Source organism: Pezoporus flaviventris, unplaced genomic scaffold (assembly GCF_033815535.1).
Source record: "Pezoporus flaviventris isolate CSIRO_AGI_PZ_B2104156 unplaced genomic scaffold, CSIRO_AGI_Pfla_v1 ptg000066l, whole genome shotgun sequence".
NCBI lineage: Eukaryota > Metazoa > Chordata > Aves > Psittaciformes > Psittacidae > Pezoporus > Pezoporus flaviventris.
The window spans coordinates 26,435,437-26,576,055 of NW_026892614.1; the positions used below are offsets into that span (position 1 = coordinate 26,435,437).

Here is a 140,619-nt window from a genome sequence, read left to right on the forward strand (position 1 = left end):
AATACAATAGTTAAGTGCAGGCAAGTCTGTAGGAGAATGAACCTGCTTCAGACTGATGAAGCTCCCCTGCACTTGGGTCGCTTTGATATCAATAAGAACATTGAGTGTGATGGGTATTAGACAATCCCAGTTGGTTAAGAGCCCTGAGCAATTCTTACAAGAGTTAAACAGGTGAGTCCCCAAACCTGTGCTCAGGAGGATGCTGAGGATGTGTTTTCCAGACAGAACTGGACATTTGCAGGGGTGATGAATGCATTATAGAGTCATTACCTCTGGGGCAGTGCTGTCACAGACCCCTGTCCCTAATGTCCCTTGGCCTCACGCCCCTCATTCCTCAGGACATCCTCCATCCGGGATGGACTCAAATTTGGGCTGTAACTTCTCCAGCACCAGCACTCGTTATTTCTGACACCCTGTGGTGCCACATCCATACCTGCCACAGTAATAATCCTGGGGGGAGGTGGGGTGGTGGTGGTGGTGGGGGGGGAGGGTTGAGCGAGGGGGATAGGCTGCACCAGCAATAAGTAAGAAGCCGAGAAGGGGTTTCTCTTTGTAAGTCACTCTTCATTTCTCCCTACCCTATAGATCCGTGTCTCCCCTTCCGCGGCGACTCTGCCAGCGGACAGCTCGGCATCCCGGTTCCCCACAGGGTTTTGGTGCCGGGAGGGGGAAAGACTCCTCCCTCCCTCGGCGGAGAGGAGGGGGAATTGCAGCGGGGTCTCCCTCCACTCAGTCGCTCCGGCTCCGCGCCCGAGGCGGACCCGCGCGATGCCGGGGCCGCGGGCAGGAGGCTCAGAGCGGCGGGGCAGCGGTGGCGGCAGCGGGGGGGTCCCCGCGGCCGAGACGGTGAGTGTGGAGCGGCGGAACGGGAGAGGGGCGCGGGGGTGAAGGGTGATGCTGGCGGGTGCTGGGGGGTCTGAGTCGTTGAGCCTGGCTTAGATTTGGTCCAAAGCAAAGCCCAAGGCTTCTCTTGCCTAACTCTATGCATCCTCTTCCCCGAGACACTGGACCAGTTCCCTTCTCCGGCTCGGCCGGTTCCCTCTCCGAGCGGCGGACCGCCGGGCACTAGTTATCCTAAGGAAGGGGCCGCGGGAATCGGGGGCTGCCAGGGCAGGATTGTCAGGGGTCAGGCAAACGCGTAGCCCCCACCTCTTGCCAGAGACAGGCTGCTTCATGATAGCACTGCGGGGTCAAACTGCTCAGGCACCGCTTTAGGGCAGCAGAGTCCTGGGAAACAGAGCAAACAGAACTCAGCCCTCAGCCACGAGTAAATGGGTATTGGCTGAAATGAAACCGAAGCGTTTCTTGGCTGTATCTGTCTGAGGGAGAGTTAAAGAGGGCTTTTTGTTGTCCTCATTGTTATTCTCGTTATGGAGAGATTTACCATCATTGCAAGGGACATGTTTCCCATTAGTGCACGCTGTGAACTCTGTCCCGCAGCACCTGGTTAGTCTGGTGTGAGCCCAGGACCAAAGCCTGGTCCCGGGGGGGGGTGTCTCAGCTGCAGCGATCGCTCCTGTCAGCAGGGAGAGGAGCCCCGGCCACCAGCCCATCGACTGCGGGGTCAGAAGGGACCGTTACATCATTTAGTCTGACCTCAGACAGTGGCGAGGTGCTGGCTGTGGAACAAAAAGATAATTGCTGGGACTGAATCTCTGCACCGAAACGCGGCATTTCCTCATGCGCTTCAGCTCTGACAGACTCTGCCTTCCACAGAACATGAGATTATTGGCAGGTTCTCACTGCGTTAATCACTTACACAGAGAGGCATGGATTACACATAACAGTTTCAGAGCTTCCAAATATAAAGCCTGGAAGTGTATTTTACATACCAACTGATCTGGTTTTCCATTGTTCCTCCTGCTCTTTAAAACTAGGGCTGATAGCAGAAACCGAGTCTCTTTTCCAATAAGAGAGCGTACTGGGGTGGTGTGTGTGTGTGTGTGTGTAAGAAATAGTTAAGAGGAAAAAATCTCAAGTAATAGTTACATTCTGTTTGAATTTGTTAAAATAACCAAAATTACAGATAAGCATTTTTTTCCTCTATCTTCATCCCATTTCTTTCTTTTTAACCTCTCCTTGTTTCTCTATTTCTGGTGAGAAAGTAGGAAGAAACAAAAAGAAAAGAGTAGGTGACTATTTTTCAGGAAAGTCGGGATGCTGACTGCCCAGAGAGCAATTTTCACTGAACTTTTTTCAAAGGTAACCCCTCAATATACATTGAAACAATGCTATTTTCTTTGGACACGGCACAGCTGCAGCACTTGCACATAGCATGAGGCTGGATCTTTCTTTCTGCACTTTGGTGTTCAGTCTTATCTTCTCTTCCAGTTTTACAGAACTGGCCCCCCACTGTTTTACTTATGCCTAGTATGTTTTCAGACTACCAGTGGTCTCCAAAACCAGAAGACAGTACTGACTAAAGCTCCTTAACTTACATCTTGCTTTCTCTTATATTAACAATGTACATAAATCCAGTGCAATGGCACGGGAATGGAGTATCACAGGAGTGCAGTGATATACTGGGACATGATCCCAGGAGACAGGAAGGCTGTATCACCTCCCCAGCCCCATACATCATCCGCCAGGCCAGTGCACCATCTGCTGCAAACCAGTGGGTCCTCCTGGGAGCTTGAGAAATCCATGTTTACTGTGGATAGTCATGGATATCCAGCTTGCATGGTGCGGGAAGAAAAGGGATGACAGTGTTTGTGGTTAATGAAGTCCAGTGCAAAGCTGTGTGCCACAGTAATTTATTACCTTGGAGAGCAGGAGCATGGTGCCAGACAAATAACCAGCCCCTCGGGAGGGCAGGACATCGGGAAGGCAGGACCAGGAGGAGAAGAGGAAGACGAGGAGGAATCTCCCAGTGCCATAGCTGCTGGGGACAGCAGCAGTGCCCAGCAGAGTTTGTGGGGGGGATTTGTCACAGCTGGCTCTTAGAGAACCTGCAGCAGGGCCCCTGCGGGGGCTCTTAATCACACTGATTGCACAATCAACAAAGAGAATCTCACCAGTCCCCATAACCAGGCTGTTGGCTTTTAAACCTCTTCGGATAAAAATCTGTTTCTTGCTGCGCTTTAGAAGTTCAGAGCAACTGTGCTATCTCCAGCGTTGCTAGTAGAACAAAGGAGCTTTGAGAAAGGTTTTAATATAGACCAGCTCAAGGCAAATTCCATCCTGGTTTATTCCATATAGTACTGGAGCCACTCCTTGGAATGGCTAGCTTAAAGTGAAAGTCCTTATTTCTGAGGAACTGCTCTCTGCCCACACTGATTCAACCAAAACCAGACATGTTCCTCTTCCGTGTATTTATAAGTTCTTTCCCAGCCCACCTGACTGAGCCAAACCAACCCCTCACCATCCGGAAGTACCTACAGGGCAGCTCTTGTGGGTACTGCTGAGGGCCACAGAGCAGCAGGGCACAGGACAGGTCCCAGCAGGTACAGAGGTGCCCTGGTCTATGGGGGACAAAGGAGTAAGGCAAAGCTCATTTAAAGCACTAATTTCCTCCCAGGAACCCTTTTTCCTCCTGTTTTTTGGTGGTCTGATATGCCAGGCTGGTCACAACTGACCCTTCCTGAGCCTCCTCCGCAGGTGCACATGCATGATGTGGCCAGGGGCAGTCCCTGGGAATTTCGGGGTGTGCCCTGGGAAAATCTGGTCAAGGGAAGGCAGTTTTACCTGCCAGCACTCCTCCTGGAAACCCCCCCGGGCTCCCTTTTCTGCTTCTGCTTCTGGTGTCTCGTGGGATTTGGTTTAAGAGATCACTTAATGTGAGCCGTGTGAAATTTCTGTGTTCGTACGAGTGATGGATTCTCTAAGGAGGAGAAGGAAGGACATGGCTTTGCCATTTCCACAGGGGTTGGCTCCCAGTGTCATGGAGGCGGGGGGGTGGATGGGGTTGGGGGGGGGGGTGGGGGGGGGTGGTGTGAAAAGGTTTTTAGTTCACCTTTCAGGATTGTAGAAGTAGGTTTTGTAGATGTGAGTGTATTTCTGAAAGTCTCAAAGAAACAAAAGTCCAAGGTTTTAGAAATGGGTTTAATTTTCAGCTAGTGCTGGTCCTTGCATGCTGAAGTCTCTCCAGGTAGCAAATCACATCCTTTCATCTCTGAAGGAGGTGACACTTTGAAAGGCTTTCCAAATGAGCAAACCCAAGAGACATGTTTGCACCTATAAACCAGCAGCATGTGGTTAGTCTCTCTGAGGAAGAATGACTGAACTCTGGATTTTCAGGTTTTTGGTGGAGTGCTTTGAGCTTACGAAGGAGTTTTGACTTCTCTGCCAGTTTTACAAAGCAAATCATTTGGTGCCGGGGTTGTTCAGCACTCTCAGTACCCTCTATCCCACCATAATGTGCAGAGAAGGACAGTTTTTAGGCTCTTTCTTGTTTTCCTGGGTAAGGTTGAGTCTTCAGATAGTTCTCCTTATGGGTGCCTGGGATGGAGCCCTTATGTGGTGCATGCAGATGATTTCATTAAGCAAGTGGATCTGAGTAAAGACACCTGAAATCCTGCCATCTGCAGATGCCTTCCTTGTGTTGTCTGCTTTGTGTCTCGAAATGAGAGCAGGTTCCAGGGCAGAGTAAGAAGGGCTAGAGTTTAACGTGTGGCAGATACTGCAATATATATAGATAATAGATAATGCAATGAAACAAGAAAAGATTTCTGTTAAATGGAGGAAACCCCCTGAAGAGAGAAAGTATGATGTAATTGATAGTCAATACATAAATAGCATAAATGAGTTCAAATTCTCCAGCCCTTGGAGCACAGGGCAAAGTTAATTTGTGTTCTTTGTACCTGCTGCAGTCTTTCATTAAAAATCATATGTAGTTTTTTTCCACCAAAGTAGCAGCAACACTTAGGAATAAAGGTTTTCTTCATGATAACACGTTTGGTTCAATACATCAAATGAAAATGACCATCCTCCCCATGTCAGTTGAAGACCAAACACAAAATCTGACAGGCCTAAGTCTGTCCAGGTCCGGGTTTTGCACCACCAACCTGACACTGGCTTTGTCCACCTGTACTGGCTTTTTATGGGATTTCCGAAGAGGACAGGGAGGTTTTACAGGGAATCACACAGGAGGGTGGGGAGGGGGTGGTGTTCCCAGTAAAGATGCACAGTATCCGTGAAGAAGCACAAAGGCTTCCCAGATGTCTCAGCAGTCCCAGAGGGCCAGTGGGGTCAGTTCATGGAGCTCTTCTTGCTCTGATAAGGACTCAGGCCAGAAGGAAAAAATATACAGACTTTGTGGGAACTTTTGTGCAAACTCTTCTAACAAGGCACTAATTTAACTTTTAAAGCCATAAAAACTGACTGCGCTTCCACATGGAAATGGCCAGTTCCAAGACCCTGGACCCTGGTCAAGTAATTTATTGCTTTTACCTGAAACATGTCACATGTACTGGATTCATTCTCCACAGTTCAGAACCTCCCACTTCCCAGATTCAGTCCTTTGCTACTGAATCTCGATAGGCAACCTCCCACCCCAACCAGACAGGATTTGTTTCCAATTCACCATAAGGAGAATCGCCTAGAAGCCTAAGGAAGAGAATTATTTGGAAGGACTTCTCACCAGTCTCAGCTGGCAGTCAGCATGCTCCTACAGATGACAAGCATCAGAGCTGGGTGAATTAAGGAAGATCTGCACCTCATCTCCACTGCTGGGCCTGGGGCCCTGCTTCCCACCTCTGCAGAGGCACAGAACTACCACTGACTGTCCCTCACCAGAGCTGCGTCTGCTAAAGCACATAACCCTGCTGCAAAGCATGACGGGTCCTGCAGGGCCCATCACAGCTTCTCACCCCACAGGGGTGACACTTGGGTTTGTGCCTCAGCCTCTCAGGAGACCCCCCAGCATCACAGCCCAGAGCCAGGTCTTACCCTCCCTTACATTTGCAGTGAGAGGGGGAACATCGGGTCTGGTATTTTCACTGGTCCCAAAATGTGTACTTTTGTACACACAAAACTTGAAACACATTGCTCATTTAAACTATGCTGTATATAGTTGAAATTGTGGCAGCTCTAGAATAACAGGAATAACAGTAACAGAAATAATTTGCTTTACACTGGTTCAGAGGAACAAACCTGTCCTTCCCCTCTTTCTTTGCCCTCCTGGTGACACACTGATCCAGACACCCTGAGCATCGTGCTGCCACCAGCCATAACCCACATCCCCACCCCGGGTGGCAGTCAGAAGGTTGCTTTTCCCTGAGCATCCCCCATCTCCCCTGCATACAGCATGCCTCTGGCTGGCTCTAGGTGGTTCAGAAGTGGTTCCTGGCCGACCTCTCCTTGCCGCTTGCTGGCAGACGTTGTGCCAGATTAAGAAAGTGGTGTCTGGCCTCCCACGTGCAGCTTGTTTGGGAGTCTGCTCTGAAGAGTGGGTTTAAATGGAGGCAGGATGACAGACAACACTGACAGCTCTATAAGCTGATACAGCAGAGCTCGTGATATGAGGAAGTAAGCTGGGGAGAAAGCAGACCTATGCCTGGGTCAGGATTCATCCTCACTTCCCCTGCAGTGTGCAGCTGTCACTCTATCACCAACCTGGTGATTTATCCTGGTACTGCAAACAAGCAATGGGCAGACCATGCCCCTGGAACATACCATACTTTAAATTGGAGCTGGAGGGCAACCCCCAGGCTGGAGTCCTGGTGGGATCAAGTATGAGGACAGCACCCTGCAGCATCTGAGGAGAATTATCTTTCCCCAAAACACATTTAACTCCCCATGCTCTGCAGTTCTACCAGGACAGCAACATGGGCTTTGTCACATACTGACCTTTGTCGAGCAGCTGGCTTCAGAAGAGCTTCTGGTAATAATGAGTCAATGTTTATCAAAAAAAAGTCCTGCTGCCTGATATCAGACATGTGCATAATAAGCAATGTCAATGTTAACTTCTCTGGCTTCCAGTTGTGTATTTTAAGGTATTTGTCAAAGTTAGCCAGCAAAAATGGCCATGGTAGTGCAAGCCTGGGGACAACCATTGCATTCACAAATGAGCTCCTCTGCAGGTATGAAGCAGTGTCACCTACTCCTGCCATGCAAGCTCTCAGTGCAGAGAGGCCACAGGAGTAAAAATATACCAGTGTAAAACTGGCATAAACCACTTATAAATCATCATCAAATATTCCAGTGTCACTCCTTTCACTGTTCCTAGCAGAAAGGGGGTTTCTAGTATCTCACCGCAGTGCTGCTGCAGCTGACCATGTGTACAACACCTTTCCCTGCAATGAGAGTGAGGTGGCTTCTGCTGCTGCTTTACTTTTCTCTGCTCATAACAACCAGAAGCATTGTCCATCTCCTCTGGGAAACTGCATTTGCTTTGGGTTACACAGACTGGGGCACCATGGGGATGGTCTCATCCAGCTCAACTTCCTATCACACTTCACAGGCTTGGTCCCGACATCCTCCACCACTTTCCTGGGCAATGCCTGATCACCTTCTCTGTGGAGAAATTTTTCCTAATATCCAATCTAAATCTCCCCTGGAGGGAGCTTTGTGGGAACTTTGCTGGATGATGGAAACTGATAACAAACTCATTCTCATTTTCAGCCCCTCAAGTCTGTTCCTTCCCGACGGTCTTCAGCACCATCACTCTTATTCAGCAAAGGTTTCAGCAAGCCATGGTTGCCTTCACCCAGGTAGGTACCTTGTGCGCCACATACAGGGTGTCTGCACAGATGTTTAACACCCAGGAGCAAGGTGATATACTTTAGCTTGCCTATGCATATATCCTGTGGTGCTGCCCTCCCACCAGGACTGTGTGAGCCTGCAGGAGCTCAGCCTTCTCCTCCCATCTCTCCCACCCCATAAGAAGGGCTGCCAGTGCTGGCTCTTTGTTCGTATTAGTTTCTGCCTATGCTGTTGAGAAGCCTCCACTGGCAGTTTCCTCTGCAGAGCATTTTGATTCTTTGCTTTCCAGCTGTTTTTCTTTCTTCTGGGTAGCAAAGCCTATAAAACAGGCAGAAGCTGGCTGTGATAGCATTTACGGCCTTATTTTGCTAAAGGTCACGGCTTGCCTAGCGAAGCCAATGTTAAATTTCTGATGATGTTAGTGTCAGTGCCTCCTTCCTTCATTAAACTGATTTCCAATACGCAGAGGAATGCTATCATTTGAACTGGAGCTACTTCACTGCAGTGCCCTGCAGACTCCCCTTCTATCCTCTAATAAACTCAGTCAAATGGCACTGCCGACAGGGCACGGTGGTGTTGCAAATAGGCTGCTTATGTGTTAAAAAAAAAGCTTGCAGAATAAAGACAGGAAGGGCAGCAGTATCTTGGGTCTTCAGGTAGAAAAGTCTGAGTCCTTGAGCATTCCTTGCTTTGGGAATGGGGAAAGTTGTGCTGTACAAGCACTTGCAGTTAATTATTCTTCAGTTACATGTTTCTTCAGAGGGAGCACATATTTTGCATTCGTTTCTTGACATGAACATCAGGAACTGTCAGACTGTGAGAAAGGCTGAGTTTAACACTTTTCCTTTTGCTGGAAACATTCCTGATTGAAGTCTGTGCAGCAGCTCTGTGTGACACCTCCTGGCTTGCCATACGGCTCCATCTCAGAGCCCAGAATCATCCTGCAGCCTTTGAGGGGGAAGGGTGTGTGGCTGGTGGAACTCAAATACTGAACCGGTGCCAGGACTCACAGCTCTGTTTTCCTTGATGCCACAATCTACTGGGTGTTACAAGCCCTACAAACTCCAGGAGCCTGCAAGGAAAAGGAGCTGTTGATGTCTCTATAGGAAGGAGACAGCAGCATCCCTGTGTTGTCTGGTGATGGGTGATCAGCTGAAGGGGCAGTTGTGCCCCCTTTAACCTTGTGGCCCTGCCTCCTCCAGTCTCTGGCTTTGGCTTTTAGAACTCTATCTGTGAGAGCAGACCCAGCTGGGCAGGAAAGTGGTCCCAGTGCCTCATCCACTCTCCATGCACAATATGGGTCCTCCCTCTTGTTTCTGCAGGAGTCAGCATTTACCAAGAGCACAGAGCTGTGATCCACACTGTTGCTGGTGCCATCAGCTAATTTGCAGCTGGTGCCAACAGTTAATTTGCTGTGGCCTGTGTGTATAGGGGAGGGAGGTGTGCTCTGGCAGTCTCCCCTATTTCCTACCCATCCAGGCAAAGCCAGTTTAATATCTGGGCAGGGTAAGCAAATGTCAGGTGCGAGCACTGGGCTGCCCCTGGAAAGGGAGGGAGAGGGCAAGCAGCAGCAGCAGCAGAAATAGCTCCTGGGCCGTGGGTTTGTCTGCACTCCAGGAGTGGAGCTCCTGGGGCGGGGCAGGGCAGAGCAGGAGCTGCCACTCCTCCAAGCAGTGGTCCAGGTGTATCTGCTGCCTCCCTTTGCCCCAGATCTTGCCTCCTAGCTGCCCAAGCAGCATTGCTCTCCAGGCAGCGTGGGCAGGAGAGCTGTGATGTTTTTCACTCTCCCAGCAGCTCACCCCCTGTGTGACCACCTGCTTTGCCTATCCCTTGAGCTGGTGCTAATCCTGCTGAACAGCCTGGGCAGAGCCCCAGCTGCTCCATCAGCACCTGCCTCACCGCACTGATGGCCACAAAGGCCTTGAGTCAGCCCATCTCCCAAAAGGAAGTATCATTTCCACTGAATACATTAGAGTCAATGAACACACAACAGCTCTGAGGTGCAGAAGAGGCTCATGTGAAAGTCAGCTTCCTTTGTGCTGCACACACCGTTTCTCCCCAGGACCTCCCAGCCCTGTGGCCAAGCCACTGGTGGCTTCACTGTGATATGAAGCAATAGAGAAGGCCCACAAAGCCCTACAGGAAGAGCCTTTTTTTTTTGGTCTGTGATCAGCACAGGTTAATCAGCCTTTAAATGAAAAATGTCTTCAGTATTCTGGAAAACACTGATATCTTCTGCAGTGCTCCAGACTTGCTGCCTGCAGACATGGCTGGAGCATCTGAACCTGCAGAAGCATAAGCAGAAAAGTCTCTACTACATAGAATCACAGAAATGTTATGGTTGGAAGGGACTTTTGGAGATCATCCAGTCCAACCCCCATGCCAAGGCAGGGCCACCTACAGCAGGTTACACAGGAACATGTCCAGGCAGGTTTTGAATGTCTCCAGAGAGAGAACTCCACAACCCCCCTCAGCAGGCTGTTCCAGTGCCCTGTACCCTCAAAGATGTTCTTCCTCATGTTGAGGTGAAACTTCTTGTGTTTTAGTTTATGACCATTGCTCCTCATCCTGCCACTGGGCACTACTGAAAAGAATCTGGCACCATCCTTTTGATACCTGCCTTTGAGATGTTTATATGCATTAATGAGATCCCCTCTCAGTCTTCTCTAGACTAACCAGGCCCAGCTCCAGCAATCTTTCCTCAAAAGATGCTCCAAATCCTTGATCGTCTTTGTGGACCTCACTTAATAGCAGGAAAATTGTCATAAATTGGAATTGTCACAAGGAACTCACCTTCATAAAGCTGTCACCTGTCAGGATTCAAAGCAGTCACAGATGCAATATACCCTGAATTTTTCTGTGCTGGTAATAAGCTATACAAATACCACAGAACATTTACTAGAACATTATCTTTCATAGTCACCGTACAGTGAGGATGAACTTCCACTGGAGGTGAAAGCCTTTGTGGTCTGACTGCCAAACCCATGAACCATGTAGTCCTGATTGTTCTCGGTGTAAATGGTGATTTTCCTTTTTCCCTACAGAGGTTCACAAACTACCTGACTGTGCTAATGCCGGTGATTGTAGTAACTGAAGTCAGCTCCAGAAAACTGATGGGTTTATTCATCTTGCAGATTCAGCTACCTAGAAACTAGTTTCCTCCAGCTCTCAAACCAATTCCTGGTTGCAGTGGCATGCAGGACATGCTTAATCAACTAGTGCAGATCCAGACTTTGACTGAAGAGTTAGCTTGTGAGATAAAGTCACTGTAGTGTCTTGTTTCTGGATCTACTGAGCAATTATGAGCAGCATTAGAAAAAGGTAACATAAGCATACTCCTATGCTTACTTTGTGGTTATGAACTGACACGCCAATCCTTTGGGTTTGTTGGAAAACTAGCAATGACAAACTTCAAGAAGTAAATAGGGCAAACCTTTTGGTTTAAAACATGTCCTCCATAGCAAACCGAGATCCTGAAGGAACATATTCCTTGGGATGTTGTCTAGAGGACATTTCCTGACAACTGATGCTTATTTTTGTACCAGGTATATTCTTTGTATCTTCTGTACCTCTGAGACTGAGTTTGCATGTTGCTCATTGGGTGCTAACTCCATTGCCCACTCCTGGCAGGGAAGACATTAAACAATATGCATCCTCTTCAAACACTGATGGGGACAGGATTCCTACCCCAAAGGTTTTCCACTGGGTTTTCCAGTGAGGTCATTTTGGAGAACTCAGTGGACCCAGACCACTTGCCATGACCGCAGAGGCAATTGCAGAAGATGAGCAGAGCAGTGTACTGAAGATGACACTCAACTGGGCTGACGAGAGTGAGGCAAATCTGATCTGCAGCTTTTATCGTGACATTGGGAAAGTAATTTAATTAACCACTGTCTTGATTTCCAGCCTGATAGTGAAGCTAGCACTGCATTTCCTTACAGAATCATTGGTTCTGGGGGCTTCTTCACACTGATAGAACAAGGAGTGGGGGAGCTTGGGCTCTGTGTTCTTTTCTGTGTTGTCCTGGCTCCTTCCCCTGCCCAGGCAGCCAGGTCCAAGCAGGGAGGCACAGTATGTACCGAACTCTCCTACAGAGATGCTGGATCCTATCCAAACACTGAAGATCTGATTCCTGTCATCATGCAACCACATTTAGTTGCCTTCTTTTTCCCCCAGTGGTGTGACAGATCTGCCTTGCCAAGCTGAGAAAGCTCAGGGAAATGTCTGCAGAGATGCAGAGGGGGTGAATCATGCAGAGTCTGGGGGCTGACAGCAGAGACCCACGTGTGGAAGGCTGTGGTTAAAGGAGGTAGGAGGGTGTCTCGCTGGCCACAGGACTGAATTGGGCAGGTGTAGATGAGTCAAGTGAAGCTTGTGGCAAAACAACCTCTCTGAGGGTGAAATCAGTGAGGTTGTGGGTAACAGTAAGGACTTTTATGGGTCAGATCAAAGCTTCGATTTCCTTTCTGTACCCTCCTGCTACTTCTTGACATTCATGCTGCTCCTGCCCTTCACTTTTCTTTCACTTCTTTTGTCTTCTTCCATTTTTCATCCTTTGTGTGCTCATGTTAGCTGAATGCTTTAGCTCTCTTGTTTAACCAGATGATCACTGTGATTTCCCTTTCACAGGCTGACTGATGGGAAAATAATGAGTAAAAATATAACATTATCATAGCACCAGCTGTGTGGAAGCAGAGTGGGCAGGGTACAGCTCTTCAGGGGAAGAGCGGGCATCCACCCCCTGCTCTGGGGTGATGACCTGGATCATCTTCAGCATGGTATTCGGCCTCTGCACCACAAGTCCCCATCTGTAACATGAGGTTAATAATGCTGCCTTTCCTCGTGGGGATGTGGCGAGGAAAGCAATAGTTAACGACTCAGCACAGTAATGTGGCTGATCCATTTGGAGGTAGATATAAGGCAATCAGGAGCTGCAGAGACCCGGGGCAAACCCACAAGATGAGTTTTTTTAGGGTAGGACTTGTCCCTTTATTAACTGTTGGCATAACAGGACTCTGATCCATGCAGGACCTCTCTTTTTTTTTATAATACAAGTAACAAGTGAAAGTACTTCATATTCATTGAGAGCACTTTACTTGAGAAAGAGTTCTGTGAAAACAGGCTATTTATAAACACACAAGTAACATATTCAGCTTTGCATGCAGATTAGTGCAAAACTGTTCATAGAAACTGTTCTTATGAGAAACTCAAGAGTTTGGCTGATATTATAGAAGGTGTCTGCTTTCTTTGTAATTGTTAGGTTTTTCTTGAAGAAAAACCCAATACTAAAAATATCACCCAAACTAAAGAGCTTCTCAATGGGAAAACCTTGTCATAGTTGTTGATAGAGACCTTAAAGCTTTCATTCTACCTGTTTTCTAACTTTCATGTGAACTCTAGAAGCTTGGGCTGCATGACTCCCCTTCTTACTTTTAATAAATTACAGGCCCATGCAAGTTGCAATCCAACTTTATTTAATGAACACCAAACCCAGGGTTTTCACACCAGGAAAGCTAAGCACGATTTGAAACAATATTGCCCTCCCAATGACTGATCTTAACACACACGTATGTGTGGTTCCAAAACCAGTCTCTGGGGTCTGTGATTGGATTAATTTGATGGACTGAAATGGGAACTAAGGCATCTCCTGTGTAAGGGTCAGCCCACAGCAGGATGGCCTCCAGAGCCACACTGCTGGAGGCAAGAGGCGTCCAAATTGCAGTGGACTAGCGCATCAAGGTATACATGCAGGTTTAAGATGACTGGAGGGACTTCAGGTGTTATTGCCTTGTTCCTACTTATTGCTATTCCCTGTCTGGAAGTTATAGCCAGCAGCAAAGGCTAGTGGGTGGGATCTCACAGCTTGGGTACCAAGTCTGCTGCTTCTGTATTATGGTGCTGAGTGGTGGGGTTTGAAGTAAGCTGGAGATATCCCCCTGGAGAAAACCTGGGAGCACTTGCTTGCTCTGTTTTAACTGCAGATTGATGGGAGCAGGATGCTCATCAGTTGGCCAGAGACAAGCAGCATCCAGCAGCAGCTGCTGCCCTCCCAGAAACTGAACTGTACAGTTATTGCACACAGGGCAGAGTTTGTGCTTCCACCAACACACCTTGCTTAAAGCAGTAAAACTGTATTATGTGTTCAAGCCATTCAGTTGTAACCAGCTAAACAGCTGACAATTTCATTTCTAAATGAAACTCCTAGGCAAGTCAGAAAAGGTTTTTGTTGACCTTTCTGCATACACACAGCTATTCCCACCTATGTGCTGCAAGAAATGTGCAGGGGCAAGTGCAATGTTGCTACTGGACTCATCTAGGACTTAGCTGAGTCCAGCAGTACTGCAGACATCTGGACAAACTTTATCCAGACACAGCCAGCATTCCTTGGCACTTGCAGGATGCTTTTAGAATACAGGATTCTGCATGCTTTGGAAAAATGTACCTAGAAAGGAGAGCCTATAGAAGGCCTTAGAGGGATGGGGTCTTCAGCACTGTGGCCCTGTCAAAAGACCAGAGTGAGAAGAGATAGCCTCAAGCTGAGAGATGCGCTGATGAAAATCAGGAGCATTTCACTGCAGGTCTCTGTGGAGGCTAATTAACACCCATGACAGATTACATCCTGTCTGCTGGTGGAAAGGAAATACGCTGTGGGCGTCCCAGGGCTGACATTCATGCCTGGCATTTTCCCCATGCTGCCACAGTGAGGTGGGCAGCACAGCCGGCAGTGTGCTGGTGCATAAAACACTGACACCCGACTGGGATGTGGGGTAAGGAGAAGCAGCATTGCCGTGATGGGGGTTGCAGGCTGACTGGGGGTACTTGCTGCTACCTACTTGATGCCTACCCCTAGTCCCTTCTCCCTCAGCAGTTTTGTGCATGGCGTTTGCTGCTGCACTTGGCAATCTTGGAAAGGCACATACACATACAGGCCATTAATGCACAGGAGAACCTGTGCTCCTGAGCCTGCCAGGAGCTCTGGTAACCCTGGCCATTGCTGGTGATGCCTTCAGAGCCTCCAGTCAGGACTTCCCCATGCGCAGCAGCATGTGGCAGCCTGCAGAGCTCTCCTGCCACTAGAGCAGGACTTGTTGGGGCATCATCTCTGCTAGCAAATGGGGTGCTCTTGGGGACCTTCCTCATCACTGGCACAGGATCAGACTTCTCAGAAGGTGTTCAGGTGTTCCCAGCACAGTTCTGCCTGGGGCCAGCCCGCTCTTGCCAGCAGCTCCTTGGCACTATCTGGAAGATGGCATGAGCTGACTGTATCCAGCAGGTGGCTTGGACAAGGTCTCCTTGCTTGGCAGGGCGATAGACTTGAACAATAAAGACATGGGCTGCCCTGCACTAGGTCATGCCAGAACCAAGCCATGCAATGTGCCAGCACTGTCACAGCCTGTGCTTGGTGTCTCCCCAGTCGTTGCACTAGGAAGGACCATACTCTGCCATAGGCCAAGGGCAGGGGCAGGACCTGGCCACACTGCCAGTGCACCCGTAGTCTCTTTAACTGCCTTCCCCACACAGCAACCCTACTTTGCCCCCATTTCTTTCATAGGTCACACCTGGGTGCAAGATTGCCTGGTGCTATCAGAGCGTTTGGGAACAGCACTGCCTACGTCCTGTAGCTGGGGCTGCCCTGTGCAGCATCTCAGCCCTTGAGAGGGTTTCACAGGATGCACAGGACAACCCGGGCTGCCCACAGTGCTCTCCCCAGTGACAAGCTCCAGCAACGGTAAGTTGCAGGGCTGAGCTAAGCCGAGCAACACTCACCCTCCCCCAACTCAGGTGGGGCTGAAGTAGTGTCTGTTCCCTGGGAAAGAGCCTTTGGCGCTCACCAAAGCTGGGAATGCTGTGCAGGGTGAGATGGCTCCAGGTTTGTTTGGAAATCAGCTTCAACCCATGCCATGGTGTCAGCCTGTCATGAATGGAGCCAGAGGGTTTCCACTCACCTGCTGCCTGTGCTGTCACATTTGCCAGGCTTTTAAGCCTAGACACACAGTTAACCAGTGCCTCTTCTCCCAGGCAATCTTCTGCTAGCCAGGCCCAGGAGCACTTAGCACCCAGGTTCAGCAGAGAAATGGTGCCTGCACCACATGGCTGTGAGTGACCCAGAAGGGCTCTGTCCTTAAGAAAACCAAGACTGAAATGTGTAAACACACTCAGACAGCTCTTACTGCTTCAGACTCCTACTGCTTCTACTCTTTGTCCCATCCACACACCACCTCCCACAAACGGCGAGTTCTACTTCAGTCTCCACAAAACCAGTTAATAACAGTTAAATGTCAACCAAAGCAGCAGAACCTTTTCAATTCTGCAGCAGCCTGGAGCTCCCTGGTACAGCACACAGGGGCTCTGGAGGAAGCAGCGCATACCGTATGTGTGGGTGCGCTCCTCTCGCTGCACAGGGCATTACTGGAGTATCACTCCTGCTTCTCATTCCACACGTGACGCTGTCAGCTGCTTTGCAGGGGAAATGGCATGAGCCGAGTCGTGAGCGACTGGGAACAACCAGATGACGTAGGAGAACCTTAATTCACTTTGAAGGCTTGCTTCACACCGTATTGCTCTGACTCTGCTCGCTTTGAGGTTCCTGAAGATGTGAGTGTCATGGGAACCAGCTGTAAATGTGGTACAAAATCCATCTGCACTTCATTCCTCTCCATGAGAGAGGGCAGACTGGTAGGAGCAGGATCCCAAGCTGATCTCAGCCCAGTTCACTGGAGCCGTGGACAGACCCTCAGTTTGCCAGAAACAAATGTCCTTACTGCCCTTCTAGGGCAAGTGCAAGCATGTATAGACTACCCAAGCCAATGGAGGAGCCTGGCATACTGCAAATAGGCCTGCGTATTTGGGTTTTATATGGAAACACAACCTCCCAGCTGCTGGACCTGTTACATCCTCAAACACCAACCTTGTCTTCTCTCTTGTCCCAGGCAGCAGTCACATCCCACTGTCCGCTGCCAGGAAGCTAAGTAGATAGACCAGATAGATTACTAAAAGGAAGATTAGGATATGACTCATTTTATGTGTGTGGATTCATTCATGGAGGGTAAACAGCTGCCACAGGGGGCTCTCGAAAGTAGGAGAAATAGGCATTAGGAGAAGTTATATCTGTACAAGCTGGGAAAAATCAGATGTGCAAATAAGCCATTGTGAAAGTTAGAGCTGCACTGAAAAAAACATCAAGTTAACTAGTGGTCTCTCTGCTGAGATGTTCAGGGGAAAGGAGAAAGGAAGAGCCTTCTGAGAGGATGTATGCATTAACTAAAGCAGAAGTATTTTAGTCAGACACACATTGCTGGCTGCGCTCACTTCAAGACTAACCAGACAAAATTGCAGTGTGGACATGCAGCCAGACTAGATGATTCTGTGGACTCATGTCCACATGACTGGACATGACACCTGTTTCCCTAAGGAAAAAAAGAGAAACACCTCTCTTCTGCTTGACATTCCCTCATCGTGCAGTCCTCACCTGAGCACAGATTCCATCAGCCTCTTCAAAGTGTTGTTCACACACTCCTTCAAAGCCAAGGCCAGATCCCACTCTTGGCCCTTCTCCTAGCTCAGACCATGACTCTGACATGCCATCATGTCTTTGCAAAAATAAGGGCCTAATTGCAAGATGACAAAAGAATAAGCATCTAAAAGGGACCAAACACATCCAGAGGCATCTAAAGAGATAAGTCCTTGCTTTCTTGGGCAAGCAGCAATATTTAACTACAGCCAGCCACACTTTGCTCTTCCCTGCAGTTGTAAAGTTGGCCCTGTGGTGGGCCTGGATCGCAGAGTCCCAGCAATAAGCATCCATCTCCCTTTGGCTAACAGCAGCACTCCTACACAAGAAAATGTGCACACTTGTTATGTCTCACAAATATCGAGTTAAGTGGGTTTTCTTCTAATACTTCTATTATTTTTCATATAATATCTCTAAAAATAATGCTTGAAACCCCCTACCTGAAGTGGCTCTTGAAAAATAACAAAAACCCCCAAGAAACTCTCCAGTTAGTTATAAACAGATGACGGGAAAATCCTGCACTTGACTAACTGTAGCACTGTGGCCAGGCCTTGTCATTGGGGATTTCTCAAAGTTCAACTTCTGCATGAGCGAGCGAAGAGCCAAACCAAAAGTGAAAAAATCAGGCTCTGCATGGAGCCCTGCTGAGCCAGCCACAGGTGAGGTGGGTAAATCTGCGACTCCCCTTTTCCTTCCAAACCAAACAGGTCATTTTGGTGCTGGCTTGAGGAAGAAATTTAAAAGGAGCTCGATTTCTTAAGAACAACTGCTCAAAATCCTATTTTTAGCAGGCTGCTGGGGACTTTCTTGCTGGAAGTTAAAGAAATACAACAAGTTGGCTTGCATTTTAAATAGTGGGTTTTCAGCTGAGGTAACTGCTGTTTACAGTGAAAGCATTTTATATTCAATTAAACTTTTCATGATGTGGAGGTAATTTCCAAAACAGTTTCAATCTTCCCTTAATTTTGCAAAGAGACAAATCTAACCTGTTTTTCCTCAGTACATGTGGCTCACCATGGACCAGTCAATTGAGTGCAGCTGCCCCATCAGCACCTGCTCACTAATTCAGACCTGCAAATGGGCATGTTCCTGTCCCCATCCTCACCGCAGGGAAATCCACCTGTATCCTACACTCAGAGAGCCTCCTCACAGCATACCTCTCCAGGCTGTTATGCTTAGGGTATAACAATATTTCCCAGGAAAGTGACAGCAGGTTCTTAGTTTGAAAAGGATTACCAGATCCCTTCAGACTGGTAACCTTTTCATTGCGCAGACCCCAGGTACCTGCTGTGTACAGGCTATGACCTGCTTAGGCAGAAACCTGGTCCCTGTTTCAGTTGTGGTGCTCTGATTTGGTTGAGCTCCAGTCACTATGCTGTAATAAAATTAGTAGTAATGATGCTAATGGCTAGATCAGCAACTTCAGAGTCAATCAAGTGTGCCCACCCTCAGACCCCAAACCCAGCCTCTCTATACGTAACATACTGACACAGGAACCTTTCCTTATCAAAACAGCTGACTGACTGTTTATCTAGCATTTAAGCATTTATCACTGGTTTTCAAATCAACCATCTGACATTTCTCAGTTTATACGTGAAAGGCACAAGCTTTCACTTCAGGAGAGTGACTTGCATACAGCCTGCTCTCACATGGAGGGTCACTGGCATCCACTGCTTTTTCACACAGGCATTCAGCCACTGGCAGCTCCTCCTCCAGCTCCCACTTTTCTAGCTGAACTCTCCATTCGGACCCTGGTAACACGGTCTGTGGTTCGGATGCTATCTAATGAGCAGATCCTTCAAAACAAATGGGGGGGAGAGAGCAAGCAGCTCTGTTTGTTTTAAAGAAACTTTGAAATGTAGTAATTCAGGAGGATACTGAAGGCAGAAAGGGAATTTCCCTGGACAGGCTCAGTCTGAGGGGTGCTCCTGGCAGAGCTACATGGAGAAGGGAACTCCATGGCACAGACAAAGTTAGGTCCAACCTTTAAATACATTTCGTCTACTCCATAGATCAAAAATGTTTCTGTAGACTCTTTGCTGGGTGAAGTGTTCATTTCAGAGTCCCAGGTCTCGCTTTTCGTAAGCTTCACAGCTAGAGGAAAATGAAGGAGGCTATGTACCCTGAGGGGAGTGATGCTTTTTGAGTCCTTTATCCTCACAAAATTGCATCAGGAATCTTGTACACTGTATAGGCCATTATTCAGAAAACACTGCCACTCTGAACATGTGCCAGCTGGATGCGTTGCAGTACATGCTGTGAAAAGAGCTGGCTAGTGACTTGCAGCAAAGCTTTTGCCCGGTGGACCAGGACAGCTGTTTTGTAGCAACAGAAGGAAAGGTTTTCTGAACCCTAGCAGACACAAAGTGGACTCTGAAGTATGATGTTCCCCAGCATCTGGTGTGTTTGGTTTTCAGTTGGGTTTTGGGCTTGTTTTTTTTTCCCTGCAACTGTCCTGCATGCATGCATCTAAACTCTGTGTGGCTCATACATGTAGTAAGAATGTTCGCATCCTCCTCCTGCATCCTGTCCAGGTAACTGTGCCATGTACTTGGAAATGCACCACAAATCAGACTAGTTTTCCTTTTCCTGGCAGCACTGGAGGAAGGGACTTTGATTGTGCTCCAGGGCCCGAAGGCTTTGATTTTTTTCTTAGGAAGATCTTCTCCTCAGGTAAAATTATCAGCCTAAACTCTAAATCCTTGAGGGGTTAAAAAAAATACCAGCTCTTCTGAAAGAGTCTCTGCCATAGTCTTAAACTGCAGACACCCCTGGACAGCCTTTCTCTTCGCACAAGCAAACTCTTCAGCCCGCACGCAGGTCAGCCAGCCCACTGCACTTTGTTGTCTTTTCACAATCCTCCTACATTCAGACAAGTTGGTGCTTCTTCATAAACTCCTTACTTCTTATATTACTCAGGGGGGAACTTAGTTTATCAGTCTGAAAGTCTGGGAAACAACAGAGGCTACACCTCTTGATTCAGCCTCAACTGCAATATTTGTCTTAACAATGGACGAAGTGCATCTTGTGTTTCCCATCAATGCTATTCATTTCTGCTGAGAAGTGACTGATCAGAGAGAGCTGACTGAAAAAGAACACAAAGATCTACATGTATTCCTATCTAATTTCTTCTCACAGTCAGCTCAGATATAGTTTTTAATTTCCATTGTTTGGGGTAATGAAAAAAGTTTCAGTTATTGAATTAGATCAAAAAATCCCCTAGATGATACCCATGGCAGAATTCTTAGAACCAATTTGCAAGGTCACTTTTGCGATACTGTGATACAGGTTTAGGCTTTTATTTCTGCTGAGAAACGCCAGGAAGAACAACAGTCTTTCCTGGTTCTTTGGGGTAGTTTGTTTGCTTTGGGGTTTCTTTTCCTGGTAGGCCTACTGGCAGTTGTAAATTCTTTCCTTGATTTTCTTGGCCTCTTCTTGGGTGACAGAGGAAGAAGAATGGAACTCATCTGACGCTTAAAAGAGAAGAAAGGCTGAGTCTTTAATGGGAATGTTTTCATCTACTTCCTTTAGCAGACAGTATTAAAAAGCATAATTTTCAGGAGCCTTCAAGGAAAAAATAAAGAGTAATTAAACCCAGAATTCTGAGTGTAAGCTCATTCAAGCATTTTTCACCTTGCCTATGTTGCGTGAAAAGATTAAGGCAATAATGGAATACATTAATTCACATTGTTAGTCATTCTTTAACATGACTCTGTGCTGATAAAGGTCTCTTTGGCTATGACTGAGAACAGAGTGATGCAAAAAGAATAGGCTCTGGAAGAGAGGAAGGCTCTTCTCTATTCAAGGACAGGAAGTTCATCCTGCTGCCAGGACTCAATGCAAAAGGGCACCATATGTGTCACAGCTTGCATGGATTAGACAGACATCTGCTATTGATTCTATTTTGGAGGGTAGAAGATGCCCCAGAATAATGCTGCTGGTGTCCTTACCAGCAATGTCTCCTTTGAACACTGTGCTCTTTTGCCCATGGGGACACAGGCTGATGTACTGTTAAAATTGAAATGTTACCAGTGTATTATCATTACTGCTTTTGTTTTTTTTTTTTTTTTGGCAAACAGTTTCTAATGAAATAGAACCTAAATCAGCCTTCTCCTATACTCTTTTGTCAAGAATAAATACAATTAATAAACCAGGGCCTTGGAAGAAAAAGCTCCTTATAAAGATATGAGAATTGCACCTGTTTCTGAAGCAAGTAGCATAATTTGCCACCAGAGATAGAAACCTGGATTAACTGGCTTTTGAGACTGGTTCAGTCTGCCAATTCCTACATTCCTATGTTTTATGTATAATGGTTTTCCACAGTGATATGGCTTAAGATGAAAATTCAGCTGTGTTCATACTTCCATGGGCTGCTGAGTATTTGGATATGGAGGTTAGCTGTGGTCACCTATAGGGGCTTCCCACCACCACGCGTCTTCACAGAAATCAGTTTCAATTGCAACTACAAGCAGAAGTACCCAAATAGTGTAAGAAAGAATGTTCCCCAAATTGTTTCTAAACTTGGGAAGTAAAAGAAATCTGGCAAGACCTCTAGAACTAATACAAACGGTAGACTCATTCACAAGGTACACCACTCTTGTGGGCTGCTTCTGCCACCCAGATTTTTGGGCTTCCCCACCCTTGAGTATATTTTAAATATAATGTAAAGGGACTATGCTTGGCTGTTCAGAGAACCACAAATCCCCAGGATCACCCCACACACCACAAAAGTCTTCAGGCTATTTGATCATGTTACTTGGTGATCTGCTCTGTAGGCGCCTCAATGCAATCATCATAGAGAAAAAAAGGCAGGGTAGTCCCCTTAAATGAGTACTATATGGCTCAGGACTATTATGGACATGAATTACAAATGCAGATCTGTCCTGCATTTCTGTATTCTTTTTTTTTTCAACTAAAAATGGCAGAATATTGTAGGCACACAAATATTGCCTGTCTGTGTAGATGGATGTCACTAATTGTAGCTATGCATTTAGTGGGATGGATCCTGTTGGCTTTCCTTTACACAATGTGTTTTTTTATGGAGACAAAAAATAATGATGCTCAGATAGTTCAGAGCCTCTGCTGACACCCCACAATATTCAAGTTTTCTTGTTCAATTTAGAATAAAAATAGCACGTTTAGTGAAATATGGTCACCCACTCCAAAAGCAGAATCCTGCTTTATCACTATCAGCTCAGAGCAGTGGCATGGAGGTTGTCTGTTGCAGTTTCTCGGGGATCCAAGGGAAGAGATTTTGCCTCAGTTTGGGCTGGCTGCATGTTAGTTGATGAGGCATGAATGTGACAACTGTAGGCTTTTCTCTGTGTTACCAGATAATCTGAATACCCACCTCTGGCTTTTTCAAATATGCTGAGGTTTGTAATCAGTGAGTAGTCAGTCAGCTGCTGTGAGGATGACACAAGCGATGGTCATCTCAGCACTGGGAGAAAACTCAGTAGGGCAATAATAACCAACATTGTAAATGGAGCACTCTGGTCATGGGAATGAGCAACTCATCAGATTTCTCACACAGCAAAAGGCACGTAGTTGCTTTCAAAAGAGCAACACAAGCCAAGCTAAATCACTTGAGTGGCAACCAGATGAAGAGCTCATATAAGAGGAACCAAGCCTATCTGAGGTGTAGAAAACTTTCATGATTGCACAACAGGCCACTAGACACCGAGACAAGACACAAAGCAGATGCCACAGATCATATGATGCTGTTGGTCTCATGAACCAGGTTGCAAAGAAAATCTCTGATGTGCCTTTTAGACAGTTACTCAGCAGATCAGCTGGCATGGACCCTGCGGAAGGACCCTTCCACGTTTTGTAGTGTTAAGCCCTTGCTCTCAAGAGTCTTGGCACTGTTAGAGATGGGCAAAGGCCCTCAGTCTCTGTGAGGTAACAGTGGGAAAACTTTGACCTTTCCATACTGTAGTGTAGATTGTTTCAAGTCTAAAAATGATTCTACTTGGTCAGAATCATTTAAGGGGACAGATTAGAGGGACTGGCTTTTGCCTCCTCGGTTGCTTAGTTCAGCACAAGGAAGCAGACCCCACTTCTGGTTTATCAGCCTCCCACATGCAAACAAAAACCTGAGAGTTTCTGAGGAGGAGGGTGTGAAGAAATGTCACCAGCAATTGCTTTCTGAATGCACTGGTGGGCTGGAATGTCCTCTTACTGGCACCAGTATTATACAGCTTTCACAGCAGCTTCTTGCTGACATGTGCAATCATGGCTGCAGATCTGCCTCTGCTCTCATTCCTTTTTTTTCCTTTCTCTTTCTGCTTGGTCAAACTGGAGGCATAAACCCAACTGCTCTCTGGGCCTGGGAACAGTTTGTACTCACCGTGCCCTGAGCAAAGCAGGGGAGAACCCAGCTTAGAGCATCCCCAGTGGCATGATGGAAACCTAATGCAGCTATTACAGAACCATCAGGAAAAATCAGATGTGGGAATCCCAGGCTTCTTTTGCATGAGGGTAGCACAGGCCCATGCTGCTGAAGGGAACCTAGGTGAGTATATGAGAGAAACCTCACAGCATAAAAGAGCAGAGAACAGTTTAAGAGCAGGGTGCTACTACTGTTAAGTGAGCAGTATAGTTGGAAGGAAAATGGTGGCTGTTTCCTAAGAGCTGCACAAGGAGAATGTCTGTCTTTATCAGGAACTGAAAGCACGTTTCTATAAATAAGAGCATGAAGTTTTTATTCCATCTCAGTTTAATACTTCATCAGGGAAATAGTCTCCCACCAGTTTTCCTCCTTGAAGGAAGCGTGCTACTATTCAGGTCTCAGCTTTTGACTGCATCCTCTTTGGGTGAAAGCTGTTATTTTGTGCTGTGTTTGAAAAGTACCCTGAGCAATAAGCGTTCATTCTGTGCTCTTTCAGTGAACCCTTAGTGTTGCACACACAAAACTAATTATAACCATCATCCTAAAAAATGAAGGTATGTTTGTCTCATGTTTCTGTGGTGTCAGTGTTGGGATACCAATGCTAGTGTAAATGGCAGGATGGAGGGAAAAACCAGAAAGATGCCATAGGTGAGAAACCATGGCAATGCCAGTCAGCGTGTCTTCACAGCAGCGACTGTTGCTGATTTCTGCCATCCAGGACTCTGGGCCTCCATTCCCAAGGCTCTGCCTCAGTGAAAAGACTTTCTCAGAGATGGTTCCCATGGTTGCCGTAAGACAAACTAGAAGTGAGTCCCTACTGCTGCTCTCTGCAGCTGGGGCACAACTTGTTCCTGAACCACAAGCTGGGTCTTGGTGAGCTGTGGGTTGTGTGGAGCAAAAAGGCAGCATTCAGGTGTGAAGAAGAACAGGAGGTGTTCATCTTCAGATGCAGTAGTTCTCTTCTCCCTGTCTTGACCACCAGCTTCTCTGTTGCCACTTTCTGGTGAATTGGTGACATTTCACACAGCTGTGCTGGGTTGTGTGGCATAACATTCATTCACCATCCTATCTGTGGTACCTCAGGCTTGTGTCAGAGAGTGGAAAGTGAAGGCACCACTTTAGTTTTAGACTGTGACCACATTACTTTGAATTGATCTTCTCCCCTTTGTAAACAGGCAAAGCAGTAAGTGTGCAGCACCACAACAGTGAGGCTGGTTTGCAGGAGGGATACGGGATGAGCTGGGTGAGAAACTCTTCACCCATCCCATGAAAAGTTTCTGAGTCTTACAATTTTTCAGAATAAAATTCTATTCAGACTGCACAAAACTCCCGTTTCCAAGGGTATTTTTCTAAGAAACAGAAAGGGAAGATGAAAAGGCTGCATTGAATAAACAGAAGTGGAAAAGTCAGGCTAGACACACTTCATGTCGGACACAGACTTACCAACACTGAGCCACTTTCCTGTCATTGGTTGAAAAATAGTAAAATGAAAGTTAAATTCAGTGGGTGAATTTTAATTGCAACATCATTCTCCGTGATGTTGGTTTATGAATATGTTGAGCCTTTAAGAAATACATCTCCGTAAACTGCAGAAGTAACTTCCCTTCCACCCCTCTTGCAAAACATATTCCAGGAAATCATGAGGGAAATAATATGTCTAGTGAGGAATCCATTTCCAGGAAGAAAACCTCAGGCTGGATGGGCCAAAGAAAAGAGAAACTGAAGAGTGTGGAGGTGAAATATAATCACAGAAAGCTGTGTGGTAGCTGCATATATCAATGCAGAAATAAAAATGTATTGAAAAACATGGGTTATGATGAGATGTATTAAAAAAAAAATGAAATAAGGAAGGTAAGAATATTATTTATGTTAATCTTAAGCCAAATCCTTATGCATTCATTTCAAATCCAGAATGAGACAAGGATCTTATTAAAAACATCTACGTAGTTATATGACCAGAGACATTATGAGGGCACATAGAGTGAAGGCAGCTAACACAGATTTGTCCATCAAGCAGACACTTCTCAGTCACTTCACAGTTTGACTCAGCAATCAAGATCACTTTCTTTCTTCAATATAATTTCCAAGAGAGAAACCAGAGTCACCTGTATTGTTTTGTTGTGCAGGCACATGCATCCTTTCACTTCAAACTTTGTTGTCTATGAGCCTGAGTTTGAAAGTTGGGGCTTCCAAGCTCCTGGCAAGTAGAATCAACTATGTTTATAAATCTGAGTGGAAGAAAAGTGACAACGCAGCTTAAGCCAAGTCCAGTGAGATGGACATAACTGGACATCATTCACACTAACATCATGGATTCGTGTTCCACTTCTGTTTGGGATAAAAGTGTCCACAAAGAGGAGGAAACAAGGAACAGTAAGAGTTAATAAAGACAGCCTACAGACATGGTTCAGGAGACCCTTTTTTTTCCCTGTCCTTGTTGTTCAGAGCAAGAATGATGCACAGCTTCTTCAGGCAGCTCTACAGAAATCCTGCAGACCTATTCCAGCCTGTCTGCCCTCTTGACAGTCTCTACTGTGACTTTGATCTCCCTCCCAGAGGAAGAGCAAATGGAACACCAGGTGTAAACAGCTGAGCAGTTGGAGGACAGGTTCTTTCTGCTTGTCACTTTTCCTGGGGTCTCTGACCTCAATGCTACCTGGCTCTCAAGTATGGACACTGCCCTAACTGGGTAACTGGGGGTGATCAGAGCCGCTTGCTCCTCACTGAACACTTTCTTTCATCTACCCAACTTCTGTATATCGTTATGTGTAACTTCCAGTAGTATCCGCTTTTCTTACTCTACCCCACCATCAGACCATGGTCTGAAAAGAGAAAATGAGAGAAAAGAGAATAATACTATACCTGCACAAGAATTAAATAATTCTTTCTCTCTGCTAATAATCACTGGGTATGTATCTTGAGGTCCTTTCCAAACCTCCCTATTCTATGTTTCTATGATTCTATGATTCTCTGTTTGTCTCCTTGAAGATGTCAGCCAAATGTCCTTGCCATAAGCCCTCCCACTTGAACCCTTTGTCATTGTAAGGGTTGAGTCAAAAAACAATGTGGTGGCTTGCACCAAGTGAGGGCTGCTATCTCAAAGATAACGATGCATGTTTGCATCTGAGGAGTCAGCCAGCTCCTCACCTAGCATCTCGGTCAACTGCTGCCTCCCTGTCTTGTGGGAGCAGAAGCAGTATGTGCCAGTACAGATAGAAGCTGTTCAACTGACTAAACCATCTCTCTCCTCCCTGTACTGTTGCAGCTGATTTGACAGCTGTCAAATGTTCTCAGCACGGTGGCTGCTGTTGTTGCTGGATTTGTACTGATGGGAAATTTGTCTTAAATGTTCCTGTATTTATTTGTCATTCAGACGGGCCAACAAAGTGTTCCCAAGGCAACCCAAGGCAACCTTGGGAAGGTCTTTGACTGTGTTTGGTACTTTCTACATCCCCAAAAGGCGAGTGGGGTTTAAGAAAATAATGTGAATGTATTTGTATCACTCTGTAGCTTTCCATATGCTGAACAGCAAAGACAGTGTGGTTTGTTGGTCTCTCAGATTAAAGATTTTCAGATACATAGATCAGGGCTCACAATCAATTCCCCCTTAAAACATCTTTAGTCCCCTTCTTCAGAGAGCTACAGTCAGCATGCACATTGAAGATCTGTTACTCAATGTTCTTAAATTGAAGCACAACCAGTCCTGGAGGTGTTGAGAGAAGTGTGACCGTACATGCACTGTCCTCTAGGACAATGGGTTAGTAGGGGTCATGTTAGCCCAGTGACAACAGGGAAATCTGTAGAACAAATCAGCTATGACATGTACAAGTGCTGTTGTCCATAACCAGCCAATACAGTAGGACGATCTCTTAGTTTTCTCTACACCTTCGTTATTGTTTCATATTTTATGGGCAGATTCAAACACCTCCTGAATTCCTGTAAGACCTTAGCAGGATTCGTATTTTACATTTTGCATTATAACACTACTTATTAAAAGAAATGGTACTTTCCTTGTTTTCTTGTGGTCATGCATATCACCTTTAATGCATTGAGTTTGTGGAGAAGAAACAGCTTCTGTCCATGCACAAGATTATTAACCTGTCAAAGGTTATACAGTTAGTCCTGTTAAAGGTTTATACAGCGTGGCAGCATGGTGAAGATGTGTTAAAGGATCTCAGTGATCCAGGGCCCAGTTACAGTAGAGAAAATGACACTAAAGGAAACATCTATCTTGCTTTGGCCCCGTAAGTTAGTCCAAGGCAGAGTTCATTCAGAGCAGAGTTCCACTAGGGACACAATGAAAACTCTTCCCTTGTAAGATTTTGACTGGTAGTAGATCTTTGAATTGTAATAATTTTTTTCAGAGATGAGTCATTTGACTGAAACTTGATTTAAGCACCATTTGGAGCAACTTGTCTCTGAATCCCAGTTCTGCAGCATTCCAGTATTTCTGTGACAACTCAAAAATCTAGATGCTGACCTTCATCCCTTTTCTTTCTATGTCCCAAGACATGCTATTCCAGGCAAGCACCATGACATTAAATTCACCCTCTCTAATTATCAGATGCAGTCATGTTTTTACCTTCTGTTTTCTGTAAAAGCAATTTTGGGAATACTAAATAGAGTCTATAACCTTTGTACCTCCTTTCACTGGTACTGAAAATAAAAGGGACCACAATGAAAAGCACTGCCCCAGGTTAGTTTTACCTCAGCTATGCTTCATGCACAGCTATCATGAAGAAGAGCAAACGGAAGGGAGTTACACCTCACACTGTAAAAGCCTGTCTGCCCTCTCCCTGATACTGCTCTCATCCAAAATTTGACAAGGCAGTTATGTTCCCAACTCCTGTTTAAAATGGGGGTGTGTAGGTGATTAAAAAGGAAATAGGTCCCTAAGTATCTTTGAGGATCTGATCCTTGATTCCAGTTCCTCACCAGAGCCCTCAGTGGTAAGTCCCCAGCACCATGTTGCCCACAGCCTCCAAGGCCAGCTCCAACCTCGTAACACAGAGACAGCGCAGAAGTCACAGCAAAGGAGATAACACCCCACAAGTGGGCAAATGTTGTTTCCATTCCCTCTTCTCTTCTAAGGAACAGAGGCCAGGGTGGTACCTTGACTGTGTAAAGTGGAGCTGTCATACATGTGTATCATTGCGAAAGAACCTGTGGTTTCTAATGGAAATCCTTCATTTCAAGGACAGAAACTTTTCACTAAAAGTGATAGAGTATTTAATGTCAGCAGGCTTTTAGAGGTATTCTCTCATAAAGGCATGATCTTCCACCAAAAGCCTGGGATTTGTTCCGTGTTTTGTTGTCATTTATCCCTGTTTACTTTCAAATTCCACCTAAGTCAGAATTGTGGTGTTTTACACATGGGCCTGAGGTGCACGGAGAGCCAGGCTGCGGGGCCTTTTCAGTTATACCCGCACGGATACAGAAACCACCACACAAACCACTGTGAGGGAAGGCATTTTTGGTGGGAAAATTCATTCTCCAAAACGAAGGGTATCTTACACATCAAGAAAAGAGAACCAACGGAAACTGCATCTTGAGGAAGTAAAACTGTGATCTGTTAAGCAATAATAAAGAAGAATAAAAAGAGAAGGAAGAGAAAAAAACAACCACAGTGTCTGACCATGATTTCCTTTTAGAGGATTACCTCTGTGTAAGAAATTCAGCAACTAGTTTCAATTTGGGAAAAGTTTGGTTGGTTTGTTGTTGTTTTTTTTGGTTGGTTTGTTGTGTTTTTTTTTTAAATCAGTACAACATTATTCATCATTAAGAAATGAAACTGCAAAATACAGGCATTTTTTTCTCCTTAGTTTTATTAAAATCACTTTATCTACATCGAATACTGGCCAAACCCCAACCAAAATTCTCTAAGCTAAGCAAGGCAAAAATCAGTGGTTGGCCAAAGAAAGACTGTTGTTCCTGTTTGTTACTGGATTCTTCCCCTCACTGTTAACTTCACACTCCAGCGCAGTGTGTTCAGCTAAGCACTTGTCTATGCTCTCTGCTGAAAAGTGATAAACTGAATCAAGTGCTTTGGTTCACTGGACATCTCAGCGTTCACACAGACGGTGTTGCACTGGTGGAAAGGGATGCTGTCTGCCTTGTTGTTAGGATATAGAACAAGAACCACTAATTTCCCAAATGCCTCTAGGAAATTCACTGGTTTGGGGAAGAGTTGCTTGCTTGCCTGTTGTGGCTGATGACTGAAACTAATGTCGAGACTAGAAGTTACTGGGGATGATAGAAAAGTAAGAAACACCTTGGGAGAGGGGAGGAGAAATGCAATCACATAAGCCTTGCCTGTGAGACTAGGAGCCCAAGATTAAAAGCATACAAAAGATGAAATCCAGTTAAACCTGGTAAAGATTCTGAATGGTTAAAGAATTTAGCACAGGGCAGCAAAAATTAGAGGTCAAAGAATATTGCGTGTGAGAAGTTAGACACCAGTGCCTTAGAAGGGGTAACTGTGCGTTGGGGGTTTCTGAGGAGCCGCCACTGAGGGCCCTCACCCCTCTAGAGAATTAGACCCTTTTTGTTAAGGGGTCTTTCAAACTTTCTTGCTAAGGAGGCTAAGAACCTTCTTAGGATCTTGAAGGTACACAGCAGGTGCAATGACTGCAGTGCCATGTGACCCTTCCCAAGCTCACTTTGAAAGAAGTAGTTATCCCACTTTCTGTCTGATGTTTAAAGCATAACATCTGCTGTGACTGTGCTGGAGTCCCCATGTTAGATCCATTTCTTGAGGGCAGGCAAAAGGAGGGGAATTCATGCTCAGAAACAATTTTATTACAGAATCTAGATAAAATAGATAGCTCAGTTACCATATTGAATGGTTATTTCATTGTGATAGTGTCGTATTTCCTCCTGACAATAACTTACATGCTTAAAGTGAGTATTTGATCTGGCCAGAAGGTGACTGTTGCATTTTGATATGTTAAGTAGAACTGCAAAGACCTCGAGGGACACAAGTAATGACCAGAAAATAACATATTCTCCTCACAGATGATGCACTTAAAACACATTTATTTGTCAAAGACTTACTAGAAAGATTAAAATTAAGGTCTTCTTTTTGCTATATGGCACAGGAGACAATAGAAGCTACAAACTCTTTACAGGGTTCTCCTGTATGTACCACTTTTTACCAAAAGATATCATAGCACCTTGTGCAGTGACCTTTAATTTTGGCATTTTATTCATGACAAACTAAGGCAGAGAGAAGGCAAGCTACCTTTCAGGTGTGGCATGGAAAATCAAAGAGCAAAACAAAGTATACCCTGGAGTTCACACACAAAACCCTGACACAAAGATGAAAATTCCCTAATAGGGGATTATAGTGTGCTGTAGGTTTGATGAGTAAGCCTGTTCAATTGTTAAAGTAACAACTTTTTCCATGATTATGATGTTCATAGGGATTTTTCCTTTAAGGTCAGTACAGGAATATTATCTGCATTGTTTATTCATGTCAGTCTCACAGTTGTGACAGGTTTATGTTGCAGCACACTCGTCCAAAGAAAACTGCGGGAATGCTTAGTTCTGGAAGTAAACAGAAATGATGCGGGGAGGAGGGACAATTCACTGGGACATAAGACAGGCCTCTCAAACTCCTCTTTAGCACATCTGGCTCTCCTAAAATAGCACAGAAAGAAGTCAATTACAGTGATACATTGTATTTCAGTGCCCGAGTTTAGCAAATGTTTTTGCTGAGTATAGCATAGGAGGTGATTAACTTAGAGCTATAATAGTTCCAGCGGGTTATGTTTGAAAGATACACTCTGGGGATCCGTGTATAATGCAGTTAGAACAAGCACTTTGCCTTGTTACTTACCAAATGGAAGTAGTACCAGCATCTTACATTTGGCATAACTTACAGGATAACTAGTGTTCACTTTTACTCCCTTAATACTAAATTCAATTAAGTTACACAAGGACAGGATCAGTTCACAGTGTTGCACAAGCAATACTAAGACTCTTTGTAGCAATATGGTCTTTGTTTTACACAATTGTTATAGCAGTTGCTGTACATCTTTTTGTTTAGCATTTTTATATTTTGTGGTGCCTAAAGACCACACACAGTGAGTGCTTCAGAGAGAAAAATCCCAAAGAAACACACTCATCTGATAAATGGGAGAAAAGGTAAAGCTCAAACAAAGCACAAGTAAACCTTTAAGAGGAAGGGGGAAGAGAAAACAAAATCTTCTTTTCAGGCTTCAGCCGCCACTGAGAGCGGAAATGGACATGGTAGTATGCAGGTACCTTCTCTGTGTACTCCCTACTGTCATCTCTGTGCAACGACTGCAGATCTGAAAGCAAAGACAGGGTTCAGAGCAGGCACGCAGCAGTGGAATAAGCAAATGCAGCCAGAACAGAACCTGGTCTGCATGGCAGCATCAGTAATTAACGGCCAGCTTCACAGGAACACAGACTGGAACAGAACAGCCTGGCCTTCAAGCCGAGCTGTCTCCAACAATTAGCTGATATAGCTGAACTCAATCTCAAAACCATTATTTCTTCTCCCTAACCCACTCTTGCTAGCAAGTGATCCCAGCTCCTCTTTGCTCTGGAGAGTGGGAATTCCTCTTTTATTCCTGGCCTGGAAAAGTCACTGCATTTTTGCAAATGTGGAGGCAAGGATCTAGCTGTCCTGGTTCCAGGGAGCATAGCTGTTGGTGCACCCTAGTTGTGCCAGTCAGTGTTGGTGCCCGAGGCCAGCTTGTCCTGCCCCACAGCAACACCATCCACATGTCCCCACAGCAGCAGCAGCAGCAGCAGCAGCAACAGTCATGCTTGCCCAGAAACCTCGTGGCTCCCTGAGGCAGGAGGCAGAGCTCATGCCATAAGAAGCATTTGCTTTCTGAACTCCTCATACGGTAGTCACGCTTTAAAACAGGACAGCAATACAAATGTGTTTATATAAAACACTAACACAGCAGCTGTTGCTAGTAGCAACAATATGGCAATCACTGGCTAATATGGAGATGTTTGTTTCAAATTTATCATCTTGATTTTGAGGGGTTGCCAGAACTACACAGAAGAACATTTTATTTCGCTGTGTTTGGATGTGCATGCACAAGGACAGGGCATGACAGCAAATAAGTCTCCCAAAAGTACAGGGTCAGATTTACGCTGGGGATTTTAACTGCAGCCAGCAGAGTTGTGCTTGGAAGGATTTGCTCTGACTGACACTGCTTTTGCCTTGAGGATGGAGTCCAGGTGTGTGGTCATAAATGGTCCAATTCATGGTTAATTTAGTGGTGATGAGGATCTGGTTACGGGTTCTACTTATTACTTAGGAAGCGGGTACAACACAGGAGTGACAAACTCACAAGGGCATCACTATGATGAAGAGTTTTAGGATATTCCCATCATGCCACTGGGGCTTGGAGGAGGCCAATTGGAGGTGAACAATGGGGAAATTCCAGCTACCCCTGGCTGTTCCTCCTGGGTGTCTGGTGACGCCGTGTTCACAGCCATGGACACTTTCTACGCCTGGAGCAGCTCCTGCTCTACCAGGGAAGTCACATGGTCTTGCCATTCCTGAACCTGGCTTTCTTTTCTAGTTTTTGTATCAATGGGGCACATACAAAACAAAACCAAAAATTACGCTTGGGCTAAGTTTTTATAGTATTATTTCAGACTGGCTCCTAAGGCATTGGCAGTCTGCAGATCACCTTTTGTATGAAAGTGAGATGACTTATGCCTTAAAAAGCAAGTTAGGATTCAGTGAAATCCAGGTTATCTCTGGTTTCCACTGACTCTCACTTTGAGATCTGAGATAATTTTGAACCTGAAATTCAAAGCAAAACAGAAGGTGCAAAATGACAAGAAATACAAGCCTAAATCAACCAAAAGCAGAAAGGAAACATTAATCCTGGAAAGCAAAGTCAAGATTCACACCTTTCTGGATTCAGTAAGAATTTCAGTAAAAAATGCATTCTGTCCCTGAGAACTTGGCAGAAAAGCACCATCTCAGTTCCTGATTTGTGAATGGAGAACATAAAGAAGCAAAATAAGTGAGAAACCTGCTAGAGTAACAAAAAAAAGTGAATAGCATCTCACTTTTCAATATTATTTGAGTACCTTCAACCAGAAATCTTGCAAAGAATAGCATTCAGACTTAATTATACACATTCTCTATTATCTTGCTGTTTATTGTAAGCAAGCAAAGATTTAAATCTGCATCAGTCGGAAATGATGGGCAACTTCAATTCCCCAGTGCCTTTGACCCGGCCACCTCAGAGAACCCAAGGAAGGAGTGATTTCCAAGCACCACCAACCTGCAACATCAACCTGAATTCAAACCAGCACAGACCCTTTGGGAAAACGGTCTATATACACCTGCCCTCCACAGCTAAATAACTACCCATAAGAACCAGTCACTGGATGATGAGTAAAGAATTCCAGAGCTGCCAACTGAGTGTTGGGGGGGGGGGGTGGGGCACCCGTGAAAGATTAAAGAAACCATCCTGCATATGCAACCCAAAGGCTGTTATGGAAAGGGCAGAGATTACACTTTGGGCTGCATTTATGGTATTATTTTTGATTTGTAACTTTTTCCCTATGTAACCCAGTGTGCGGAAAGTTGGTGCAGCCTAACTGGCACTGCAATCTAACCTGGATATCTATTTAAGGATAGAAATTGGCTGAATAGAGCTGTGAAAAACTACTTGGATTTCGCTTTCCAAAGGCAGGGTTAGCACGACCTGACTAAAACTGCAGGAGTTCAGCACCAGCTGGGTTGATGGATCTCGCTCTAAACTGTTACAAGTAGGAGGTAGGGACTGGTCTGATGAAAATTCAGGCAACCCTCTTTTTGGTGACCATACCCTGAACTGTGCCTATGCAATCCACAACACCTCTGGGGAGTAGTAAAAAATCAGAGCCACCTTCAGTTGTCATGTAGAAATGTAATCTGTTCCCAGCAACCACCCTGTTCTTTGAATCCACGGGCAGATTGTACAGAGCTCTCCTTTCCAAAAAACAACCACAACCCACCCAAACAACACAACTATGACTTTGGCAGAACTGCTGTCCTTATTTTCATAAACACCCCTATTGTCCCCCAGGGAGAATGCAGTTGTGCCAGTGAAGACAAAACTAGAACACAGCCCCTTTTCCACACAGAGAGGTACTGATAAAGGCTCTTTCTGTACTATATGAGCTCAAGAGTCACTGCTCCAGGCATGTCCTGCTGTCCCCTCCTCACAGCTACACTGCTGCTGTGTCCTTGCTGGTACTACAACAGGGTGAAGGAGGGTTTCAGGATTCATTCACATGCTCACTCGTTTATAAGAGCTATTGTGTCAAACACTTGTAGTAGAAATAAAAAAAGTGAGCTGTGGCTGGGATTTTCCCATTTGTGGTTTGGTAAGGAGAGAAGAAAACAGATGCTTTCCAGACACAGCAGATCTGTTCGTTTGTTCTTTTGTTTACTATCAGCTCCCAATTCCTTTCTCCTCCCAAGTCATGCTGCCCCTTCATTGGTAAGGTCTGGAGTCCTTCACTGAGCCACAGCGTAAGAGGAGAGAGGAGAAAAATAGGAGAAACCACCTAGCTTGACTGTCACTCACACAAAGGGGAAAATAACCATCTGGTCTGTGTAGGCAGAAAGCACTATACAAGACCTCATTCCAAAAACTGGCTGGGTAAAGTGCTTGGGATTGGACCATGAAAGCAGCCATGGACTCAGAGGCTATGGCTCTTGGACCTCCCTGCTCCTGCCTTGCCTCCAGGGAATCAATTCAGCAGAACTGAGGGAAACAACCTGATGTACGGGAGGGGAAGAGCTCAAATTGTTTTCCATATGGGCAGGCAGGCCTATAACATACCTTCCACACACAATGACCATTATATTTCCACAACTGTTAATAGATGGGAACTAATTAGATAGAGATACAGCAGTGTGAGTGTCAACGGATAGCCTGGTGACGTGCTATCAATACTCCACCCATTACGGTAACTTTTCCTCCAGGGAAATTGAAAGCATTATGCCCTGTGTACAGCTGTGCCCTATTTGTAATCTAAGCTTCTGGCCTGGCTAATCATCACCCATTAAACTCCCATTTTCTCCATGAGTCACATTTTCCATATCAAACCCCATGTCTTAATCATGAAACATACTGAGCTCAGAAATATGTCCATGTACATTGCTGGAAGTAAAGGCAAGGCAGAACTGAGCTGCATAGGTCTCTAAGATACTCTCTGAGGTATGTTTAGATACACATTTAACAGACCTACTGAAAAATATGCCACTTTGTCCCAGGAATCCTGCTGGAACTATCAGCAGGGGTGCTACAGCTGCCAGGGAGCCTCAGAACAAATTCTCAGGAGAATGTGATGACAATATTTCTGTGAGAATGTGCATCTGCCCATGGAATTTACTAAGGGAATTACAGATATCATGGGACTGCTAACTAACAAAAAAACAGATACAGAAGTGAGCAGAAGATCAGTAGTAAATGTACAGGGCTGCAGAGCAATTGATTGAGATTCCTATCAGTTTCAGCCCCAAACATGTCTATAGACTTCAGAAGCATAGAAATGATAGGTCTCAGGAAGACTTCAAAGGTCTTCTACAGCATCTCTGCCCCTGCAAAGCAGGGCAGCTCTCCTTTTGCCCTTCTGGACAAAAGTGAATTTTGCACCTTGGATTTCTGCCAGAGTCAAGCTGAGACCACCCATCAGTTTTTGCGTGACAACCCAGGGTCAATACTACATGAGCCAGGCCTGATGTGGTTAAGCAAAAAAATGGCTTTCAGGGTGAATTCAGCAGCGGATGTAGACGTAATGTGCATCTACAAAGAGCTGTGCTATAACACAGCCACATCTCCTGCACCTGTGAAACGGAGGATCCACCGCGGGAAGCACCAGACAGACCACAGTTTTACAAGTCTGTTTTCCACCTAAATCCACCACTGAAGTATTCCAAACCTTTGATGCTCAGCCTTAGCTTCTTTTTTTCACTAAAGACTGGTACTCAGAATACTGGGTTGTCATTTGCCTCTGTCAGTGAATCAGGAGAACTAATATCATGCATTTAACATCAAACATTGATGAATTTTTGTAATGGACTGCTAGAGTACTGCTGCTCTTATGTTCCTGATGTGCCCAGGTTGGGGGGAAGTCAGCAACAGACCCTGAAGAGGTACAGGGAGACCAGAAGCAGAGTTTTCCTGATTTTTTGATCTCTTCATTTAAACTAAACTTTATTACTTGGACACATAATTCTTACTAAGAAATATTTTAAGCAAGACTTTTATTGCATATTGTCATACATTACTAAATAATTACATAATACTACTTCTATAGAAGTTCAATGCTTAAGATTTGCAAGAACTAGTTGGCAATGGCAAAGTGTGTGTCTGCATCTGCTTGCAGACAGTAAACTGTTCCCATTAGCTTTAAAAAAAAAAATACAGAAACATTTCCCTGAAACTTGGCTATTGCACTCCCCCATGTTTTTAACTATTCCTAGTGTAACTTCATCCTGTGATGCATCTTTAAACTGCAAAGCCTAAGATCTCTGAGCAGGCAAGGGACAGGCTGTACCCACTGCCCTTTAATGGTAAGGAGAAGCTGCCCACACTGCAGCCCCCTCTACATGTCCTACCTCATGCTGGTGATGCTAGATGGAACCTTTACCTGGCAAGTGTCTCATCTTTTTCCATCCATAACAGCTAGAAGGGTGCTTTTTCTTAATTATTTTTATTCTTTTAGGAAAAAAAACCCAACTCCCCTAAAAGGAAAGAGGAAGCCAGAAATTTCATAGCTTCTCAGTCCTGCCCCATGATGCTTCTTCCTGTCTGTGAATTTCCACCTGCCCCTTCTGCATATATAAGGCAGCACACGTGGGGTAGAACTGTTCAGTTGCCTGCCTCTGTGCAAAGGATTAGTAGCAGTGGGGAGTGATGCTGTTTCTCCTTTCCTCTGCAGCTCACGGGAGGTGAAGGAGCTCTGGCTGGACTCGCTCCTTGGGTAAGTACTGCCTGGGATAAAATAGTGGTGTTGCAGTTAAAGTCGGTGGGGTGCTCCAGACCCAGCTGTACAGAGACATACAAAAGTACAGAGGGGAGAGGTGCGCCCACTGCTAAGTGCAGCTCGTGGGCAGTGCTGACTGACTCGGTGAGCCTTGTGTTTGCAGATTAACAACCACGTGTAGCTGTCAGCACTTGCTCATTTTTTGTATGGATCAGAAAAGGAAAGCTGCTTCTTTTCTGTTTTAATCAAGAGCCAGATAGGGCAGCTGGGCTGAGTGCACTCCACAGAAGGGCTCTGTGACTGACTTGTGTGGGATATCTTGCTGGTTCAGGATCATACTTAAATACCAGACTGCAGGGAAGAAAGACAAGATGGGTGCAGTTTTACAAAGCTCTTTCTCTGTCTGTTCCCTGTTCAATAAACAGGCAAACAAAAGGACCAAAGGAAAGCAGAGTGTCCAGAACTCCCCCGTTCAAACTCCTAATGAAAGTGTTAAGCAGCTGTAATACTGTGAGTGTCTTTATTGCTCAGCTCTGTCAACACAGCGATTTTGAAAAGCTCTGATTTCTAAACTGTAGCATTCAGTTACTCACCTGGTGTCTTTTTTTTCTTGCCTAGTCAAAGACACTAAATACTGGGAACATGGAGAATCTGATTGAGCACCAGTCAGAGGTAAGCAGCCACTACATTTCCCCCTCCCTGATCCTTCTTGGGTACACATGTGGAATATCTTAGCAAAGTGGGGGTGTCCCCTGTAGGAGCTGCTGCCTGCCTACCATTATCCAAGAGTGGGCAGAGCCCTACAAAGGCAAGCCATGCAACACTGCAGAAAGAGCTGGGAATGGCTACGAGAAGCCAGCTCATTCCCTGGGGTCCCAAGGAGCTTTGCTGAGGAATCTGGCAGGCTCCAAAGCCATCAGGGCTCCCTGGAGGAGTCCGGGAGGTATTCTCCAGTGCCAGGGGAGTACACAGAAGAGCAGGCTGTGCCCTGCTGTGGCTTCTCTGGATCTGAAGAATACCTGAAAGAGCTTGAGGTTGTGACCTGCCAGGAAGGTCTAGGATGGCTGGCTGAAGGGTTTACCACAAACCCCTCTCTTGGGGCGTGAAGCAGCATCACTCCTGGACCAAGATACCTCTTCAGCCTCGGGATGTACATACCCTTTACCTCAGGGTGCTGGGCATGATCTGGTTATTCCTGGAGCCTCCCGCAGGTTTCTGAGGAACTGCAGCAGCTCACAGGTGGCTTTTGTTGCTGATGGCAGCTCTGTAACCCCAACTTGTTTCTTGCAGGCTGATACCAAGAAATGCCCCCCGCTGGTCCTAGCAGGTACTGAAGATGGACCTTCTGGTGAGTTTTAGAGACAAACAGAAGCTTCTACAAGCTTCTTCAAAACAACCCAAACCTGCCCACTTCACCTCCCCGAGAGCAATCCACAGCCCTCAGCACCATCCAACACCTTTAGCCCTGGAGTGCCAACTCACTAGCAAATGGCTTCTTTCCCTTATGCTCAGTGGCAGAGGTGACAGTGCTGAGTGCCAGAGGTCTTGTATCCCTATTCCCTGGTCCTCAGAACCCTGTTTCTTTATGTTCTCTGGCATCAGTGGGAAGTAAATATGCTCCTTTCTCACTTGAGCATCGCCACTGAGGTGTGGCTCTTAAGGAAGTACCGAGTACTGCTATCAGTGGTTGCACACCAGAGCAAATAAATCCTCTTGGCAGCAGCAACAGCACTTGTTTTTTTCTTGCCCACCGATAAACAACCCAGAGGAGAACATTGGCAGGGCAGGGTCAGATTTGGAGTAGACCATCATATCAGATCGTTTTTCAGGAGTATCAAAAGCAAACATTTTACATGACACTATAATATTAGATGACTTTCTCCCCCTCCCCATTAGATGACTTTTAACCCCTCCCTACCAAGGACTTTGCTAAGCCACAAATATTGGTCCTGAGAACTTACCTGCATAAAAGACAACTTCACTTTGGAGTAGAAAGGCAAGTACTTTATAGGAAATTTGCAGAAATTTCCTTTAAGCTTCCTAGAAAGCTTTAGAAAGCTTTCTAGCAAAAGAAGCCTCCTTTTCTCACTGTTTCTGAAAGGGAAAAAAGGCACATCCCATCTCAATACAACTGTCATCTCCAGATTCCTAGTATGCCCTCCTCTTTAAGATGCAGATGCAAAAGTGATGCTAAGAGATTTCTTCCATTGTCTGGTTGACAGGGAACAAGCACTAGCTCTAGCAGGACCATTATCATCAGAGCTGGCTCCAGAGCTGGCAAAGCTGAAGCCGTGTATTTTTATTTGAGCCTGTGAAAGAGGCTGAAAAGCAGGAGCCCCTAGTTCCACTCTTGACCTAAGGCTGAGGCACAATCAAACTGTGTAGCGAGATATGTCCTTGTGAGCTGCCCAAGTGATATATCTGCCTCAGATATTTATCACAGAAACCACTGCAATATCAGAAATCTCTGTAAATGCTGTATTTCTGTGCCTTGTATGTTCCCACTCTCTAAGAAGAAATGGTGACTAGAATGTAAAAGAAAACACCCCAAACAGGAAAGGTGGTGTCCTTAGAGGGATGGTCACAGTTTCACAGTTTAGGCGGTTGTTTCCTTAGTAACCACTTAGTTGTCTTTCAGTTTCTCCCAGTTTAGTTTGAGTTGTTGTAACATACATCTCTGCACTGCACACAGATGAAATAACATACACAACCGCATAGTGCTCTCTGTTTTGTTTAGGGGTTCTTTAATTGATTTTTTTGCTTTCCTTTTGCTTGCAGCAGATGGAACAAAGAAAAGAAAGAAGGTAATACCACAGTCATTTACTCTGAGACGAAGCTCTGCCAATGGGAATTCCCTAGGGCAGTTAGACTCCAATGCCAAAATCGTTTTGTTTGGCCAGCCTCTGGCAATTATCTGTGGGGAAGACGACACACTGCCCCAGCCCATCCAGGTAAGCAAGACAGGCGATAGTCATCATACCCTGGCTAACAGTGTGAGGCAGGTACTTCCACAGCAGCACCCAGGAGATGAGTGATTTTGGTGTTTCCCCTCCATGCACACTTCTGATAAATTCAGGGCCCATCCCAGATGTAGAAAGGATCAGGTCTGTAGGTTTTGTCCAGCTCACCCAACTTCCACAGGAATTAACTTTGAGTGGAGACAACCCAGGACCAGGAATACAAGTTCTGGTCCTTAGTATAAACATCTGTGAGCCTACAGAAGTCATTTCAGCAGCACAAACTTCCAAGGATTTCAGTATTCCCCTTAAAAAAGTGTTCAGCTGTAAATACCTAAACATATCTTCTGGATAAAAACACTCTTGTGATTTTACTCCCACTGATTTTGTTTTTCCAATAGATAGACCTGTATCTCTTCTAAGCAATATTTTCTTGACTTTGGAGGGAAAGGATTTGAACTAAGACTTAAGAATCCTTTATTTGCTTCTGGAAAGAAGCAGGGATGCCTCCAATAAAATTAGTGGAATTCATCAGTCAAAAAACAGGGTGGGTTGGGGTAAAAACAGGTTATTAATCATGTAATCGGAGAAAGAACTAGATAATGACCAAATCAGGGCACAGTGTATTTCTGTTTCTAAAGAAATGTTCAGATACTAAAGGACTTTTTCTCAGTAAGTGTTCTTCCACTCCTGTCTTTTTCCCTGCAGGATATCTTTGCTATATTGTATAGGAAAGGACCTTCCACTGAAGGGATATTCAGAAAAGCTGCCAATGAGAAAGCACGAAAGGAGTTAAAGGAGGACCTAAACAAAGGTGTGAATGTTGATTTGAAAAGCAAATCTGTGCACCTGCTGGCAGTGGTCTTGAAGGTGAGCTCCTCTGACATTGGGAAGACATTGTTAATCTTCACAGGCCCGCTTCAGTGCCAGAGCTGACTTATGTGGGACTCCAAGCTAAAGCCAGAGCAAAGACAGACTAAATGTTTCAGGGCTGGAAAAGTTTGGCATTTGCTTTTTCCGCCTGATTTTCAGTCCCTTTTGTTGTGCTGTGGATTCCCATGACCACAGGAAACTCACTTTGTCCTCCTCAGCATCCTCCCAGGGAGGAATACTGAGATTATGTATGGGTGAACAAAAAGAAGCTAAGACCTGGGTCCTATTGTTACCCTAATGGCAAGTGCACCTGGCATGTATTTATGTATTACACTGCTCTGCCAGTGATGATGGTCTGGTAGCTGAAGCCAGTGTGCCTCCTAGTTAGCTCACATCGCAGTGATGCTCCCTCTGTGCTCAGGGGTAGTGTCCACAGCCTCAGCTAAATCTCTTGGCCTTGCAGGACTTCCTCCGAAATATTCCCTCGAAACTGCTGTCAGCCGACCTCTATGAGAAGTGGATGCAAGCTCTGGAGAAGCCAAGCAAGCAGGAAAAAATTGAAGAATTGAAAGAGTAAGTTCTGCAACCAGGAAGTTTTGCAACCAGCCCCAGTGTGATGGAGAGGCTGATAGGGGCCAATGATAACTCTCAAAAACGAGAGTCTCATTTAAAAGCATGGTATTTATATCAGCTTGCTATTGCTCCACAGGGTTTGGTTTAGAGGGTTATAGCAACAGCACTTCCTGAAGTTATTTGAGATTGTCCTGTGAAAACACTACTGTAGGAAGAGGAGAGAGGCTGCAGTGTGTCACTAACACAGACACGGTGCTGTGGGACAGGCTCTGAGAGGGAGCCTGCACATCTGCTGGGGCTGAGGTCAGGCACATGGAGACCACCACCACGTTTTGCTCTTCAGAAGGAGCAGATATGGAGGCCGGCTGGCAATGCTTTGAAAGCTGCACAGCACAACTGCAGGCTTTCACATGCCTTTGGGAAGCCTGCAGTGACATCTCCTGATGTCGTCCCATCTACTCAAGGACATAGACTGCTGTAGTGCTTGCCTTTCCTTCAGGACCTTGTAATTCAAGGTCTTATAATTAACCACACGCTCAGCTGCTGCTGGGGATTTCTGGATGATACTTCTGCTAAGCAGTGACAAAAGCACACACAGGCCTCTTTCTGGAGGAAGTGTCATCTGTCTGAGTGTAATTGAAACTTGCTCAAATGAAGAAGCAGTGGCCGCTGCACCATGAATTAATGTCATGTTTTATTTCTGTCCATGCAGGGTGGCTGAAAAACTTCCTAGGCCAAACCTGGCCTTGCTCAAGCACTTGCTCTCTCTGCTCCACCACATCAGCCAAAACACTGAGACCAACAGGATGGACTCCAGCAATCTGGCCATTTGCATGGGTCCAAATATGCTGAGCCCAGAGACAGACAATATGATCCCTCTGGAAGTGCAGAAGGAGATGAATGACAAGGTGTGTTGACTCACCACCCAGCCACCCCCTTTCAGGCAGCTCAGAACATCCAGAGGGATTCCACTGCCACTGCAAAAGCTGAACAAAAGAGCACCCCTGCATATTGGGAATGCCCCTCACCTCAGGTGCCTGCAGTGTGATGGGCAAGGCAGCCCCTTGTTTCACCTCCCTGAACAAAAGAAGCAGTCTCCCCACAGCTTCCTACATCATAGTACAGCTCCTGCATTCTTTGCATGCAGAGGGCAAAGGGGCACCAGTGGGCATTGATACCCATGGGCCCTCTGGAAGCGAGGCCAAAGCTGTGGCTGGTGGTGTTCTGTCTGTATTGGGACAGATCAGTTTGTCTGCAGCATCAGACCTTGTCTTCCTGACAAGGACTCGCTCTCTGACTTTAAGCTAGAATTTTGGCAGAAGCCACCGTGCTCTGTGCTGCCCTTCATACAAAGACAGCAGGCAGGGGCAGGAAAGGCTGTTCAATAGATTTTCAGCCCTTCTGACTGAAATAAACTTGTTTTTTGTGTGCAGGTGACAGCGTTGGTGGAGTTCCTCATAAACAACTGCTCAGAAATATTTGGGAAGGACATTACCTTGCCTGTGTGTTCCTCAGTTGAGTCAGTGGAGCACACAGACAGCTCCACAGGTATGAGAATGGATGGGAGATGTCACAGACTGGGGCTGCTGGGCTAAGTTCTTTAATTTGATATGGGAATACATCTGTGGAAACACAACTGTAGAGGGCTCAAGACACTGTTCCAGTGCTCTTCTACAGGAACTCTTTCCATATAATTCCCTTTCATCCTCAGATGATCAGTGGCAACTAACAGGTGCTCTTTCCCTACAGAATACCTGTGTGCTGCTCATCAGAATGACTCTGCCTATGACAGCCCAGATCCAGAAGCTGAATGCAGCCCTAGTACCTCTCAGGTGGAACATCCCAAAGGGAGGAGCACTAGTGTGAGCAGAAGATGCCCAGCCTCTGGCTCTTCACTGACTAATTTCAGAGATGACATCAGCATGATGGACAGGAGGTACTCAGAGCCCGACCTGTCCTTCCAGAACCGCCTTGAAGGCAGGATAAGGAATCAGAAGCTAAACAAAAGTGAGGACAATTTTCCAGTTCGGCAGAAACAGCTAGGTTTGGAGGCACTGGAGAAACGGCTTGCAATCTTACCTTCACAATTATCAAATGACTCTCTACCTAAAACATCCTCCAGTTGCTCCCTGGAGAGCTCTGATGGCTCAGTCTTCACCAGCTCCCCAGTAGTTTCACCCTCTAGTCCCAAAAAAACCTTTTTAAATAGGCCCCAGTCCTTTTCCACAAAGGCCACTGACCACTGCAGTGTGCCTAGCAGAGAGATCAAAAAGCATTCCATGTCATTCTCTTTTGCAAACCGCAGGAAAACACTAATCAAAACCCAGAGTTGGGGGCCTGGAAAAAACATGTTTTTTCAGAGAGACAGTTCCACAAAGAAAGAAGAACAGTTCTCCTGCAGGGTTGTCCAGGAGAACATCCCTGATGATAACAAACCATTGCCTGCGGAGCATCATCCAAGGCCCCGTTTCAAGTCAGTTGATGAAGTGTTCAGAGAGGTAGACCAGAGGAATCCTGGAAGACCACCTTCTTATCAAGAGGCTATTAAAAACTGCCTGGCCACTAAGGTTGCCTCTCACAGTCTTACAGTTCAAACTATGAGATTAAAAATGTCAAACCAGGACACTTTGCTGCCTCATCCAAGCAGCAGCTGTGCACAAGACGCAGCATGTATGGCTTTAAGGGATCTACCTATTGGCAGAGTTTCTGCAGTGAAGAATTCTGATGTGGAAACTGAAAACCTCAGTGTCACTGTCGGAATAAACTCCCGTGTGAGTTTACCTGTGACCCCAGGAGTCTACCGATTGAGAGCCATGTCTGAATCCTATCAAAAGAACAAACTGGAGTATGTGGCTCGGAGGTGCAGCCAGCCAGTTTTTGAGGTAGAACAGATCCAGTATGCCAAGGAATCCTATGTTTAAAAAGCCTATCCCTCCTCTTTGTACTGTACAAAGTAAATACTGTTAAAATTGACATCTTGCTCATTCTTTGTAAGGTTTACTTTCAAGAGACCAAGAATAAGCTAGCTCTGCATGAACTTTTTTTTCTTTGAAGCTCTCTTGAAGTGTCTGTCAGCTTGACATGTCACATTCTTTCACCACAAGAGGTGGTGGTGGGGAAGACCTGTGTATTATGTAAAAATGTAAGTGAATATGTTGTACATAACCTGTTGTGTGGAAAAACTAGTTATTCGTTGATAGTGTTGTATTTGTATCCCTGAAAGGACAATTAAAAGGTTGGCAGGTCCAAGACCTGCCCCACCATCATTTTCTTTTTTGTATGGTCACAGACTCCATGCCATTTGTCATGTGTGTGTCAGGGTGATGCAATCCTTTCCTGATTATCTGCATCAAGAAGTGGGCTCCTGCATTAAGAAGTGGGCTTCTGCATTAAGAACTGGGGAAGAGCTGCTCTACCATTAAGGCCACTTCAGCACTCTTCCATAAATCCCCTGTACTTGCTGCAATTTCCACTTCCTGCTTGTTGGTGATGAGAATGGTCTGACCACTAAGCAGCATTAGCGTTGTATACCAAGCCTGGGTTTAGAGGATCATTATGAGGATGTATCAAGTAAACCTCATGCAGCCTGAGATGCGTTTAGTCTATGTAATCTGGACAAGCTAAGCAGGAAGAAAGAAGGAGTACCTTCAGGGTTGGTTTTATAAGGGGAAAAGTCCCCGAACAACAAAAACTCCTGTAAAGAAACATTCTGGATTCCAGCTTTAAATAGATAAAAGCTACAGCTCATTTAAAAAAAAAAAAAAAAAAAAAAAAGGTAGTGTCCTTATGACCTTGTAAAATTGACTGGAAGTGCAATGTGTTTTTATATGTAGGAACTTGTTTTGGCTGGTACTTAACTGTCCTTTTATGGCTCAGCATAGCCTTGAACCAGGAGCAGGGAGACTTTTGTTTTTCTCCTGTGCAACATCACTACAATAAAACATTTTTATGCATGAATGCTAAAATGTCCATTGTCTGTCTTTAACACATCCAGGCCTTACATGTACTGTACCTGCTTTTATAGTATTCTGCAGGTACTGCAGGTCTGCTTGAATGACATGGCATATCTAAGTAGCAGGAAGGAGAGTAGTTGATCAGCACCTGCCCTGACAGGAGAAATTATGTGAGAAGGACCATACTGATAGGCTGCAACTAGAGAAAATGCCACCTCACTCAGGTCCTTAAGAAGTGGCACTCTGCTTCCAAGCATGCTGAATGAGCGGGCACTGCTGCCAGCTGCAAAAGGCATTTTTCATTTTCTAGAATCTGCAAATCCTGAGTCACAGAATCACAGAATAGGCAATGTTTGAGATCCTCCCATCCTACCCCCCTGCTCAAGCAGGTTGCCCAGGACCATATCTAGATGGCTTTTGAGTATTTCCACAGATGGAGACTCTGGAACATCTCTGGGCAAGCAGTTCCCACGTTTGACCACATGCACAGTGAAAAAGTGTCTCCTTGCATTCAGATGGAATTCCATGTGTTTTAATTTGTGCCTGTTGCCTCCTGGTCCTGTGTTGAGTGGGAATGATAGCTTTCTTTTGTAAAGAACACAAGCATCTTGCCCTCATGGGAGAACAAGGATGAAGAGAATCCACATGCAGAAGCCACAGATAAACATGAACTTCACAGATAAACACAGATAAACATGAACTTCAGAATGTATTCAAACAATAACACAGCAATTTCTTTGGTAAGTGACTCATTCTTTTTGGGGTGTGACAAGGCTATGGATCCCAAGAGGAGAAACTGCTTGTTTCCTGTCCTGTAACTACAACAGAAAACCTAGGGAGAATAAGCATGGTCACTTCACCAGAGATGAGGAAAGCCTCTAAGTCTAAGGTGTCCTAAGGTAGGCATGACAATAATACTTATATAGCTTACCTGGGCTCTAAATATTCAATATAGATGAGCCTGTATCTTCCCACTTCTGTATAAGAAAGCGTATTTGGAAATTCTTGTAAGGCATTTCAACAGATGGAGAAAAAGGAAGAGAGATGATCTCTACACATTGTTAAGAAACAAGGGGTGAGGTAAAGGGGTGAACAGAAGAGTGGACAGTCTTGCTAACCTTGCTCTTGCATTTCTTTAAGTCAGGGAAACACCAAGATTAAGCAAAATCTGAAGGTAAATAGACCCCAAAAGAGATTTACTCTCTCATTGACGGATAAATTTTGTTCTCCTCTATCTCTCAAGACTTGCCTGTTTACTCATCATTATTTTCATGTCATGTTCCTCCACAGAAGTGATTTCTTTTCTATATAAGCTCTTGCGAGATCCCAAAAGACCAGAATAACACAGAAAGCAGAGAACTTTCCTTTAGCACTTACTTATCTGCCTTCAGCCCAGGAAACAGTTTTATCATGTTACTAGCCCACCCTACTACATTGAAAGATCTAGCCCAGCTCTCCTGACCCCGCTTCTTTACTGCTATATCTAAAAAGTGAACCATCTGAGTGTCTTTGTCAAAGCTGCCTTTGACTCCTTAGCCAGAAAGATCAAATACCTGTTTACTACTGGGTCAGTTGGAGACTGATTTTGACACAAGAGTTGAATGATGACAGTAAGCCTCCCATTCTCCACAGGTTACTCCATCATCAGTATTGCATTGCTTGCTTCACACATCCAATTTTCTAAATAGATTTGATGAACACACTCCAAACATACAAGGCATATAGGACTGGAAGAGGGAAACAGAAGTATTAAAGCAGAAAATCCAAGTCATTGCCTTGTGAGGCAATGCTAGAATTCAAGTTATTGGTGCAGCCTGAACTCAACTCCTTGCGCTTACATCCTGCTGTTGTTTTCAATCACATGATGCGCTCTGTTCTTCCCCACAGGATGCACCTGTTCTGTGGAGGAACCAAGGTTGTGCAGCAAAGGAGAAAATTTTAAGTCTGGCATTCCCCAGCACGCTTGGCTAGCAGGCACCCAAGATTGGACATGTCTCTGGCTGAGTTTCTGGGATTTGAAAGAGCCAACAGACGAACAAAGGAGTTCTTCATGAAGCAACACACTCCTCTCTTTCCTTCCCCATGTTGTGCACCAGGGATTTGCAAACTCTTGTTCTCTGCTACTTGAATTACAACAGCAATTTACAGCAAGAGTACACTGTCATGAACTCTATGGTCAAACATTAGTGAAGGCTGAGAGAAACACCATGCCTGCATGTTTCACAGACGTTCAGTCTGGCACCCAGGTGCAGACTGCAGACAGAGTTAGTTATCTATAGGTTTAGTTATTTATAGCTATACATAGATATAGATATTTAAATCTCAGATTTAGTTATCTATATGCAAGCATTTATGTGAGCTGTGTCTCATTTTGTGCACAGTCTGCACTTGAATATCTCTCTGGACTCCTGAGACTAAGTTGAGCACAGGTGGAACACAGTTGTCTGAAAGTAGGTGTCTGCAGTCATTTGGGTACCTAAGGGCACCTTTAGGAATTTTCTATGACATCAGAAGTGGATGCAGATCCAGATACTTAGGCAGCTGAATCCTTTCTTAAAATCTTCTCTGACTGTGATGGGAACTTAGTGTTTCATCTCACAGGTGAAATAAACTAAATAGATGCTACATTTAGATACCATAAATACAGGTCTCTGTAACCTAGGGCTGATACTTTTCCTGACAGTAAGACTTGGGATTTTAGGCTCCACCTAAGCCTTCAAGGGGAGCATTCTTCAGCAGGTATAGGCCCTCCTGCTTGCCTCCCTTCAGAGCTTGGGGCCTTCTGCTCCATCCCACCACAGAAATCTCTGACTCAGACCTCCCTCTTCTTTACTCCTGACTCCTCATCTCTGCCTCATTTTTACTGCCTCCCCATTCCCAGTCTGCGTTCCTCACCTCATCCAGCTATTTACCTTTCAATTGAACAAAGCCCAGTCTATCCCAGTGGATTTGTTGTCGAAGTACCAATTTAATTTCTGTCCTTTCCATCCTTAGATCCACTTTTCTCAATCAGACAGTTTGTTTTCCAATTTTTGTACATTTTCCCCTTGTACCTGCATTGGTTGTTATTCCAATAAGCCCCACCAACATCCATCTAGTTTCAGTGCCCAAAACACACCTCCCTTGTTTTAGTCTCTGCACATGCAGAGAATCAGAGAATGACACATCATTGCAAGCTAGAAGAGAAAATGTGTAATTCATAAAGTCCAGTGATGACCTCAATTCACAGCTGTAACTATGGAAAGCCTCTAGGATGAAAATTCCACGGACAGAGGTCCTTGACTTTATGGGATTTCAGCAAGGGGTCTGCATATCTCTTGTGTGGAATTATGGGCTGTCAGTTACATTGAAAGGATTTTGATTTGGAGCTAGGATAAATAACAAGTCAAAATAAGCCATTTTTCCTTGTGCCTCACCAAAGCAATTCACAAGCTATGGTGTTAGGGATATTTTTGGTAAATCGCTCACCTTCTCTGGGAAAAGGCATTGTCAAGTACACAGTTTTTTTCTGCCTCTACAAGCAAGCTCTTGGGGAAGAAGCTTTCTCACCTGTCTGACCTCCTCTCCAAGCTGTTATCTGAAGGGTATCTCTTTCTAGAACTGTGAAAATTAACGAGATTGTGAATCCTCCATGCCTCAGGAAGAACAACTGCTGACCACTTAACAATGATGCACAAGAGAACTGTTACTACCGTGGTCACTTTCTGTAACAACTGCTGCAACAGCCCAGGAAAGCTCCTCACTGGACATAGCCACAGAACAGAAACACTTCTCTACATAACTTTTCTTCTGTATTTTCCTCCCACGATTGTTACCTGTATACCCCAGACATAAGATGCAACACTGAGATTACTGGTACAAACCTGTGGCAAAAAATATTAATGGAAGGAATACCACAATATACCACAGTATAAAGGAAACTTTATACTAACTAGTAGGTTGGAGTGTTTGTTACTGCCCGCACTTTCTACTTGGCATTTATTCTCTACAACACTGACACTTGGCTTTCTTTCAAGTGCACTTGGCTCTTCAGAGTCTCTTTTCATTTAGTTTGATGAAAGAGGATTTGCAATCTCCTTTTGACATTATTTAAATAGAGGACAAGACTGCATGCCCTGCATTGACAAACATCACTTGGAGTTCAACAGAATCCTGCAATCCTACATTCCTGTTCAATGTAAATCATGCCTGTGATAATGGGTGCATAAGCCATTCCACCTGCCTACTAAGACATGATCAAGACAGCAGGCCTCCTACTCCACTGCTCTGCAGGCTCAGGGGGCACTGAGAGCTGTGTGAAGCAGGCATGCCCTCTGCATGGCAAATATGCCTGTCTCAGATGGAAAGCAGCATAGAATCTTAGTCATCACATTAAGTCAGAAACTAAGGCACAAAGGTAACTAAGTTCACTTTGAAGCTGGTTTGATTAGCTGTCCAACACAGAAAGCATTTCATGTCCATAACTGATCACATCCAGCTGCAAAATTCAGGTGATTAAAACATGCTGCTACCCTGCTAGCATTAGCCAGATAGCAGTTACTGTGGCTATTGTGTGTCTCCACAAGGACAATTTCTGATTACAGGAAAAGGAAATTCACCTCGGTTAGGTGCTCTGGTTACATTTTTCTCTGAATTTTGCAAGCAGTCAGTCCTTATCACTTGTGTCATCAGAACAGAGTGAAAACTTCAGAGGAACTTCTAAAAGCTAAAAATTCAGAAGAAGAATTAACTTTTAAAGCATAAAGTCTGACAATAATAGAGAGAAAAATCCATGGGAAAAGGGCAGCCACTGTTGGAAGCGATACAAACCTTATACAGACAGCTGACTCTCATATACATAGCCAACAGGAAGTTGCTGTGGATGTTGGATGAACAACTGTTTTTTCTGCCTTTTTTTACTCAGAAATGCTAACTATTCATTTTTTTTTAATAGAACATATAACTCTTATTGTTTTAAATTAGTCTTTTCTATTTGCTGTGATAAATATACCAATTTAAAACTCACTTCTGAGTAAACCACTTCCAAATTCTTAGTGTTCTTCTGCAAGGGGAGAGTGCATAAGTCGGAACAAGTGGTTCATAAATCTCAAAAATGGTTGACTCCATTGAGCTCTGCTTCCTCCACTGTGTAATAATACGAAAAGGTTTCTATGACAGTTTTCACACTTTCTAAACAGAACATGCTCTTTAGCCAACCAGCTATTTACAGAACTGATCCAACGGCTGCTTTAAACTCTTCCTTCCTACAACCCACAAACCTTACACCAACTTCCTTAACAGATTCTACCATCCACATTCAAACCCTGCACCTTCAGTATTCACACAGGCCAAAACTAAAAAACTGTATTTTTAAAAGATGTTAAGGCCAAACCCAAACAGATTCCCAGGCAGATGATCAGAGAAGATGTTCTTATGGAAAAGACTAGAGATTTGTCTGTTGTTCCACATGCTTACTGTGAACTCTTGGGCTATGCAGTTCAACCTCATAATATGTAGGGCATAGCCCTCTATTTCCTCTATGCACTAAGGAAAAGGTTTCCTCATTCACCTCTTCTCCCTAGGTGTGAATTCTGTCTCTCCATCACTTTGCACAGCTTTGCTTACAACTCACCAACCAGTTTTCTTTAGCGCAACTGGTCATGAGGTGCGAAAGTAACAACAGTGTCATTCAAGAACTTCCACAGACTGCTGTACTCCAAGGAGCACACAATGTTACCTGATACGATGTGCAGATGCACACCCATTCCATGAGCTACAGACACCAAAAGACATGGCATTTGAGAAGTCTTTGGGTATGTGAAAGAGCACAGCAGTTGCTAGTTCTCCATAGGTGATCGGGGAGGATGGTCTGGAGGTAGAGACTGGAGACTTGTAGTTAGGTTATTCAGTATCTGGGTCTGCTTTTTCGCCCAGTGCAGTTCTTGGCCTGTGCAGTTTAATTCCAGTAAAACACAGATACTGCTCTGCCTCCCGGAGATGTGATAAGAAGCAATTTACTTCAGGATGGACAAACACTGAAGCTGCAGCGAAGGGGTGACAGAAGCAGATTAGTCTTCTTCCTTACTCTCCAAGTTTTGTGCAGTTGAACAACTGCCGTCAATACAAGGGAGAGCTTCTTGGTGCAAAAGGAAGGCACTGGGAGAACCCTGTTCAAGGAAGGGAGAGGTAAGAAGGGGCTGGAGAAGGATTAGCAGCACACAGTCTGTGCTTAAATAAGAAGGTCACCAAACAACTGATTTTCCAGGTAGCAGTTAAATTAATGATAGTTTAAAATTAAGTGTGCACTGCTCCACCCTCTAAGGCGCTTTCTCATCTGTACATAATTCTTTCCAGACCCTGGCTAGGGCAAGAATGCAAGCCCTGAGAGGCAGCTTGTCACACTGAATAACAGAGCTTGTGAGGGACACGGAGGGAAGAGAACATAGAGAAAATGGTGCTAAGAATCAGAGGTGAAGTGATAGAGGGAAGCAAGATTGTTAATTTTGGCTGGAAATCATCAAAAATCAGATTTTATTATTCACTAGTGTTGGACAAGTGAAGGCCCTCAGAACTGGAGTTTCCTAGTCCTGCCCAACCCCACATGCTCAGGATGGGCGTCAAGAGGAAGCTGTACTGCTACAGAGAAAAGGAAGATTAATAATATTGGTTTGCAGACATGAGCGATAGGATCTGCTTTTTTTTTTTTTTCCTATTCACAATTATATATCAAGATTAACAACCCTTCTTAAAAAAAATATTGATGCCACTATAGGGACTCAAGTTTAGCTCTGGTATTTATTTTGCTTCTATGCCTCTCAAATGTCAAAACTCTCAGGCCGACACATATCTTTTAAAATCAAGGCATTGATGAGCAGCAGCATGATGCATTCTGGGATTTTCAAGGCTATCCCAAGCATCTCCATCCCTGGAGATTTTCAAACCCTGGCGGGAGGCCCTGACCAATATGATCTATCTTTGAATTTGTCCCTGCTTAGGCAAGGGGGTTGCACTAGAGACCTCCCGAGACCCTTTCAGCCTAGATTGCTCTGTGATTCTGTGTGTTTGCTTGAAGGCAAAGGCATTCTGGCCTCAAGTAGTTACTTCCAAGACTGGGAGCTCCATCCCTTTATCTGCAGGCCCAGAGGAATAAGAACAGCAGCTTAAAGTTCTCAGGACCATGGAGAACCAACTTTAACTCAAATTTTAGGTAACTACCCAGTATTAAATTAGGGAAGCAGTCCTGTAAATTTAAAAGCAGTCATAGTCCTCTCCAGACAGAAGGCAATCCTCTGGGAAGGCAATATGCTCCTTCATGTCCTTACTTGATAATTAAGCAGTCTGCCTCCAAAGGAGGCTCTATCAACCTCCTTCCTTACTGAATTATGCAATACTGCAGAAAGAGTGAAAACTGGAGACAGCTAGCCTGCTCAGCATCACATTATGCAATGCACTGTGGTACAAGGTCTCCCGTGCTATCAACGTCCAAGTTAGAGCCCCAGGAATACACAGTCTCAGCATTGCAGAAACCTTTATATTGTATTTCAAGGTCTCATGCAGTAGTTACAGAATGCATTGCAAGCAGCAAGCCATAAGGCATGGTACAATGTCAGAAGATTCTCATGAAAACAAAACAAAAAAATAGTCAGTTTGTGGCTCCAAGGCACAAACAGATCTACAGCAAACCTGGAAGGAGACAAAGCCCTTGCTCTGCAGCTTTCAAGTCAGCTGAAGGCAGTCCAGGCCTTTCTTAGCTGCCATATGGGAGATGGGCTGATTCATTCCTCGCTTCCCAGTACATACTGTGCATCTGGGTGGGATGGGGAGGAGAACCAAAAGAATGCAAACCCCATAGGTTGAGACAAGAACAGTCCAATAACTAAAGTATAACATAAAACTACTACTACTACTAATGATAAGGAAAATTACAACGGGACAGAATATGAAACTGAAAGGGGGAAAAGGAAAAGAAAACAATAAACACAAGTGATGCACAATGCAATTGCTCACCACCTGCCAACTGATACCCAGCCTGACCTGAGCAGTGATCTTGGCCTTCTGGACTCCCTCCAGTTTATATCCGGGGCATGACATGCTGTGGTATGGAATATCCCTTTGGCTAGCTTGGGTCAGATGTCCTGTTTCTGCTTCCTCACGGCTTCCCATGGCCCTCCTCACTGGCAAAGCATGAGACTGAAAAGTCCTTGATCAGGGTAAGCGCTACTGAGCAGCAACTAAAACATCAGTGTGTTATCAGCACTGTTCTAAGACTAAAAACACAGCTCTGCACCAGCTACTAGGAAGCAGAAAAATAACTCCTACAGCTGAAACAGGACACCTGGGAATTATGGTTGAACCAAAGATTTCACAAAGGGCACGGATTATTCTATGTATTTGGTCTTGCCAAAGTAATCAAGGCATATCACTACCTACATAGGTTAAAAAAAGAGCTGTCACTGTATTAGTAACCTTTATTTACTTTCATGTTTCTCTTAAAAGATTTTTTTTTTCTCAGAATCTGAAAACGCATTCTCATGATTTGTCACGACAGGGAGGGCAGCTCACGATGGAGGGGACGGTGTACTTCAGAGCCCACCTCACACTCCTGCCTCCCATCGTATGACACCTTTACAGCATCCGAAGCTGACGCTTGGATGGAAAACCAGAATTAGGAGCGCAGTTGTTGGCGCTGCTTTTCCGGACACCGGCACTTATACCACTGCAACGTCATCCAAAAGGTTTTTGCGGTGCTCCAGCCAATTTTTGATCCCCAGTGGCCGTACAGATCGAGTTAAGGCACTGCCAGTTTAACCGGCAGCCTTCCAGTCCCTGGGTAGCCCACGCAGGACGGAAGAAGGACACTGACACCTCGCGGTTACACTCCTTCATTACCTCAACGCAGGAGGAGCCCCCAGCACCACCAAGCGCAAGCCCGTTAGCAGCTAAAGCGATTGTTTTCCGCTAAGCACCCCGGTGCCTCTGGAGCAGTCATGTCCTCCTGGAGCCTCCCTCACCTTTAGCGCTCCCCTGTCAGGAAAACCTGCCTGAGGAACAACAGTACCGGCCGCTGCCACGGAAGCCTCGCGCATGCGCAGAGCCCTAGCCCCGCCCCGCCCTCTCGTTGCCGTGGGGACGGGTGCCGCGGTGCGAGCGGCTGTTGCGGGAGTGAGCAGCCAAGCGCTCTGGATGCCCCGGCCGACCCCCGCCATGCCGCGCCCCCGGGACCTGGAGGTGGCGGCGGTTCCTGGCGTCCTCTACAGCTACTGCAGCCTCCCTCGCACCCTGCCCGCCCGCCCCAAGTACCGACCGCCGCTGGACGCCGCTGAGTCGTGAGTGTCCGGCGGGTCGAGCCGCGCAGCCCCGCGGCCTCCGCTCCCCGAACGAGTTCCGCTGCACCCTCCTGCCCTCCGCGCCCTTACCCCAGTGCCCTCGCCGCCCTTCCCAGGGGGGCGGAGTCCCCGCCGCCCTGCCTGCTGGTCCTTCTTCCCGTAACTTTGAAGGGGACTTGCATGGGTCTGGCCTTTCAGAGTCCTCCCGGCGCCTTGTCTGAGGTACTAGCGTACCGGTTACAGCTCTGTGAGCGCGACTGTCTGCGCTTTATGTTGCAGAGGAAAGGAGCCTGTTCGTTACACCAACCTCATGTACGACCCGAGAGTGGTGCGCGGCAACACTTACGCCCTTGAAGTCATACCTGTGGTAGGTGTTTGTCATGTTACAGCTTTGTTGAAAAGTAATACGTAGGGCAGGAGAGCTCTTCCTTATTAGTAATTTTAACTACTGAGGTCGTGATTTTACTTAAAATACTTCACACAGCCACAGGCTCTCCAGTTAAACTAGCATGTGACTGCACTCAGCTTTTCTTAAAGCACTTAGTTTCACATGAACTTCTGTAGTTCTGATATTTTTTTTCCACATTAAGTACCTGATTATTTCCTTCCCTCCCCCTTCCCCCCCCCCCCTTAGTATAATGATCCCGGGCACAGGTCATTGCTGTATAATCTGTTATCATATGTAAGGTGTCATCAATGATAATAGCAATAGTGTTTGACTTATTCTACTATAGAAGCAAATGATCCAGCTGTATGCAAAAGCTGTTTGTATGGAGGTGAAAGTATTTTATTTCTCTTGATTCGTAGCAAATGTTTTAGTGATGCTTTATTTTCAGGGGATATTTCTACATAGATAATTTGATCATATAAGAATTGCAGTCTGCATTTTTAAAAGCTACTTTGTGGAAATAACTGTGTTTTTCAGTAGCTGTTTCTTAGAGTGAATTTCACATATGTTCTGTTGCGAAGTTTGAAACTGATGTTCATTTCAATTCATAAATCGACTACAGAATTTCGAAGTTAGTATGGGTTTCTCTTACTTCATCAGCAATGAAGAACCTATAGTTTTTGTCTAGCAAACAGAACTGTTTATAATATGATAACTGAAGTCCATTTGACCTTCTTAAAGCTTTACCTAGAAACTCTCACTTGTCAGCAAGAACTTTTTAATATACTTTATCTCACAAAGCAAAGTTGTGTGTGTAATACCCACTTCCAAATAACAACTAATTGCTCTTAGTGTAAGATGCTATCGGCATGTGCTTAGGCAGCTAGCACAACTTATTAGTTTCATGCCCTACAGTCTTTAAGGTAACTGAAAATTCAGGGTCACGACCCAGAAAAGTCAATCTGAAATGCTAGATTTGTGGCATTAAAATCAAACAACCACTTTTTGTGTAGAGAGAAATTAGTATCATTTTAGAGTACAAAGTGATGTTTTTTATATTCTTCATCCCTGCTCAGATTACCCCACCCACTCCCTTTGAGATTCAAAGGCAGAAAGAAGCATGGAAAAGAGCACTGGCTAGAAAGCGTGCAAAAGAGCAAATGCGACCAAAAACACCTGAGCCTGTGGAAGGCAGAGAGCATGTTCAGGTGCAAACAGGTAAAAGGCTGACTTTATTTCTTTTTTCTAATTAATCTGAAAACAAAAACTTGCTGTTCTATATTCACTTACTAAATTCATGATACAGTTGGTAGAATCACAGAGGGTTAAGGTTAGACTTGTAGAATAATAGAATTGAAGTTTCTCTAATAATTTCTATTGTAGCCCCTTATAACACCCTTATTTGACTGATCTATGTTTTCATAGAATCACCAGTAATGCCAGTGGGGTCATGGCCCTTCAGGTGTGTGAACGCCTCTAACTCTTCTTGCATTGGCATAGAGACATTTCAGTTGGGCCCCGGATGAAGGCAGCTTATTAGCTGGAGTGGCTGGAAGTACTTTGTGCTGCTCTTCAGGTGCTCCCTTACTGACCTGTGATCCCTCTCTAAGCTCTGGGTATCTCCTACTGTCAAGAGTTTAAGTTGAGGTGTCTTTTTGTCTTCTTTTTTTTTTTTTTAAAATTCATAGAAGTCATTTTATTGCACTGTTTGGATATAAGTCACACTGTAGAGTCATCAAAAATAGTTGAGAGTTAAAATAAAAGGAATCCAACTTTCAGCATTCGTTGTACTTTTGTTTCTAGAACTGTATTTGGAAGAGATTAGTGACCGGGTAATAGAGGTTGATGTAGAGTGTCAAACAGATGCATTTTTGGACAGACCACCCAGTCCATTCTTCATACCAGCCAAAACTGGAAAAGATGTGGCCACGCAATTATCAGGAGAGGTATGGAGGAAAGTCAGGTCTGCAAGTGCTGTCAAAACACATCGTCCATACAAAACACACTTCTGCTGCAAAAATCAGGGCAGAAACAGAAAGGAACTTATCCTCACAGATCATGCCAAAACCCAACAAACCTCTCCAAAGTCTGCTGTGAGGTTAAGTGCAAAATTAAGGAAGATGTTTCTCCATGTGCACTGGTTCTGCTGCTTTCAGATAAGAGCTAGAGTTGAGAAATGCTCTTCCCTATAGAATGTGTCCAGCCCAAGAAGGGCTTAACACAGGAAACAGCTCCAGGTAAGTGCTCTGTTTCTCCCTGCAGCCCCACAGTGTCTGTGGTAGGGTGTGTGGTGTCTCACTCCAGCCCACTTAGCCCCCAGCTGCATTCATGCTTCTTGCCTCACCTGACACTGAGCACCACCTCTCCCCCCCACCATTCCTCAGCCCTGCCTTCAGCACAGGGGCTTTGCTCATCCTCCTTTTCTCCTTGCAAAGTTGTTAAGAGTGATTGTGATCAAGAGACATTTATGTCTGTTTCCCTGACTCCCATCCTCAGTTGTTTGACTTTGACGTTGAAGTCAAGCCGATCCTGGAAGTGCTGATTGGGAAAACGGTTGAGCAAGCTTTGCTGGAAGTCATGGAGGAGGAAGAGCTGGCCCAGCTGTGGGCACATCAGCGTGCCTATGCAGAGCTGCGCAACGCAGAGCTTGCTGAAGTACAGCGCCTGGAAGAGCAGGACAGGCGGTACAGAGAGGAGAAGGTAGGACTTCTGAAGAGTCTGTCTGAATGCTTGTCAGAAGAGAGAAAACCAATTCCAGTACTGAAAGACAAGCTGTGAAGTAAGCTGGCTGTGCCCCAAAGGGTACTGTCAAGTCTGATATTTCTCAAAGCATTCTGGTGCTATACCTGCACTCTGCTATTTGCTCTCATGCACCAGCACCATGCTATTGTGTTTATTTGGAGAAGCCATGCTCCAGTGACTCAGGCCTCTGATCGAGAGGCCAAACCTAACAGCATTTTTCTCTGTACCTGGTGCAGCTGTTACTCAGACTTTTTTGTTATAATAACTGCTAAATGTCAGAGTGCTTGAAAGAGAGACGCCCTCTGATCCTTCACACCCAACACATGCACTACTAAATGTGCACACATACCTGTCAAGATCTCAAAGTGTTAAGCTGTATTAGTATTATCCAGTAAGTAGGAATTCAGGAATAATAATAAATAGTAGGAAATACAAAAGGCAAGTCTTCCTTACTATTTATTAGCCTTGTATAATTGCTTTTTTAATGTTTCCTGGATCATTTTGAGTTTAATCTTGTATCAAATAGGATATAATATTGGAAGATGAAAAGTTAAGGAAATCTTGATCCAATTTCATCTCCTTTCAGGGCCAATGATCAGTTTGATCTGCAATAGTAAAGCAAAGAGTCATGAGTTTAATGGATACTATGATATTGGAGAAGGGCTTAATTTGTCCAGCTGCAAGGCCCTTATTTTACAAACTTCTCAAAATCAGAAAAGATATACCAAAGGAACATGTTTCCCTCTAGTCCCTGTGGATTATAGTACTCCAGAAATTGAGTACAAGTTTGCTTTCAAGCACTCTTTCATATGAGGCTTTGTGAAAGTTAGAGGCCTCAAATACCAGGTAGAGACCATAAGTACCTGTACTTTTGATTATCTTTGCTATTTATGACTCTCACACAGTGATCATTCTTCAAAGTCTAGATCAAAGGAGTAACAGCTAAAGGCCTGAAAATTTTACACACATTATTGCCTTGACAGGAACGTCGCAGACGCCAGCACATGCAAATGCTGAAGAAACAGAAAGAGACTGCAGAGAAAATTGCAGCTCAGGCATTCGCTAAGCATTACTTGGCTGATCTTATTCCCTCGGTCTTCAACAATCTTCGTGAGGGTGGATTTTTTTATGACCCTGTAGAAAGGGGTTTGTATATTTTTTTTTTTTCACATGTAAACTAAGTAACGTAAGGGTCAAAACCACCATGAAACATAGCTTATTGTCCTATATTTAGTATAATGTCATAAGACTTTATTTACATTTGTGGTTGAATGGATAGTTTCCAAATTCATATTTTTTAACATAAACATTATTGGTCTTCTGTACAATAGTGAAGAATAAGCAGGAGCTGATAGTGTGATAATGAATGGGACTGCTCTTGAACTGGAGAGAAATAGTGGGTGGTTAAGATTGGTAGAGCAGAGAGATCCAAACTGAACTAAATGTGTTTTGATAGGACAGGCAAAGCAAGCCGTATGTCACTGAATCTTTTTTAATGCTTATCAGGGCAAGGGAGAAGTTAGTTAGAATTAGGCCCTGAAAATAATTTTGGAATTGTAAATCAGTGACTCCCAAGCTTTTAGAATCAGCAACATTTCTTGTGGGTTACCTTGCTGCACTTCACTTCCACAGGCCCTGCAGAGACCACAGCTTGGGAATGGTTACACTTTCTCCAGAATGAGTCATGGGGTAAACACAGAAACTGAGTGTATTTTGCAAACAGGGCAGGCTTAGGGACCATGGCATACAAAGAGCATGATTTGAGAAATACATGGGTAAACAAGAGCTCCTTAAGTCAGAGGGAACAAATGCTTTCAGCAGATCAGAAGCCAGACGTCTTTGGAGAGAAAGGCAGGAAATGTTATTCTCCTGACTTGTTCAGGATAGTTATTTTCATCTCACTAGAGCATTACTGTGTATCTCATCTGTGCTTGCCCTTCAAGGGTGCCAGACCTCTTTAAAAATCACTGTAGCTCAGAGGACTCTGCTCTGGGTCCATAACAATGTGTAAGAGAGGCAGGAGATAAGAAACCAAACAACACCTGAGAGATTTCTTCCAGCCCTTGCAAAGCAAGTGTCTTTTGGCAAGGATGTTAATCCTTTGGTCGTAGCAAATGAAAAACAGAAAACAGTCCCAAGATCATGTTGCTCATCTTTGATTACAAGATATTTTTCTTTCTTCCTGCTAAATTCTTGCAGATATTGAGACAGAATTCCTTCCATGGTTGATGACAGAAGTAGAAGAAGAACTAGAGGGGAAGGTTCTGGCAAGGATAATGCTTGACTGTAAGTTACTAAATCCTGGAATGCAATCTGGGCTACTTAATGTTCTTGATTGTTCTGACTGGGGAAAAACAAATATTATGTTTACAAGGTCATGGTGGGTTAATGTAGGAGGTGTCATTTTAGCAAGTACCCATGGCTTTTTATGTCGTGGTTGGTTGTGGGGGTTTTAATGTTGGAAACCTACTACTACATACATCTAAGTAATTGATTCTCAGATTAAACAATAGAAGTGTCAGTCATTCTGCATTGTCCTCTCTACTGTCTTTACACTGTTTGAGATGTGCTGATACTGGGAGATGCAGTACATTTGGCGGGAGTAGAATGGTTAGAGAACACCAGTTCTTCACTATAGAATTGTTATTTCTCACGTGTTACTGCTATGCTGTTCTTTGTAGCATGCCAGATTGTGCCAGCGAGAACAGAAAAGCCCATCTTGTTTACAGCCATGTGTATACCATGAAAGTCTCCTAACTTGTTTGTGTAAGCTCCCTGGGCTATGGAGTAATATGTTTATCCTGTGTGAAAGGAGAAGGATAATTGTAGGCTATGGTTGACAGAAGTCAGGTGACCAGCACTTTTCATCAAAACAAGGGCTTACTTCCTCAACAGTCAATAATTATGTCCTTGCTTTTGACATAGATTAAAATATCATCCATCTTTTGGACTTGCTCAAGCTTAGTATTCAGGTTCTTTTATTAGTCGGTCTTCAGAGGCTGCAGCTGAAACACCTGAATAATCTAAACTCGGTCTTACACATCATTATGATGAATATGTGTTCACCATGGTGGTCCTAAATCAAACCACTTTTTATACTTGAATTGAATCATCATTCCTATAGTTTTCCTTAAGCTGTGATTTTGTTGTTGTTTTTTTTTTCCTTTGGGTCTATTTTCTGTTGTTAGGGTATAATTTGGATTAGTACAGCTGGTCTGTTAGGTATTTTATCCTATGATGTAAATGCTGGTATGTACGCTTAAGGATCACTTCTTTACGTAGCTCTTCAGTGGAAAGGGAATTTTCTCTTGTTTTAAGTAAAAGTATTGTATGTAATTACCAAATAAACATCCCAAGAAGAATGTTGCTGCAGGATGCACTAATGATGAGAACATCTATCATATCCCTGTTAAATCTTTCTGTTTAATTTTTAACCAGATATCATGGTCCTGCACCAGTTCTAAGATACAAAGCACCTGGAGCAGGCTAATAAGTAATATCAGCCATCCCTGTTTTGCTATTTATCGTCTGTATTTCCTGGCTTATAGCCAGTCACCCATTGTTGAATAAACATCACCTCTGCAAAAGGAATCATAAATTGCATTCTTCAAATTCATAAAGGCAGACACAACCTCAGCTGAGAGAGTTAATGGCTTCTTTGCCCCCTTACGCAGAAACATAGGAAAAGTCTCTAAGGATCCATTTTTAACCCAATTGAATGAAGAAGCTACTTTGTTACTTAAAGGATTTGTCACTGTTCAGTAAAAGAGCTATGAACTACAAAGGAAGCACCCTCAGTGGAAGGCAGCTATGTTGTTTGTCATCTTAGAGGTGACCATTCCTTCTTTTACTTGCTAAAGTCAACCCATGATTCAACAATGAAGCTCTTTCATTATTTGTCCTATTTTCTATGTTAAACCTCTCTTCTTTCACTGTTGGCCTCTATATTTTTATAATCAAAATTATAGGTATCAAAGTAAGTGCTGATTTTTTTTTTTTTTGTACCCATTGAGAGAGGTATGGTGTTTAGAGAAATTTACAAAGCCTTGGCAGCAAAACCAATAAAGACTAGGTGGTTTACAGCTGCTTTTCAGAAAGAGAAAATCTTTCGATGACTCCCATAGTTCCAGTAATTCCCACTGCCAAAAACATCATGCTGTGTACAACCTGGCCAGTCCTCGTTCCTGGCAGTCTGATGCGCTTTGGAAGAGAAGAACAACTATGAGGAAATGAACAAAACAATCCAGGTGAACTCTTTTAAATCAGTAGCAGGGATGGTTGTTCTAATTCAAGTGTTCTTTCATTTTTAGCGTTATTTCATTTTTTCCCCTGTTTAAGAAGTTATAGGTCAGTAATATATAAAATAATCTCAAATTAAGTTTTTTCCCCCCCTCCATGTTTGTTGGTGTCTTTTTCTGTTTCAGCCTTGGTTCGTACAGTTGTTGAAAACCGCTTAGAGGCATTTAGCCGTAAACCTCCATCTGATCAGCCCCAGGCACCTGCTGAAGAGCCTCAGCCACCAGAAGAGCCCAAGCCAACACATGCAGAACCCCAGACATCTGGTGAGACAGTTGCTACTGACCAACCAGTCACAGAGAAAGAGGAGACTGACCAACCTGTTACTGTGTAATAGTCTTCTCAACGTATGTCTTTCCAGTTAGAATTGGAATAAGTAAGCACAGAGGATTTGGAAACTGAGTAACAAGCAGGCAAGTCATCAAGTAAAAGGAGATGAATATCTTAAAAGAAATGAATTCTTATTGACTTACAAGTATTGTGCGCTAGCCATGCTCAAGGATGAACCTAAGCAACAGTAGAGGATTAAAGAAAGTTTACCATAGGCTGATATTGCTGATTTCAGACTGTGAGAATCAACAGAGATTCCTAGGCAATAAATGTCAGTGACATTCTATCCCATTCTACACAATACAATCCATAAAAAACCTGGGACATTTACAGTTGAAAAGTAATGCTGTCCCACACCCTGTGCCAGAAGGTCATGAGAAGGACATAGAAAGCATCCTAGTTACCTTTGCAAATGCTTTGATAACATTGTCAGAAAACAGTTTCCATACTTACACTGTTTTGAAAAGTAGTTACTACAGCACTTCTATTTCTTTTCACTCATGTTAGTATCTCTTTTCCTGACAAACTTGGATGGGAATCTCAGCAGGCAATAGAGCAAAAGCTGCTGTTTCTGAAGCTCTTTAGGTTCAGCATTGTCTACCACTGGGAGTTTCTGCCAGTGCAAAATCCTCCTCAGTTTTCTGACTCCCAGAGCATTCATGAGGGGCTGGAGCCACACATGCAGTTTTCTTTGTAATCATTCTTTCCTGCTGGTTCACTGCAATGATATCATACATGACTGACAAAATGCACCTGCACTGCCATGTGTACCTGTCCATGAGCCAGCTCCTCAAGTGGGGCATTTCCTCTCATAAAAGTACAGCTATGCTCCATTGCAGCAACACTGTTTCCTTGATAGCTGTGGCTGTGGTGCAAGTCCTGCCTTGCCCAGACTGCTTTGTGCTACCTCCTCTCTGCAGGTTAGAGATACATGCTAACCCAGCAGGCCACATCCCAGCCTGAGAGTGGAATGTCAGGCATGACACCTGAAGAGGATGTGGACCTGCTCCACATCTCACACTCTCAAAAGGGATGCCTAGACTTTTCACTGGATCACTTATACATGTGGTTTCAACGGCAGACCCTGCTTTCCCTCCATCCTGGGCTAGGACATCCACTGATAACAAGGGCAGCTATTGCTTATGTGAAAAGGCTCCACTGGAAGGTGTCAGGTATTGACCTCTCTCTGTAGGCAGCTGAAAAATAGAAGTAATGAAATGTAAGCACCAACAAATACTCAGGGGTTTGATGTGATATGAATATGTTAAAACTAAATGTCTGGAGTTGCACAGTACAGGTTGTAGACTAACACACCCAAGGATGCTTTTCAAAACTGGAATATTCCTGTGTAAACTCTTCCTCTGTTTGATAAGTTGATAGTATTTCAACAGGGTTTTTTTCCATTTATGATTGATTCCTCAAAGCATCCAGCAAAATGTATTATGTGTATGGCATTAAGGTAGCTGGTGCTCACTACATCTATCTGTAAGTTTGTAAGAAGAATTTATTTTTATGCACATGACCAGAACTGAAGGCTTGAAATGAAACTGGTTTAGGCGTTGCAGTCAGTGGGAAGTTTACCTCAGTTTTAAGTGGGACACAGATTTTGCATTGCTTTTTCTCTCCTCGATCATGGAGACTCCTGTCATGACTTCATATAAATCAGGTAATTGACATCAGGCTAATTTTATCTAAAGAAATAAAAAACGTTTTGTGGCATGATTATGACAGTTGTAAATGTTACAGCTCATTTTTGGAACACTACATGGCAGGTTTAAGGATTCCTCATTACTGAATGATTTTTTTGTCATGTATTAACAGGAGATTAACCTAGAGGACTGCTGTGGATCATTCCTGAAAAGATACAAACAAATGCCGACTTGAATATTTGGGTTTGGAATGTTCCAAGAGGAACCTGGAATATTTTAATTTTTGTCACTCCTGCTTTGTGCTTGATTGCTGGAAAATTTACTTTAAGCGTTGAATTATTTTATTTAAACAGGTTGTGACACTAACATGTATTCATAAATTATCATAAAAAATAATTAATTGTATGCCCTGCATTTTTACTTCAATAGAATGCATACAACTGGAGCATTGGGTATTGTGGTAGAGCTGCTGTAACAAGTTTTGTTTTTATGGGGCCATATAGCTATGAAGCTGCACTAGCGGTTTTCCATCAATGGACCTGTACTTGAAGTCAGCCCCAGTGAGGGCAGGTTAGCAGGGAAGGGGACCCCCCACATCCTGCCAGTCACTGGAGAAGTGGAAAACCGTGAGCAACAGTAAGGAGGGGAAGAGAGATTTGGGGTAATGGTGTAGCTGTTAGCTGTTTGGAGTGATGCCAGCAGACAGGCAGGCTGTGCGGCACAGGCCTCACTGCTGGCACTGCTGGCTGGGGGACTCATCCCAGTGAGCTCTAGTGTGAGCACATCTGTCACACCACTCCCCCACAGCGACCCTTCCCGACGCCTTCCCCTCCAAATACCCGTTCTCTGGTCAGTGTCCCCGGCAGCAGGTGAGGTGGACAGCTCTGCACCCACGGTGGCCCGGCGGCTCCTGCCGGTGCGTGCAACGGGGAGCGGAGAGGCGACTGAGGCAGACGGCATTGCAGGCACCAGAGGGCAGGACACCTCACTGCAGAAACGTCGAAAGACGCTGAAGTCACCTATTGCACATTGCACACCCTGCACTAGTGACACTCGGATGGACTGCCCTCCTCTGCTAAGCCACAAAGCCTTTTGCACAGATTAGTCGTACTTTTAACGTGAGGAACCAACACTTAGGGTCACCCAACACTGTGCACAGTAAAATCTAGAATCACAGAATGGTTTGGGTTGGAATGGACCTTAAAGATCACGTAGCTCCAACCCCCCGACATGGGCAAGGGCAGCTTCCATGCTCAAAGCTCCATTCTACCTGGCCTTGAACACTTCCAGGGATGGGACATACACAACCTCTCTAAGCATTGTGAGTTTCAGCTCTTTCTGACTGCAGTTGCTGAGTTTTTCACTCCATGTCTCATCCCTGGGCTGAACCACTTCAAAAAGTTCAGCAGAGGTGTTTCAGCCTGTCCTTTGAATGAGACTGGAGGAAAAATGTATTTCCCTGCTATATTCAACCATCTCTGCAGATGATAACCAACTTGTAACACAGCTGTGTGCTGGACCTAGCATGTAGGCTTCTGGGTGCTTTCTCCCAGACCCATCAGAAAGCAGACACAAAGTTCATTTTGTCATTGAGCTGTGTCTGAAGGGCCGCCTGTAGCAGGGAGGAGTGGAGCCTGTATCTATTCTAGTCAGGCCCAGGCTGGGTACCTGTCAGGGAAAGCCTTAAACTGCAGCAGGTGTACACGGTGAGGCTTCTTATCTTTGTGTGCTTTCTCCAAAGCAGCTAGTTATAACAAGACTGTATCCATATGATTCCATATATTGATTTATCTGCAAAAAGCCAGAGCATTACTCCAACAACCAGCTCAGCAGCTTAGCTCCATATTTACTTCAATACCCACTTGAGAAATGGGAAAGACACTGGAACTTACTGCCTGGCCTGATTCAGTTTGGGAATCCTTTTGATATTGCTGCACCAGCCTAAACTCTCTGCATTTCTCCATTGCACACTGTCAGAGTGGGAGCATTCTGGTGAGTGTAAAATTCATGGCTGGTTTGCTGCTGTCAGAAATCATGGGTTTTCAAGAGCTGCGGAGAGAATGAATAAAAAGAATACACCTATGAAAGTGCTTGTTTGTATGGACATGGTAAAAATCAACCTCATCTTACTCATCTTTAATGGCTAAGGCCTTAGGAGCCCACAGATGCTGTATTTAACAGCAGCAGTGTACAGCAACAGTCCCGTGGTGTTCATGAAGCCATGGAGATTCCTGTCCTGCCTTCCTGCAGGAGACATCTTTAGAGCAGTGTGATGGTATCTATCCTAGCAAAATACTGGAACTATTTCTATGTGGTTTCTCACTGCCATGGTGTCCTTACAGGTATAAACCAGAAGCTGGATGTGACACAGGGTGCATTTCAGCAGCATAGCAGTAACACTGTAGTTATAAACTGCCTTTGATTGCCTCAGTCCTCCTCAGCCCCACCACAGATGTTTGGTGCTCTCAAATTGCCCAAGCCTTAGCTCATAACATACAATAATGTTAGCATGCCTATACTGCCACTGGCAGTTTAGGTTAATAAATTTGACAGTGAACTGTAGCAGCCGCAGCAGTGGCATATCCCACTGCTGACTGCTGTGGGTTTCATGATTTCTGACAAAAAGTCTGGTGGAGAGATGGCTGGTGCAGTAGGGCTTGAAACTGCCCCAGAAAGGTTACTCTTACCTACCAGAATCCTAGCTGGATCTGGCGGCCACTGCTGAGACCACATGTACTGTTAAAAGAGACCTAACAGTGGAACTTGACTTAATGGGTAGGCGATTTAATCACGCTTGGGCAATTTAAATGATACCTACTTTAAACAAAGCTTTTTTTTTTTTTTTTTTTTTTTAAGATGATCATGTTGAAAAGTTCTCACAGGCATGTTGCAGAGTACATCTAGATTATTTCAGGCCAACCGTCACCATTTCAATTAATGGTAATTAATCGATCAAACACACTTGTTTCAAACAGAGTCGACATAACACTCAACTTACAGACAGTTCCCAAAGCCACACAACACTGATCACTGGAAGGTCTAAGTAGGGTGGAAGAGGTCCCTAGATCCCTGGTCATCTGGTCCAACCTTCTCTAAAAGCGGGCCCTAGATTAGGTGGGTCTTTGACTGGCTGCAGTGTAGTGCTGCTGAAAGAGGAGCAGGGGGCCGGTGTCCTGCCAGCTAAACAGACACGTCCCTTGCAGCTGTGAAGGCAAACTCTGCTCCAGGCTGTGTCAGCAGGAGCAGAACCAACAGATCACAGGAGGCCATAATGCCACCCTGCCACTTGCTGGTCCACCTGGAGGACTGAGCTCAGCTGTGGTCTTTCTCAGTTCAGAAGAGGCGCTGGAAAATTGGAGAGGTCCCATGGAGGTGCACGGAAATGGTTAACTGAGGAGAAAATGCCACAGGGAGCAAGACTGGACGACCTGGGTTCGTTCAACCTGGGAAGAGGAGGCTCAGCTGGACCTCATCGTGGTTTTCCAGCACTGATCTGGTGGTCACGGGGAGCATCTCCACAAGGATGACCTGCGGCAGGACAAGAGCCACATGCTCACACACCAGCTGGCCTGGGGTGTGCATGCTCTCCCTTCCTGCACCTCTTGCCCTGCCAGACTGCAAGTTGCAGTAAAGACCCACAATCAGGAAGTAAAATCGGTGCGTGTAAAGGAAATGCTTAACGCCGTGAGATGCCTTCTTGGAAGTAATTTACTACCACCAGAGCAGGTGAGGGAGCTGTGCGGATCTTTGCGAGTACGACGACAACGTACGGCCACAGCAGCAGCGGCGGTCGGAAAGCCACAGGCCGGGGTGCTCACACTTCGCTTGTAACAAGTTTCTCGATAGCGCCGTTACCGAACAAACCCTTGGTTTGGGGTGGCAGGGCCTCCGGCCTCCTCACGGCACGGCACGGTTCGGCTCTCCGCGGGGCGGGAAGCGAACACCGCCCTGCCGCCAGCCCGCCCCGCGGCCCGGCCCTATTCCGCTCCGCCCGCTGCCGCCCCGGGGCTGGGCACCGCCGCAGGGACGGGAGGAGCTGCCGCCGCCGTTGTGCTCCCTGGCCCGGCGCTGGGGGTGGGGGGGAGCGGGCGGTGCCTGAGGAGCTGGGCCATGAGGTGAGCGGGGCCGCGCCGGGGGCGGCAGGTGAGCGGGGCAGGCGTGCGGGACCGGGCCGGGGCTTTTCGTCTCCCCACAGCCGTGTCGGGCCGCTCCGTGTCGGCCGCTCCGTGGTGGCGGGGCGCTGAGGGGCGGAGGCTGGGGAGGGGGGGCGCCCGCTGTCGCAGGGAAGCGAATTGCGCCACATGTGTCCGCCTTCAAGAGGAGACTCTTGTGTTTGTTTTTTTATTACTTTACACTTGTACCTAACAACTTTTCCCGAGCCCCAGCCGCTGCGCGGGCTCTCCGTTGTCCGGCCACTGAGCCTCGCACCACAGCCCGGGACGGGCTAACGCGCTCGGGCCCGCCCCAGCCCCTCTTTGCCTCCGGGAGCAGAAAGGCCTCAGGAGCGGGGATGAGGAGGGGGAACATCTCGGTTCGTGCCTCTCTGCAGCCTTTCGGTGCTCACGGGCCCTGGCAGCGGCCCGTGCCCTGATGCACATTATGTGGTGGCACTCCCGGTCGTGGCCCCCGGGGTTTCGTCCCAGTGTGTACCGCCGCTCATGGACGGGTCTCGATGCCTGCCTCAAAATCCATCCAACAGAGGCAGTCGCAGCACCCTGTAAATCAGTTGTTCATCCTTCTTCAGCAGGGTGACAGCTTATTGCTGTCAAGTCTGGAGTTGTTGCTGACTCCTGCAGGAGACGTCTTTTTTTTTTTTTGGTGGGGAAGAGGGATTTACCGTATTATATGATTTATTTTTTCTTAGTATATAATGTTATTAAATTTCAACTTACAGGTGTTGTGTCCCCTCACCCCCTTAAAATTCTGTGTCTCATGGCCCAATGACAGTTATTTTTCTAGAACGGTGAATTTGGGACAGCCAGACTCTTCTCTGAGGGTTGTTCCTTTCCCTGTGTGACTTGAGCATAACAAGTATGTGCCTCCTTGCAAATGAGGGCCAATAAGGCTAACTGCTTTTGTAGAACATTTAAAGTAGTTGATGAAGAGCACAAAGTAGCAGCTGTCTTTAAAATGTGACTTTGAATGTAACCTTCCAACCTCAGCTGATATTTTTAATTTATAAAGGCAAAGGTATAGGATGGAATCCGAGCTATGGTTTTGCATACATGATATATCTACATACATATTCGTGATGAAGGTCACCTTGATGAGGGGGGTCTGCATGAAAAAATATAAATAATGTATGAATAAATATAAAAACACATTCCTTTTCCAAGAAGTGGTAGGAGAGGATGTGCTTGACATTATTGCCAGATTAGCAAATCCAGCTCTGACAGAATGAGGAAGGAAGAGATTCCCAATCTGAGCATTTGCATCTCTCAGTATTGCAGTTGTTAAATTAACATCAACACGTGCATCCTGAGCCTTGGTTGTCCCAGTGTTTAGCATAAAATCTGTCTGTTTAAGTCTGAGAGATCTAATCTCATGCAGCAGCATAAAGTGTCAAGCAGTCCCATCCTGACTTGGCAACTTCTGCAAGATGAGAGTCTCGGTGGTACTCCACTGACCCCTCATGCATAGCACCTTTGTTGTGCTCTCACCATTTTCTGAGGAGAAGCAAAGATGCTGTCATTGGGAATTTCACTTCACTGTTCCTTCCCATCCCAGTTGTTTTGGAGAAGCAGTGCGTGGAGCGCTGCTCCACCTCTGTGCAAGGAGAGCAGTCGTACTGTGCGACACAAAGTGGGGTTGTGTGGGGCAGGTGTCCCTGAGTGGATCACGGGTAGTTCTGCTGAACAGACGTATGGCAACAGTGACAGGATCAGTGACAAACTGCACGATTATTGCTTGATACTCTGTGTGTTTGCTGCTGTGGTGCCATTGGATGTGTAGTATGTTTTCCGCTATTAGTATGCACTTACTTGCCCTGCATTGTCAGTCAAAGCAGTCAAAATCTCATTTGCAAGCCTAATGGTAGCTGCTATAGATCCTGGGGTGGTATAACTGCTGATCACCAACATGTTTTGAATTGTTGAGTGCTCTCAAGGTGACATTTAAACAGGACCTGATTGTTCTGATTATGCAGGTGCTGCAAATCGATAATAGGATTATTTGTGTAAGAGGCAAAAGATGGGATGAGTGGGCATAAAAGCTAAAAATAAAATCAGAAAGATTTGTACCAGTTTCTTTGGTCCTGCCCATCAGAGTGAGAACAGTAGTGGGAGAGTTCAATACAAGAAAGCATGGAAACACAAGAAAGTAAATAATTATTTCTTAAAGGTAGAAGGGCCCATTGAATCATGTGATTAGCCCACCAGGTTTAACCAGGTTGAAGCCTTAGATTGGCATCTTCAGGTTGATTTAAAATTGCTTAGCATTTAAGATAAAAATGAAAAGTTAAAACATTTTGAGTGCATTGCTTGTAGGTAGACTTTCTTTTAACCTGGACACTTGTTTTGCAGTCGTTTTGCAGACATGTAAGCTAGCAGGTCACAAATTAATGCTGTCTAACTAAAGACAATGACTTCTATTTCCTTTCAATTCCATAATCTGCTCTGCAACAAAAATGTCCTTGTTGTGAAGCTCTGTGAGCACACGCATGTCTTCTCTCCCTGCCTGCCCTTCTGCCAGGACTCAGTGGAAAGAAAACAGCGTAAGGTAATTATCCCCATGACTGCTGAGACACATTCATTCTACAATGTGTTGCAGGGGAGGGGCTAGGACCTGAACCACTGTCCCTTTTCCCTCAAACCCCTTCTTGGTTGATAATTAAAACCCCAAAACATCAATCCCTATCCTGCTCATAAGTGAATACACACACTGTACTTAAGACAGTCTGTGCTGGTGTTTGATGTAAGTTTAATATGTGGATACAAGTTTTAATTTTTTTGAGCACTTGACATTACACCCAAGTTTACAAACCTAAATAGCCCTCTTCAATCCGAGCAATGTGGCTTACAAGCTGTTTGCAGAGCGTATTTAAAGTACACATTGCCAACTACTTCCCTACTGGCTCCACTGAGTTTTTATTTTAAGATGTTCCTGCTTTCAAAGATAAGCGTGAAGCAGACGAGACTGCTCCAAACACCAAGGGAACAGCAGTCACACACTTCTACTTAAGCATGTGCCGCCGTACACCCAGCCACTTTATTTCGCTGTTATTAAACCCAGAAGAACCTGTTCTTTCCTTGCGTGTATGGAAAGAAGTAGGAAATCTCTTTAAATGATGCCAAGGATACTGCTATTTTATGATAACTAGCAGGAAATAACAAGAGTTAGGACAGAAAGAAGGTCAGTCTGCTTGAATTCTGTATGGGAAAATCTTGCAAGTTGCTCATACGATTTATGAGAAGTCCAGACAGTGTCCTGAGGATAGTCAAATAAGTATTTTTTTTCCTAGCTTTGTTTTTTTAATGTCTTACCTCTTTCTTCCATGCGTTCTTCTGAATATGGGCTATTTGGAATTTGCTGTGAAAGAGTGGTTTGGGTTCCAAATGCCTCTGATGTGATGATCTAAAAGTGACAGTTCTTTCCAGTGGTCTTTGTCAGTATGATTTTCGTATTTCTTTTTTTGTTTTACTGACTTTTCTGCCTGCACTGATAGATCCTCTGTAAAATGGTGAGTTGCAGTGCTAAATAAGGATCAAGAATGCCTTTGTATACTAATTCTGTCTTGGAGGACAGAGTAGATCTGCTTTTATCTCTCTCCTTCCTGCACCTAGGACGCTATTTTAGGAGAGGCTGTTTCACAAACAACTTGAGAGAGCAAATTTTAAACTTTCCAAATAGCATTAACTATTCGTAATTCCAAGTTGAAATGAGGAAACAACGGAGACTGTGTTATAAGGCATTGATTCATAGTTCTAATGAGTTGGAGATACAACTTGATCACACTGATCACCTTCCAGTGTTTGCTCCCATTTTGCTTTCATGATTTTTCAGAGGACATCCCTGAACACATTGACACTGTGTATCTGCTTGCTTAAGCCCCTGAAAAAACTGCAGTGGAAATAAAATGCAAAAAAAATTATTGTGAGTCATAAAAGGGTTTAAAGTTAGCTCTGTCATGCTGGTTTGGTAACTCAATATCCTTGTTGTCATTTTTTCCTATGGAGAGCCTCAGGTTTCAAGTATAGAAAGATTTGGCTTTTTGAGTTGCTAATAAATCCTTCAAGACACTAGACGAATATAAACGAACACTCTACTTCTTGTCTGTATCAGTGAAGAGCCTGAAAAAGTAGCTGTGCAGAAGAACTGTGTGCATTTCATCTTGTTATCCGTAACTTAGGTGCTGTCTGGTAGCTTGAGCAGACAAAAACAGGGCGCGGCACTTGTAAGTCTTGTACCATGGCACAAGTTACAAAGTTGGTGTAGATGTCCTTTACTCTTCTTCAGGGCATGTAACAGAATTGCACTCAGGAAAATAATAGAGTATCACTATTTAACCTGTGCTAGCATGTATGATAGAATGCAAATGTAGTGCAGTGAACAATGTTATAGTTTGCTCCTCCACTTGGTCTCTTGTTACCAGGTTCCTGTTGCTATGAATGTTATTGAGGGACTCTTGAGGATAAGCAGGAATATGTTCTGCAAGAGTGTCACGTATATCTGTCAGAGAGAACTGCAGCAGCAGAAGTCCCACGTGCTTTTTTGGCCATAAACTATCACAGCAATTTTGCTGGTTTACTTCAGTTAAAATATTATTTCAATCACTGCAGCTGTATAATGTGATCAGCAGCATTGGTTTGTCCTGTTAGAGAAATAAGTAACATTAGAATCAGTACGGCTTTGTTGAGATGACAATTAAAAGTGCTGCAAGGCTGAGCAATAAAGAAGTGTTTTATAACGCATTGAAGTTCTGTTTTGCCAGTGCCTTGACAAGACTGATTCCCGAAGAAGATACCAAGTTCTGTTCATTACATTGTCTGGCAATAATAAACAGTGGAAGGACCAGTAAAGCACATGTTGAATACACAGCTGAGATAGTTCAAAGTTTGTTTTATCCCTAAAGAGCTGGATGCTCCTTCTTTGTCAGGTGTAATTATTTCCTGTCATAGCCACAGATATGGTGTGCAGAGAACCAAGGGGAGTATTAATGGAAGGGAAGCAGCAATGCTGAACAAACATCTGTGAAAGGCAAAGGAAAGATACTGAAAACCAGAAAGTATTAGCTAAAGGAATGAAGTTAGTAGAAACATAACTGAAGTTGGATTGAGGAAATTGAAGAAAAGAAAGTCTTAGATAGAAGAAAAGAGAAAGTCTTAAACAGAAGAACAGTACAAAAACTCCAGATATTTGTTTTTGTCAATGTAAGAAGTTCTATTTTAATTCAGTTTTCATTTTGTCTTAGCAACCAGCTCAGCCTTCTGTGTAGAGGCAACCTTTCTGATGTTTTAGACAGCAAAGAGCCTCTACATGTGTGGTGCAGCATGATTTCTGGCTTCTGATTTTTTTTCTTGTATCTTGGTGAGAGTCATTGCTCACCTGCATCACTGAGTAAGTAAAGGTGTTAAACCCTTTCCAAGTGTTCAAGACAAGCTAAGAAAAAGTAACATAATCCTTTTCTGCTTCAACTGCACTTAGATATCTCAGCAGTCACCCATTTTAATTAAACAAGGGACTTAATGCCACTCACAGCGAAACAGGAGCAGGTGATTTGCCTGCTGAAATTGGGTGATTTACCTGTTGAAACACTACCTTTTTGTATTCTCGGGGCTCATCCAAGAAAAGACGGGGACTGCTGGCCAGAATTAATCCAAGTGCGCTATGATAAATCTACTCTCTCTTTCAGTGGAAAAGAAATTAGCACATGAGGTATCCCCAAGTGGATGCATTATTTGCTTCTTGTAAACCTGGCAGCCAAATGGTCCTCCTTCATTCTGATGGTGCCAAGCACTGGAATGAGATTGCTCAGTGCTTGGTGCTCTGTGTCAACAAAAATAAGAAAAATTGTGTCAAGTGAGGATTTCCAGAGCTGAGGGGGAAGCTGTTACATCCCAAATGAAGGGGGATGAAGTCATCAATTTCAGTACAAACCAGCCTGTAGCACTGATTCGTTGCAAAGCCAGTGAAACTGATCCATTTTCTGCAAAATGATCTGGTTTCAGTTAACTCAGTGTATTCAGACAAAAATAAGTTTACTAGAAATACTTTGACTTGTTCATGACTCACGTGTTTTTACAAACCTAACACTCCTTTCCCCCCAAAACAAGTAAATAAGCAGACAAAGCAAGCACCCGTATACTCTAAAATCAACGATCTTGAAATTCTGTAATTCTGAAAAGTATTCTTGGCTTTCCCTTCTGCAAACCTGTTGGGGGCTGTTTGTGGAAAGTTTCTTATTGCTGTGAAGACATTTGCAGTGTCCTGGTTTGGAAACCTGTTGCTTTGGATTTTTACTTTTGCTTAGAACAAAAGATTGCAGAGGCATTTTAGGTCTTTTGGAGGTTGCAGATGGATCATAATGATATTCTTATCACTGGTCATGCCCAGCAAGGCTTCTGGACCTTATTACTTCTCGCATAACAGCTGCCACTGACAAGAATAATTTTCACGCTTGGAAATCATCTTTACTTGACCTGTACACATTTACATGCTGTTCTTCTCTCTAAAATACTCTTACTGTGAGTGATAGATGGAATCATGTCCCTTTTTAATGCATGAATTTGCCATACGTATTTTTCACTGAATCTGGTATGTGGAGGTTTTTTGCTTAATAAAAATGTATCCTAGTTTTCAGGCATTTATTGAATAAAAGGAATAGAGGTTGCTCTGATCAAAACAGAGATTGACAAAGAAGAAAACAAGACAAGGATAAATGGGAGAGTAAATTGGTTTTCCCTCTGTTTCTTATTCTAAAAGAAAAGACTAAGTGATTTTTTTTTTTTTTTCCCCTATAGGTCATTCATATAGTTCCAGTGATTTGTCAACATTGAAGCCATAATCTCTGAACACTTCAGTCTCAGCACCCATATAGGCAAAAGCCAAAATCTCTGAACACTTCAGTCTCAGTACCCATATAGGCAAATACTTGCATATCTCTGTACCCCTAGCAAAGATGAAATACTGAGTTAAGAGTGTATAAGGGGATGTTAGAGGTCCTCAAAATGACTTAGTTGAGAATGAGTTGTGGGTCTCAGTCCTGTAAAAAAAAAATAATTCTCGCATTATTACTATGTTTTTCATACCACTTTTATCAGTATTAAAAATAATATTTTAATTTTAAAATAGTACACTGCAAAAATTAGTATAGACTTATTAAGCTAATGGAAACCAGAGTATAAAAATAAGGTTATTTTAAATATTTTGTACCAAATCAGTAAAATGGTTCACAAAACAGTTGAAGACAATGTAGAATTAATGACTTTCAATCTGTAAAAATATTAGCAGGATTTATTACTTTAAAATGTGTTCTTTTTCTTATGAACTTCACTACTTTTTTAGACTATATAAGTCTCTGAATTGTCTTTACAATCAGTGATTTGCACTGATTACTTTATTAATAATCTAATTTAGAAAAACCCATAGGTTATAATTTTAAAAATTAAATTCCAGACTGGTAGCAAAAATTAGCACATATCTACTTAGGTGCTACGGTTGCTATCATGCTTCTAATAATATATTTGGGTCCCAGAATCTTAAATTATGATTTTAATTTCATTTATTTTGACAAGATGTTCTTCAGAAATTGAATCTGTGGAGCTTACAGGACAACTTAAAACAGGAGAATGTGACCTTTGCTTTCAGTTTGTCCCAGCAGAGCTCTGGCTCTTGAACCGTACTGATTCTCCCAATGTGAACCTGGTTAGCAAGTCATCAGTGACCATTTATTAGAAATCTGTTGGGTTTCTTTATTGTTGTAGTAGATGTTGGAAGCTAGAATGTCATGGTGCAAAAAGTAAAATACACTTCAGTAGTTTGTTGACTGAAACCATCTAAGTATTGGATAATGGATGCTTCTAGATAACCTTAAGTTCTTCTACTTGAAGACATAAACATCTGAAAGACTATGTCGTGTTGGTTTTATAAATTACTAAAATGACCTTCTGGTAACTTGGGGTGCAAATGTCAAATATCTGAGTTGTTTGGGGTTATTTTTCATTAACTCATTGAATGGATGTTTCAGATGTCAAAGTTGGAGTTGAACAGGTCATGCAACTGGATAAAGGAATAAGGACAAATGGCTTCCTGGTGAACTTTTAATAAAATAGAGATCACGGGCTTTTTTTCTACATTATTGTAACAAGCTTTTCTATATCAGGATAACTTTTAAATGACGAATTTGTGTCTTTGCCTCTGTTACTAAAGCCCTTGAAGAGGTTAGAGAGATTCCAAGGCTGTCCCTGAAAAATGGCATACATGGCATACAGACAAGTGTAATAAAAATGCCAAATCGCTGAAACATGAAGTATATTTTATATCTGCCTGCACTTTGCATTCATTAAGCCGTGGTGTGCCAGATTGCAAGTTCCTAATTTAATTTAATGGGAGTTAGTGGTCACTTATTTTTAAGTAGGGTTTTTCATTCTGTGTTTTCTCTTTTAGTGTGGCTGAACTCTTCCTTTACTGTTTTCTGTAGGGCTCTTCAGCATTGGCCTTGTTATTCCAGCTTCGTAATTACTTTCATATTCCCCTACACTGAAAAAAAAAAACAAGCTTGTATAGAGAAGAGCCAGTCTCCTTTAATTTATTCAAGTTTAAATTTTGCTGGGGAAAAGGTTAGAACTGCATTACTATGAGGGATGAAATTTTAAACGACGACAAACACTCTGCATGTAATGCCATGTTTTTTAGTGTCTTAATTGAGTAACATGCAAGAAATGTCACAGGATCCCAGGAGTGTTTGTATACCATACAGTTACGGAGAAGGCTTCCAGTCCAGACCTCAGAAAGGCAGGAGTCCAGGTATAATTATTGTGTTAAAAGTTGTCAGTGTGGGAGAACAAGAGGTTCAAGTGCCCTCTAGTTGACAGTGGGGAGCAACTTTTTCCTTTATCTGAGAAACAGGTTACTGTGCTGAATATGAATGGTGATTCATTGTGTTGATTGTCAGTATCTACATGGGGCGCAAAAAGAACTGTTGTGGTTTAAACCCAGTCAGGTAATTCGTTCGCTCACTTCCCCCCCTTTCTTGCCCTCCCCCTGCTCCCGGAGGGACGGAGAGGAGAATCAAAAAGAATGCAACTCCCACGGGTTGAGATAAGAACAGTTTAGTAACTAAGGTATAACACAGATCACTACTGCTACCACCAATGATAATAATGATAAAGGAAATAACAAGGGAAGAGAATACATCACCTCAGCACCAGCCGACCGATAACTTGCCCCCCTCAGCCCAACCAAGCACCGACCAATACCTCCTCCAACCCTGCAGTCCCCCAGCCCTTCCGGCTAACTCCCAGTTACATCCCAGGCATGACATGCTGTGGTATGGAATACCTCTTTGGTCAGTTTGGGTCAGGTGTCCTGTCTCTGCTTCCTCCTGGCTTCCCCTCCTCCCTGGCAGAGCATGAGGCTCACAAAGTCCTTGGCCAAACCAAAACATCGCTATCAACTCTGTTCCCAGGCCGAAAGTCAAAACACTGCACTGCACCAGCTACCAAGAAGGAGAAAAATGACTGCTACTGCTGAACCCAGGACAATAACCAATTAAGGGAACAGCTAAGTAATAATGGGGAGCATATGTAGCTTTCATTAATCAAGCCTATATGCAGTATTTGGGGGATTTGGGTATTTTTAGAGTTGTGCACCCATAGGCATTCCAAGCACTACTATGAAAACGTAACCCCTGAAAATAACATATCCTTTAAGAAAAGGCAATAAGAAATTACTCCTCAAGTTACAGTTTAATTCCAACAGAATTAGTACCTGAAGATTCAATGTGATGGCTCTGTTTTTGTAAATTAGCTTTAATAACTGCCCCTTTCATCTCTGCCATATGAAGTAATAGATTGTGTTTTTCACTCCAGCCAGTCCCATTCCCATGTGTGAATGAGAGTGAAAGGACGTGGGTGGTTTTGCTGCTGAGTTTGCTGTTGGCAAATCCAGCTGCTGTTGGCAGAAAATCTGAGCCTGCAGGTTGCAGCAAACAGATTGAGGGATGTGACAGGCAGTTGTTACCCAGTACAAGGCTTGTGGCGTTCAACTGAACAAACTGGGTACTGTTGTCTCTCTGCTTCAAGTATTAAGTTCCTAGTGAAATCTCTTTGCTTATGCTTTAGTTGAGTTTTGAGGATGTATTAGTATCATCATTGCCTTCATACGGCTCAAGCAATTCTCTGAGGCCTTTAGGAGTGGACAGAGCAGAGAAAGCACGTTTACTAGCCAAGATGCTGTTACCAAACAGTGGGGCATATTATGGAAGAGCATTATGCTTTGATACATTATTTATGCATAGAGACATCCAGCTTTTATGAAGCACCTAAACAAAGCTGCTAAACCTGTTGAAATTGCCATTCAGATCACGTGTTGCTTGTAAAATGCCTGTAAAAATACCAGTATTCTCAACCTGAAATAGTCCTACAGGTAGAACTTTCTCAGTTTTACAAGTTTCTGAATGAAGTGGTCATTTCACAGCATTGAAATTTAAAGCTGCTAAAGAGCTAGAGCAAGGCTCTGAAAGTGAAATTTGACCAAATAATTTGAATATTAATATTTACATAATCTAGTAGCAACATTACACACTGCATTACATTATTGCAGTAGTGCTGTAGGACACATCTGGATGACGTAGGTAAGTGCAAAGCTTGTGATATCTGAGGTTGGGAAGTTTAGATTACTGTAAGATGAGCAAGATGTGTGAGGTAAGGTGTTGGCTTCCAGATGACAAGTCTGTTTTTATGATTTCCTGAAATTCACTGACATTGCTGAAGTGCTGGCTAAATATGTAACACCCCTCTCTGCTCTCAGGAGCAGCTGTTGCACCGTGTGGCAACTTGTCAGTCTGTCTGTCTCCGCTGTGGATTTTGCTCACCGCGTTTGGAAAGCTGGCTGCTGCTAATGTGTTTTATTTGCAGCAAGCTTATGAAAGGAGAGAGTTTTCAAGCCAAGGTTTTCGTAAAACCTTTTCTGAAGCTGCAGGAGACTTGTTGACTCTTTGGTGAAGGCTGCCTGAGGAGGGTGCAAGGAAGCGAAAGGAAATCTCCCTGCCATCAGCCTGGCAGAGAGGAACAGCAGTGCCCTTCCTGAAATGAGTGTTGGGATGTAGTCATGAAGTGATGAAAAATGGTTAGCCAAGGTATTGAGGGAGAACAGAAAAAGTGCTTTTTCACATGACCTTGTACAAGTGGGTTTGGTGTTTGTTTTGTGCTGCGGTTCAGTCCTGCATTGCTGCAAGTAGACCAGAGTCCTCTTCACAGGCTCATTGAAATGGAAATGGTTTTGCTTCCTGCTGTGGAATGCAAATTATTTTAGGAATGTTCCTGGGTCTTGAGGCTTTCTAAAACTCACACTTTCAAGGCCTTTTTTTTTTTTTTGGTTAGCTTATTTCAAATAATTCTCATAATAAAAGAAGGATCCAGAAAGAGGATTGGTGCCTTGATCCTGACCCAGCAAAATATGAAGTATAGGTTTGCCTTCATATGTACAAATAGTTCCCTGCAAGTCAGTGATGGAAAGACATGGGAAATGTAAAAATGCTTTGTTGGATCGCAGTAAAATGCTGAGTGCTTTGCAAAGTCGAACAACAAGAGCAGCCCTCAGTTAGGCAGGCTGGCATGAGATGCCATTTGGTATCATTCCCTAGGCATTTGTCTCTGTTTTGTTACTACCTCTTTTTAAAAATACTATTTAATGGCATCTCATCTGTTAACAGGGCATTGATGCGGGCAGAGTTGTACTTGATGCCTTGTCTGCTCTGGGTCTTTTTCTGACTGAAGTAGATCAAGTGATACAAGGCTAAGAAAATTATGATGAGAGACAGTGCCGTATTTCAGAACAAGAAAAACTAGCTTAGAAACAAGGAGTGGGATTTATTGGTCTTTGTGTTTCTGTTATCAGGACATGGGATGTAAAATATTTAATGACTAATGGGGCTTTGCTTTAAACTGAAAATAGACTTGGATAGATTAGGTGCATGTGTGGACCATATTTGATGATGCTACATGTTGAGGTGATTGTAACCAGGTTAGAATATTGATCTTTTGACGCAGGGAATGGTAAGGCAGAACTTCTTTATGTATTCAAATTTAACACTCAGTATAGCTTTGGCAAAATGATAGCAAATTCATACAAAAATTATCAAAATCAACATGATATCTTATTGCTTGACCTCTTGAAGTCACTGGAAACTGACAGTGCTCTTGGTTGCTTGTGTAATCTGTAGAGATGTGTATATAGTTATAAAGTTTCCTCCAGGGACAGGACTAGATTATACATTTGTATAATATTTTTGTGTGTGTATACACACACAATAACATGGAGGCATACAAAATATTCTTAGTAAACACATTCCAGAAAACAATCTTGAGTGCATGACTTTTATCCACCTGCAGTCTGCCTTATGATTCTATGCACTGTTCTTTTACATCTGCATAGCCCTTCGTAAAAGAGATGTTGCATATACAACTGGAGTCTCATTATCTTTCACATTGACTAGTAGGACTTACATTTGAAGAACTTCTGCAATATCAGTGAGCCAGGGACTGGATCAGGAACACAAGTGTTTGTATTGTTCTGCTCAAGTTGTTGTACTGCTTAATGAAGGGAAACCTGCAGAATCCTGTACATGAAGAAAAACATTATGATGGCAAAACAGTTATTCTGCTGTATAATTCTAAACTAATTCCACGATTTGAAAAAAATATGTAATTTCGTAAAACTACAAGCATATTCTCTTTTCAATGATAAATTATAAAGTGATTTATAATTTCATGTTTTCTCCAGTGAGGGTTTCTACATGTGGTAGGTAGAAAATGCATGGAATTTTGCTGTTGGACATGTTTGATGACTTGTACTTAGCATGTACCAAATCCTGATTGTGAATGTACATGTGGGACTAACACAAACTTTATAAAATCCACATAGATTTCCCTGAACGGAGATTTTGTCACTGTATGTTCATTTTTCCCTGTTTGTACTCTGTTAATCATAGAATCGTTTGTGTATCATTATGGTTTTCCTTCCTGTTCATGAATTCAGGAGAAGAGAAACTATGTCAGCAGAAATGCCCTTAGCCCAGCACAAGCACTAGCAGAAGCTAAAAGAGAACAAGGAAGGACACTAGTGCAATGCTAATGCCATGTGGTAGATATGTTGTCTCCTGAAGGTATGTTTTCTTCTGATAGATGCAACCTGAGGCATGAGGTATACTGAAAGTTAAACCCCAGAAACTGATTTCTGTAATGGGTGAGGAGAGTCCTTGCTGATTTAATCTCAGCGTAAGTAGGTTAAGTGTGGTTTTCCTGTCACATCTTGTGTATTTTAAAGACATCTGCAAGCATGTTACTTACCATGGATGTCTTGCAAAATTAGTTTTGTTTGCATTTTATCTTTAAAATGTGATAAAAGGTACTTGGATAACAATATCATCCACGTGGGGCTGTTGTGAATCTATAAATATGTTGTTCTGGATGTTTTCCTATCTGAAGTATAGCAGGATCCCCTTGTCAGCTGTATGAGTAAGGTGGACAGATGACTTCACAGCATCAGGAGAAGAATCTTTCAATAACTGGGTAACTGATGTGTCTCTGCATGCAGCATGAAACTGACTGCACTGTGTAATGTTAGATGATTAGAAATCTGTGCTGACAGTTATCACTGGGTTTTGACATTGTTTTTGTGAGGAAAGCAGTGTAAGGAATTTTTTAATAACCTCTGAGGGGTTGGAGAGGGGTAGATGCTGGCTGGTTCAGAACAGTTGTGTTTCCACTCACAGTGGATACATAATGTAGAAGCTATGATCCAGGTCTTTGTCTCTGTATGGCATAGGTCTCTTGCAGACAGCATGTTCTCTTGTCAGATCCAGATGGCACCATGATGTGAGGATAAGGTTATCACCCACAGTGTTAGTGTGGCAGTAGGAAAGCTTTTCCTGGTGCTGCCACTAATGCCACATCAGTGTCTGCTTTTCCCTTGGGTTTCTGGGGCATGAATGCCAAGGAAGAGTAACATACTTCTCCGGAAGAGAGTCAGGTCAGTGAAAATACTCTGTCACATGAGCCCATGTGAGAATGCTGCGGTGTTAATGCAGGAGGGCTGTCTTGAGCAGCTAGTTGTAGTCTTACATTGCAAATGTTGCAAAGTTCACTCACAGAACAGTTTCCTGACCTCCCTTGACATGAAGTTTGTCATCTCTGGTAAAGGTCAGCTTTGGGGCCAGTGAAGCAAGTGCCAATTGCTAAAACTGTTATTCTCCTAGAAATCTGTGGTGACCTGCAGTGGATACAGGACATTGGGTGATAACTGCATTCAGAAACCTTAGCCAGGTGTCATCATAGTATTTTCCAGATACAGGGAGAATAGCAAGTTGAGCCTTTGCTGCCCCTCTTGCTGCCTGTCAATGTGAACCACTGGTAAACAAGGTAGCTATGAAGGCTATTGTTAGCATCCATCCTGGATGTCTCATGTGCACCATGAACAGCCCCAGAGGCCCCATGTGCTCTGATTTCCCTTGCTAAGTATTTCCTTGTGAAGTCACCTTTCCCCAGGTGCAGCAGTGACCCGAGTCCTCATGTAGGTCTTCCTTATGGACTGTACCTGGAAACTATCTGGTTTCATTACCCCCATGTCCTCTGCATCAGAACAGAAGGGGTAACAGGCATTGCCTTTCCCATCCCAGGGCAATCGCACCACCATAATGCATACCTATCCCAAGTCTTGTGTGCCCAAAGTTTGCCCATCACAGTCACTTCTAAAATACAAAATGAGTAGTCTGTGAATATGCAGCAGTGGTGGAACAGCTGAGAAAAACAAAACCTAAAATCCTGCTCCTACACAAATGTACTCTGCAACATGTCCTTCTCTACAAGCAGTGCAGAAGCCATCCTCACTTCCTCTAACCAGCACATAACCACTTTTCGCTACCACAAGACATTAAATTTTTCATCATCCAGTGTGCTTGTAATCACTGCTTTGCTATCTGTAGTCTGTTAACTATCTGTTACGTTTGACCTGTCAAGTCCTTTTCAACCTAAATGCATAAGCTAATTTCCTGATACCTGAAAGCCTGTAAAGAACCTCACGTTTTCAGGGCTGCAATTTTAGAATCATAGAATCATAGAATAGTTAGGGTTGGAAAGGACCTTAAGATCATCTAGTTCCAACCACCCTGCCATGGGCAGGGACACCTCACACTAAACCATCTCACCCAAGGCCTCGCCCAACCTGGCCTTGAACACTGCCAGGGATGGAGCATTCACAACCTCCCTGGGCAACCTATTCCAGTGCCTCACCACCCTAACAGGAAAGAATTTCCTCCTTATATCCAATCTAAACTTCCCCTGTTTAATTTTTAACCCGTTACCCCTTGTCCTATCACTACAGTCTCTAATGAAGAGTCCCTCTCCAGCATCCCTATAGGCCTCCTTCAGATACTGGAAGTCTTCTGTGAGGTCTCCACGCAGCCTTCTCTTCTCCAGGCTGAACAGCCCAACTTTCTCAGCCTATCTTCATACGGGAGGTCCTGCATTCCCCTGATCATCCTTGTGGCCCTCCTCTGGACTTGTTCCAACAGTTCCATGTCCTTTTTATGTTGAGGACACCAGAACTGCCCACAATACTCCAGGTGAGGTCTCACAAGAGCAGAGTGGAGGGGCAGGATCACCTCCTTTGAGCTGCTGGTCATGTTCCTTTTGATGCAGCCCAGGATATGGTTGGCTTTCTGGGCTGCAAGTGCACACTGCCGGCTCATGTTCATTTTCTCATCAACCAACACCCCCAGGTCCTTCTCTGCAGGCCTGCTCTGAATCTCTTCTCTGCCCAACCTGTAGCTGTGCCTGGGATTGCTCTGCACCAAGTGTAGGACCTTGCACTTGGCATGGTTAAACTTCATGAGGTTGGCATCAGCCCACCTCACAAGTGTGTCGAGGTCCCTCTGGATGGCATTCCTTCCCTCCAGCATATCAACTGAACCACACAGCTTGGTGTCATTGGCAAACTTGCTGAGGGCGCACTCAATCCCACTGTCCGTGTCAGCGACGAAGATGTTGAACAAGACCAGTCCCAGCACCGATCCCTGAGGGACAGCACTCGTTACTGGTCTCCAGCCGGACATTGAGCCATTGACCACAACTCTTTGTGTGTGACCATCCAACCAGTTCTTTATCCACCGAGTGGTCCATCCATTGAATTGATGTCTCTCCAATTTAGAGACAAGGATGTCGTGTGGGACATAATGTATGGAAAACATTCTCCACTTTGCTCCTTGTCTTTTTCTGCCCACTCATTAATGAGAAAGGACAGTGTTTAAGAGCAGCCACAAACAACTTCTTTTGGTTGAGTGGCAGTACAGCAAAGTTGTCCAATATACCTGCAACACTTCATATAAAGGTCAGTGTGGTACATCAGTGTGGTTTACAAGGAGCAAAACCACAGAAGATTGGCCACTGGGACTGTTAAACTTAGGCCAGCGTGGCCACTGGCCAGCCATCGAAGTTTAGATTGAGAAGTGACTGATGTGGTCAGAAAGCACCAGGCACTATGCCTGGTCAGCACAGTATAAGTGACTGCCACGACTCTGCTTGTGTTGGAGCCCCCTTGGTTGGGAGGCAATACACTGTGCAGGAGGTGCCCTCACGCACCAGAGGGCTGACCTTGAAGCAGGAGAGAGGTTTATAGTGGTGGTTTTCTGCAGCAAGGAGGACAGGCAGTTCTTGGTCCATGTTGAGGGCAACTACAGGGCAAAACTGGTACAGCTTATGAGGGACCATATACTTCTGCCTACACTCCCTTGCCTCTCAAATACACCTCGCTGTGCTTATCCCCACACTGTCACAGATAGCATCCTGACTGGCTGCTAGCAGAGGAGTGGTTGCTTGTGTTGGTGTACGTGCTGCTCTGCTGTTCTGCAAGTGGCTTGGGTTGCAATGACTGGGATGCACTCGCAGAGGTGTTCCCTCTTAGTATGTAATCTCTGTGTCCTCCGCAAGGGCTGGACTTGGTCACTATAGGGTTGCTGCTGCTAATGCTGCTTCCTCAGAGGCCTATGGAGAAAAGCTTTGGTGATTTATGGTTGTTCTTTTCATAGTGCCCTGATTCTCTGGGGCAAATCTTCTGCAACAGTCTTGTACCTTTGACCACGTCCTAGGGGGACTGTTAGGAGTAAAGGTCTGTACAAGGTGACCTACCAGTACTGGTAAATGCCTTTAATACTGTGAGGGGCAGCAGGCAGATGGCAATGTCACAGTCCTATTCTTCCTGGCTCCACACCATGGGAGGAGGCAGCCCTGTCAATATGGACAAAACGGATGGGAGGAAAGCTAACCTGTGCACTTTTCTGTTGTGTTTCTTATAGCTGTTTCTAAGTGATAAAGGAAAGGATAACCTCCTTATGCTTCTGATTAGTCTTTTGATTGCAGTGGAGGGTTCTCATAGGCTTCTGTGTTGCTCAGGAACATGCTGCCCTTCATCTGAGTCCCTCTGATGTCATTCTGACCTGTCACGGTCTCTGTCAAGGGGAATGGTCTTCTGCCCCAGCTAGTAAATGTGCTTTTTCTTCTTCATGCTCTCTCCTCTACCACCAACATGACGCCATGGGACAATTCATCCAGACCTTAATTGGGGTGTTCACTGATCACAGCATCACTACAGCATGGCTGGGTGGCAAATGTGTGGGGGACAGAGAGAGGATAGCCTGAGGTTGGACCTTCTCATGACAGGAGACTCCTGCAGACCATAAATGTGAGGATGAAGGTATACTGCTGACTCAGACAATATGGAAGGGGAGATCTTGTTGTGTTGTAGTGGTTTACCAGGTAATTGCCCTGCAGATCAAATGCCAGCACGATCAAATAATTCTGCCTAGTAGTTCAGTGGGGGGATAAAATCTTTATTAGCTGATGGCACAGCTTTGACAGTGACAATGTGTAGCCTGCTGTTTCTGGGGATGACAAAGGCTGGCATGTGTACAGTCACATATGGATGCCATTAAAGTTCAGTTCCCTCTGCAAGGCCGAAATTCTTAGAAATCAACCCCACAGGCAAGTGCCTCACTCTCAGCCAGAATGGAGTGAAACTGCAGAGTGTTTTTTTGCAGGAAGAATTTTCTGACTGATGGAAATCAGGCAAGACACTTGTTGCTTAGAAAGCATGCTCTCATTATGGCTGTTTTCACCTGGAAGGAGGACTCACTGATGTCCTTTTAGCATGTGGGCCCCTTTACTGCTTTCTTACATCTACACACGGTCCAAGTCAGAGAAAAAAGCCAGTTTATAAGCACTACGTTCACTGGAGGCAGCTCTTTTGGCAAAGGACAGAGGTTACAGAAGAGAAGTTGGTATGCTGGCACTTGTGTTTTGTGCCTCATCTTCAGTCCTCTTGATCTCAGACAAAAGTGATGTACTAGCAGCCTGCCTATTCTATGCTTGTAAGAACAGACAAATTGCAGTACTGTAGGGCTTGATTAATTTGCCGAAATAAAAGTGTTGAGTGCTGTTCGAGATGCCCTGGGTAGCCCTGCGTGGCTTCTAGCTCCTAGTACAGGAGGGACTCTTTTTCCTGTATAACCAATATTGCAGCTATCAACCTCATGTGAGTGCTTCAAATGTGCTAGGGCACCTCAAAAGACACAGGATGCTTGTGCATGGATAATTGACACATTTTTCTTTGTAGTGTCTTACCTGCTGAAGGTCTCTGATGAGCTGCTCCCAGTCAGTTTTATCCCTTTGATGTTAGAGAATGTGTGCAGCCCAAAAGTGGGAGGAATCTTTATGGTTTTCTGTTAAAAATATGAATTTTCTGCAATGAAGTCTACAGTATACCTCTCAACTACCCCTCACCACCCGCCACTGCAAATCACTCTTTGAAATGCAAAGTTTGTGCTTGTCTTCTGTTTGGTGAAGGCAGCATAGGCTTGAAAGACATTTTTAAGCATGTGAGAAGGAAAGATCAGGCAGCTCTTTATATTTTGACATCAGAACTCTTCCAAATTCCAGAGTGCAGAGCATCTGTAATGTATATGTTCTTTGCATACTCTCTTTTATGCTAGGATTGACAATTTAAATCCTTGGGGATTTGATTATGTTGTGATGAGACACATGGTAAGATAGAAAGTCAGATGTCTTGGTTTTGGAATTGGGTCTGTGAGTACTTAAATGAGGATATGGAAGATTATAAATTGTTAACTTGCTAATGTAATCAGCCTGCTTGTTATGTTGCCCAGTAATGATGATCTGTATGTACATCTTTGTTGACTAAATGCTGAGGGGAATGCTCAGCATGGCTGCTTTTGTATGCAGGGACAAACACAAGCTAAAATGGCAACCTAAGAGGTGCTTACGATGGATCACTAGAAGTTTTTATCTTGGTCTTCTCAAACTTGAAAATGGCACTACAGTGTGCTTTTAGATTCCAGCAGATAGCTGGATCTCAGCTTCCTCATCCTGCTTAGGGACAACCTGCCAGATTCACAGATTCTATGTGTCCATTTCCCCCCCCCCCCCCCCCCCCCCCCCGAGGCAGTGGATGGTGGAGTCAGTTCAGTCTCTCACACACCTGAAGGTCTTGCAGCGAGGGGCCCAGAACTGAACACAGTATTTGAGGTGTGGCCTCACCAGTGCTGAGTACAGGGAATGATCACTGCGCTGGCCCTGCTGGCCACACTATTGCTGATACGGGCCAGGATGCTGTTGGCCTTCTTGGCTGCCTGGGCACAAGCTGACTTATGTTCAGCAGTTGTCAGTCGGCACCCCTAGGTCCTTTTCCATGAGCAGCTTTCCAGTCACTCTTTCCCAAGCCTGTGGCATTGTATGGGATTGTTGTGGCCCAAATGCAGGACCCAGCACTGAGCCTTGTTGAGCCTCATACAATTCACCCTATATCATATATATACACCTTCAAACAGCCCAACATTTTCAAGATTTGTACAAGACACAACAAAATGACATAAGCTGGTGTGATTCATACTGTTATTTGCATGCCCCCTTGTTACTATGTGCCTTATTATTTCTCTTGCTCCAAGTAGCCTTATCCCCACACATCAGGATCCAACTCTGTTGGAGGCTGCTCAAACAGCTACAGAAAATTCACTCTGCTACTATGTGCTTATGGTAAAATTTCAGTCAAAAAACAGCAGATGAATGGGAAGGCAACAAGATGAACAGCGTTCAGCAGAAAGCTAGAAGTCATCACAAGTCTTTTCAAGACAGCAAATGTCTTGTTCTATATCTAGTTAATATTCTGTTTGACTTTGCAAGGGTGAGGACTCTTAAGTTGAATACCAGAAACAGCAGGCATAAACACAGAAGAGCATGCAATAGGGTAAAATAGATGACACCTGAAAATTCTGTTTTAATAATTAATGTTAATGAAGATGTGGGATACAGTGAACTGCTCTTAATTAAAATGGATTCATTAAAATTGCCAGTTCACATTGTTTGTGCAATGATTAGGAATAGTAAAAATAGATGGATTTACTCTTTCCCTCTACAAACAGAAATTCTTCCTTTTTAGATTTACCTAGATATGTTCCCCTCATTTCCTAAAGAACCAAGAAACTATGCATATGATAACTAGCATGAGGTTTAAGCATGAACAGTGCTAGTTCAGACCACTGATCATTCTTTTTTCATTTATTTTATGTAGGTTTCCTTTGCCTGATCTGTAAACATGTCCACAGACCTGCTATGTAAGTACATTTCCGTTATCCCACAGTGATTTTTTTGTACCATATGTTTTTATCAGATTCCCAGATGTGCTCATGATTGATGTCTTTTATCTTAAGTATAAAGTCTGCATTTTTCTGAGACATCTGTGGAACAATATTACCATTATAATCAACGGGATTATTCTTGGAGTAAACCATGACTTAATATGAGTAAAATTGTAAAAATCTGGCCTATGTATAAGAACAGACTGGTTCATTGAGACTTAAAATTACAATTCTATCTAAAGTGTTTTATCTATCTTTGGCACAAATACCATCCCAGATTACTACTGCGTGATGTACTTGGGGTTTTTTAATCACTTTATGAATTTAACTCTAATGTTTCCAATGCATCTTTATCCAAGTCACATCCAAATCTCACGCCTCATCACTATTATTCATCCTTCTTTTTCTACAATAAAGAATATACAAGTGGCATATCCTGATGCTTTCTTGTCATAACTACCACAAAACACTACTGCTCAGGTCTGCCCAGTACTTGTACTCTCTTGCTCCAGCTTAGCTATCTGCAGCATTAAGCACATTTTCTATGCTTATTGACCTGATCTACATGCTTTCTTTTGGAGGCCCTCCAGTGCGTCAGCTGCCATTTTTTTATCATGGCCTCTGAGGGCTGCCCAGCATGCACGCTGCAGTGTAAGACAGGGGAATTTCAGAAACCCACTTTATCAATCTCCAGTATTTCCTCAGAGGAACAAAGAAAACGATTTTTTTGGCTCAGTAATTGTAATCATTTAATAAATATAAAACCATCAGTGGCTTGCTTGGCAGGTGGCAGCTGTCTGTGAAGGTAATATTTTCAAGATCAAGTTATTTGCAAAAGTGCAATTTTTTGAGCTTTATCTGCTAACTGGCTATTTTGGGGCATGCTTGAGTACCATTTAGATGCAGGAAGAACTCTAAAATGAGGATTGTAATATACCTGACTGTATCATATACAACAGGCAAAACTGCTATCAGAAGTGAAATGTTAAAGAAAGGAGAGAGGGCAGGTTGACTGCACAGTAGTCATGGTCAAAATTACTTAAGACTCCTTAACTTTACTCAGATGTGTAAGCTGGTTTACTGTTTAAGCTATCTTATGCCCTGGCAGTTTCATTTTTCTCTCCTCAGCTCAGCCTCAGCACCTCTCTCATTTTCCTAATGACCAGTGGGTTAGAGAAGTTGTCACCTGAGTAGAGGTTGAAGGAGATTTGTGTGTTCAGACTGGGGAAGAGGAGGTTTAAGGGGTCTTCCTGTACAGAAATAGTAGTTATGGAGATGGAGGTAGAAGCACTTTCCCCAGTCATGCCCGTCACGGGACAAGGGGTGATGTCCCTTCAGGGGACCCTTCAGGTTCCTTCAGGGGAGATGCTGCTGGCTGTAAGGGGCATTTTCACTGTGGGATTGAATAAACATTGGAATAGGCTGCCCAGGGAAGCGGTGGAATTTCACACTCTGGAAATACTCGAGAGATGGCTTGGCAGGGCCCTGGGTAACACTCATCTTAAGGGCCAGCTCTCAACAAGAGGCTGGTCTAGATGATCTCCACAGGTCTCTTGTAGCATGGAGAATTTTGTGGTTCTATGTTCCCTTGTGTCCTTGGCTATCTTCTGTGCAGTGACCTATCATTCCTATCACCTATCCTTGGTCATCTTGGTATTGTACTGCTTGTGCTGTGACAGGTCCTGTGATACTCAATCATACTAGAGGGGTAGACATTTGTCTTCTCACTTGGAGATGTGCAAATAGCATCGAGGCAGTAGCAGTGCTGGTGGAACCTTCCAGGTTCCAGCTGGTGGGAGAACACTAAAGAATAACATGGCAAATCTGTACACATGTGAAATGATTCTAGATCTTTATGTCTGTTTTTATATAAATAAATAGTACAGAGCCAGCCCATGAGCTCAGTACTGGCCTATGCAAACAACAGGGTGTGTTTTGGGGAGAACATCTACCAGACTCTGTTCCAGGTAAGGAATTTGAATGTAACCACACTGTTTGTGGGGGAAAAGGGAAGAAGATGAGGAGTGTTTAGACACATGGAAGTGATGCCAAATGGTCTCAGCACCAGGGAAGAGTTTCTGGCTCTTACTATTTAGAAGTAGACATGTAGCCTAACCACGCAGTCCCTAAATCTGACCACAGCATCATCTTTCACTAATGCTTGGTTCAATACAAGGTCAAATTCTAGGATTAAAAATCTTGTTCCAGGTCACATTAATGAAGACTAGATGTATAATTAAAAAGAAAAAAATCTAATCAAACCAGAACAAACCCTTTTAGATTCCTAGGAAAAGAACACTGCAGTCTGGGGCAAACTGCACAAAGAAAATGTCATGGCTTCACAATACAAGGGCTGCTGCAGTTAGGCCTTAAACTCCAGCATCTAAGTCTTCAAGCCTGTGGAAATACAATGGAAAAACCAACATCCCAGTGAAGTTTCAGCACGATGAATTTGAGGTAGCGAGTGTTTCTCTGTTTTAGATGGAGAAGCTAAGTAAAGAGAGAGAGAAGTTTATAAATTATCTGGCAGCTACTGAGGCTCGGCTGGTCAGGGAAGCAGTGGACTTCCCTTGGAGCTTGTTTTTCTTTTTATCCTTGGATGAACTAGTGTGCAGTATATTATGCTGCCTGAATGTAGGGGTTTGTCACAGTTAGCGCCGGGGGCTGTCCTGGGAACGTAGGAAGGCGACGGGCATGAATGGAGCATGCGGTGGTCGGTGGGGTTTGAGCCCGCTTTTCGGGAGCCTGTTGCTGCTCCTCTTGGCCTGGCCTGCCAAAGCCACGCAGGAAAGGAGGTGGGTCTTTGATCTCTTTGTTGTAGCTGCTCCCTGGGAATTTGCTGAAATCAATGCCCTGTTTTCCTGAAGAAATGAATGGCTATGCCTAACTAGCTTTGTGAAGAGCTGGGGAATTCACCGCTTCTGTTTATTGACAGCTGAAAAGGAGCACATGGTGCTGAATGGGTCCTCCTGGGGAAACAAAACAGAGTGGAGTTAGACTTAGTTGAACACAGGGGCATTTGGAAAAGTCTGCTGAAGGAGGATGGCACGTCTCCTGCCACCTTGCACTAGCATAGCCTGACTTTTAACTGAAAATGCCATTTTGAATAAGGTAAGGATTGTTTTGATTTCCCATATGTAGTGTGATTGTGAAATGTTTGCATTTCTGTTCTCGAGTGCAAAACCAATGTTTGAATTGTATTCTGTCATGGGAAACACCTAAGTGACTATTGTGCAGTTTCCAGCCTCAGTTTGTGTTGATTAGTACTTTATCTAATGGTGATTTAATCAATCTGAAAATTAATAATTTGGTATTTGGGTCTTGCAGTAAGGTTTTGAACATCAGTCATTTGTGTAGGCTGTTATATTAAATTTTTTATGTCTTTGAGACTCAGCCAAATTGCATCAGATGATTTCTTGACTGATACAAATTGCTGTGTTAGGACTTACACACAAGGCAGTGACTAACAAGCAGGCCTGTCTGGCAGAAAATCAGGGAATCTAAATCCCTTGAAATGTAAGGATGTATTTCCAAACCTCTGTTTCTATAGATAGATTTAAGGCAAGAGGCAGACTTGCCGTTACGCTTGCTGGTTTTAGATGCACAGATTTTTGTAAAGACAGCAAAGAATAGCAAGAGGAGGATGATAATGAAGAAACAGTGTTTTCTGCGTGTGAGTTCAGAACAGTTTATCAGACCAAAGGAATTTGGTGTGTAATTCATATGTAAATTTTCTACTGAAAACAGGAGAACAAATCACCAGAGTTTTTATATTAGTTTCTCCGGTGACTGAAGAAAAGTATTTCTCAGCTCACGCAGCTACTATTTTCAGGTGTGGTCCACTTATGACTGCAGGAAAAATGTTAAGTAATGTCATTCCTTCCTACGTCAGTTTAAGGGCAAGTTCTGAACACAGTAATTACCATTGTGCTGCCTTATTCTTACACGGCAGCAGGAATTGCTGAGCTTGTGTTGCAAACCTGATGAAAAATGTCTTTGCGTGCATACAGTTCTTTGAAAACTCCTGAGTAGTCCCCTAATTTCAGGGCAAGGGCTTGGGAAGTTTCGTGTTTTGTCAGAGTAGTTTGTGTTCCTCAGTCTGGCATTTTTTTCTTTGAGTGACTTTGAGCTAGTAATCGTACTAGTTTTGTCTCATTTTGTGCTTCTCTGCAGCAGATAGCTTATCTGTTTTTCTTGGAAGTATTTGGGCTCTATATGCAAACATGTTTTGTTCAGAATATTTTGTGATCCTAAAAATGAAAGTATAGTGCTTAACTGTAGAGAGTCAGTATTTTTGTTTGTGCCTTCTGCCTTCAAGTTTCCAAGATTTTTAGAGGGAAAAGCAGAAAAACCAAGTGCATTTATAGTTTTGACAAAGACATAAAAACGCTGAACTCTAGCAGGCTGGTATTGGTGTTTGTGGGCTCTGTTGCAATTATTGTTATCCAAATGTGTTAGGAGTAGGTTTTGCCCTCATTTAAGTGTATTTATATGTGACAGACATTGGAAGCCACTAAAATTTAAAACTAATTTACAGTTAACATCTAAGTTAGAAAGGAGGTACATTTGTAGGTCATTAGAGCATTAACTTAGATGTCTTATGAAAATGTTGACGGGTGTGGGCTATTGAGTAGTCAAAATGGCATAAATAGAAAATTGCGGTTGTGGAAAACTCAGTTGATCAGAGTGGTTTTAGTTAGTATAATGGAGAAGAAAGTAGATGATTCATGTGTGACACAGAAGGTGGCATTTGTTCTCCCTTACTTGGGTGATAAGGCAGGGCGAAGGGTGTTATATTTAACTCATGTGGAAGGAAGTGCATGGGGGTGTTTTGGCAGGACAGTTTTCCCTTTGCCTTTTCTAACGTGAAGGATCTTTATAAAACATGAATATCAGTGTGACCTACTGGCATTGTTGAAGTGGGTGGAGAATATTATAATTGGTTTCCAGTCAATGGAGTAAGATATACCAAAGTGGGATGTGTGATCATACACAGCTCTAAGTAAATATGCATATTAAGTGACCAGGGTTATACCAATACATAACTGAGGAATGGTAGATTTCTCCTGAGGTGATGTGTTTACCATCTGTTGATCTCATTTTTCGAGCTAGGGAAATATGAAAATGGGAAAAAATTCTTTGCGGTTTTGCTTTGCAAGGTTGCTTGTTATATTCTAATGACAGAGACCACTGTTGATTTTATTTTTGTGATTTTTGGAAATAGTTTAAAGAAACTACAAATTAATCAGAAACATAAAAGAAGTGTCTTTGGATTTTGCTTAATCTCAAACTGAGATTCTCAATAGGAAAATAAATAGGGCTTTATGGGCATACATTATAATCTGTGTTTAGAGTGCTTAATCTGCAGAAAAGAGCTGCATTTTTTTCTAAACCCACAATTTTTTCTAACTTTCAGATGTAATTCTCCAGTAACAGTCTATAATCACATATTTTGTCATTCTCTGTTTTAGAGAACTAGACTCAAGGCTGTCCTTACACCTCAGAAGAACAGTTATTGTAAGGGAAATGTAGTATACTGCTGCCTAATTTATACTGCCAGTTTTATTGCCCTTTTTTAATCAGTCTGTTAAAGAAGCTCAGGTGGACATAATTTGTTATGTACAGTATCAGTCAAGACATTAGATAATTGTCTTATAGTTACCATTTAAAGTCTTTAGAGTGGAAAAAAGTACATGTTAGATCACAGGAAAAAGAGAAGAAGTAAATGGAAACACAGATGAAAGTTGCATGTATATTTTTCACAAAGACAAACTTCTGCGTCTGTTTAACAGCAGAGCTTTCCAATGCCTGTGGTTTTGATTTTAAAAAAGAAACTTTATGCCCTAAAAGAGGGGAATAATTTAACAGGATCAGAAAGGTTAGGATGGGAGTCTCCTATCCATTTTGTTTCCAGAGAAGCTGGGAATTAAGCATCCTTTTTGTGTTGGAGATCAGGAAAGTAATAACAGAAGCTGTTGGCTGTGTCCTCTGTTATGAAGGTGATGCATATTAAGAACTAAAGCTGTTCTGCTAAGCTGTTAATGACCCTTCATTTACAAAAAATCAATGCTTTAAAAAAAAGACTCCTACATTTCAGTATTTTAAATATGTGCTTTAGGTTTCATTAGTCAAAAAAAAAAAAAAACCACACCAAAAACCAACTATTTTTTCCTCTTGGGTTAACTGGAATACCAGTAGGAGGTTTGGATGGTTCACTGAGAAAGCTAACTGATTTTCCAGTTTCATTCAGATTTAGTTTCGACTGAATGTAATATGGATTGGAGTGTTCTTTCAGGATAGGCCCTCCAAAATCTCAGCCCCTGCCAGTCCTAAGTTCCATAATACTCACTTCTCCACACAGACTTATTTCTTTCATAATATGGCTACTCACACATAAGTAGAGCTGAGTATATGGACTTCTTCCTGCAGAAGCAAGTCCCACGGTTTTTACACTGTCCTTTTATTCCCAGTAGCTGTAGCTTGCTTAATTTAGTTGTAACTGCCTCTAAGTACCTCAAGTTCTTCAGCCACAGGATGAGTACAGCATCTCTTCGCTCTTGTTGTGCCAGGCTTCCTCAGTGCCATATCTGACAGTAAACTAATATTTCCTTCTCCAAAGTTTATCTACCTTCCTGGTTCTTTTCTACAAGTAAGCAGCTGGAAATATATCCCAGCCACTAGCATCTTTGCTGGGAAAGTTCTTGCACGTCCATGTTGGAAGTTGTGTCCCAAGTGGAAGAGCAAGTAACTAAGGAGAGAGGTGGCTTTGTCACTGAACCTTCCACCAGTCTCCTCCACATGACATCTGGGCTTGGTGGCCAGTAACAACCAAGTGCACTGAAAGAGAGACCCAGTCTAAGGTTCCCTTTTAAGGGAATGTTACAAGGGTTGGAAATATTTCAGTTAATACGAAGTGTTAGTCATTGCAATTGCTGCACAATCAGAATTGAAACTGTGGTGTTGACCTGTCATGAATAAAATTGTCGACTTTATTAATGCACTTGATATGGTGTGTGTGGCTGCGTGTGTATTTATAAATACATACATTTAGCAAGACATACGTGCTTGTTTTTTTTTGTGCTAGAACAAAGATGGAAGATTCTGGTGTTTGTTAAATCGCAGCAGTAACATTAAGATACCCACTAAACAAATCAACTGGCCTGCCAGAAACCTCACAAAAAAATGCATGAAGACCAGTTAAAGCTACTTTTGCTGTGGGAGGTAAAACATGTGCAGTGGGAGATGTAGATTAGGAGGTGCAACACGTGGTCCAGAATCCACAGGGTGCTTATGAACAGTTTGAATGTGACTGTTGGTGGCTGGCTGTATTTCTGTGGACAGGAGGATTTTAGTTTTGCTGTCTGCAGAATGAAAACAAGGTAGTTTGGACAGTGCTAGTGAAGACCTAAAGCAAGAAGGGGCACAGGCAAGGAGCTACAACCTTGCCCCACGACCAGCTGCTGGGGGAGATGAGCAGTGTAAACAGAAAGGCTTGGCTCGCAGTAAGCTTTTTTGCTGGGCATTTTGTAGGATCAGGCTATGCTGACTGAGGATGTTTCTCATAAAAAATAGTAGTTGTTTCTGTGAATTTGCTGTTAACCTCCTTTGCGGTTTCTGGATCTAATTGTGTATGACTTCATGCCAAGCCAGTGGAGGGAGAGAAGGAATTAAAAAAATGCTGAAAAATCAAACTGCATTTTTCAATTTTGTTGCTTGAAATGTATTCAGCTTTCAGCAATGAGAGAAGTTGCTTTGTGCACACTGATTAGAAGCTATTACATGTAAACTGTGGGAAGTGACTTCACATGAACTATGTTCATTATGCGTATGGCTTCTGATAGCAACCAAACCCCATGTGATGTACCAGAAATGTGACACGTACATTTTAGTCCCAAGAATAACCAGAAAAAGATTATTCTTGAAATTAGCTTTCAATTAAGCAGTCAGTGCTTTGATCTCAATTAATTTCTAATGAATGAACCTACCAAGAATAAACACCTACGTACTTTCCTTGCTGTTTGGTTTGTTGTTTGGTTTTGTTTTATTTTTATTTCTTTTAGTTTGCAGGAAAATCTCAGAAGTTCCTGCCTTTTCAGGTATTCGAACAGTGAAGGTAACTTTGTTTTTCCTCCTAGCTGTGAAATTTGTAAGATACATCAGAGTATCACAGGTATCCTGCTGCACAGACTTGTGGGAACCTACTGAAGCTGCTGTGTGCAGTCACACTGCTGAATTTCACAGCCTGGCTGTGCTCCTTGAGGCTTGTCTGTTTTGTTCCCAAGATTTGCTAGACACTAAGGAGCACATTAGAAAGCCTCATTGGGATTGGCAGGAGGGTGACTTTTTATGGGAAGCTGGTTAAATTCCTTCTGGCTATACCTGTTCTAGTATTTCATAGTCCAGGGAAAAAACTTACTGTTCACAGATGTGCTCTACTGTCATCAACTTCTCCATGTTAGAGACTAGTAATGAATCCTAATTGTTGCTATCTTTTATATGTTTGTATAACAAATAGTCTTAGAGTTCTGAAGATTGTGCATACTGGAACTGGGGTCTGCCAGGAAAATACATACGTGCTTTGCATTAGATTTCTTTACAGTTAGGTAAGTGCTGAGCCTCCCTTCCAGAGGCATCCTTCCATAAGAACAGACCCTGTGCTAGACAGGATCATACTGCTATGAGGCAGGAGAGGGTACCTTGACTGGTTCTCCCACTGCTGAAGACCCAAGGATGTACCCTCTGAATCTTCTTTCCTCTTGGGAACTAAGGCAGGGGAGGATGAAGGTGAGGTGAGGGAAGGTGTCACTGCAGAGCAGCATCTGAGTCGAGGTGCCTAAGGGCTGGGCTTGCCTGCAGTGCTGGGTCCCAGTTTTAGGGAATTAGCTTGACACACACACCCTTTTTTTTTTTTTACCCTATTTGGTTTGGGGGTGTGTGTGTTATTTTGGGCATGGAAGATACAATACATGCTTCCCAAATAATATGCTATGTGGTACATGAAAGTGCAAGTTTCGATTCATTGCTCACGTGAGCAGTTATGACTGCAAAGTCAGCCTGGAGTGTGGTTTCCTGATCTATTTATCTTTTCTTTTTTTATACACATAGCTGAGCAGTTGTAACTCTCTGCTAATACAAGGTTTTGTTGTATGAGATAACAGACATGAAAAGGAGATGTTCATTTATTTTTGTGTTGGACCAGGGTTCATTTATTACAGTTAAAAAGTGAAGATCAGTGAGTAGAAAATTGAGCATGACAAAATATCAGAAGTTAATGAGATTTGAATACAATTACTCTGAAGTCTGCTAATTATAACAAGTTCTGGTTTGCCATAATATGAATAGGATGAATTATTAATCAGTTAAGAGCTTCAGCATCTTTGTAAATGCACTTTGCACATCAAACTTGGGACACTTAAGGCTTTTAATAAACATTTTTTACAGAGGAAATGTGGCAGTGGCCCACAATAATGGGAAAATAACTTGGGATTAACTGTTTGCTAATTGAGTACTTTGAATTTTTTGCCAAATAAATTATATTGTAGAACAAGGTTTTCAAGCAGAAGTGCTACAGAGCAAATCACAGGGCAGGAAAACCTCATGTATCTTTGTGTAAAAAGAACAGAGACTGGTGTAGTGCACATGCAATATATTTTAGATATAAAATATCCACAAGGTATTTTTGCAGCATTCCTCTACATGAAAGTTGAACAAAGCTAACGGAGCAGTACAGTTTTACTCTGGGATAAATTACTGTTGTTTTCTATGCAAATCTTATGATTGTAATTAGGCTGGGATTTGAAGTGCTGTGTACGCCAATCTGTGTTCCTACTGTGCATGGGATCTAATTCCAGTGCTGCAAAACAGCACAGCAAATGTTGAGTGCTGCTCAGCCAACAGTCATTTCTTGCAGAGCATCTTTCCTTGAAGTGGATGTTTTAAAAGGAATGATTGCCTTCACAGGGCACATAAATCGTACTGCAGGCATCTTGTTGGCCACTGAAGTGTTCAGGTGCTGTAAGTCTTGCTTGAAAGTAGAGGTTGGAGAAAATGCAGGACTACCTGACAGGCATCTAGTTTTTAGCACTGGGTTTTAAAAAGTGGTGTTCTGCCACGGATTGGTCGAGGAGCTGGTGGTATGTTCGAGCTATCATGACAGTGATTGCAGTTCCTAGTATGGCTATGTATAGCTCCTGTTATCTCTGCAGCTGGACTTTGTTTAACTGCAGCCTGTGGCTCCTTGCCCACGCTAACGAGCTCTCCTCAGCGCTAGTCTTGTGCCTGTGGGGTGGCACTGTGCTCTTACCGTGCTGCTGTTTTGGAAACGTGACTTTGTTAGCTGTACTCAAGTCCAGCCTGCCCGAGCAGCTTGGCTACTGCTGGCCACGGGAGCTTGTCCCCATGCAGCGTGGCTGGCTCCAGAGCGAGCTGGCGGAGGAGGCAAGCTGTAGTTTGCAGCAAAGGAGAGCTGTCACAGAGACCTAGACCTGGACTGGGGTGAAGCGCCAGCATAGTGAGAACGGTACAGGTGAGCCACACTCACAGCTCATTCTTGTCCCTGGGAATGCTGATGACTGTTTTGGTCAGCCCATGTGGTGGGAGTGCATCCTGCAGGCAGCAGGGTGTAATTTTTCCGTTGACCCAAACTGCAGGGGAAAAGCACGTCTGCCAGCCATGCCTCCCTGTGGCTGGGCAGAAGTAGGAGCAGATGCATTCAGGCACAGGGGTACCAGGCTGGGGACATACAGGACATGTATCCTTCTCTTAGCTTGTCCAGCAGGGCATGAGCAGGGGTAACAAGCTGGGATGTACAGGAGATTTACCTTTCTCTTAGCCTGTTTGCAGGGCATGAGCACCTCGTCCATGCAATAAAGTGGTGGTTGCACACCTGCAACCTGGTCAGAGTCTGGACCTGCACCTGTGCTGGGCTCTTCTGTATGTGTGCCTCCCCAGTGCTGTGATGGAATTCAGCAATTTAAGAATCTTAACCAGCTACAATATCTGCTAACTTGTGTAGTTTTATCTGCAGATAGATAAAAAAGCATTCTTTGGAACTTTTTCCGACTCATTGCAAAGACGGAGAAAGTACAAAGAAATACCCTCTGGGGACAATATATCACTGCTGCTTTAAAGATATAGTAAATGACACAATATGTTTTTTAACAGCTTGTAACTCCTGTGAATCTCATTTATTTCTTTTTGTTGCCTGCTATCTAAATCACAGCAAAGCAGAGGAATGGGGGCAGTTTTAGTTTTTCTTTCATGCTTGCACATTATCAAGTATTCCTGTAAACATGATATTGAATCCATTAATTTTGCTTGTGTAAATGCAATTTAAGGAAGCAAGGAATCTGTAAAAGCATCCACAAAAAGCAGAAAAAAACCTTCACAGGTGATTTTTCTAACCAAGTGTATTTAATTCCTAGTGCTAACACAACCAAGTGTGTGTTGTTTCCATAGCTGGATGCTCCATTATGTCAAAATAGGTTAGAGTGTGTTCTGAGGCAGTTATTGAAAAAATGACATGTTGCTTAAGCAGCTCAGTTAAAAGTGGACATAAAATCTGTGTGAGCTTTGCAAACCAGTGCCATGGTGCAGCTATGATAATGCATACTTTCTTCACCAATGCCATCTGTAGTTTAGCATTCAAATACATAGGATCGTGACTTGGTCTGTAGTTGCCTCTGAGGAAGAATGTGAACTTGACAGTTTTCTGTTAGCTCAGGGGGAAGAAATTACAAAGACCCCCACTCCCCAGGGTAGTCCTTGAAGTTATCCTTTAGGGTAACTATCCTGTCCTTCTGTTACACCTGGCAATTTTTAGTGTGCAGTAAATTCAGAGTCAGGGATATTAACATGCTGGTGTGGGGATAGAAATGCTGCATAGTGAATGTAATTTTGGGATGCCTGTTAAATAGCTAAATCATCTAGTTATCTTCACATCACATGTAATGAAACATAGAAGATCCCAGAACAAGCCTTTGGCAGGTCTGGATATAGTTCAAGGTGCCGCAGATCAGAATCCCAAGCTGGACTAGCAAATTGCTTAAAAAAACACTTCCAGCACTTTTCATTCAGTGCTAGCTGATGGCTTCCTGAGGCCGTTTGAGTGTGCCATCTGGAGAGTCATCTCTGTAGCCGCTAAGCTCAGTGGCATGCTCGACACCATTTAGATGTAAAGCAATCCCTAATTAATGGAGGAGCTCCTCCCAAGCATCTAAACCTCATGAATCATTTCAGACCTTACATCTTGGCTCCAGAGGTACAGGGTGGGTTAGCTGGTGGGGCTTGAGTGCCTAATTTGGAGGCCACTTCAAGGGAGACCCTTTTTCCCTGCTTTCCCTTTCCAGCCTTTCAGTGAGCTTCCCACCCCAGGGTGGCTGGAAGGTTTGCTCAGGAGCTCGGTAATGATGAATCACAGAGGCATGGCACAGATTGATAAGGTCGTGTACTTTCTGATTAGATACATCCTCTCTTGAACAGCAGTTCTTTGTCTCCATTTTGCTTTTGGTAATGTTTTTCAGCAGTTTGCATACAACAACTCTCCAAGCAGGAGCTGTTTGACTTGAGACAAAGTCGCTATTATTCTAGGTAAGCTCAGGAAGCCATCATAATTTTGTTGCCTTCAGAAGACATAGATTGATGGGAATTTATTTAAAAGTGAGTTAAGTTAGATCACCAATAAAGTTTTCTCTTTTCTTGCAGTCTCGCTGTAAAGGACTTTCAGGTACATAAACCAGTGTGTAACAAGAAGAATCTGCCTTGCAGCTGTATCATTTATTTTTTGTGCATTGTAAGTGATGGCTGTAGAGTGCTATGTTCTTTATCTGTAGCACTAGCAAAAACCCATGTATTTCAGCTGTTCATAGTGCAGGTGTGCAGTCTGGGAGCCATGGCAAAAGAAAACTATTACATGGTTCCCAAACTGGAAATTACGGAATACTGCAGTGCCTGCAGCCAGACCAACATGCAAGTCTTCCTCCTCAGTTAGAGTTGATGGAGAGCCCAGAGCACTCAGTACAAACACTTCAGGTTTATTTGGGGAGATTTTGGACTAGGTTCTCGAGGCATGTAATTTAGTTAAGTGCCTGCTTGTGTTTACAAACTGAAGCCTTTTTGAGCTACCCTGAATATGGCATTTGTGGTGCTACTGGCCTTTCTTGAAGACCATCTCCAGTGTCTCTCTAAGCAGTATCGCATGAGCCCTTACGCTTCTCTTGACCTCTCTTTAGCTACAAGCTAAAGCTACAAGCTACAAGCTAAAGTTACAAGCTACAAGCTAAAGAGAAGGCTCACCTCTCTTGCTGTGTCCCATGGCTCCCTTGGACTCTCCTGGGCTGTTCTGGCTTCCCTCCTCTGCTCTTTATTGTTGCTTACTGAATAGGCTTGCTCAGCAGAGTTTTCAGAAGTAAACCAAAATGAGGTAGTCATGGATGACCAATATCAGCTGTTCCTTTTAATTCAGTTGTGAAGTGTTGTTGGCTCACTGGCTTGGTTTCTACTGTCTATAAAAAGGTTTTGTGCAAGAAGTCCCCTTTTTCTCATCGCCTTGTGTGACACCAGTGCCAGGATGACCTTCTGCTGGAGAGTCTCATTGCTCAGTTGTGTTGCTGCTCTGTATGAGTTTCCCTGGCAACCACTTTGAGCTACACTGAACCAAAAATACCTCACTGTGCTGAGGGAAAGTCAGTTTGCAGACATGTATTTCTCATTAATGACTTCTCTGGATGGTTTGTGTGTTCAGCCTGCAGATGTCATTACTGCAAACCAATGACTGGGAGACGCAGCGTGCCCCTTCTGCTTACTTCTACAGGCAGCGTAGTCTATGAGAAGGCTGCCCTTGTGTGATTGACAACTGAGTTGTCACTGTAAGACTCATCGTACTCATTTTTCATGGTACAATGAGGTTCTTGTCTTCTATTGAGAATGATATGTGAAGGCTCACAAAGTTACAGTGATCTTTCTTGGACGCCTTGTATCTCTGTAAATTACCTTGGTTGTTATTATTACTTGCAAATTTACCCTTCTCATTTCTATATAAACATATGCACCTCGATTTATAGGTGTGTGTGCTGCAAGCTCCAGCTTTGCTGCCATTCTAGTCTTCAAAAGCATGGCTTGCGACACTTCCAAATAAACATTTATAAATCTTTGAAGGTCAGGACCCACCAATTTGCACAGAAGAGAATGCACAAACTGGAGGTGTTTTTTCAAAGCATTCTTGTTCAGTTTTGGATTGCAAATAGTCTTTTCTCTACCTAAGGTAGAAAAGTGGTGTGAAGAAAAGCATTGGTAATACCAGATGTGTTCTCAAGTTGACAGAATTAGAAAAGGCTATATTGGAGAGCAGTATGTCATTTTTATTAACAAGCTACCTTTTCTGGATTTGTAGGGTGTGAGGATTGTGGTAAAAGCCTTATAGGAGAATGCAAACTCCACGGACCACTCATCAGGGCTAAAGACAGGGTTATTCCTAGCCGAGCCCGTCTCACCCTACCTCATTACCTCACTTTACGAGTGTTGGAGCTGCGAGCTGGAAACCAGCAGAGTAAGTGTTTTAGCTCTTTTTCCCACATTTGAGAAAGAGGAGGCAAAAGGACTAACACTGGCTTTTTTAATGAGTAACTCAAGTCATAATCACTGGCTATTAACATTATGAAGATTACTTTATTTTCAGCTGAGCAAAACTAAAGCTCACATTCAGCTACTGTTTTTTTATGACTGACTTCTAGTAACTTCAGTGCACTGATGAAGACTGATGGTAGGACATTAGCCAGACCTGGTGTGACATTTAGCTGTGAGCAGTTAGCTCTGTCAGTCAATACAAGTTTAATGAATGTTGAATTTGTGTCTAATAATAGCATGCACTATTACATTATCTTTTTTTTTCTTTTTCCTAAGCATGCAAAACAGGAAAGAGTGTTTGATAAGATGTCAGAAACAAAATGGTAAATAGCATCCCTCATCCACCCCCTGCAAAATCAAAACAACACAGGGGGTTAATTTACCTTTCGCACCATCTTCAGTTCATATTCTAGAACGACTGTTGTTTCCTTCAGAGGGCAGGGCAATTTGAATGGCCACACTTGAACATGGGAACAACATCTTTAGTGTGCAAATTTTCCAAAGCTATCTTGTGTAAACTTAGACCTTCCTAGATTGCGTTTCAGAAGGAGAATGACATGATGTGTACTGTGTCACACCATTGGTATTAGGCAGCGGAATAAATAGAATGATTAACACAACTAATGTTGTGTTTTATAAATTCTCTTCACTCACAGTGGGCGAGAACAACCTCTAATTATGTCAACAAACAGAGCACTATGATAACATCAGCTTTTAGATTGAAAAGTATCAACACATTCATGTTGCATACTCAGTTTAATATCCTGTCATGATTTTAGGCACTTTCGTATTCAGTGTAATGCCCATTTTAAAAAAAGCTTTGTGCATATTTAAATCCTTTTTTATATTCTTTCCATTAGAATTACTTACCTGGGTTATTTGTCTAGAAGAAGAATCCATGTGTTCTGCCCTATTGTGTTTTATCTCCATTTTCACAACTGTCAATATACAAGAAATAATTTGTTATCTATATGTTAACATTAGACTTATATTTTTTTTTATTCATAGTCCTTGGAGTATTTGCAAAGAAAGTAATACAGAAGAGAACACAGTTTGGTCCTTATGTTGGTCAACTGTCTACAAAACTGACCTGCTCTGATGACAGCAGGCTAGTCCTGCAGGTAAAAACCCAGTGACTTACTATAAAGTGTGGATGTTTCTTTAACAGTTCATATTCATGTATTTTAACCAGTTCATATTCATGTCATTTAACCATTCAGTTTGCTGTCTGATTTTGTGAATTAATTTTACTCCTGATCTGTATGTATGAATGCAAATCAGATTATTGGACAGCACAGCATAACCTGAAGTACCAAAATGTTAATTTATATTGTGTTTTCTAGAGGTTTGCATTCCTGCTTTCTAGTTTTGCCACTTTCAGAGTGATTTATCTCTCAGTCTGACAGCTCTTCATAATTCACAGAGAATGGCTACTGAAAGTATCCAAGGATAGTACTGTCTACCCAGATAAAAAAAATAGGATTTATGCTTAACACCATACCATTGGGAGGGTTAAGCTTATTCACTGAGTTAGCAATAGTGACAGAAATATGTGCTAAGACACCTGCTTAATAGGCAGGAACAGTGCAGGGATGGGGAAACACTTTTTAATGATGTGGTTATATATAAACTTTGACACACCATGCACTAACTCAGTTTGTTTAGTTAGGTTGTTATTTGGGCTGGTACCATCCCTTGTTGCATGTGCAGATACTGATCGTCTCATCTGGACTGTGACGTTGTTGTTTGCGCTTTATCCAGTACAAACCATGGTCTCTCAGGACCAACCTAGCTTAGACACATCTACATGCACATGCTTTCCCACATGAATTCCTTGGGAGTGATATTTGATTGTAATCCTCTAGACCCATCTTTGCATTTTGCTGCATGGGATCATGCCTGGGCACCCCTCTCTGTCATACGGCAAAACTGTGGTCAAGCCACAGCCTCTATCAGGACTGCATTTTGAGTCAGGTCTTCTCACCCCCTCAGAAGAGGGGGACAAGCAGCAGCTGTCCTGTGACATGCTTTATGTTTTCATTTGGGCTGTCTCCAGAGGCTTGGGACTGGAAAACACTGTGTGTTGTGGAGGAGGGCATAGATACAGATACTTCCGTAGTTGCATTTGAGAGCAAAAGTAATTAACTTCAGTAATTGCTGTAAACTTCATTTGCTCATGGAAGTCACGTGAATGGTCTTCCAGGAAAGTAACACTAGCCTTCTGTGGAATTTTCATGGCTTGTTGACACCAGAGAAGATTTGTTCTTCTCCATAAATAAATCTCTTCTTTTTATGAGACACTTTAATTGTTATGTGGAATTAAACGTACTTCTGTAACAAGCAGAAACTAGTGCTTCTCTTTCTGCAGCAAATGTACTTCTCTAACCAGCCTGCAAGCATGGATGAGCTAAGCACGCAGTTCCTTCCTCTTCACCAAGGCATTGTAAGCCACACCCTATCCTCTATCAGTCAGCTGCATTTGCTTAAAAGCTTACCGTGGTAAGCATAGCTCTGGCTGATGAATGGACTGTTTCTTCAGAAGAGTCCAGTTTTCCTATATGACAGCAGTGGCTGCCTTGATTCTCCCGAGCAGCATTTTGAGTATGTGACCAGACTTGTCCAAAAGCAGATGTCTTCATCAGACACATGATGAAGTTTGATAAAATAGTTCCCGCAAGCAATGGAAGTACAGCGGGTTTTTTTTGCAATTAATTGCTCAGTTACATGATTGGTAGAACAGATAAGTGCTGTGCTGACATCTATTGTGCAGCTTCAGCTGTCCATGTTTAAGACTATATTGCAGAAAAGCAATGGCCTTATATGAGGGTGAGAGCATTTGTCTTGGAGATGCAATGTCTTGGAAAGGAGTCTCAAAGAATGAAGTAAAGGAAAAAAGATCTTTCTGACACAATTGTTCATTTGTATTTACTTTTACATTGTTAAGGGGAAAAAGAGAAGACTGTTAAAATACCATTATATCGTATGTTACCGCTTTGGACTTATTACACAAGTTATACAATTGTTCCACTCAAAATGTAGCATGAATACAGCATTGAAGTTTGAGATTATCAAGTACTCAGGAAGTACATTAAGGCATAAAGCTTATCTTTCTACCTGCCTGCACTTAGTTCTTATAATATTATCTTTATATAACACAAAAACGATGAAATATAAACTGGAAATACAAAAGCATACAGTTACTTTAGTAGTTGGGTGCTCAGCAGGTATTCATTCTTCACTTTCCTTTGCACTAATAACTGATAACTGTGATTCTGATTTAAAGAAAACTATGTGCCTCTGTACAGGGCTTTGTTTTATTATGTTCCTTCTCCTGTCCTCTTCCTTTGTTTCAGGTATTGAAAGATGGGGGGAAGTATTTTCTGGACACTCCCAATGAAGACTGTGGAAACTGGATGATGTTTGTCCGGCTAGCCCGGAACCAAGAAGAACAGACCCTTGTGGCTTATCAGCACTGTGGAGAAGTCTACTTCACAACTGTTAAGGTACTTAAATCCACATTGCTTCATCCGTCATCCAAATGGAAATTTATAAGCAAAGTTTCTGAAAGACTAACACTTTTACAGATGAAAGATTGATTGTATTCTGCTAAATAGATCTTTATTATATACCACCTTTTACATCACTTAATCTGTAATAAAGCAAGCAGCATATGGCATTTTCCAGTAAAAGGTGGTGTGTATTTGCTGTTGTGGGTAGTGAATAAACCAAGCAGAGGGAAACAGAAATATCATTTGTGATGGCAGTGTTTAAATATGAATGTTGGAACTTCTTCAGTTCCAGATACGTATATAAGTGAGATTATTTAGCATTGTTATATTCAACAGTACTTCATCCTGGAAAGAACAAACACATTCCTTTCCTTTATTACATTTTTGGATACAAATTCCAAGCACATTACCAGGTGCTCAGGCACCGGTGCTGAGTAGAATCTTTACATGCTATTTTCTGTGCTGATTAAAGCTCTGAAAACTTAACTGCAGAATTTACTGCAATGTTACCATGAAATGTGCAACTGTGATAGAGATTCTGAACTGTGCCTTTGAGGAGATAGAACAAAGTACTCTATATTTTTAAAAGACAGTGGAACATTGAGTCTTGTGTTTTGTTTTGGCCACTTTCTCAGGCAAGGTTTGTTTTAATCAGAACTTACTGTTTCATACCCTTAGGAAAATGAAGTCTGTATGTCGAACATTTGTTTTCCTAATTTTTAAGTTGATGCTTGTATATCACTGTGAGCAACATTTAAAAAAAAAACTGGTCAAAATAAGTTATAAATCCACCATTTCAATTTAATTTCCAAGATTGGCGTGTATCTCTGTGGCTATCCCACAGAAATGTATTTACTTTTGTTCCTCCATTTTTGTTTTCCACCTGCATGGTGAGAAAAATATTTACCACACAGTGATGATGTGAAAGTAAGTTAGTAGTGATAACATTTCACGCCTTCAAAGTCCTTTATAACAGTATGAAGCATAGTTGCTTTCGGAGTCATATTAATTACTTTTTTAAAAAGAAAATCAATGTAAACCAGTATATGCTAATCTGAAACATTGTTTAGGCTGTGCAGTCCATACCATTCATGATTTCAGTTTGATTTTAAATGCATGCTATACTTGTAGAACTGATAGGATCAATAATACTGTATTTGGAAAGCATGAACAAATTTTTTCTAAGGAGTTGTAGTTATGAACTGGTAACTTGCAGTTTCCAGTATAATTTATATACTATTGATCCAGCTCTCTGCTGACTTAAGCAGAACTCTCCTCATTGGCATTAATGGAGAGTTGCATCCTGACATGAAGAGTATCTTAGGATGAAGAATATGTCTTGGAACCTTAACTATGCTGTGTATTATAGAGAATGATTTGTGGTTTATTTCTGCTAAGTCTCAGTGTCCTTCGGGCATCCTGCAGATTTTGTCCTGGTCAGTGAAAGTGACAGCCTTTTGTTACACGTAGGCACACCCTGCTGGTCATAGCATGAGCCTGCCTTAGGGTTTGTTATGAAGGTGTTTCCTCAAAATACTTTGAATAAAGTCTGTTAAATTGGCAGCAAAAGGATTGGCTTCTCTCCCCACTGTTCCACAAAGAGATGGGATTTCGGTGACTTGAAACTGCAGCTACAGAAGCATACATGCAAGTGGCATGCTAACAGCACCATTAGCATACTTGCTGAACTAATGACTGCAGTCCCTAGAAATAAGTACTTTTTTAAAGTATAGAATTGTGAGGAAGTAAAAATAATCTGCAATTCTTGGTCTAATCACAGGAAGGTTTCATGTGGGCACTGCCATCACTTTCTCCTATTGTCACAGGTGACAGTAAATGACAACTTGTTGTGGATTCAGATACTGGTATTTAATCTCAGTTTTACTGAGATCAGAGCTTTTACCTTACGCTGATGCACTTGCTCTCCCTCCAAGTCACACTGACTAGGTCTCAGCTTCCCACAGGGGAGATCACTGCTTGTCCAGGAGTGTCAGGCAGAAGGTCATGACAGTATCATGCTGTATAGCTGTTCGTGGATACCAGTCTCAGGGGTCACCGGCCAAGGTCCTGGGGCACCTCCAGGCATTTGTCACTCTGGAGCTTCCCCAGGCTTGGTTTCCTCCATCTGAACAGACTATATGCAGGAGTGGAATGGATGATCAGCCTCCTAGTTGGAGATGGCCCTGCCTCTTGTCTTTTATTGAGTAGAAAATTCAGCACGTACCGTTTCTGTTTAGGCCAGGTATTAATCAAAACATACAACCAACCCATAGTGGTTGTAGTTGGGAAGCAGGCTTGTGCTTGGGAGTTCAAAGCAGCTTTTGACATTATGCACGCAATTACCTGTCATTTGTCAGCATTCACGATCTAAGTTGTCTTTCACCTACCACACTTACCCAACACCAGTGGTATAAAATAAGTGCATTTTAAAATGTCCTATTTGTCATGTGGAATAAGACTCAGCTGCTCTCCTTCCATGTTAGTTTGTTCTTTTCAGTGGCACAAGTTTAGCTTAGTTAAAAAAAACTAGAAGTACAGTGCAGATTGGCTCTACCGCTGTTGCAACAATGTTGGGTTTTATTATAGATGGAGAAAATAGGGTACAGAGCTGGAGCGTCATATAAATCGTGACCCCAAAGTTCGTTCTCTCTTTTAAGTAACTAATAGATCTTTAGCCAGTGAGTGTAATCATCCCTCTCTTTTTCTATTTGCTGTATTATTGACTGAAAGTATTTGTCAGAGGAGGTCATAGTCCAGTGCAAGGAAAGATTTGGGCAGGCATGACTGAATGAGAGACTGCAGATTATGGGCTCCCACAGTCCTGTGTGTGAAGGCTTCAGTGAAAAGAGGGCAGAGGTACAGTAAAGCACATGCATAGTGAGCCTGACACATTAGAGCTAGTGCATGGATACATGCAAATTTCACTTGCAGGTCACATATTGATCAGCACTGTATCCGTGCTCAGTGAGTGCAACATAACCCAAAGGCATCCAAGCTGTTGTGCATTCATGATGCATTTTTCCTTTGCCTGTACCTGTAGTTAAGCGTTGTGTCCAGTAGACTTTGAGATAAAAAGGAATAGGCATAGGATATTGTTTGGAAAGGTTGCTGGATGGCTGGACATCACAGACAAACACATTTCCAACCTAGTTGATTCTGTGATCTCACTGAGCAAAGGTCATGAGGGCTGAGACACTGCTCCTGCTACTCTCCCTCACAGTCTGTACATACACATCTCCGCTTTAGAAACTGTGAAAGTGACAAGCCCTAGGGGATAGTAATGCTCAAAAAGTGCTTAAATATTGAAACTAAGTTACCAAAAATTTAAAGAGATTCAAAGAATGCAACTTGGGTAAGGACAAAAATTCCCACACTCCCACCCCTCCAATCTTGCATATTATTTGATGTCGGAAAACTGACACAAGTAAACATGTGCCATTTTCTTCCATTCACAGCCAATTGAACCACACACGGAATTGAAAGTATGGTATGCTGCCGATTATGCCAAATTTATGGAAGTTTCTGCAGTCTTCATTAAAGAAGAATCTGATGTCTGTCCTTTGCCTCCAGTAGCAGTAAGTACCCATAATCTGCATATAAACCAACACCAGACATAGTAAATTACGATTTATTTACATGCTGTCTCTGTTTATGTAACTCATGTAATGCTAAGGTAGACCACAAAGCCAAGAGCAATTTTAACCAAACAGCTACTCAGAGAAAGGCTACTCTTCCTGTGTTTGTTATCCAATGGAGCCATTAGATGTAGCCACAAGTAAGTGGGATGTGTTGGAAAGACTCATTTATAGATAACCAAGCTGTCCAGCCTCAGACTTTTTTCATCAGGTCTCCTTTGTTGTGCTTTGTCCAGATGGTCAGCTGATGCACTGATTATTTCAGTCTTTCCTGTGCTGTAACTTTTCTAATTCTAATACCTTCCCCTCCTATGACAATAGGAATCCTTAAACTGATAGGAAAAATCGTTATGTGTTGAAAATGTGGCCATGAAGATGGATACCTAAGCTAGAAGGAAATGTTAAACAGGGAATACAAATGAACCAGGAATTCAGAGGTGCTACAAGAAGGGAAGTAATCCCATTGCTGCTTTCATGTATGAGGCCCAGAAAGAAGGTTTAGGAGGGCCACAGCATCAGACGTGGGTAAGAGAGGCGGGCTCAATCTGTAATTACAGACAGGGTGGACATAGACTCACCATGCTCTCCAGAGCAAGATAGCCCAAAAGCAAGGGAAAATAAATACAGGTTATGAGAAGGTTATGTAAAACATAGAGACACCTAAGAAAGTACATGGTCGTGTATTAATTTGAAGTATATTTTGTCAGTGACTGGGGTTTTTTTGTAATTGTTTTTCTGTGGAATTTTTAGAATGTCAATATTTAAAGTGAATTCAGCTGAATCCAGTTTAACTCATTTTCCACAGAAATAGTACTTTCAAATAATGCACTGTTTCGCAAAAAACAATAATGCCTCAAAATCAGGATAGGCTTGAGATGCACAAACCAAAGGTGGTGTTGAATTTAAGGAGGTCAGATGCCAAATGCAAGGAAGTCTGGCCTGGCGACATTGCCCGTTGTTGTCTAGTAAATCATGGAGTCAGCCCAAAACATAGGGAAATCCTGTATGGCTAAACTACATTTGCATGGAGAACCCCACCTAATTCATGTATGGTCGCAATAGCAGATAAATTGCGTCAGTCTAAGGATAAAGTACAATTTGCAACTGCTTTTATGAATAATTCTATAAAAGACACAAATGTAGAGACTGAAATTCAGTAGGCACAGAAAAAGGTAAAGGACTCGGAACTATTACAGTAAACACTAAAAAAAAACATGGAAATTCTTATTTAGCCAACCATATTTTTTTTCCTTTGAGTTTTTAGACTCCTAGAGAGAAACCATTTCCAGTTGAAAAGCTGTGTGATAGTATATTGAAGTAAGTATCGCCAAGGACAACAACAAGTCTTGGCAAAGCCCAGAAGAAGATGAGAAGTGAGAATGACCTTTCCTTAGAATGGCTAATAAGAAAGATCTGTTTCTGTTCTCATTGCAGAAAGAGCCCGCAGACCCTTGGATATGTTCCAGCTGTGGAGGCACTTTCGCAACTTTTGCTTTGCTGGAATCTCACCAGTGCATCCATAAAGACCGAGTCCTTACCACCAGGATCAGACCACCAAATAAACTGGGACCCATAAAAGCAAAAAGCAAACTCAAAGGGAAACTGAGAGGAGCTGCATTAGGCAAAAGCATTGCTCAGTGCTTTGGGACCATTTCCTCTGCTGCAAAGCTTAGCTGTGCCAGCTCAGGAAGCCCTTGTGATGCCCTTGTGAGGCTTATACCTAAATGGAGAAATGGCCGGTCTTCACTCTTGAAGGGAAGAGAAGTGAAGCAGCCAGCCAGTTACCCTTGCCGACTCTGTGGGAAGATATTCGATTCCATTAACAAGCGCAGAGTCCACAATTACGTGCACAAAGCGGAGCGCCCCTACAAGTGTTCACAGTACGGATGCACAAAAGCCTTCATTTCCAGATATAAACTGCTCAGGTACAGCTCTAAAGGCACTCCTTTTCTGGTGGGGGTGTGAGGAAAAAACAAGGACATCCCTTTAATTTGGGGTGTCCTAGTGACGGTTAATCCCAAAGTTCCAGTTTTTATTATTCCTGGTTTGGTAGAATTGGAGAAAACTTAGTAGCAATTGCGGCGGCTACTCAGTAAGATTACGTTGAGCAGTTTTAACCTACTCTGTGCTTTAATGCCTTCCTTCTCCCCCCCAAAAAGTTAGGCTGTTACTAATAATCTGAGAACTTGTGAAAATGCCTTTCTTCAGGAATGACAATTTTTTCAAGTCTTATAGCTGCCAGAGTAAAGGTACTAGAGTAAATGTAAATGCAGATAACTTTTGGTGTCTATTTTTTTTTGTCTTAGGCACTCAGCCATTCATTCTCCACAGAAGTCTCACCAGTGTGGCTACTGTGAAAAGACCTTTCACAGGAAAGACCATCTAAAGAATCACCTTCAGACTCATGACCCTAACAAGATGGCCTTCAAGTGTGAAGAGTGTGGCAAGAAGTACAACACCAAGCTAGGCTATAAGAGACACTTGGCTCTTCATGCAGCCACCAGTGGGGACCTTACCTGTAGGGTATGTGCCCAGGAGTTTGGTGGTACTGAAGTTTTGTTGGAACACCTTAAAAGCCATGCAGGGAGACCAACTGGCAATACAAAAGAAAAGAAACATAAGTGTGACCACTGTGAGCGTCACTTCTATACTCGTAAAGATGTGCGGCGTCACATGGTAGTTCATACAGGCTGCAAAGACTTTCTGTGCCAGTTTTGTGCCCAGAGGTTTGGGCGGAAAGACCACTTGACTCGCCATACTAGGAAGACCCATCCACAAGAACTGCTGAAGAGCAGGTTGCAGAATGGTGACTCAGTGGGTCTCCTTGACCAGCTTTTTCCACTAAGACTGAAACAAGATGCCAGCATACTGTCCCCTTTTCCTGAAAGTGTCTCTGTGCAAAATGGGATTTTGAATAGTTCACAGTCAGAGGAATACATTCTTCATTCTCAGCCAAGCTTACCAACTGCCCTTCCTCTTGACCCTTCTCCTCACTTGCAAAGGATGGGCTGTGCAGACAACCTTCCAGCTGTCCATACCACACCGTGCTCAACAGCCATTCCTACCAACCTGAACCTGCATCAGCCTAATAAATACGACCTTAGTTCTACCTCATTTGCAGCAGGATCCCTCAAAAGTCTACCGATAAAAGTGGATGTTAAAGGTTATAATGTGCATCTTCCTGAGGACCTGCCATTAACAGAACCTCAGTCTCTCCACAAAATCAGTCTGGAAGAAGCTTCCTCAGGGCCTGTAGGGGATACTAACAAGTACCCAGTGCACAAGGAGACAGAGGCAGCAGCTGAAACTACGAGCCTGCCTTTCATGGATCTCACTCATGTGATGAGTTTCTGGCAGCTCCCACCAGGTGACAACCAGAACACCACTGGGGACATCACAATGGCATTTGGTCCAGAGGAACCATTACACAGGCTGAATGGCCTTGGCCAACAGCAAGGTCTTCAGCTAGCAACTGGTGGGATGGCCATAAACCAGCTGCATCATCTTCCTCGCTCCTTTCCATCCACTACAAATTCTGTAACATTGCCTCATTTTCATCATGCCTTCAAATAACTATCACCATGGTTTGAGGGGTTTTTTTTCCTTCTTTTTTTTTAAGACTCTGCTTCTTACTTAAAGCTGTTAGGATGGGGTGGTTCTGGTTTCGTTTTGAACAAAAACTTCCCCGAGTGTTTTCAAAGCATATTACAAACATGGCTGGTAGTCAAATTCAGGATATTAATAAACAAGAAGCTCTATTTTTCATACTACTATTAGTTTTTTAGCATATTATGACAGTAGTAGAGTTAACCTATTTCCCTCAACACCCTCTATATTTTTGTTTCTTACCCTTCACACAAACAGCTGAATAAATATCTTCAGTGATAGCAAGGCATTGTTACAGGCACAATAAACCTATGGCTGCTGCGGTAGGATAAGTAGGGTTAGGGTGAATGGGAAGAAGGGGGAAATCACAGAAAAAATAACGAGCCATAAATCACAGCATATTTATACACATGGCAAATGGAACAAACGATTTATCAACATCTCATAGATTTCTGTTAAGCATTTAATTACTGAACTTGATGAATCTTTAATTCAAATCAGAATCATCCCAAGAGTAAATCTTACCTCCTTGTTCCCTTTTTTTTTAAAATGAAGGGGATCACTTTTGTGATTATGCTTGACTAGATTTTGTTTTCTGAGGTGCACTTCAGCTGTGTGCATCATCTGTATTTTTTCCTAGGGTTGGAAATAACTACCACTTCTGCATGACTGAGTAACAACTAATGTTTTATGTGCAGTTGTCAGAATGGGAAGAGAATTTTCTCAAAAGTTAGAGCAAAACATTAATTTTCACTATGAGCAGAATCTGGCAAGATATCAGACACTGCTCGCTCTCTCTCTTGTAAATCACTTAAGCATTTGCTTAAATTGAAGCATTTGTTATCCCACTGGGTCAACAGTTTGATTTAACACTCAATAATAAATAATGCTTCCTACCTAAGGGGCCTGTATTCACCTTTTGTTTATAAAAATGGCCTGTGTTTAGTCCAGGAAGTGACTATTACTCATAGCCATCTGAAATGTGGATTTCTTCATGGAAAGCCAGCCCTGGCCTATGGGAGCCCGTGCCCAAGCAGGATCTCTTTGGGGCCAGGGGCAGGTCCACACAGAAGGGTTGTGGTGGTGAGCTGACACTGGGTCCTGTTTGAAACCAAGTTATGAACCTGCCTCACAAGTGTCGCCTGAAATTAGTAAGCATAATAATAGTTGAGGCCAGTTTAATCCCAGGGAGTTTGCTCAGTAACACTGGGACAGCTGGAGTTGGGCTTCCAGCCTTTGTTTCTTCCAGCTTTGTTTCCTGGGGTGAATTGTCCATGTAGATTTCCAGTTGACGGTGTGTTGGTGTGACAGTCCTATCACCTGATGCATGAACTAGCAAAAGCCGAATCTGCCAGTAGATGACATTAAAAACAAACAACAACAAAACCAACACAACTCCACAAACCAGCCACGTCCTTCTCGGTTGCCTTTCTTGCTTAACCCATTATTATAAATAATATAAAAATAATCCTAGTTTTAGTGGGTAACGCAGTTACTAAATGGATTCTGTTGCAACTAAAACAGACACTTTCTGAATCAGAGTAAATTCTCAAACCCCAAGAGCTACTCCTCCATTAAACCAAGAAAGAGTTAATAGTACCTAATGATCATTACAAATACAGCGCAAATCATGGTCTCTTCTCCCCCATTAATCACAGGAATATTTCTAGACAGCTTCAAATCAAAAATGCTTTTTAAATGATTGCTGTTAATGAACTACAGTGACATTGTACGTGAACTACAATGATCTGGATATTGTTACAATGTTATCAGTACTTGGATTAAGGAAATGTATTACTGCAGTTCATGCGAGAGTGTGTTCTTTGGCGACACTGCCGAGCAGTACTTTTTGTTATGAAAACTTTTGGCATAAGACAAGCCAAAAGGAATTTTAAAAATCATTCGTGTAATGACAACAGCAGGAGGCAGAGCAGGTGCTGCACAGTCATGCCCAGTTAGCAGTGATTTAAATTACAAGGTCCAGAATAGGGGGAAAAGGTTGCAAACAAAGTTAAATGCACATTCTACAGCTAGGCTTGTATTTTCATCAGGGCTTGGAAAGTTGTGTGCATATTCCTTTAATTCATAGTTTTCCTTGTTCATGCAAATTGAATTCACTTGGCTTCATCTAAGCTTATGTACTTGTAAAAAAAAAAACAACAGATAACAAACACAACAAAAAAAACCACAAGTTCTGTAGCACTGCTCGATCATATACTGTTAATAGACATTTTGTCATTTTGGTTTGCACTTCTGTAAGAGGTGTAACTAATTACAGAAATACTTGTCTTTGAATTGAAACGTGATGTTAAAATGAAAATGTTATGCAAATACTGAGCTAGACTGGAGCCCACATTCTTTCAATTGCTTGACTGCAGGCGGGTGCCTGAGCTCTGAGCTGCTAAGGGAGGTACTGCTGCCTGATGATGTGTTGGTGAGAGATGCTTACTGTATGTAACTACAGGTTAACAAGTCTCATTCAAATAAGAAGAAAATAACCACTTTGATATTAAAATGCTTAAGAAGCACTTGATGGTGTCTACAGCTACACAGATCCAAACTTTAAATGTGTAACAACAGTACAGATTTATCCCTTCAGTCCATTCAAATCTCTTTTTCCAATTCTTGACATCGTAAATGCAGATGAAGCTGATGACGTCTCATCACAAAGGAAGGGAAGTTATTTCAGAAGGTTATGTTTGCAGAAAAATGGTTTTGTTTCAAAATTGTCACAAGTCAGGAGATCCCCTAAGTCATCTAATACTTCAGAGTAGGGCTGGACTTTCCCATAGCTTTTGTCAGGGGGATTTCTGTGGCATTCTTGGGAGGCCAGCAGTAGCTGAGGTTCAAGAATGCTTTTTTTTCCCTGAGCAAACAAATACTTTGGGCTCGGTAGACCTTCCTGTTGTGCACCTGAACACCTCACTGGTGAAAGAGCGAGTTTGCCTTTGGTGGTGGTAAGATCATAGGCCTGCCAGTGCTAAAAGAGAGGTGAGGAGACAGCAGCAAGTCTGCCTGGACTCACCTGAGGTGTCCAAGAGGATGCGGTGGTGGCAGGCAGGCATGGCTTCAGGCAGTGACAGTGGAGAAGGTAGCAAGAGCTGCAGGACATCTGGTGGCACTGCCTTTGGCTCACGCAGGGCTGCAACAGCACCAGTGAGGGGAGAGGCAGCCAGAGGCATGGTGGAGGAAGAAGGCAGTGCGCAACCTGTGGTCGGTCCTCCCTCCTCTCTGGCACATCCCTCCTCTGAGTGGGAGAGGAGGATGCAAGGGCAGAGAGGAGCATGGGAAACGTAGGATGGACCATAGATTAGCAGCTAAGAGACGGAACAGAAAGATCTGACTCACACCCTGACAGAGATAAAAGTACTCTTGTATCTGAACTCTGCTTGAAAAATCTGTAGAAGTGGAGCAACGTGTGGTGGTTAACAACAAATTACTATAACTGATACCATAAAAGAGCAAAACTTAATAAACATTTGGTCTCATACAAAAAAACTAATAGTTTTGTATATATATAAAAAAAAAGGAGCCATGTAAACCTGCTGAAATAAGGAGCTAAAATTATACTACATAGAACAAAAGACTCTGCAGCCTCTATGTAAACAGAAGTATTGCTAATGTTCAGTTCCCATCCCCATCAGAAGCTATGCTCATTCCTTTTTCCTGCAGTTTTATTTACCAACTATTGCTGTTGGGACTCTTCCTTTTCTTAACCAGTGACTTGCTGTTAGTTCCAGAGTTTTTCACAGCCAGTCTGACACAGGAGGGCATGTTCTTTGTATTAATGATACATTTCCTCCTAACAGAATTTTTAAAGTACTGTCCTTCAACACACCATTCCTCCCTCTATTTTTTCTATCAGATACTGGAAAATGAGCTGTGAAGTCCAACACTAATACACACAGACAGAAAATAATGGGAGAACAACAAGACCTACAGTAAAACTTGCTCTAACTTTTCAGGATTCATTTAATTGGTTGTAAAAGACAGCGATTATGGTAACATTCCCCAGGAGAGTTTGTTTGGTTTTTTTTCCTCTTTTTCCTGTATTGAATAAAAGGCTAAGCACTGCTTTAATGTTTTTGGGCTAATTTTGTGCCTGCTGTTTCTAAGAAGTCTAGCTCTAGGAGTTAAACTTGCTTCAGTGTCATCCTTTCTGTATTTATCTGATCACTATTGGCTAGAGTCTGAGTAGACTTTAATGAAACTCTGTAAAGTCTGATATTTATTATTGCTGTGTCCAACTACTTCTCATCTTCATTTACTTTATAAACATTTAATAGGCAAGAAAATTCCTTATGCATTTTAATTGAAAACCTTACTGGAAATTGTTGGGCTAAAAGAAACCCGACCTGTTGTAACGCTGGGAGTTTATCAAGGTGATCCAAGACTGTTACAGGATCAGCTGGCCAAAAAATAAGAAGGGATCTGCCTCCACAACATTTCTGCCTTATCAATCAATTTCTGAAAGTAATTAAAGTTTTTAATGCAAAAACGAGATTTGGTTTTAGTGTGAACTTGATGTGCTTTGAAGCTGATGCACGGCATACATGGCCATTTATCACTTACCAATCACTATCATTGATTGTTTACTGGAAGATTCTATTAAATACATTCATGAAATTAAAAAATGTTCATTTGTTTTGTTCAATACATCAAAGTAAAGCATTTGGAGGAAAAAAATAGTCACATGATACTGGATCTCCCTACATTTTCTTAGAACCATTGGAGGGCACCACTGGCAATGTCCCTCCCCTTTGTAGCCAATCAGTTAATTACACTTCAGCAACTGATGATACAGATAATCTCACAACTTTAAAAAGGACAGCATAAGAAGCTTTGTGCCTGGGGGGAAAGAGGGAAAGAAGATGGTGAACTCAGTTTGCTGATTTTATTTAATGTGGTAGCTGTAGCACTTTGGGTGGAAGAGGTGCTGGAAGATTTGAGTTGCTTAAGGTCTTCTATAATGCATCAGAGGAAAACCTTAACACAGCCTTGCTGACCAGCCACTCTATCTTCTGTTGCGCATTTGCAGTCTGAAAGCAGCAACAAGCCACATACTTGTTACTTGTATAGAAACTGCTGTTGTATTTTACTCCACAGTATCTAAGAAGATTAAACCGTAATCCCTGGGAAGGTTTATGGATGGAGCAACTCATCCTGGAAACTACTTCCAGGCACATTAAGAATGAGAACATTTATTTGCACCACTTGAAGCCAGTTTCTCACATCTGCTTTCTCACCTAAAAAGCACTCTTGGGTAGCACTGGAACTGATCTCTCACTAGCTCAGAGTGCTCTGTAAAGCACCTGGCAATGCTCAAGTTTTACAGAAGAGGCAGTTGCCAACAGTTCAGCACCTACAAGCCCACACAGGCCAGTTACTTCCACAGTTCCCATAAAGAACTCTGTCCTGTATTGTGGATGCTAGTGTGGGGTGTCTGTGCTGGGGACCTGCTGGAAGCACTGGCTGTCCTAAGCCTCTGGCTGCGACTACAATTCCAGCAATTCCTGGACTCACCAGTGTCCATAGGGAAAGAGGTGTCTCCTCCCCAAGCCTGTCAAGCCCCCACTTTCACAGTTCAGTGGCTAAACCTTGAGAGCAGTGATGGCATCAATAAATCCCTATTGGTCTGCAAGACCTTGCATGATAACCATAAAAGTTATTACACTGTTAACACAGTCACAGGTAATCAGGGGAGTGGGGAACACCAGATGAGACCACTGGGTACTGTCAATAGTTTTTGCTGTAGCTGGCAAAGTCAGGGAAGTCAGTAGTGTCAATGGTGGACCGTGGACTGAACGCTCCCATGCCCATTGCAATCCTCCCAACAGCCACTGACCATCTGCAATCAAGGCAGAAAAACTCCACATAAAAGGACCCTGCAAAGACTCTGAGTCTCTGCAGCAGACTGTTTGTGCATGTTAGTATTCATCCCACGCTCTAAGCACTTTTATAAGCTCATCTCTCAGGCTCAAGATGTGTTGCCAGCTACAGGGAACATCTTGGCTACATTCCCTGCAAGGATCTCATATTCTGCAGTCATATGCATTTCACAGGGGTGCAAGATGCTGATCATCTGAGCCATCCCCTTGCACAAAAGCACCACAAACCCCTTATGCAAGGGCTGGAAGCTTTTTTTGCTGCTCAGACATGGCTCTCCGTGGCCCAAGGTGGGAAAAACACTGTAACTGCATGGACTGAAGAGCAGAAGCACCAAACACCATGGTCTGGGAAAGTAAACATTACAGAGAAGAAAGAACCTCCACACCATCATCCTGACATATTGAAATAGATGCTGACATCTTCCTCACTTGGAAGCACATGGTGAGAGCATGAGATGGGCTACCGAGGTTCGCATTATCAAACAGCAAATCTTCTCAAGACGCACATTACAAAAGAGCAGTCACTGCCTGCTTGAGATGGAGCTGCTCCAAACTAGAGACTGTGTAACAACAAAAGAATATTCTCAGCAGCCTATACTGGGGACATGAGGAGCTCTGCAAGTTTTCAGTGCAGTTGATTGCTTCAGTTAATACAAAGAAGTTCATACTGCAAACACAAGTATATCAACAAGCATATCAAGTACGTTATCAACAAGATGTTGTACATACACAGAAGCACAAAAGGTCCTTTTATGTTCTAAAGTTGAAATAATAAAAAGAAATAATTTCTTACCCAAATGCTCCTGAAGACTTCTGTCCAGTCGATGCACCCAAAGATTTTCTGGGTTTCTGTAGTATTCCTGAAGAGGTCTCTGCAGATCATTGTTAAAATAAAACATCATAACCCACAAAAATTCAACATGAAAACCAGAAATGTAGGGATCAAAGACACTGATACAAAGAGCAGTATGTGTTATCATTTGTAGGTTATACTGCAAATAACCATTAAAATAACTTTGTAAAACATCTTCTAAACATAGACTGAGTACAGGTCATGATTACCAGTAGCAATGGGTGCTATCAAACACATTATATGGTATCCTGCTTAGAGGGAACTGGTTTAGGGATGTAGCAATGTTAATTTTAAGGCTGAATTAACAAGGGGAAATTCATATAGAACAAACAACATAAAAGTCTGATGCTTCATCTAAATGGACATGATACAGAAGATGGAATGAATCTTAAAATTGAAGATTAAGGTTTATGAAGTCCTTTATGGGACAGAAGAAACCTCACACCCAGACTGCATATTTTAGTTCTATATAGATAATTCTGTTTGAGGACCTATAACTGAAAAGGCTAGGAAGTGCCTCCCGAGTACCTGCATGCAAACCTCTGTTTTTGCACTCAGCAGAATAGATGAGGATAATGACTGGGCAAGCCATTTAACATCAACAACATCCACTTGGAAATTTCTGACCTTTCTTATTTCTGACAAGTGTTGTACACGATTACGATTTCATATCCTGGGCTTATGAAAAAGAAAAAAAACAACAGCCAAACAAAGCCAAAACCAACCAAAATAAATAAATAAAAAATAGATCAATTTTTTTATTCTACCAGAAAACTGGATTCCAAAGCCCAGGATATGCTCTAAAAATGCCAACCTCTACCTCAAATACATCAGAGTTTCTTATGAGAAAAACATAGACATGGCTGAATGAACTTGTATCTGGCCTAGGTTTGTCTCGTGCACCTTCTGAAGCGGTAATGCAGCAGCTGCTGGGGGTTTCCTCTGAGTCACCAGTTGCTTACCCTGGTGAAAGAAGATCCACAATCCACACTGAACTCCAGTAACAGCCTGGTGAAGACTCCAAACCGCTGCGGAAGCAGTACCAGGAAGAAATGGGGAAAAAGATGCACCCCTCCCACTTGGACACTTTTTTCCTGCCCAACATAGTAAAAAAGCAGTAAGATTTTCAAACATATTAAAGAGAATCAGTACCCTCCCAAAGGAACTGCTTACATTACTTTGTTTTTTTTTGCATAAAATAGGCGCTCACTTCAAGAAACCGCTGACGAGCTCCACTTTGCTGATCCCCAAAGTGGCTTAGCCCCTTGGCCTTGTGTCTAGCCACCAGGGAATAAATCATCTGCAGGGAACAGCAAACCTGCCAACAGCAGGGAGCCCTAAAGAACAGGAAGAATTTTCCCTATGTATTGCAAAAGCTGACAGGTTCCCGCTTCCCTACAGCTGTTACCCTGGAATCCATTCACGGAACAGTCTGAAGAAACTGGTGACCAACTTTCTTGTACTACCGTATTCTGGTATGGTAGTACATACCATATAACTGGAGACAAGAGACTTCAGTTTGGGGAAACCCTTAGCTGGTATTCACCATGTATCTTAAGAGTTTACCAACTTCCCTGGAATCTGAACTTTTATAATATAGGTCTTTACTCACCCTAAGCTACAGTTTAGCGAATCTGCCTCCAAGACAATGCAAGTATGACTGTGCTTACCACTGGTCTGGTGGTCTTTGCAGCAAACGCATGGCAGATGGCTTGTTCTTCACAGAACTTTATGTGCCTCTCTGCTGCAGCTTCATTAAATCTTTGTGAGCAGTGTGGACACTGAATATAATCTGGCCATAAGAAAGGAACAACTTGTGTCAGTTTATATGCTACAGGAGAAGGATTGCCTTGCTTTACTGGAGCACTCAAGATGCAGTTGAGAACCTGGCACCACCAGCAGGTGACCATGGTGAGTTCCCATCAGCTCCAAAGTACAAACTTTGGAGAACTACAAAAACCTCCTCTTGAAAAGCACTTGGGATCCTAAAATACATGCTTACAGTATTGAACCAGCAAACAGTATTTGCTTTCAAAACTAAATCCCTGGGGATTGATACAAGCAGATTTTATTATCTTTGTCCTATTCCCACCCCCAGTCTCACAATTAACAAGTCTGCAGAAAAAGCATTATTCAGAAGTTCTGGAGTAGCCAAACCCAATGATTTTAAGACTTTTGGAGATTGGTCATCAAGATTTCTCTTTGGCAAAACACTGCTGAAGTTGTGCCCCACCAGCAGAGCCACATCCAAGAGCCAGGTTTCTGGGTGTGAAGCAGCACTGTGAAGAACACACAGCAGTGCTTTACAGAGTCAGTTTTGAGTTTTACAGTTCTTATTCTAGTAAAAGCTATTCAGTGACATTTACCACTGGTGCAGTCCTATCTGTTTCAATGAACAGTCAATGTTCAGGGACAACACATTCAGCCCTTTCATCCCTCTCTCCATTCTCAGACCTCTCCCCCCGACCAATACTGACCAGTAAAAAACAGGCTGTAGCAGACCAAAAGGTGCTTAAGAGGGACGAGAATTGACACTATCACCCACACCTTCCCTTCTCCTCTGCTTGACAGATTCTTCTTCTTGCTTTAAACCTCTGTGCACTTCCGTTTCTTTCCATAACTGATTTTAAAGGATATTTTATGTCAGTCTGCATGGATACCAAATCGGCAGCAATTTGACATCTCTGGGTAAAATTACACGCATGCATGTCCATGTGTATTTCCCTCCTCCCCAGCAATGCATGAAAAGAACCTTGTTCCTGTAAGAGCTTAAGCCTTTTGCCTTCCAGCTTTGTAAATAAGTTAAATTTAAATACATTTTTAAACCCTTGAGTTCAACAGCAATGAATCTCCATAGCTCCATCTGCAGATCTGGGCTACTGGCAGCTATCAGGTACAGCCTGGGGCATTAATGCACCAACCATACAGGATCACACTCTATTTCAGATTTAAGAGCAAGCTGACACTCACATAGTCTTTAAAATACATGCACGAGCATTTCCTGGAAGTGCCCCGAGTAGTCACAACACCTACTAGTTTGGCTTCTGAATGGGGAAATATCCTCAAACAGTAGCAGCACAGGGAGGGGGAGGAAAGAATTTGGCACCAAGTCAAGCACATATGTGAGACTCATCCACAACATCCAGGCTTTGTCCTCAGAGAAAACAATAGCATTACTGTTACCTGCCATGCGTTTGCTGCAAAGACCACCAGCATTACTGATGAAAGACTTCATATGAAGATAACACATGAGCTTCAATTTCAGTTGTACCTTTTGTGGGTGCTGCTTCTTAATGGTCATGATTTCTGTTCCCTGCAGTCTCTGCTTCATAGAGCTGAAGGGCTTGTGCTTCTTGTTGAAGACTTTCCTGCATACTGGATCATGTCTCAGCTGCAATGCAAAGCAAAAAAGTCATTTATAGGTTGAAGTCACTCTTTGTTAGCAATGCTTCCTTACTCAGGCTTTAAAAATCACTGCTCTTCAGCAGCAGGAGCTGAAGCAGTATTTATTTCAGGTTCAGTTTAACTCCTAAAGGAGTTCAGCAAAACTTTGAAGAGCTGTCCAAGTACAGCTGCAGTTCCACACAAATAAGAAATAGAAGCCATTTCCAGTTCTGCTCAGGGACATGCTGGAGGCCAGCACAAATACCGACTTGCAGAGAAGAACAGACTGGGGCTGTGAACAGGAACAGTCCTGTTGGGCTCCCCATGCTCCCCAACACACTTGGTTTTCTTTTCTTCTTGGTTAAAAGGGAAAACAGGCTGATCCTGCTCAAGAGGCCTATATTTACATTATTAGTTCTCTGAATTTATATAAGTATTCCAGATCAGGGGCAAACAGCAGCACTGTCCATTCCATCACCACCACTGAAACAGTGACAGCCCCAGCCTGCAGGGAAGCAGCTACTTACCAGCACACATAACCCAACAGCTCAGGAGAACTGGGGTAACACCTGCAGCTGAGAGCACAGGGGAAGGTTAGGTAGGTAGATACTGGGTGCTGAATCTGTGGAAGAGCCACACCTCATGGCAAAGAGGTTTTAAAGTTCAGAAGCGTCTCAGATTTTAGCATCAACCTCACTCTTCTGAAACAAAATGGGCAATCCCCTTTGTGAGGAACACAGCGAAAGCAAGGACCAATCTACCTCCTTCTCTTTTGTACTGTGGACCACGCCTATTTGAGACCACCTGCAGCTGCTAAATTAGACTTCTTTCTTATCTTCCTTTGCTTACTCCCCTTTCCAGTTCTCAGTTACCCTTCTCAATCTTTTCATTAATTTCTCTAGGCCATCTACTCTCTTCCTCTGAGAGTTAAGCAGCTGCTTGCATTTTGGTTACAGCTCAGCTGGGCCAAAACCACCTCATTTCATTACAGCACACACTTCTAAATTCCCATTTCCCTTTGAACCTTTCTACTCATGTGATTCAGGTCCTTATCTTCTGATTCTAGATATTTTTGATGGCAAACCTAAGGATTCCTCTGCAGGACCAAGAGGGCAGCAGACACCTGCCAAGCAGGTACTGAGGACCATGCCAGTCCTGCATCACCAAGGCACAAGAGAGGCATTACAGGACTTGTATCACGCTAGTCACAGTAACAAGAAACTTCCTGTCTCCCTCAAAACATAGACAGCTGTCTGCTCAAATGATTTTGTTAGAGTAAACCATCATGTTCTTCATGTATCTGATCACAGGTACCAAACACAGAACTACTAACACAGGGTATCTCCACCTTCATCTCAGCACTCATAATCACTCAGCTTCCAGTGTACTTTTATTGTCTGTTTTTTGGTTTTTCACTAAATCAGATTTTAGTTCTGTCGTGGGGCTGATCTCATCTACCACAGAGCCACAGGATCAGTAATGCAAACTGAGGAGGGGAGGGGTGCATGCAGAGCCCACCCGTTGCAGAAAAACCCTGCTGTTGGGTTATGCCAGGCAAACTGTGCAGCCACCCATTTAGTTTGTAATCCAGGGATCAGGGAGGTCAGGGGGAATCTTTTCATTCATTTCAGCAGGCTTTGGAACAGAGCCTGGTGCCCACATTATGCTGTCAAAGGGACTACTTATCAGATGGTTTATTAGTCTGTTTTTCCCAGGAAGCCTGAAATAACAAGTTCTGCCTAGAAACTTGGAGACCAAAGAAAGTTTCAGGTTAGGAATTTATGTCTCACCAAGCGATAATGTAATTTTAAACACAATCTATAGTAATCACCTGGTTTTGGGCAAGCGGGTAAATGAAGATTCGTGCACACTCAGTAATTCTCTAATCAAGCTCATTTAATTCATTTAATCATTTATCAGATCATTTGCTCTTTCAACATGCATTTAACCCATTTCTCTACTAGCAGCCACCTCCTCCTTGCCCAGTGCTCACCACCCTTCAGCTGAACTCATCAACATTCCTCATTAACAGTTCCATTAAAAAAAACTAAATTACCAGGACATCTTGTGCAAAACATCTTCCACAGGTTCTGCAAGGAGCCAGATCTTGACTTCGAGCAACTGCGTGAAATGCAAACCGTGCAAGAGTCTCAGTTACACGGTACAAGATGGCTTGACTAGAGCAGAGTCAGCATTTGGCCCGAGCCCTTGCTGCAACAGTATTTCACTGTCAAAAGGGACACGTCCTGTCATCTGCCAGGGCTCCCTTTCAGAGTTACCTGATTTACTTTGCTCCTACGATGCACAAGCTCACCTTTACTACAGTGGACAGCTGTTTTCCACATGACTGCTCAGGTACGTCCTTTCACAATGACATCATGGTTGGATGAGGTGATGGAAGAGTACTCTAGCTCCTTGCTGCATGAATTCAGGGAGGAGGGCTGCTGGAAAGCTAGAGCAGGTGACTTGCACCTCTATTTATCCCAGTTCATCAGGAGCCAGCAATACCCAGAAATGGCTTGGCGTAAACTGTCGCTATTCCAGAAAGCTGTAGGTGTCACATTAAGTGTGATGCAATCCTCATTCTTAAGACTGAAGTTTCCGTAACATGCCAGACAGCATTCCAAGATTATCTTAGTTTGTAGATGTCAAATTTGTGGGGATTTTTTTTTTTAAATCTTTTTTTTTTTTTGAAAAAAAGAATTAAAAGATTTTTAAGTTACACAGAAAGTAGATTTAAAGCCTTTCTGACTCCAATGGCAGTCACATACTCTCATTTCAGAGCAGGGACATGACTTGTATTAAACAAAACCAGCTTTCAGGAAAACTTCAACAATAACTAAGATCCCTTTTCACAAGGTGTGCAACCTACAGAGAGAAAGACTTCAAATGCAAGTGTTCCTTACCTGCTCTTGCTGAGACAAAAGAAACCTTGTCTTACTGATCAGATGTGTGACTGCTTTTGTTTCTTTCCTTTTCCTTCAGATTTTACCGTATTCCAAGGCACCGAGTTAAGGTTACTACAGTGTTTCATTGATGACAAGTGTAGAGAAACAAAGCAATTCTATAACCTTTTTGAGGCTTACTCTGTTTAAATGTCTTTTCACTTTTGTTCCCCAGCAACGTATTTCTGTGCTTAGTCTGGAATATCATCTTTCTTCCAAGTGTCTTCCTCTGCGTCCCCCACCCTTTATTCTGTTCTCATCCCCTCAAGGATTTGGCTGATACAGCTTACTCTGTTGTTCTGTTTGGTTTTTTTTTGAAAAAAGAGGGAACTTAGGCATGAACACAGTTATCAGGGAATAAGCAATGAGAAGTCAGGGAAAAGGATAATTCACCACAGATTAGTTACTTTAGACACGTAGCACAGCAGATAAGGACTAGCAAAGAACATGTGCACTGTCTTTATTAAAGGCTCTCTTTTTCTGTAAGTCACAGAACCACATGCCACCCAAAACACTGAGCAGCATCTGTTACTCGTTCCATTTCCATTTAACTACTTACCTGGTATCTGACTCATCTCAATAGAATGGTTTCTCAGATGTCCTCTTCTGTGTTGCTGTCAGGAGCCATGAGTACTAGCTGGTGTCTTCTTTACTCAAGAGCTTGCTATTCTACATTACCACACATCAGCATTACGTAATTAACAATTATGACACAGGCAGACCTTCTTTAAGCCTGTGAAGCACATGAAAACTAGCGCAGGTATTGGCTAAATGAAAACTTGTTCTAATCTTACAGGTGCTTCTTACTGATTTGGTTAACACAGTCTCTTTGACAATTTCAGAAAATGCTTAATCCAGATGTGAAAACTCCATTGACACTTCAATTTCCTGAGCAGTGACCAAGAGATTTTTAAATAGAATCATAGAATCATAAAATAGTTAGGGTTGGAAAGGACCTTAAGATCATCTAGTTCCAACCCCCCTGCCACGCCTGTTTATTCCCTTCATTAAAATCATGTTACTTTATCAATATATTATAAAAGCCTTCTCCAATAAAAACAAGTACTTTGAACTGTTTCTGTACATTAAAAGGCCTCATCAGTCCTTCTGCTGTATTTAAACATAAGGGAGAGAAGAAACACAAATATATTGCTTTGTAAACTGAGATAATTTAATAGAAGAATTTAACCAGATAGATCATTAAGATTCTGCTGATTTGTTGAATACATATACAAATATGTATATAAAACTTTGTCCAGTGATAGTTTGTAAGAAAAATACATTTCTTATAATTTTAATACCTTTCTATTTTAATGAAACTCTGCAAAAGTTGCCAGGTCACTCACGACCGAATAGACATCAGATGGTTTTATGCATAACTGCATTTCAGAAAGAATAACAAGTTACTGGTTCTTGTTACAGTAGTATGTGAATAACCCCCCTGGAGCATGACTGGCAAAGCTATGAGTTAGCAGTTCCCTTCTCAATACAAATGAAAACTTGAGGTTGTTTTCAAAGAAAGTTCCTCAGTTTCATCAAGACAGCTTCAGTCCTTGAACGTTCTGTTTCAGATTGAGCAACTCTTTCTCTTGCCTAGTTTTCTCCAACTTGAAGGCTAGCTTGTTGGCTTTCTTTTCCTTCCTGCGCTCCTGTGAGTACCAATAATTACAGATTTAGAAAATAGGCATGACATGCAAGAAGAAGCCATTCAAATTAACAGTTCTAGATCATGAAAACAGCAGCAATCTGGACAAGAATATTATTTATGGCACTCATTATTAGCAGTCAAATCATGTACCACGAAGATTACCATCTTTAATCAGCTGAAGCTTCTGATATGCTGGCAATTTCTGTTCCTAAATAAAACAGCTAGTATCTCATAGTGGCAAATCAGATTTCCCACATTTCTTTCAGAGCTTTTTTACTTTGTGTGATCTGAAACATCACAACTGTTTCCTTTGCCTCCCTAGAAAATTAAATGCAAGGGCTCCTTCCAGTGTTATTGTGGCCACAATTACATATATAACAGTCCCAAAATTAGGATGACAAAATGATGATGTTAACTTTCTTTCCAGTGGATATTTTAAAGAACCAGTAACCAGTCTTTTGAGACCAGCAGGTCTTTCCCATTGACTTCCAGGCACAAGAACAAGTGAGCTTTAAAAAAGTTTGTGAGACAGAATTCAGATAATGTAACACGTTTTTGCAGGTTCTTATTTAAAACAAAGTATACCTTTCGCTCCTCTTTTATTGCCTGTTTTCTAGCTCTGCGATCCTCTTTGCTCTCATCTTTGGAACGGGGCTGTGTTGATGCTCTTGGCAAGTCGCTGCCATTAATCATTTGCATGCGTTCAATCTGCTTAGCAGTAAGATGTTTCTGAGGCAAGATGTGTAGAGGAATTCCAGTCTTCTGGGAAATTTTTATGGGTTTGGGCTAAAATAGAGAGCAGATTATGTATGAATGGCCCCCAGCTCTGCCTGCAAGGAATGCACACCACACTGCCTTATCAGTATAAAAACATTAGATTCAGATTTAACAGTAATAAACATGGAAGTTTCCTCACACTATTTTCTTCCCTCAGAAAAACGCACATTAATCCCTAAGAAAGAAATCAACCTGTGAAGAGAATCTGGCCTCCCAGAATAAGAAAAAAAAATATATAATCTTTTATTTAAATATTACTAAAGGCACTTAACATTCCTTTAGAAACTTCCACAGAAAAGGTTTCCTTTCACAATTTCAAAGATCAAGCTATGTTCCAATGATGGGGAATGTCTAGAAGACCAAAAGAACTAGAAGAAATTGTTTCAAACTGTAGCAGGGAAATTAAAGTGTATTTTCAAGAAAAAAAAACAAGCAATGTGTGCTTGTGAGACACAGATTACACACGCGCATATCACAGGTAACAAGAAAGTCAACTCCGCACTCTGCACTTCTGCCCTGCTATTACAGAAATTTTGAACTTAAGCTATTTTCCTTTTACTAATAGAAAAAATATACCCAAACACTTCTTCAGTACAGAGGTAGTATCAAAGTTAACACCCTCCCAGCCCTCTTTTCTACTCCTTCTTTTAAAAAACAGATATCCATTGAGAAAACAATCATTTTGGTCTCAAATTTTTCCAGGCCAGGATATTACTCAGAGTTAAGTTTGATGATCTTACCTTTGATGGCTCCTTAATAAGTGTTGGGTGATTATATAAGTTTGAGTATGTACCTAGGTCACAAAAAGAAATAGTAGTGAAGGCTTGCAAACAGACTTTAGGTAGATTTATTATGAATTGTGTTACTACTTAGTCCTTGAAAATTCACAAGCATTAAGTATTTTATCTAAAGCACTGTCAGAAAAGTTCTGAGATCACCTATTGTTTACTTTGAAATTCTAGGAAGACACAAGAGAACTCCAAAATACTTACTCAAAATGGATTCACAATCCCATTTTTCTTTTGGTTCCTCAACAACTACAGTTACTATTTCTTCGTCTTCACTTTCCTCATTCACAGGAGAGTCTAAATCTTCACAAGGTTCAAGAGTATCCAATTTCACGCAACTTTAAAGTCCAAAGAACAAAAAAACTAAGGTTTATCTTCTATTGAAAATGTGTAATTATGTTAACCTGGTGTTCGCTCAGTAAAACCCCAAACTAAAGAAAGCTACTTCCAATGGAACTTGCAGCAAAGTCAAGTTTCCTTAACTAAGCACCCACAAAATACACTAAAACATCAGGACAAGAGATACAGTCAAGAAAAGTATTACGGCATTTTGTATGTGACACATAATATTTGTGACTGGAGGACCGGAAGAGAAGAGGATATACTTTTTAGTCTGTAAGCAAGGCAGCTCTGGAGGAGAATATGTACTCTGCTACTAGCCAGTCATCTTTCACCGCAAGGGACACACTACTGTATCTTTCAATCAGGAAACACAAGACTAATGTGAGAACACTTAGTCATTTAACTTTGGGATATTATCACCTGCTTTAAGACAAAGTGAATACACTATGGAGATGTAGTCTTCCAGGGTCACAGGGCTGCTTTATAAGCACTAATTTTTGCAGTGCCACAACAGCAATAATAGTCACTTGTGAGTTTATTATCATGAAACTAGGTATACAATGGAATCAGCTGCACACCAGCAGGACAGAATATACTTTGCTAGAACAGCAAAAAACAAAGGTAAAGGTGTAGGGAGAAAGGTAAGTTACGCTAAAAAGGCAAAGGAAGAAAGTTTCTATTACTTGCACTATCCTCAATACAATTATACAAAAGGAGTGTAATCTCACATAAACCATCAAAACGCCTCCACTTAATTTTACCATCTCACAAGTTAAGACTGACATTCAGTGATGAGAAAAAATGGATAATATTCATACACAGCTGCTTTTACTGTGGGATGTAATCTTTGAGTACAAGAACAGGAAACAGCATACCCAAAGTTTCAATACAAACACAGGATAACTTAAATGAAACTACTTATGTGAAGCAGTACTTCTGGGGACACATACTTTTTTGCTTTCTCTTTGTAGTAATCATTCAGGACTTCCTGCAACCGAGCATTGTCTGTGTTAATATAGCCTTCTAACTCCACATTATCCAAGGCTCCAATTTCATCTTCATCAAATTGTTCAAAAAACTAAAATAAAGAAGATCACATTTGTCATGCAATTTCTTGATAGCCTAAAGAAGATCTATAAATTTCTTTCTATTTGCCCCTTTTTCCCCTCCCCTCTCATTTGCTGAACAACTGCCAAACACACCTGCAGTAGGATTTCTTCCTTCCTGCCAGTATTCTTCTGGCACAGGAGTCACAAAGTTATCTATTACAGTATATAGATCACCTTCTAGAAAATGTTTCTTATTCTGATACATTATTTCAATCTGCACATTAAAAAACCTGTCACTGCTCATGACAAAAGGTACATCATATTTCCAATTACATCATTTCATGAAGGTATAACTGGCATGGAGAAGAAAAAGGGTGAAAGAACAGTCTTTCCCAGGCATTTGCATAGGCATACAGGACACCACCTTGTGTGCATTTTGACTGTGAGATGTATCAAAAGACAAAAGAAGCATTTAGAATCCTTATGTTTAACAATTACTTTCCTGAGCTGCCTCACCTTCTCAAATCTGTCATCCAGCAGGGTTAACTGCTCATTCCTTCTCATTACTGAAGATGTCATAGAATACTCTGTGAAACGACTCCTGGTTTCTTCTTGCATAAAAAAAAATTCTTTCATCTGTCCATTAACCCCATCATCTGATAAAGGCTCTTCTGAATCACAGTTATTACTGCAACTATCCTTTTCATCACTATCATCCTCCACATCTTCCCACTCATCTTCATCCTCAGCATCTGATCCCCTGAACAGAAGTTTAAAACAGTTTTAGAGTAATACATGGACCTTGCCATAGCTCTGACCAACGTTGGGTTATCTGAAACAATTTAGCAATAATAAATTTAAATCTTGAAAGGGAAAGATAAAACTTATTATCTTCAAGTCAGTAAAAGAAAAACGAGTTTAGCATAACTATGTTGCCAAAGCCAGCTTACTGATTTTGTCTGAAAGCTAAAACATTTCTGATAACTTCAAGAATCCTATTACTCCATACATTGCATCTGGAAACAAATACATATAATCCGTGAGCTCAAAGTAACAAATGAAATTGTATCTTGGATAACACATGAAAATTTGATTTTGTAAGCTACCACCCACATAAGACAAGGTAATACTTTTCCCTTCAACACACCTAAGCATTCAATTTGAAACCTTAAACCATTCATGCTTCCTACAAGAACATAAAATAACAAATAACATCATTCATATTTACATATGACAAACAGTTCTATAAAGCTGTATCTACCCCTTCTGTGGGTCATTTGCTTGTAGAACAAAATCATCTTCCAGGATATTTTCTGGATTTTCAAAGTCAAAATCATCATCAAGAGCTGCAACAATATCAGGGTCAAAATCTAGCCGTGGTCCTAGAAAGTTAAAAAACAAACAAACCACCACTTAAATATGTAAGTTTCTCTGACATTACAAAGCTACTTTCCTGGATAATAATCAATCCAGCTAGACTTTTAATTTCCACTAAGGAAAGATTCAACTTAAGTATCACAAGATTCCTCAATAACATTTGTAGATCTGATACAAGCCAGGGCAAGTCACCAGCCACTTGTCAATTTTCCTCATCCAGAAATAAAAATTCTCCAGAGATCTTGCACCTCCATAAATGTACTCTAGTACATTTTACTTAGATAATTTTGCTTCTACAGTATTCTAAGTTAAAGTACTGTACAATCAACTGCCAAGCCTAGCTCCCAGCCCTTTAAATTCCCTACATTACAAAAGATCAGAAAGTTTCTCTAATGCAATTAACAGCAGTGTCTTTAGCATTCTTCTGTTAGGACAGAAACCTACCATAATTACTTTCTGTAGGAAGAATTAAGATAGATGTACAGCGAATGTTCAGTGAAAACATGGATACGTAACAAAAGCATACTTAAAGCCTGTAACACTGAAATGTTAATAATGAAGGAAAGAAAATATCACTCAGCCTATGAAAATAAGGGAATTTTTGAGAATGAAAATCCAGTTCAGACTTCCGTTCAAACAGATGGAGTAACAAATCCATAGTCTGAGCTACAGCTCTCCCTTGTTATTATTTTGTATTTGCTACACAATACTAAGAGCTCAAGAATTCTGCACCCCCTGACATCCCCAGCAAACCTAAAAAAGCTATTATTAGTGAATCACAGACAGAGGTCTCAAATTGAAACACAGGTCTCTCATAGATCATTATGTATGTCTGCTATTGAGCCTGTTCTAAACCAAAACTAATATGACACTGTAATTGAAGCCATCATTACCATCTAGTACCTAGATGGCAACTCAAGTTACAGAAAGGTAAAAGATTTGATACCTGAAACAGGAGCAGCTTTATTTAACAAGCCCACATCTTCTTCAAACTCTGTGGCAAACACTGAGGAAGGTAACTTAATAGATGGTGCCTTAGAAAAAGAAACAAAACCAATATTACAATATACTTGTTCTCAGTTTCTCCTTTGAGGTCACATTCATGAAAATATGCAGACAATCACATGACCAAAAGAAACTCTGTGAGCGTTTCTTAAGTGTTAAGACAAGCCCTACTTTATTGGTGGCAAGTTTTCAAAGTTATGCAATGAAAGCCAGGTAAAGTGTCAGCAGCATTCATTCTCATGTCAGTATTCTCCAGGCAAAGTGAAAGTATTTTTTCATCTCTCAAGCTTTTTAGAGAAGGGTTCTACAGCACAATTAAGTCTGTAAAACTTTCTAGTTTGGAGAACACTAACACATATTTGAAATTACCCTTTTGTTGAAAGTCTTCATAGAATCATAGAATGGTTTGAGTTGGAAAAGACTTTAAGATCATCTAGTTCCAACCCCCCTGCCATAGGCTGGGATGCCTCACACTAGACCACATAGCCCCAGGCTCTTCCAATCTGGCCTTGAACTCTGCCAGGAATGGAGCACTTACCACTTCTTTGGGCAACCCACTCTACTGCCTCACCAATCTCACAGAAAAGAACTTCTTCATTATATCTAACCTGAACTTCCCCTCTTCAGTCCCTGATGAAGAGTCACCAAGGAATTGAAAAGTCTGTTTTTACTCCCTCTGGGTTCTGTCACATTTCACATTAAAAACATGGTGCACTGGTAACAGAACCTGGTTTATTTGTAACTCCCAGATCATTCAAGATTTCTAAAAATCATAAAACCAAAATGCCAACCCCAGGAAAACGCATGACTTGTTCAAACAAATAAGCCATCTCTTTCAAGGAAAGCTTGATATGGGTACATGGTGTTTTAACACTGTGCTAGCAAAAACTGTGGCTCATCAACTTTTATTTTCACTTGTAGGAAAGTCTTACTGTGGGTCAAAAGGATCCTTATATATAGAGATCACAGTCACTATATGAATATGGTTAATGTGTGTACAGAATGCTAAACTCCAACAAACAGGCTAAAATTATTATCAGCAAAAATACCGCTTACTGGAACTCGCTGAATTTCATCTTCTATGCGCCCCTCACTTGTGACAACAATTCTGCTTTGCTGCCCACGAACAGAAGGGACAAGCTCGGAGGGACCAGAGGCTTCTTTCAGATGCTGAAGATAGTCATAGTCATCATCGAAGAACACTCCATACTTCCGCTGCTCTTCCCTCCTTCGCTCCTCATGCCCCTTGGAATTGTAGGAAGAAATACATGGAGTTACTCAAGTCCATTTAAAACTCACTAGCAAAACCAAAAGCAATTCATCTATTGAGTATAACTGAATTATAAAGTCCTGTAGTCTTCTCTCCACTCATTATCCTAACTCACAGCCTGCTTGAACATTGTAACTGACCTGTTCAGTGTTCAGGTGCTGTGTCAGCATGACCTTAAACTTTTTCCATAAGCAGCATAACTAACAGACCCTGCTTCTTCAGAGTAGGAGAGGCAATTTTTGTTGTTTTTTTTTTTTTAATACATTTCTATTTCAAATGCCAGTTGAGGTAAGCCAGCAGGTCCTAACTCACAACTATCATATTCCCCACAACATCCCCTTCCTTTTAATAAACTGGACTAAAAACTACTTTCTCTCAGACTATGTTTTGAATTGTACAATTTCATACACACTTTTCTCTCCTGCAGCACTTCTCATTTGAATCAACCTCCTTATTAAAAGTATTTACTTTCTGTGTAGGCAGTAGAACTCTTTGGGGTGCAGTATCATCAGCAGCAAGTGGATCTCTCTGACTTCTGTGCACTAAATGAAATGTTACTGCTTTCTTCTTCTCTATGAAGGGTTTCTTCTTCTTGTGAGGCTGAAAAAGGACATTTGGTTAATCACTACAAAAAAAAAAGAAATTAAATGTACCTAAAAAGAATTTTATTCTGCCTGGAGTGTGCCACTCTATTCCTTTTAAGGAAATATCTTATCAGCATATTTAGAGACAAAAAGTAAAAAAAGACTAGTAGTAGCTTAAGTCTTCTCACCACCTTCACAACAGCCATTTCATATACTCAAATACTATTTTCAGCTGCAAAACAGCAATACATCGGTACAATAAATATTTGATTGTAGCATATACACCTTAACATATAACCCTAGAAAGGAATTTTTAGGTAAGTACTTTCGAAACACTGGGTCAAATCGGAAACAAACTTCACCCAAGCAAGGTAGGAAACTGACCTTAGGAAATTCATCTAGACACACCTAGCTTTCTGAAAATTGTTTAGATATCTATCCTACACCAGTAATTCACTACCAATCATGAAGGCTGCACCACTACACAGACATAGCTCTAATAACAAAAATGCATCTACCTTTTGGACAAACACAAATCTTGAGCGTTCTAACTGGGTGGAAGCCTGTTCTACAAGTCAGCACATCTCACCTGGGGAAACACTTTAATCAAAGTGTCCAGCTTTACTTACATACCAAAACGTGTTAACAGGTACATGCACCTGGCCAACTCCTTTATGGATCTAGCCTATCTTCTTTACCTGGCAACATTAAGTATAAAACACGACACACTATGTCATATCAAATCCCAGAGTATCTGAACTGCAGACATACGTTTGGAATTAAAACCCCCAAACTACACGGTAAAACCTTATGCTCACAGCAACCAAAAAGGAAACTTTTTTGGAAGCAGGGCACTTGCTACCCTTACAAACCTGCCGGTGGCTGATGGCACAAGGAAAAGTGCTTGTGACCCAGGAAACCTAACCCCACTCACGGTCCCTTACATGCCCATCACCTGGGCTGCTCTCAGGGAAGCAGGCTGCCCCTTCCCTTACCCGCCGCAGGCCCGGAGCTGCCGGCGCGGATGCCGGAGCCCGAGGAGGCTCCTGGAGAGCACAGCAAGCAAAGCGGCCAACGGGCCGTTTACCCTTCCACACTGCGCTACGGGAACGGCCCAGTTCAACCCAAACGCTGGGGGAGAACGGACGGGGACGACAGTCCGCGAGTCGCCCGCGCCCGCCCAGCTGCCTGTCCCCATCCTCCTTCTCCTCCTCACCATGGCGCCAGAGGAGGCCGGGCAGCCCGCGCTGCCCCCTGGCAAGAAGAACCGCTACCGCCCAGCACCCTGATCCTGCTCGCTACCACGCGGGCCGGCCCTCAGCACCCCCGAGTTGCGGCCTCCATCTTGGGATAAACCAGTGGCCAACGGGAAGGGGGGGAAAGGTGATAGGCTGCCAGGTCGAGCAGGGCCTTTTGTTACCCAGTAACAAAACAATGAGGATTTCCTCAAACTGAAGTAGTATTTTAATAAAAAAGAAGCTCCGTGAACTCAAGCGCGGTACTTTCTCCAATCCTCTAGAGGCATATTTTCTCACTCCCCCCAAAAACTGGTGGAGAATGGTACGACCCCCAGCGGGCCTTATTGGCAGCACGCTTTGCCGTGAAGCAACGCGTGCGCAGAGGCCGAGCTGTCACTCGCGGGGCGGGAGGCGGGGCTTAGGGAGCGGTGTCGGCTGAGCTGCGCGGGGCTGTGGCTGTGGCAGCGCGCGGAGGTGCGGTAGGTGCTGCGGCAGGACGGCGCGCCGCGGGACGGGTCCCCAGGCTTGAGCGGCGCGCCTCTGCGGTGCAGGCGAAGGAGGCGAGAGGAGGTTATGTGACAGGCGTTAGTCGTGTCACTCCACCGAGTGCTCAGCGCGGCTATAAAACGCAATAAACTTCACGTATAACGAAACCGTGTGAGACAGGAGGCGCAGCACAGCAGTGCTCGCCTCTTCAACTACCTGTGCCACAGGGCACACACACCTTTGCAGTTTGGCTCTGCACGAGCTCGTGTCCAAGCTGAGTTTGAAAGCTTATGTGTAAATAATATGTATTCGCATCAACCGTGTTTTGACATATATAAGTTCCTATTTCTTGTGCTATGACACTGTAGCTGTATAAATTACGTCTATGCCATGCAGCATGCCCGTGCACGAACACACAGGCGCACACATACACGCTCTCTGCTAAGAAAAAGGAAAGCATGCTTAATATTTTAGGAGCAGGATGTAAAACTGTTTTGTTACATTTCAAAAAGCAAGTGTAAAACACAGGGGGAGCAGCTTCTTCTATATGCATATAGGCAATTAAATCTGTGACAACTATGGAAAGGCTGTTCCTGAAAAATAAGAAAGAATTATCCACATCTGATGTGTGTATACGTAAACAGCTGTATGTATATGTATGCCATAAAATACTAGCTTTAATCATATTTGAGTGGATTTCATTGTTTTTCAGTAGATGTCACTAAAGTTCCAAAAGAGCCTAGATTTTCAGTCTTCTGTCTGAAATCTTACATCTTTACAATCCAGTTTCATCACATCACTCTTAATGGAAACGACTTCTGTACTCAGAGTAATTAAATTACCTCTGCATAGATTTGTATAAAGGTTAGACCTTCCTTTCCTCTTGCTTCCTAACAGTACAAGGTGAGGTCTTGCTGCTGTCATCCACCTGAAGGTTGTACTGGTACTGGAAGGTTAGCAACCCTTTGACTGCATGCTGTGAATGGGGTTTTCAGGACTGCCCCTGACAGGAGCAGCAGGGACAGATGGAATAGCAGATCTAGCTTTTCATGAAGTAGCTGAGAGCAGAATCGCCCAGCTGTTAAAGATACATTTATCTGTAGGGAAACAAAGTAGATTACTCACTGCTTCCAGGTTCCTGAGGTAGCTCTGACACCCATAAAAGTGCCAAGTACTTGTACGCAGATGTGGTAACAGGATTGTAACTGGCAATCCCCTAAATGTGATGACCCCCTAACAGTGGCAGTACTGTCATTCCTTATACACTAAATCTGGTCTAGGAGCATCATATCTGTCTGGAAGTGGGAAAAAAAATGTTTACTCTCAGCTCTGTTGCTAACTGTCTGTTTCATATGTGTAAGTTGAATTTGCTTCTTTTGTTTTTTAAGTCTCAAGGTTTTCCGTCTTGCTTTAATTCATATTCCCCACCTGTATTTCCTGTTTAGATTCTAATTGTTTAGCGAGAAGGATCTATATGTTCACACTGTAATTAAAAAAACAGGCTCCCTTATCACAGAAGACTGATAGTATATGCCAACAGTAATACATGTGGAGATTAGTTTTAAGATAGAGGGATTAGCAATAATAAGCATCATATTAATGGCTGAACACAATGATCTTAAAAGCCTGCGAACCTATGACTCTATTGCCTCCTTTGTTAACAATTAAGGGATCTCATCTTTTCCCAACTCATTTACAACACATAAAAATATTGAAATTTAGTATCACATGTATGTGAAATGTGTATGAGAGAATGTCTCGGAGAATTCACTTAAGCTTTTGATTTCATCTAAGCCTTACAAGGCCATCCATGCCACAGTACTCTTCCATTGTGTTCTCTACTGAGACACTTTTCAGTTTAAACTCAGTGAAGAGCATCTACAGAGACTGAGGGGAAAAGTGTTCAGGTTTCTAACCACTTCTTTCGTGCTTATGGAAGAAGAATGGTCAATATTGGAATGGTCTCACTGTCAAGGCAGCCACTTGAAAAATAATATTCTTGGAAGCATGCTTTTGCCTTAACATAATCAACATCTTGCCTTCCATGTGAGGAAACTTATGCTAATAATTTTCTCTTAGTTCTTGCAAAGCAGAAGTTATTGCAGAGTAATTAAAAAGCAAAAGTTATCATCAGTCACTTTGCAATATGAAAAGGC

General features: G+C 43.0%; 5 protein-coding genes across 11 annotated transcripts; 3 read left to right on the top strand and 2 right to left on the bottom strand.

The window, feature by feature from the left end:
- The first annotated feature begins 768 nt into the window (after window positions 1-768).
- Window positions 769-45,212, top strand: TAGAP (T cell activation RhoGTPase activating protein). The gene is made up of 12 exons (XM_061470887.1): window positions 769-846; window positions 7,561-7,649; window positions 37,485-37,526; window positions 37,955-38,039; window positions 38,148-38,201; window positions 38,820-38,877; window positions 40,308-40,480; window positions 41,195-41,356; window positions 41,823-41,932; window positions 42,645-42,840; window positions 43,366-43,480; window positions 43,682-45,212. Exons 1-12 carry the CDS (start codon window positions 769-771, stop codon window positions 44,851-44,853), a joined length of 2,334 nt encoding a protein of 777 aa, XP_061326871.1. The 3' UTR covers window positions 44,854-45,212.
- A 9,820-nt stretch (window positions 45,213-55,032) lies between these two features.
- RSPH3 (radial spoke head 3) lies at window positions 55,033-64,991 on the top strand. Of its 2 annotated transcripts, none has more exons than XM_061471659.1 (8): window positions 55,033-55,190; window positions 55,470-55,557; window positions 56,655-56,796; window positions 57,382-57,524; window positions 58,075-58,278; window positions 59,304-59,466; window positions 60,520-60,606; window positions 62,745-64,991. In XM_061471659.1, the coding sequence occupies exons 1-8, from the start codon at window positions 55,048-55,050 to the stop codon at window positions 62,948-62,950; spliced, it is 1,176 nt and encodes a 391-aa protein (XP_061327643.1). In that variant the 5' UTR covers window positions 55,033-55,047; the 3' UTR covers window positions 62,951-64,991. The 2 variants fall into 2 exon arrangements, with proteins under 2 accessions (XP_061327643.1, XP_061327644.1); XM_061471660.1 differs by lacking the exon at window positions 55,033-55,190 and adding an exon at window positions 55,217-55,337.
- Window positions 64,992-68,612: 3,621 nt separating this feature from the next.
- Window positions 68,613-119,463, top strand: PLAGL1 (PLAG1 like zinc finger 1). 5 transcript variants are annotated; one of them, XM_061471663.1, is made up of 8 exons: window positions 68,625-68,710; window positions 89,391-89,433; window positions 103,847-104,002; window positions 105,088-105,200; window positions 107,433-107,582; window positions 111,044-111,163; window positions 112,658-113,148; window positions 113,530-119,463. In XM_061471663.1, the coding sequence occupies exons 2-8, from the start codon at window positions 89,415-89,417 to the stop codon at window positions 114,794-114,796; spliced, it is 2,316 nt and encodes a 771-aa protein (XP_061327647.1). In that variant the 5' UTR covers window positions 68,625-68,710; window positions 89,391-89,414; the 3' UTR covers window positions 114,797-119,463. The 5 variants fall into 5 exon arrangements, with proteins under 5 accessions (XP_061327650.1, XP_061327647.1, XP_061327646.1 ...); XM_061471662.1 differs by having other exon boundaries at window positions 68,655-68,738; XM_061471665.1 differs by lacking the exon at window positions 105,088-105,200 and adding an exon at window positions 92,393-92,568 and having other exon boundaries at window positions 68,666-68,738.
- A 3,007-nt stretch (window positions 119,464-122,470) lies between these two features.
- Window positions 122,471-127,142, bottom strand: ZC2HC1B (zinc finger C2HC-type containing 1B; the record flags this gene model as incomplete). The annotated part of the gene is made up of 5 exons (XM_061471755.1): window positions 122,471-122,533; window positions 123,241-123,456; window positions 124,116-124,190; window positions 124,842-124,961; window positions 127,011-127,142. Coding segments are annotated over 5 exons (606 nt in total), but the record flags the coding sequence as incomplete, so codon positions are not given.
- Window positions 127,143-129,046: 1,904 nt separating this feature from the next.
- On the bottom strand, window positions 129,047-138,114 carry LTV1 (LTV1 ribosome biogenesis factor). 2 transcript variants are annotated; one of them, XM_061471667.1, is made up of 11 exons: window positions 137,956-138,114; window positions 136,624-136,755; window positions 135,942-136,130; window positions 134,827-134,914; window positions 133,765-133,885; window positions 133,020-133,263; window positions 132,405-132,532; window positions 131,317-131,450; window positions 131,065-131,117; window positions 130,133-130,333; window positions 129,047-129,548 (listed from the first exon to the last, which is right to left on the bottom strand). In XM_061471667.1, the coding sequence occupies exons 1-11, from the start codon at window positions 137,956-137,958 to the stop codon at window positions 129,435-129,437; spliced, it is 1,407 nt and encodes a 468-aa protein (XP_061327651.1). In that variant the 5' UTR covers window positions 137,959-138,114; the 3' UTR covers window positions 129,047-129,434. The 2 variants fall into 2 exon arrangements, with proteins under 2 accessions (XP_061327651.1, XP_061327652.1); XM_061471668.1 differs by having other exon boundaries at window positions 129,047-129,540; window positions 130,124-130,333.
- Between the last annotated feature and the right edge of the window lie 2,505 nt (window positions 138,115-140,619).

What these genes read in the sequence shown, in the direction of transcription:
- LTV1 (XM_061471667.1), bottom strand. An exon ending in TTCTACTGCCTACACAGAAA is followed by an intron (nt 136,131 to 136,623) that starts GTAAATACTTTT and finishes TACAATTCCAAG; the next exon opens with GGGCATGAGGAGCGAAGGAG. An exon ending in CAATAAAAGAGGAGCGAAAG is followed by an intron (nt 129,549 to 130,132) that starts GTATACTTTGTT and finishes TGGTACTCACAG; the next exon opens with GAGCGCAGGAAGGAAAAGAA.
- RSPH3 (XM_061471659.1), top strand. Translation starts at nt 55,048, where the DNA reads ATGCCCCGGCCGACCCCCGCCATGCCGCGCCCCCGGGACCTGGAGGTG. An exon ending in CCGCTGGACGCCGCTGAGTC is followed by an intron (nt 55,191 to 55,469) that starts GTGAGTGTCCGG and finishes TTTATGTTGCAG; the next exon opens with AGGAAAGGAGCCTGTTCGTT. An exon ending in CCCTTGAAGTCATACCTGTG is followed by an intron (nt 55,558 to 56,654) that starts GTAGGTGTTTGT and finishes ATCCCTGCTCAG; the next exon opens with ATTACCCCACCCACTCCCTT.
- PLAGL1 (XM_061471663.1), top strand. An exon ending in TCTACTTCACAACTGTTAAG is followed by an intron (nt 107,583 to 111,043) that starts GTACTTAAATCC and finishes TTCCATTCACAG; the next exon opens with CCAATTGAACCACACACGGA. An exon ending in GTCCTTTGCCTCCAGTAGCA is followed by an intron (nt 111,164 to 112,657) that starts GTAAGTACCCAT and finishes TTCTCATTGCAG; the next exon opens with AAAGAGCCCGCAGACCCTTG.
- TAGAP (XM_061470887.1), top strand. Translation starts at nt 769, where the DNA reads ATGCCGGGGCCGCGGGCAGGAGGCTCAGAGCGGCGGGGCAGCGGTGGC. An exon ending in CCATGGTTGCCTTCACCCAG is followed by an intron (nt 7,650 to 37,484) that starts GTAGGTACCTTG and finishes TTTCCTCTGCAG; the next exon opens with CTCACGGGAGGTGAAGGAGC. An exon ending in TGTTAAGCAGCTGTAATACT is followed by an intron (nt 38,040 to 38,147) that starts GTGAGTGTCTTT and finishes TTTCTTGCCTAG; the next exon opens with TCAAAGACACTAAATACTGG.